Source organism: Paramormyrops kingsleyae, chromosome 15 (assembly GCF_048594095.1).
Source record: "Paramormyrops kingsleyae isolate MSU_618 chromosome 15, PKINGS_0.4, whole genome shotgun sequence".
In the NCBI taxonomy this organism is placed as follows: Eukaryota; Metazoa; Chordata; class Actinopteri; order Osteoglossiformes; family Mormyridae; genus Paramormyrops; species Paramormyrops kingsleyae.
The window spans coordinates 3,029,812-3,173,990 of NC_132811.1; the positions used below are offsets into that span (position 1 = coordinate 3,029,812).

At 42.8% G+C, this 144,179-nt stretch overlaps 5 protein-coding genes and 1 long non-coding RNA gene across 17 annotated transcripts in view; 4 read left to right on the forward strand and 2 right to left on the reverse strand.

Annotated features, from left to right (window-relative positions):
- Positions 1–15,442: 15,442 nt before the first annotated feature.
- Positions 15,443–84,009, forward strand: pex5la (peroxisomal biogenesis factor 5-like a). Of its 8 annotated transcripts, none has more exons than XM_023844090.2 (14): positions 15,443–15,950; positions 49,707–49,811; positions 56,863–56,974; positions 60,417–60,626; positions 61,882–62,005; positions 62,760–62,853; positions 63,859–63,954; positions 71,008–71,124; positions 72,226–72,369; positions 74,299–74,369; positions 76,633–76,842; positions 77,437–77,602; positions 78,143–78,300; positions 79,212–84,009. In XM_023844090.2, exons 1-14 carry the CDS (start codon positions 15,930–15,932, stop codon positions 79,411–79,413), a joined length of 1,830 nt encoding a protein of 609 aa, XP_023699858.1. In that variant the 5' UTR covers positions 15,443–15,929; the 3' UTR covers positions 79,414–84,009. The 8 variants fall into 8 exon arrangements, with proteins under 8 accessions (XP_023699858.1, XP_072555941.1, XP_023699859.1 ...); XM_072699840.1 differs by lacking the exon at positions 15,443–15,950 and adding an exon at positions 46,714–46,873; XM_023844091.2 differs by lacking the exon at positions 15,443–15,950 and adding an exon at positions 46,745–46,914.
- A 647-nt stretch (positions 84,010–84,656) lies between these two features.
- On the reverse strand, positions 84,657–114,333 carry usp13 (ubiquitin specific peptidase 13). Of its 3 annotated transcripts, XM_023843628.2 has the most exons (22): positions 113,955–114,330; positions 113,676–113,847; positions 111,540–111,665; positions 109,273–109,333; positions 107,808–107,929; positions 107,206–107,348; positions 106,505–106,689; positions 106,267–106,361; positions 105,874–106,061; positions 104,994–105,065; positions 104,520–104,625; positions 103,622–103,747; positions 101,703–101,856; positions 99,877–100,051; positions 97,598–97,686; positions 95,708–95,830; positions 94,027–94,044; positions 93,592–93,735; positions 91,723–91,883; positions 91,121–91,313; positions 89,593–89,677; positions 84,657–87,548 (listed from the first exon to the last, which is right to left on the reverse strand). In XM_023843628.2, exons 2-22 carry the CDS (start codon positions 113,784–113,786, stop codon positions 87,452–87,454), a joined length of 2,574 nt encoding a protein of 857 aa, XP_023699396.1. In that variant the 5' UTR covers positions 113,787–113,847; positions 113,955–114,330; the 3' UTR covers positions 84,657–87,451. The 3 variants fall into 3 exon arrangements, with proteins under 3 accessions (XP_023699396.1, XP_023699397.1, XP_072555940.1); XM_023843629.2 differs by having other exon boundaries at positions 104,553–104,625; positions 113,676–114,333; XM_072699839.1 differs by having other exon boundaries at positions 113,676–114,330.
- On the forward strand, positions 113,100–118,813 carry mrpl47 (mitochondrial ribosomal protein L47). The gene is made up of 8 exons (XM_023843631.2): positions 113,100–113,256; positions 116,180–116,341; positions 116,443–116,570; positions 116,716–116,776; positions 116,898–116,994; positions 117,190–117,320; positions 117,810–117,905; positions 118,527–118,813. The coding sequence occupies exons 2-8, from the start codon at positions 116,196–116,198 to the stop codon at positions 118,633–118,635; spliced, it is 768 nt and encodes a 255-aa protein (XP_023699399.2). The 5' UTR covers positions 113,100–113,256; positions 116,180–116,195; the 3' UTR covers positions 118,636–118,813.
- Positions 118,401–126,511, reverse strand: LOC111860188 (actin-like protein 6A). The gene is made up of 14 exons (XM_023843630.2): positions 126,371–126,511; positions 125,546–125,622; positions 125,243–125,417; positions 124,331–124,431; positions 123,888–123,985; positions 123,435–123,529; positions 122,448–122,554; positions 122,268–122,357; positions 122,073–122,134; positions 121,436–121,550; positions 121,258–121,338; positions 119,864–119,959; positions 119,531–119,617; positions 118,401–119,413 (listed from the first exon to the last, which is right to left on the reverse strand). Exons 1-14 carry the CDS (start codon positions 126,393–126,395, stop codon positions 119,333–119,335), a joined length of 1,290 nt encoding a protein of 429 aa, XP_023699398.1. The 5' UTR covers positions 126,396–126,511; the 3' UTR covers positions 118,401–119,332.
- A 46-nt stretch (positions 126,512–126,557) lies between these two features.
- Positions 126,558–132,585, forward strand: LOC111860190 (uncharacterized). 3 transcript variants are annotated; one of them, XR_002841981.2, is made up of 5 exons: positions 126,558–126,928; positions 127,017–127,168; positions 128,703–128,783; positions 128,892–128,976; positions 130,207–132,585. It is a non-coding gene; the product is annotated as an uncharacterized lncRNA (long non-coding RNA). The 3 variants fall into 3 exon arrangements; XR_002841982.2 differs by lacking the exon at positions 128,703–128,783 and having other exon boundaries at positions 130,207–130,283; positions 130,504–132,585; XR_002841980.2 differs by lacking the exon at positions 128,703–128,783.
- Positions 132,586–134,547: 1,962 nt separating this feature from the next.
- LOC111860399 (guanine nucleotide-binding protein subunit beta-4-like) overlaps positions 134,548–144,179 on the forward strand; it is an 11,520-nt gene continuing 1,888 nt past the window's right edge. Inside the window, exons 1-6 of the mRNA XM_072700085.1 lie at positions 134,548–134,975; positions 141,964–142,071; positions 142,196–142,234; positions 142,668–142,774; positions 143,533–143,596; positions 143,735–143,897. Coding sequence (XP_072556186.1) covers positions 142,015–142,071; positions 142,196–142,234; positions 142,668–142,774; positions 143,533–143,596; positions 143,735–143,897 — 430 coding nt within the window. The 5' untranslated portion in view covers positions 134,548–134,975; positions 141,964–142,014. The remainder of the gene's footprint in view (positions 134,976–141,963; positions 142,072–142,195; positions 142,235–142,667; positions 142,775–143,532; positions 143,597–143,734; positions 143,898–144,179) is intronic.

Sequence of the window (144,179 nt, forward strand, 5' to 3'; positions counted from 1 at the left end):
CCCAAAGTGGCCAGATTTTTCTTCATTGCATTCTCCATTCATCCCCAATATTATAGAGTAGATGGGACTTCCAAGACATATATAAGACTCAACCTGAGCATATATTGTTATGGCGGGGCATGCTGAATGATGACCCACGGTGTGGCTCACAAGAAGGTGCTTTATTACAACTTCACAACTAGAAACAAAAGGAAAACGAGGGATCAAAACAAAGCAGGAAGACAGCGCTGACTAAAGCGGGGAGCTACACAGGAACAGGCATACAGAATCAAGAAGTCAAGCACACCAACAAACCATACCCAGCTACTAACTACTAACTACTAACTAATTCACCACAAACACAACAAACTGGAGCAAACAACGACAAGGAAGTAAGTGAGGGCAGGAACTAATAATCACAGCTAACAAGGGTGTAATGAAGGACGGGTGTGGGTCATAACTAATTTTATGAATAATACACAAACATTAGAGACTAAGAGCAACAAGGAACAGGTGAGATTAATCAATAATCACTACATTTAAACAAATCTCACAGGGAGAGACTAGAACCAAGGGCACAAAACATTTCTACAAGACTAGACACAAGTGTAGATAAGTAAATCAAAGGTACAAATCAACCAATGAAGAAATAATGAACCAAATCAACACCAGGGGCAAACCCACACTCAGCCTATTCAGTCACTTAGTGGCCCTGGGAGCAGGGAAAAACATTAGGGTGCTAACTGAAGGGAAACTAGGAGAACACAGTCCAGGATGGCCTGCGGCACCAGCTGGCGAAACAGGAAATTGACAGGGACCAATCCTGACAGCATATAAGCTCTTCCACATTTAGGAAGGCGATGAATGGAAGACCAAATTCAACCCCAATATTAGTCACTATGAGCATTTCGTATGAGTATGACATTTAGTTTGGTGAACGCATTTATGAATGATGCCCTTTTATGATATGTTAACTGTCTTTGCCAGATGAGACCCAGCATCTAAAACACATGCAAGTGCTTGATTGGCTACTGCAGAACCATCTCTATGTGAAACTCAAAGTGTCAGAACTACATTAAGTTGATCTATTTTCTAAGGTAGGTGCTTCACTGTAAGAAGTGGAGAGACTCTCCTGGACAGGCTTAGCTCTACCATAGTAAGGGAGGTACAGAGTTTCTTCTGACTTTACAGTTTTTTCCAATCATTTTCACACTTGTCTCAATACCATGTCCACTTTTTCAAAACACTTAACACAGTGGGCTGTACCAATACACAACTGAGCACACCACTTAACATTTGGTGCAAAATGCCCTACAACCACCAAAACGTTTCACAATTCACCCAAAAGTGACTCATGCTGCCATAACCATGACAAATGCTGTCAGCCAACAACACTACTGGGGCACTCAATGTTCATTGGGCTAAAAAACACTAACAACTTTCAGCATTGCAAATTACATATATAAAGTGTGGCTGTATCCTCCAGTTTGGCACAAATTACTGTAATGTTGCATTGTAAAAATAAAATAAACAAGAACTACTTTTGCATGTGAAAATTGTAATACCAACCAATTCTGAAATGCTGCAATATATTTCATTAGAAATCATGTAAGTGTTGCTGTTTCTTTTTTGCAGTATGTAAATATTTCATTCCTAGCAGAAAATGCCAATCCAAAGATGGCCCCTTTTCCTTTTGTACATATGGCAAATTGGCACTAACCAAACAAATTCCTAGATAGGTTCTTAGCTGAAATTTCAGGCTGGTGTGTGTTTTCATTCAGCTTTACCATTGTAAAATGCTTGGGGTGATCTAGGGCAGGGGTCTCCAACTCCAGTCCTGGAGAGCTACTGTCCAGTAGGTTTTTCTATCCTACCTGGCTTCTGATGAGTCACACCTATACTCAAGTAAATACCAGGAACAGGTGTGGCTCATCAGAAGCCAGGTAGGATAGAAAACCTACTGGACAGTAGCTCTCCAGGACCGGACTTGGAGATCTCTGATCTAGGGGGATGGTGGTGGTCTAGTAGTTAGGGATCTGGCTGGGCTCCCATTAGGAACCCCAGAAGATTGTGAGTTCACTCCCAGGAGGTGCCATCATTGTGACCCCAACTTGCTCCAGGGGGACTGTCTCTGTAGATATAGTACTTCACTGTAAGTCGCTTTGGATAAAACTGCCTGCTAAATGAATACATGTAAATGTTGTACTGTAATAGATGTGTTGCCATACCCACTGTTTTTGCACAGATTACATTGTGTTGCCTTGCAAAAAGGAAAGGGACACTCCATGGCCTCATTTGTATAGATGGTGTAGATGGTAACGAAGCAGCAAACAAAAACAAAATTAGGAAATTTCTGCTAAAAGCACAATTATTTGTGTTAGTGCAAGTGCATAGTGTCCTTTGTCTGTCAAAATGCAGCATGTTTCAATTGACAGTGCTCTAAATTTCATTAGGTTTTGACCTGAAAGTTAACTGTTTTGAACAGATTATCTAAACGTCTGAAAAATCGGCTGTAGTTGTACAAAGTTTTGCTGGTGGCGAACACTGACTGAGAGAAGTATTCATGAAATTTGGGGGAAGTGGTGATTGAATGCATATTGTGTCAAAGCAATGCAAACGTATACATAGTTTAGCTCACATGGTCCAATGGTATGGTGCATGTGTTAAGTGTTTTGAAAAAGTGGACATGGTATTGAGACACGCGTTAAAATGATTGGAAAAAACTGTAAATTTTTTCGTTGTGCTATTTGCTGGTTTGTCTCCATTGTAGCACTTGTTTGCCAGTCTACTTGAGGAGGTGGTTTGAATGATAACCTGTTCTCCACAGGCTCAGAAGGTCTTTGTGGAGCTCATAAGCCAGTTCACCTCTGCTCCAATTCTCAAGCTGTTTATAGTGGATAACAATGTCTCTGAAATTGGTGTTGAGGCTGGTCGCCTAAGTTATGTTATGCCGCGCTGTCCGGCAGGCAGGCAGGATGCGGGTAATGACCAGGCTGGTAGCCGAAAATCCAAGAAAGGGGTTTATTAAGGGCGGACAGGACAACACGGAGACTAACGTTACACTACGACAATGACGGATCTGGGAAACAAAGGAAGACGTGGACTAATATACACAAGACAGGCTGAATTCAACAAGCAAGAGGTGAGTACAATCAGGAATTAACACGAGGTATCGAGGGGGGCGTGGCACACACGAGGATCGGACGAGCCGGGCGTGACAAGTTACACTTTGTGTGTTTATTTTATCTCACTGTCTTTTGGCAGCAGAGAAGAATTTTGATATTGGCAGCTGAGAACTTTTGGCTAACAATTTAACTTTGGAGAAATGGAGACATTTGCTGGACAGTGCAAACTACCATTTCCAGGTCCTTATCGACCACAAGAACTTGCAGTATCAGCAAACTGCCAAACACTTGGCACTTTGTAAGGCCTGCTGGGCCCAGTTCTCCTTAAGGTTTAATTTTTCAATTTCCTGTGGACTCAATCCCAAAAATACCAAGGCGGATGCCCCTCTCCCAGTGACAGGAGAACATCACAGTTTCCTCAGCTTCCCAAGAGGGAGACTCCATAGTCCTAAGTAATCATCTTGTTTCCTGAGTGTTGAGAATTTTGCCCAGACCCAGCTGCCAGCTAGAACCTTACCATAAGCACTTTTGCTTCTTATTTGCCTCTCTTTAAGCGTTTCACAGTCATGCTCACCATAGTGGATATTAAAAGCCTTTAGACTAATTTTCTTGTTCAAGATTTCCAAAGTTAATTATACTATAACACGTATGGTGTAATTCTTACTTTTTCTTTGCCTTAGAGACGTATCAACAACATAACAGATTTACAGACATTAGTAGTCAGTAGTATACACTAAGTACACTCCTACAATATGTGCAGTGTTACACCATAAGGGGAGATAGTAATGAGTAATTGCAGTACTCAGATTATCTAACAGTGGCTGTTGCATTATGTAGCCGTGTAGAGTGTAATGTAAATTAGTGGTTCTTGATGTTGACTTTTGGATAAAAACTGTCCCTGGATCGCAATGCCCAAGTGTTTCGGGTCTTACGCCACTTTCCAGAGGGGATGGGGGAGTGTCGATGTAGAGTGACAGGAGTGATTTTTCTGGCACAACATGGTAGAAATGTCCTGGACTTCTGAGAGCAGTGTGCCGATGACATTCTCTGCTGCCTTCAGGACCCTTTGAAGTGCCTTGCAGTCCTGTACTGAGCATTTTCTGTACCAGGATGTGATGCAGCTTTTAAGGATAGACTCAACAGTTCACCTGTACAAGTTTATGAGGATCGTAGGTAAGATCCAGGCCTTCCTCAGACCTCAGAGAAAGTAATATTGAGCCTACTTGACAGAAACTGTAGCGTATTATGATCATTTAAGGTCAACAGAGATGCTGCCGTGCCTTCTTGGCTAGGGTGGAGGCACGGATGGTCCTGGTGAGGTCTTCTGTGAGAAATCTGGTGCTCTTCACTCTCTCTATCACGGATCCCTCGATGTGCAGTGGGGAGTAGAAAACATTGGAGTTCCTGAAGTCAACAATCATCTCTTATGTTTTGTTCATGTTGAGAGAAAGATTGCTGAACTTGCACCAGTCCACTCCACCTTCAGTATGTACACTGAGTCATCACTGTTACTGATGAGATCCACCACTGTCATGTCATCAGCAAACCTGGCGATGCCATTTCTGCTGTACTTTGCAAAATAGTCATACGTCAGCAGAGTAAACAGTAGTGGGCAGTGGTTCTGCCAGAGATGCTGCTCATCCCGGCTCTTTGAGGTCTCTCAATCAGGAGGTGCAGGGTTCAGTTGCACAGGGACGTATTGAATCCCAGCAGCTTCAGCTTCCCTATCAGCTGCTGGGAGATGATGCTGTTGGATGCTGGATGTATTTTGATGAGCAGCATCTATCATCAAACTCTGTCCTGTCCAGGTGCTTGGGATATCGCATGCTTAGTGGACTGGTTGTGAAAATTGGGACTGCATTTTTTTTTGTGTCCTATGACTAGATTTATTTTATAGTGACAGATATGAGTGTGACAGAGCATTACAGAGGCAGGAGACCTTTGACCTTTGGCACAGGTATGATGGTGGTGGCCTTGAAGTGCTTGGGGATGCCCACCTGGCTCAGGGAGATGTTGAAGATGACTGAAGACATCAGTCAGTTGGTCTGCACATTCTCTGTGCATTCGGCCAGGTATGCTTTCTGGTCCTGCAGTTGAGTGGATATACTCTTCACAGAATTCTCACATTAGCTACGAATAAACACAGTACCTTTTTCTCATCAAAGTGGATAGTCTACTTTGCAGGCTTGTTGTTCAGTGCATCAAACTGTGTATAGAAGGCATTCAGTGCATCTGAGAGGGAGGTGTGGCTGTCACAGGCGTCTAGTATGGTCTTGTAATCTTTGATGGCCAGGCAACTCAGTCACATGCATAGTGAGTTTCTGTTTTGCTCATATGCGCGTTGTTACTCAGATGTTTGCTCATATGCGCATTGTTGCTCAGATGCTGCGAGACTGGTTTGCTGTTGCTTTCTGAAGGATTCCCTTGTCCCCCGATCTAAAAGCATCATGATGACATTTCAGCAGTGTACATACCTCTGCCAACATCCATGCCAACAGTTTTTGGTTGGCTCAGGTGGTGATGTTCCCGGAAGCAGATGTTGTAACAGATGCTGCATGCTGCTCCTGGTTAATATGGTGGCCATAGGTTTCAGCCCCCTGCCAAATGTTCCAGCCCATTCAATCAAAACCGTCCTGAAGGATTGAGACGTCTCCTTCTGGCCAAACTGCAATCTGTCGCTGGACTGCTTTGACCTGTTTGAGCAGCAGAATGTATGCGGGCATTAGCAACACAGGGATGCGGTCTGACAGGCCGAGGTAGGCATGGGATGTAGCTTTGTATGCGTTGCATGTGTTCAGTGTTGTTCTCTCTCCTAGTAGGAAAGTTTTTGTTGGTAGAACTTGGGGAGAACAGTCTTCAAGTTGGTTTGGTTGAAGTTTCCAACAGCTCTCTGATGGCTTCCCTAACATAACAGGAGCAGTGTAAGCAGCCATGATGATAATCACTGGACACCCCCCCTTTTCTCTACCACCCCCCCTTTTCTCTACCTTCGTCTCTTTAAAAACCCTTTGCCCAGTTCAGGTTTCCGTTCTTCCCTTCACATCTGGGTCCGTCCTGTATGCTTTGAGATGGGGACCCTCTGCCTATCAGCACCCCGAGACTCATCAACACTAAGTGGCTTCATCCTCCATCAACAAGAGGCTGCTGCTTTGGGCAAAAGGCCCGCTGTTCTCCTCAGGCAGCCATCTGCCCCAGAGTGCTTCTTTACTCTTGTCCATGCCATTAATTTTCCCCCGTATGTATTTTCTTTAGTTAATAAAGTATTTAAATTTTTCTGACCAGCCTACCTTTGACCAGTGCATCAGCTACATGCCGTGTTACATTTTACTTTACTAGACACTTTCCTTTTTTGATGTATTAGATCAAGACACCAAATCATATGCTAATGAATATGCAGCAGTTTTATGCAGCAGTATTTACATTCCAGTACCTTGCAGAAAGTCGTATATCTGTGTGACAGATAAGCATCCAGAGACCTCTTGCCTGAAGCTCAGACACCTGAAACAAGGGCACTGCACCTGGGAAGGGTAACAGGAGTGAGACCCTGCGGTGGTCCCTGTGAATCTTTTTCTTTTTTTATAGAACAGCAGCAGGCGAAGACAACTGGGGCTAACAGATCATTACATAGGTGGCTGAAGGGAGGGTTGACAAGTATTTTATGCACGTCCTGACTTTGCCAAGTTCAACATGTCGCTGGGTCAATAAGGGTTGGGCCTGCGTATCACTTACCAGTCACAGTCTTCATTGTGTGATATCAACACATTTGTGTGTTTTTTTTTTTTTTTTTTTTTTTACTCATTATCTAACTCAAGGCTTCTGGCCATCCAGCTGTCCGGCCTGGGGCAGTGTGTCTCAGCAGGCTACGTCACGACTCGGGAAGGAGGGAGGCGAAGCCAGGCATCAGGGAAAGCAGAAGGGACTTTATTCCAACAAAACACAACACAAAAGGGAAAAGGAAAGTAGGGGGTCAAAACCAGGCTGGGAGCGCAGGGGGGGGGGAACACAGGGTGCAGGGTAACTGGAGGGGCAGCACAGGCAGGCAGCAGGATCATACATGCAGCAATACAATGGCTGGACTGGGAAGCTCAGGACGAGGAGGCCCTATATACACCACAGATGAGGAGCAGACGAGAGGCACCTGGGATCATCCACACGAGGGCTGAAACGAGAGGCTCTTCTCGTACCAGGAACCCGGGTGATCCACGGTTGGGGCCAGAACCAGGGGCTCCCACGCAGAGCCCAGGGCTAAACCGGGAGGGTCCCACTCGAGGTTGACAGCAGCGTCTGGACATGGACCTGGGGCTGACGGAGGGTCGGGACAGAAGGTCACTGGAGGGTCAGGACTGGAGGCCACCGGTGGGTTGGACTGGAACTAGGTTGACGCAGAGACGGTCACAGGAGGGCCACAGGCTCCTGGGCCAGCAGGCTGGACACAGCAGGTATCTTGGTAGGCAGAAGGATCTCTAACATCTCGGGACACAGGCTGAGGTGGAGCACCTGGGGACACAGGCTGAGGTTGGGCACCTCAGGACATGGGGATCAATGGAGATCGCACTAGGAACAGGTGACCGATCAGGAACTACCCCAGGGCGTGGCGCGGCGGGGGCATCCCCAGGGCGGGGTGCGGCGGGGGCATCCCCAGGGCAGGGCGCGGCGGGGGCATCCCCAGGGCGTGGCGCAGCGGGGGCATCTCCAGGGCAGGGCGCGGCGGGGGCATCCTCAGGGCGTGGCGCGGCAGGGGCATCCCCAGGGCAGGGCGCGGCGGGGGCATCCCCAGGGCAGGGTGCGGCGGGGGCATCCCCAGGGCAGGGCGCGGCGGGGGCATCCCCATGGCAGGGTGTCGCCTCCCAGTCTTCGCTTCCTGCAGCGGGAACTGACAGAGGGCCATGGAGAACTAACGGGCAGAGCGGTGGTTGGTTTAGGCGACAGGCAGAGCTCGGCGGGTACCGCAGGGGGCTCGGTGCCAATTGGCGGAGCCAGGGATTGGGCAGCGGAGAGACCACTTCGATCACAAACAGCCGGGGCGACGTTAGGCTCCTTTACATTGCGACATACAGTCCTTGCAGGTAAGCATACTCCTGTGTTTTGTATCTATGAAAGGTTCTTTGACAAAAGGCATACACAATAAAACAGGTACTTTACAAATCTGTGCATCTTGCTGCTTAACACTGGTTTTAAATTATGTGGTGACGTCATACGATGATGACTGTGATTGGTCAAAAAAGTGAAACGCAAGTCCGTGTTGCATTGACCCAAGGACACATCAAACTTGGCAAAATCAGGATGTCCAGTGTTTTACCCAGAATGCACTGTTTTGGTTTGTCTTATTTGTTGGTGAACCACTGAAGGAGATCAAGTTTGCATATATAAGTATAAAAGTATATAAGTATAAAATAAATCACTGCTGGCAGAGGGTCCTCGGCCTGGCGGCTTTTTCTGACACCTTGAGCGTCACAGTTGGAAACTTCTGAAGGTTGCCTTTGAGGTTGCTTGAGAGGTAATTTGATGTCCACCAAAGAAAAGCTATTGCACATTCATTTTCTGAAACTGCTTCAGGGTTGTGGAGGGTGGGAACTGAAGCCTGACCCAGAAGCTATGGGCACAAGGCAGGGAACAACCCAGGATGGGGCACCAACCAATCACAGGGCACAAGGCAGGGAACAACCCTGGATGGGGCACCAACCAATCACAGGGCACAAGGCAGGGAACAGCCCAGGATAGGGCACCAACCAATCACAGGGCACAAGGCAGGGAACAACCCAGGACGGGGCACCAACCCATCACAGGGCACAAGGCAGGGAACAACCCAGGATAGGGCACCAACCAATCACAGGGCACAAGGCAGGGAACAACCCAGGACGGGGCACCAACCCATCACAGGGCACAAGGCAGGGAACAACCCAGGATAGGGCACCAACCAATCACAGGGCACAAGGCAGGGAACAACCCAGGACGGGGCACCAACCCATCACAGGGCACAAGGCAGGGAACAACCCAGGATAGGGCACCAACCAATCACAGGGCACAAGGCAGGGAACAACCCAGGATAGGGCACCAACCAATCACAGGGCACAAGGCAGGGAACAACCCAGGATGGGGCACCAACCAATCGCAGGGCACAAGGCAGGGAACAACCCAGGATAGGGCACCAACCAATCGCAGGGCACATGCACACCACTGGGCAGCTTAGTAAGTCCTGCACGTTTTTAGACTATGGGGGAGTCCCCAGAGGAAACCCCCTGATGACACAGGCAGAACATACAAACTCCACACACACAGAGCCAATGCAGAGACTCAAGCCCTGAGCCCAGAGGTGTGAGGCAGCAGTGCTAACCACTGCACCACCATTCCAAAAAAGAACTTCTCACTCCCCATTACCATAGTGGACAATGTGAAAAAGATGTTGGTAGCCAGCACTGGCACTCGCCTGTCTGTGGCTCTGTTGTTTTAATTGATGAACCTGAACACCGCCAGTCGCTTTGAAGCACATTTCTGCTGTTCCCTTCTCCGGTCCCTCTCATTACCCGCTTTTCTTACTACCTCATTTTTCTTACTCATTCCTGAGATTTATGAGCCAGTGGAAGCCCTAGATGTATCATTTCTGCTATCCTCGCTGCATAGGGAAAATGAGCCTGAAGCCCACATGCTTGCAGGCCCTGCCGCTGTGTTGATTCGTACAGGGACACGACGGGTTTCGCACGACTTTCAGGCAAACAAACCTGTGTGTGTAAGAAGACATCAGGTACCATGAGGGCAACAAGCAAAGATGTATTCAGGTGTAAAGAGCAGGATGTTTTGAGTAAAGTACCCGCTGTACTTACCTGGAATGTCAAATATGATTAAGTGACTCCCTTTTAGAATAGGCCTCATAACTTATACGCTCGCCTATGCATTAATCTTATATGAATCTTATGCATTAAACAAGGCGGCAGCTTATACAGTATTTATCAAATCCTTGAATCTCATGGTCTTACTGTTAAGGGCAAAATATCTGTCATCCCACAGTTAAGTCTAAGAAATAAATGACCACCTGTCCCTTTGTAAGCATCTGAGGAAATGGAACTTTACTGCAGATATGAGCACCTTTGATGATACAGAGAAACTGTTAACTTATTCTAAATGCGGGAAGCTAGTTTTGGTTCGCTTACTGGGTTTTTTCCGCCATGCATTCCTTTTCAGTGCTTTGCGGTCACATGGTGAACAAACTGTCTGTGAGTCGTGTTAACATTCAAACCAGACTTACTGGGGTAACTCTTTCCTTTTTCATTGAAGATGTTATGAGTAGTGACAAAAAACCTATTGTTCTACTTGTCAATCAAGATAATTTAGGGCATCAGTGGTGAATGAAATTAGTTGTCAGAGTTCAGTCAGCAAGGTAGACAGTATTCATTACAGTGATAGATAGTATGAGGTGCTCTCATCCTTACGCAGCTCACTTACATAAATTTACACCAAGGGCAGATGACGTTGACTTTGCACCTTCCAACTTGTGCAAGAATATATGTTTTATCACTATTTATCTGAAATATATGTGGCACTATTTTCATCTGTGTCATTTTGGTTAAAAAGATCAAAGCTGATACGATGTACATTTTTAAAGCAAGATCGTGAATGTAATTTTCTGTAGTTTATCTTAAATTTATTTGTCTATCCATCCATCCATCCATCCGGCTCTTTTGGCATCTTATAATTTCACAGACACCATGCCAGGTATCAGTTGTAACTTTTCTCTAATTCTGCTATAGCAGCCTTTTGTAGGGTTGCTGTGATTTGTATTTAGCAGAATTGTATATGCAGTATTTGATTGGAACAATAGCTTGGTGCTGTTAATGTCAGGATATTTTATATACAAATGCTCTATTACAAAGCTAGGAAGTGTTCATTTGTTTTTCATGCTATTTCATCTTGTTGTAACTTCGTGGAGAAGGTATAGGTGCTGATCACTGTGTTATAGAAGGACTGTGTCAGAACCGGACCTGTTTGAAACCCCCGTCGTGATGATATCACCTTCTGGAGTCTAAGAAAGCCTACATATTACTTTGCCTTGCTGGGGGGCAGGTTTTTCTCCCAGCAGGCCAGGCGGAGCTACAGAATGCGGCTACTTGTCATGTCTGATCTCTGCTCAGGTTGGAAGATTCCAGATAGATGAAGGAGAATGAAGAGCATTTGCTGCTATGTGTCAATGTGAGAGGTACAGTGTTAATCACTGGGAACCAAACAATGGATTAACCCTTTCAGTCTCAAATTGAGTTTTTGTTGCTAAAGGACAACCAAGACCTGCAGTGGTACTTTTGAGTAAAAAAAACCGCATAAAATATGTATCTGGGGTAATAAGGTAGTTAGTTTTTAACTGTTGCAAATCAGCAACGCCTGCCTTGAGAGGGTTAAAGGAAACTTTTTTGAACTCGGGGAAGGTACTGATTTGTTAATTAGTTTAAATACTAGAACTCGTGGCCATAGGTGGAAATTAGCGGGAAATTAACATTTTAAAATGAATTTGAGAAAACACATCTTTACACAATGTGTTGTTAGAGTATCAGATAGTCTTCCTGCTAGTGTAGCGTAAGCTAAAACCCTGGGTTCCTTTAAATCAGAGCTAGATGAGATTTTAACAACTCTGAGCTATTAGTTAAGTTCTCCCCAAACGAGCCTGATGGGCCGAATGGCCTCCTCCCGTTTGTAAATTTCTTATGTTCTTATGTTAATGACTACATACCATGACTATAACTATATACAGCTAAGTGGAGATATGACCATGTTGTGGGACATAAATAGCTGGTAAAGGACAAGATGAATACATAATCCAGGTAGCAGCAGTTTAGTTGAAAGCTGAACTGCAAACATGCTCGATCGCCACAATGATCCGATTGTGGAGCAAAGCATCTTTAATGGTACAACCCACAATCATAGTCCAGAATCTAGGACACAGAGGTCGGAAAGGGGAAGGCCAATAGAGTTTAACTCAAAATACAAAGGCAGAGTTGATAAAAGAAACTGTCGAGAAAACAGGTGGGCAAAACAGCGTTCGAAACAAAATTCAAAATTAGAATCCGTAAGCAGAAACAGGTCAGAGAACAGGCAGTCAGGCAAAACAGAAATGGCTCAGTAATGGATGAACACACAATATCACACCAAGGTTTTAAGGGGAAGAAGTGGGTCTCTATATGTGTTGATTAATTAAAAAGAGGTCATCTCGATAATCAGGTGAAGCAGAGCGTGGGAGCACTAAGCTGGGCGTGATGGAAGTTCCGGGCTCCATGTGAGATCTGGATTTCTGATATCTGTCTTTTCTCTGTTCACTTAGTGCCTAGGCTACAGTTATGTTTAATGTCAAACCCTCAATCTCCAAAAAGTCAATCAGATTTCACATCCTTTCTCTTTAAACTCTTTATACCCAACCACAAAACTACTTTGTACTCTGTCAGTTTATTGAGTGTTTATTGTTAATTTGCAGCTTTTGATGTTTTGAATTTATATCACATATCCTATATGAGTCTAACTTTCCTGAATAGGCTGTATGAGTATCATTTACCACAGTGTTTCCCAATCCGGTCTTCGGGGACCCACAGACAGTCCACGTTTTTGCTCCCTCTCAAGCAAAAATGTGGACTGTCTGGCAGGGAGCTCAGAGGGAGCAAAAATGTGGACTGTCTGGCAGGGAGCTCAGAGGGAGCAAAAATGTGGACTGTCTAGCAGGGAGCTCGGAGGGAGCAAAAATGTGGACTGTCTGGCAGGGAGCTCGGAGCAAAAATGTGGACTGTCTGGCAGGGAGCTCGGAGGGAGCAAAAATGTGGACTGTCTGTGGGTCCCCAGGTACCGGATTGGGAAACACTGATTTAGCGTGTCAGCTACTGTTCTCAGGATTATAAGTGTGAATACAGTTCTCAACAGAAGCAAACTATATATGTCTGGTCAGCACTACTAGTGTATGCAGTATATAAAGCTATGCTTAGACTGTCAGGAAATACATCAGGTTACAAATTTAGGTAGCATACATGTGGAATGTTGAATTTTGCTTTTTCAGTCAGGTAACTTTAATATAGTACCAGTGACATAAAAGTCATTTATGTTGCTGATGGATTTTCCTTAATCTGCAAAAATTTCTATTCTGGTTCACATTAATATTTGAACAAAGTAGTTACTTCCATTCTTTTTACAGATGGCAGTGAAATATGATTGTCAAGCATGTCTGAGATAATTGTGTCACACACATATACACAAAACCTTGATCAGTATGTCTCCACCTGTTGTTTTATTATCATTCCATTATTCTGTATTTTAAATCAATAAATCAATATTTCAAATCAAATTTGCTTTGTGGTCAGGGAAACACACCTAGATCTTCTTGTATCCATGTTTAAGGTCACTGAAAACATCCATACGTTTACTAATTATCCCGCAATTGTCAATTTTTCAATTGACCACTCTTTGTTAGAATCAGTGCACAAAGCAAAGTATACTGCCAATCTACTTTCAATTGCCCATTAATAATATTGCCCGTCAAAAAAATATATATATTAGAGAAAAACCCTTGCCCTCAGTGACACCTCAGCATGCATTCAGACAATGACATAACCAAGTTTCCACTGTACATGGATCCAAACGGTGTAAAATGCAAATAAAGACAGGAGGATATAATCAGAATGAAGGGAAGCAACATGGCTTGAGTGGGAACCTTCAGCTGGATGCTTGGAATTCTCTAAACATATGGTTCATTATCATTTGCCCCCAGAGGCAGTATCTGTTTTCAGAATAAATGCATGTCTGGAATTCCCCTTAAATATATTCTAACTGTCTACCATATAGGCTAGCAGTCAGTGTACAAGTGGTCACAATTCCACACCCTAATCCACAACACCACCTGGACAATATTGATGTTTTAGGTCCCTATCATCACTGTATCTCAGAGAGATGCCTTTAAAGCAGCCCTCTAAGAAAATTTACTGTTTTGGTGGGATGCAGTGGGTGATCATAATGGGTCGTGCAGCACCTACGGGTGTGAGATGGATGAAGTTCTCCAAAAAGCCGACCCATTTGGCATCAGCGGCGACCTTTCAGGTCTCCCTGCTGCTCTTTGTCATGTCTCCTGTAACCCCTGGCTAAACCCCCCCCCCCCCCATGCTAAGCTGATGACGAAATGGCAGCTGGTGTCCATAAGGCCTAAATGGGGGAGATCCATAGCAGCACAGCGCCATGGGTGTGTTTGATTAAACCAGAGCTCAAGTCAGGTAGCAGCAGAAGTCATACTGCTCATCTGCTCATGTAACCAGGGTGTCCAACCCCATGGGAAATAAAATGAATAAGTAATGGCTGCTTGGTTTATAGCTGTCCTCCATATTACTGTGAGGTGCCTCCTGCCATCTCGCGCAATCACCAGTTTTAATGAATCTGGATACCAGAAAAAGGCATGAAAACATTTAAGTGGCCATAGATATAACACAAAATGTCTGCAACATTTCTTCACCTCTTTATTCTATATGTGATGCCACATTATTTTATACATGCCATGTCTATTGAAAGAGTATAACACTGAGTACATAACACTGAGTACATAACACTGAGTACATAACACTGAGTACATAACACTGAGTACATACTGTAACACTGAGTACATACCACTGAGTACATAACACTGAGTACATAACACTGAGTACATAACACTGAGTACATACTGTAACACTGAGTACATACCACTGAGTACATAACACTGAGTACATAACACTGAGTACATAACACTGAGTACATACTGTAACACTGAGTACATACCACTGAGTACATAACACTGAGTACATAACACTGAGTACATAACACTGAGTACATAACACTGAGTACATACTGTAACGCTGAGTACATACCACTGAGTATAACACTGAGTATATAATGCTGAGTGTAACACTTTAACGGACAGACACTGTCCCAGCTATATTATCCTGAAGTTCCTTTAGCCAAATCATCGCTTCTGTACACCTGTTTATTAAAATCTTCTTGCATAAATCACTTTTATGACCACTGATGCAGCCATTTATATGTCTTTTCTATGAGGACAGCTAACGCATTCTATATCAAATAATTACACAAGGCAGGAAGACCATCTTAACTTTTCAACTAACGGAACCAAAGGGTTTGTTAAAATTATAAATAAATTCTTCTTCATCTTCTTCTTCTTCTTCTTCTTCTTATTATTATTATTATTATTATTATTATTAAGGTGGGTGGCAAACAGTACGATTTAAGCAATGATGTTTCATTGATACTTAAATAGTCAGACGTACAGTCGAGCACGGGAGTCGGGGGCGGCTCCGAGGCGCGCGAGCGGGAGGGCCGGTACGGTGGGACATGCAGGCAGGAGACGGAGTGCACAAAAAGGGGAGGAACCTGCAGGAGGCATAAACAATTACAAAACGAAATACCGCCTGGCCAAAGTGGCAATGAAACGTGAATCTCTGCATGCAGCGCAGGACTAAAGTTACTCTGTAGCGAAGGAGCCATCGATTGCAAGAGCGCCTGTATCTTGCAAGCGGCGCCACTTTACTTCTGAAGCTTCTGCTCGCTCCTGTCACCTTTAGTCAAAACACTGGGTTCAATAGACGGAAACTCTTGCTTTCAGCACCCGAAGTGGGGACAGCTCCATTCTCTCCCTTTTATGTACCATAGACGAGCTGCTTCTTTTTTTTTATTTTTAGGGCAGTCAGTTCTGACTCAGCGTTTCACTTCCAGTTCAGTAAGACTTTGCACATATGAACACCTTCAGTGAATTTATGTTGAAAACACTCAAATAAGGAACATTTCCGACTGGAGAAGAACCGATCTGACTTTACACTCAATATGTACCAGGGGCACTTGCAGGTAAGATGTTTGACGAGTCTGTTGTGTTTTTGCAGAAGATACGTGAATTGCGATTAAACTGGCGATGCCACGTAAATAAGTATAAATAATAAGCTTCAAGGTGCGTTTCAAGGCAAGGGCACCTTCGTAAACGGGATATAAGCGAAAACTGTGAACCCAGATTTCAGCAATTAACAGTGAATTCGGCGCAAGCCATCTTTAATGATACATTTATGTATTAACATGTGCATGCTTATTGTCGTTATTCTGCCCCGTTTTAGGAACCGACGAGCTTTCCTGTCATTTAACCATTCTAATATTTACAGTATTTACTATACCAAATTGTATGTATAGTTTCAAAGGCGCACGCCTGCTGTTTTAAGCAAACCTGAGAAGCTTGACGTATTTAATTTGAGAAAATGAGCTGACCGGCTTGTATTGGAATTGTTCACTGAAGAAGCGGGCTGAGACGGAGCGCCTTTAGCCGGCATTAGTTTGAGGGACGCGAAAAATCTCGGATACTTTAATCATCTACTCATTTCAATAGATCCTTAATAGATTTTCAATAAATTCACTCACATTTCTGAGTAATATCAGCATGGCATAAGTAGCCTAGCGATTACACATAGCATGCATGGACCTACAAACGGCTAAGAAAAACACAGGTTTAACTACAAAAACACATTTATGGACGATGGAAATATAGTTTACCCCCTTTAAAACTGAGTGTAAGCAGGAAAACCACGCAACAGGAGAGTTATATATCAATATACATGTCGTATTTTAGGACATAGCGCCGAATTTTGTTTTCTTTCTGAGTTACATGTTCAATAGGCTATGGATATGATTATATTTAATTCGTGGTTATTTACTGAATTACTTTATGTCCCATTCCGGTTTTAATTTTTATTAGTGATATTACATATAGACAGCTGATTCACACTATAATGCTTTTGAGCTTATTCTTTATGGCACTGCTGAAAACCTTCAGAACTAACATTACATTGTAGCGGTGTAAAGAAAACGTGCTAACATGCTAGATGGGAAAAAAAAGCGGATCGTCTGAAACTCCAGCCGTAATGCATACATGACTGATTTATTTAATCTTGAAAAATCAATGCCGGTGCTTTAAGAAATCAAATGCCTTCCACAAAATTGAACACCTACGCTGTCTTTAAACGACGTTATATATGGATCGAATACTTTGTACTTCGTTGATTTAAAGTGCATTAGGAACATTTTGCGCCCTATAGTGGCGGTGTGAAAATTCATTATTAATAGCTTAATTTTCTGTATATCTCTAAACACCTTCTCAGTTAGTATAGACCTATACAGTATTTGTTTTTGGAGTTTTATTGGGGTGCGGTTCCAATAATGAATTAATGGGCGGGGCAATGTGAAGTGTTTAAAGTGATAGGTAAATTAGTGTGTGTGTGAGAGGCTGTGTATACACACTTGTGTTTTTATCACCAGGATTTTAGTCCCCTTTACAGCTGTTTCATTTAAAATTTACTGCCTAAATTTGACAGCTAAGTCAAAGAGACCTGTACATGTCTGATTTACAGCCTACCATCTGTGATGGTTTTGGTAGCACTCCAGAACAAATTTGTACTCCTAAGAGTCATTGCTTCATAAAAGCTGGACGAGTGGACGAAAAGCTGGAGCCTCTCACATGACCTAATTAATAATTGGTTCAGTTTGACAGGAATTAGACACAGCAGCACTTACACTGGTAATTAGGCAGATCATATTGTGTGTGCATGTGTGTGTGTGTGTGGGGGGGGGGGGGGGGGGGAGTCATTTTAGGCAGTGTGTGTTTCCTCACACCTTCTGCCTCCGCAGTCTTTAGACAGAGGACCCACCTTGGGGATGGACATGATCTCATAAGGACTGTCCTTTCATGGTTACCTTTATTCCCATCCACTTATGATTATATATTATGGAGTCTAACTGAACATGAGTGAAATCTGTCACTGCGACACTCTATTGCAGCCCCGAAACACTTATCTGATGAGTTAGAAATGTGTGTTTCAGTAGTTATGTTACCGTATATCCAGAAAAGCTGGGCCGCTACTATCCCTGAAGAGTGACTTTACTTCTTATTCCGTTGTAATTCCATGTATCAACACAGACTCAGAAACTGGCATGTTTTTATAATGAAACTTAGCCACTAAATGTCGGCCTGTTTAAATACTTCCAGAAAAAACACTGATGTTTGTAAAGAGTGACCTTAGATCTGAGTTAGTGTAGACCCAGGATTTCAATCTCTCTCTCAGATTATACATCTTCAGGCACTGTGTGCTCTGCCCCCCCACCACATCCCAACAATCACACAGGAATGAAAATCCCCCAAGAAGCAGAATGATTGCACGTATGAATTTTTTTTATAAATATATCCCATTGCCTTGTGGCGCATCGGCAAATAATCGTCTCCTTGAACTTGGCGTATACATATTTCACAAATATGGAGGAACTGTTGCTGTCATCCATCCATCTTCCAAGTGCGTATCCATTACAGCTTCCTATAGGGGGCCTGGAGCCCATCCCAGACAACATAGGGCGCGAGGCAGGGAAACACCCTGGACGGAAGGCCAGTGCATTAGAACACAAACACTATGGGCATTTCAGAGACACCAGCTCACCTGTTTTTGGACTGCGGGAGGAAGCCAGTGCTACTTAGGGAGAACATGCACACACATGCAGAACGGCAGCGAGATTCAAACCCCCAGCCCTGGAGATACCAGTCCCAGACTCGGAGCTAATGAGTATTTTTTACATTGTATCTATTACGAGTTAGATGGCTACATAGAGATGTGCATAATCTCAGCATCTTACATGTGGAACAGTTGGCAGTGTAACAATCTTTGGCTAAAAGGTCTGTCTTCTCCTGTTCACCCTAATTATCCAGCTATTGGTGTCTATCTGCTGAGACGGAAAAATGACTTTCACGTTATGGGATCACGTTGACTGCTGGTCTGTGTTCTGACTCTTATCCTGCAAATACGTTTGATCCACATGGATTGGATGTTTTTTTTTTTCCTTTTTATTATCTTAAGGCCAAGTTTACCTCCACTAAAATGATTATTTTGTTATTGCAGTCAACAAACAGCCTTTATTTCTGTTAAACGAAAAAGCATTTCATAGAATTATCCATATCGTAATTTCAGAATTATCTCATAACGTTATAGATCAAAATAAAATGCAAAATTTGACTTCAGTTAGTAATTAAAAAATGTTGTCCTTTTAAAAGTTCCTAAAGTGGCTTTGACTTCACTGGTTAAGTGGCTTGAAAGCAGAAGCATACAATATACATCTTGTAGGGAGGGCAAGGTTCCCCAATTTCCTCTTTGCCAGCACTGCAAATACAAAAATGCAGTGTTCCGCGAGTGTGACACAGCTGACTCAGGTCTCCGTAACTGGAGCAACAGGAATAACACAGGCCCAGCTGCGACGCTCCTGGGAAGCAGGGCGGAGAGACAGTATGAATGTTCTGCGCGGTTTGGGTGGACTCTCACTTCTGTTTTATTATCTGTTACTCCTGTTTGCTGGAAAACTCTCCACCATGGCAAAGTATCCAAAAATGTTTTAAATGGTGACTAGGACCATAAACAGCTATGGTAAATAGTGTACAGTAGTAAATACCTTCATATTGTTTTTGAATGTTTTAACCCGAAGCAACACAAAGCATTAATTTGTCCTTTTTTTACTGCAACAAGTCCTGAAAAATGTTCTAATTTGGAAGATGCTCTAATTATCTCACAGGTTTTCGCTTCACTATTGGTTTCAGGAGATGAATATTAACTCTGCTATCAGTTGGCCCAAATGCATGCCATTGGTACACCATAAATGTCTCCAGACTTGTAATTGAATTACATCTACATTACATTCCATTAAAACAAGACCGGACTTGCAGTTGTATGCCAGACAATAATAGGCAATATGTACATTGAATGTGCATTACATTGTATTACACTGTAAGTAATGGGTTCACCAATTCTTTCAGCTTTGCCCATTCGAATACCTGATGTATGACTAGATAAGCAAATTAGATCACAATCAACTTAATGTAAAAACCTGAGCTGCAATGTTTATGGCCTTTGTAGAAAGCTTAGCCTTTATCCACGAAGAGGGCTTTTCTCTTTATGTATCCTTGAATAGATTCAGCAACTTAAAGAGATCGGCCTTGCGGAAAATGGGATGAATTATCAGTTAGGGAAAAGACTTTTATTATTAGACCCGCAGTGAAATAAAGAGGTTTGCTTTTCACAGAGGTAACTGGACCACAATTTTCTGGACTGTAAAATTAATTTGGACAAGAGTGAGTCTTGCTCAAAGACCCAGAAAGAGCACTTTGCAATCGCGGAGAACCTCAGCATTCCAGCCAGAGGTCTCGTTTCATCCAGCCAGAGTAATTTGATGGTATTCAGACCACCGCTGAAGTTCTCGTGTGGCTGCATATTGCCATTCATAGTTTTTTTTTTTGAAAGGTCCTGCTCTAACCAGGTAAAGGGAAATCCATCCAGTTTTGATAACAATTACTGGACTGGAGCTCACAGATGATGCCCTAGACGTGGGCAGGAAGCCAGCGAACCTGGGAGCACAGCGACCGGCCGATGGAGGCTCAGGGGCTCACGTTCTCCTGAGCCAGATGAATCTGGAAGCTGGAAGACTGAACCGAACGCTAACGCCGTGCCGGTACGTGCAGCTCGTACTTCCAGCTCATAAATACGTAGTAATACTCGAAATTATAGGTATGCTGGGGCAAACCGTGCCAGCAGAGATCTCATTTTTATAATAAGTATAAGAAGGGACAAAAACAGTTTGTAAGCATATTGATGTCTCCCGTTTTGGCGTGCTTTAAATATATATATAAATTACTTGTAAACTGTCAGGTACAGTCAGTCCTGCGCCAGAACACAATTAATGAGTTGCTGATAAACGTGCCGTACTGAAATACACATATCCAATGGGCAAAATGGGGTCAAGGGAATGCAGCTCCAAAACTAAGTAACTAAGGCAAAATAAAATGAATTAAATAATGCAAACAGTGATACCAGTGGCCAAAAATGTAATTATAAGAAATAAAAATAATTCATTAATGAGTTTCGGGTCTTATGAGTCTCACAAGACTTGCCTAGTAACCGTAGACCTTGCTAACTTGTCGATTGCTCAGAATCAGACGTAGTGAATCATAACAACCGGCAGTACAAATACAGCAGATTACGGTATGCGGAGTGGCACTGAAGGCAACATGGTTACAGACAGTTTACAAAAAGTAAATGTAAAATATTATTAGATTTTTAGAATTTAACACTTTGACCTACAGTATGCAATTCATGGATACACAAAAAGATAGATCTGAAAACCAGTTTGACTGATTCACTGAAAAGAATCGGTTCAAAAGAATGATTTGATTCCGAATTGGACATCACTGTCATATACTTGGATAGTTGTTTTTGCGTGCAAGTAGTATTTCTCATTCAGATCACATCAGTTAATACTGTAGTTCACATAGTGCTTTTCTTTCTTACTGAAAATGAAATGAAAAAGTGCAATGAATCTTGGGATATGTTTGGCTGCGAAGGATCCATGGGGTAGATTCTTCGTGATTTAGCATAAGGACGACGCAGTTCTAAACCACATTTTAAGGAGCCTTCAAAATGGGACAGCCTCGTCGTACCGTCGTGATGTATTCAGTCCTCAAATTAGCCCTTAGGATGTAGCCCCAGAATTCAGACACATCCATAATGTGGTTTATCAGCACCTACAGTAGTGAACCTGCCTGACAACCAAAGGAAAGATGTCTAAATTCCTTCCACTTACATCAGAACCACTTGATGAATATCATCGCCACAAAGCTGGAATGATCTCAGTTTAGAAACATATTGTTCTGTTACTTTTGTCAGAAATTGAATCATGAAACACCAAAGACGTAGTGAATTACTTTTAAAATGCTACATGCCCTTGTTTAAACCATGATTAGTATTTAGAGATACATTATTATTGCTTTGTATGTTATTAATGTTAAATAAGTAATGTGAAGCAGTTGCTCATTTGTGTTACGGCAAGTCACAGCTGGGAAAACTGTGACAGTCCACTGGCAGGCATTTAAACTTACAAAAGGTAGGTGTGAATCATCAAAAACAACCAGTCAACGAGATCACAGGGCAACAAGACACAGGTGGAGAGCTAACGCTAATGAAGCTTCGGAACTTACAAGACCTGAAACTAAACAAACACAGGGAAATACTACAGTATGAGAAAAATCAAGAAACAAGTAAAATAGAACATAAGCAAGGCAGGGAATGAGAAACATAAACAAGACAAATTAAACGGAGGAATAAACGGTCATACTAGGGATAAACCAAAACAGGGAAGCAAAGGACTAAAAACTTGGAAAATCAGAAAACCAATAAGCAAACAAAACAGAGGTTGATTTCAAACCTACAACTGGAGGATTAGGGCCTTTGTGCCATACAGTCAGCCCATTGAGCTATGTGGCAGTCCAAGGTGCAGAGGAAACACACAAGGGTCTAATACAAAGACAGGAGGGAACAGGATGGCCAGCACCACCTGCTGGCCAAGCAGGGAAGTGACATGAAGTCCAGGGATGGAAGGGCGCTGACCCTGACAATTTTCTACTTAAAAAAAACAGTCTAAAATGTCAGCCATCGTGATACACACACACACACAGACCTGTAATGACATCTTTGTGGGACCGCTCATTCATTTCTATCGGAAAAATGCTAATGCTAACTATGACAACCTTAACCCCTACCCAGCCCTAACCATAAACATAAGTAAACAAACAAAATACAAGAGTATACAAGGGAAGGTCAAAAAAGGGGTGTTCATCACAGGTATATTTGGACCATGCACACACACACAAATATTTTTGAGCAAAATCAGACAGCAAACTGGGAGCTAATCTGACTTTTCAACATTGCAGGTATTTCATGTTGTTTCTAAATGGCAGTGCTGTGTAATGAGGTAGTAACCCAAAGCATTGGCATTCTGCTAAGCACTTCCCATTTATTTCCACTTTCTGTTTTAATAACTGCCACTCAGCTCTCTGCCTCCATTCAGTTCTATACGAAGGAAGGCTTTTAATTGTGCTGGCTATGGTTTCCTTAGTAACTTTAGGCACATTCACACTTCGATGGGAAAACTGGGTAGGCTAGCAACAGTATAAAAAGCTGCATATTACATTTGTCTGATACTTTTATCCAATATAGCAGAAAGAAAGGGGGTTACAATTCATGAACACTGTCCTGGGATTCAAACCCCAAGCCTTTGCATTATGAGCAGAACTCAATATTTGCTGAGCTACACAAACAACAACAGAAAGACGGAATATGTGTCTGTTGTTGGTTGTGTAATAACTAGGGGTGCATCAGTAGTGATATAGTATCGGTATCAAGTCTGATAAAGTGCTCCTGTACTCGTGCTTATCCTCGTGACAATGTGCCGATGCATACACGAAAACAAGTTCATACGGCAACAAGTAATCGAATTAAACATCTAATAGCTCAGCCTAACAAAGAGTATAACCAGATTTCCACCAGTGGCACTCTGCAGCAACCCACCATTCAGCAAACACTAGAGGGAAAATGGTGAACGCTAACTGTCATGCAGTGAAAATAACACAAGCTTTTATCCAGTATATTGGATACAGTATACAGAGAGCGTAATATTTTCTGAGGTGGTACTTGGTGTAAAATGTTTGTAAACCATGGCTGTAGATGGTTTTAGATGATGTGCTGATGCATTGTTTTCCACAGCACCCCCCCTCCCCCAGGGACGGATTATGGGTTGTGTGGGCCCCTGGGCAAAACGTTCGCGAGGGCCCCCCCCCCCACCACCACCACCACCACCACCACCACAATTCAAGGGCCCTTGGCAGCCAAACGCCCTCCCTCCATGTTTCCATCAGAGGCCCTATAGGGTCAGGGGCCCTTGTAGGCAGAGGATCAAAGAATGTAGGCCCTCTAAAATAGACAAACGAAAATACATTGTTGATAAGTGTTGCAAATTGTTTTGGGCTAGGGGCCCCACGGGCCCCCTGCACCCCAAGGGCCCCTGGGCAGCGGCCCCGCTGGCCCGGTCCGTAGTCCGTCCCTGCTCTCCCCAACCCCCCAGTGGTCGGCACGTTTCAGAGTGGATTATGCTTTCTCGTTTTATTATTTCGCTAAAAAAATTGTGTCCCACATGGCTCCACATGCTTTTGTGTGTGTGTGTTTTATTGCTTATCCTAAGTGTTACCAGTGAGTACCAGCAAGCACGCATTAGTACTCATTCTGATGTAAAAAAAAAGGTATCGATGTATTCGTAGTACTAGCTAATGGGTGAACTTGGGTCCTTTAGCAAGTGCCCGTTTTTGAAAGCAAATTATTTTATTTTTGTAATGAATGCAGCACATGCTATAACTTGCTGTAAATGCAAATTTACTCTAATTTCTCGTTAACCGCAAACAGTAACTATGCAACTGTTCAGTGCTAAAATAACCACGAATATGCATCTTTCTGTGCCCAAACTTATCTCCTGTCAAATGAAAATACACAAGTATTTTCACAGAACTGCACAGCAGCTCCACCAGCAGCATTGCGCTCGCCCGGGGCTGCGGGTTCGAGTCTTGGCTCTTGGCCTGCTGATTTAGCATGTCCTCCCTGTGTTTGTCTGGGTTTTACTGAGGTGCTCTGGATTCTGGCCACCCGCCTCAGAGATATGCTTCAGGTGAACCGGTGACTCCAAAGGAAATTGTAGTGCGAGCAGTGTTGGGCGTGTTTGAATGCCCAGTAATGGACTGGCATCCGGTCGTGGCTGCAGCTCTGCCTTATCCCATACAATCTCTGGGATAGGCACTGCACCACAGTGGGATAGGCACTGCACCACAGCCTCTGCAATTAAAGAATATATATGCTGTATAAAGAAACACATCTATGGATTTTCACATCAGGGTTAGGAGAACACCCCTCCCCCATTGGTGAAGAGATAGTATTTTAGCAGATATCTTATTCAGGGCAGCAATTAATTAAGTAAATATTTTAGTCACACTATGCAGCCTTGCAGTCTCATCGTTGCACTTATTTCACTTGTAACTGGAAAGTTACCATGTTTGCTTGAGGTCCTTATCATATAACCGTTATCATTTGTTTTAAGAAACAAGCATGATATGACATGTTGGCATTTAATATCTGCATAATGCATCTTTTCCCTGTTTAAACACTCCCCTTTTTAGTCTGATTCATGCTAGGGAAGAGAAACAGGAGACCTGTGCATAATAGGTGGGCTTAATGTTTTGGTGGAGTTCAATCCTGTCAATGAACCATGTTTTTCTTAGAATAACCGACCTTTGACCTGTAGTCTCCATGAACACGGTACCCATAATCATAACATGAGGAGCTACATTCAGCTCTGACAGCCGAGTGTTTTTTTGTACACAATCAGACCTTAGCATGCTGCTTAATCATTCCCCGTGGCTTCATTCGCCTCATTGCCTTTTTACGTAATGGGACGAGCTTAGTAATCAGCGGGATCAAGTCGTACCTCAGAGATGACATGGTGGTGCTGCTTCGTGACTCTTTGAGATTGCGAGATTCCTTTCTCTTAAAAATTACATGCAAGTTAATAATATGGCCCCACTTTACTAATGAGTAAAGAAGATCGGCTTTCCCCTAAATTCCAGGTATTTAATTTGCAGAAGTTCCTGTCCAGACAAATACGTACAGGACCAACTCAAGATGGATACCACAAATATAACAATACAAATTGCAGCTTTATGAACTATGTATTTCAGTGCCGAATTGGTATCAAAGGTTTTACTGGTGTTAAAAAAAAACATTAGCATTACAACAGAGATCCATAGAAAAAAGGAATGTATGAAGAAAAGGAATGTATATATAAATGCATATGTTTAATAAAAGTATTACTGTAGTTAGGAAATGGGCAATTTTTTGTGCTTGGAAACATTCGCAAGGAATAAAATATAAAGAATCCAGTGGCAGAGGGCAAGCTAACAGTCTGAGGATCTATACCATCTACAGTATATAATAATAGAAGAGTAACAGTGGACAATATGTGGTCTCCACATTTATCATACCCCATCTGTGGTCCTGCCAGTCATTTATTTATTACCCAGTGCGCAGAATGAGACTGCTGGTTCAGTCATTGTTCTCCGTCCTCTGTTCCATGTCCAAGGCGCTGTGTCAGAACTTCCTGTCTATCTATCTATCACAGAATATCTTGCTCTGACAGTCTTGCAAAATGTATGGCCTCGATCAACCCCAGTCCAACGCATTTGCACTCACATGAAGCATGTTAATGAATGGACATGGCAATAAGTTCTGTCTCAATCTATCTGTTATTTTAGGTCATAAAAATAAATTGTTCACTTTTATTGAAACAAGTACAGCTTCTCAAGACATGTAGGCCACCCCCACACATCATCAAGCATGTCAGAACCTTATTTTTCCCAGGTTAACAGATGACTTTGGATTAAATTATTGAGTGCTGATGTGAGTGGTTCTGCGCACATCATAAACAGAGCAACGTGCACGTTAAACCATCCACAGTGTCATTGTCCCTGATGCCCTGAGTCACGCTGCTCCTCTAAACACGGGTCCCAAGGACAGGATCTTATGCAGCCCTAAAATCTTAAACGTCTCTTGCTGCCTTCTGGCTCGTAAGCAGGTATTAAATGGAGAAGAGAAGGGGCTGCAGTCAGCTGACAGTATGGTCTTTAATAATCGCATATATGTGGCTGGGCGTATCACTGCTAAAATATTATGGTGCATAGCTACACTTAAATTAACTACCATATTATAATGTAGTATAAATGAATATGCCGTTCCACCGATGCATTCTTTCTGGTAGGTCATTACTATCTTTTTCCCTTTCAGGTCATTACTATCTTTACTAGCCATTGTGTAATGTTAATGTTTTACTATAATTACACTGTGTTTTTTATTATTCTGGTTGCCAGTCCCACCTCTGGGACCTGGGTTTGAGTCTCCGCCTGGGTCACATGTGTGTGGAGTTTGCATGTTCTCCCCGTGTCGTCGTGGGGTTTCCTCCGGGTGCTCCGGTTTCCCCCCACAGTCCAAAGACATGCTGAGGCTAATTGGCGTTGCTAAATTGCCCTTAGGTGTGCGTGTGTGAGTGAATGGTGTGCGAGTGTGCCCTGTGATGGGCTGGCCCCCCGTCCAGGGTTGTTCCCTGTCTCATGCCCGTTGCTTCCGGGATAGGCTCTGGACCCCCCGCGACCCAGTAGGATAAGCGGGTTGGACAATGGATGGATGGATGGTTGTCAGTCCAGGGCGCCAATACTGTCTGCTGTGTATTTGCTTCTAGCCTGTGATGATGTCATACTTCATACAGTTTGAAGAAAGAGAAGGAGGTGATATCAGTTTTGCAGGTTGTCGAATTTAAAGTTAAGGAAATTGGCAATAACATCTAGGGCAAAAGGAGGAAAAGACTCAACACAATTCTCATTGTTCTCCTGTGTGCTTAATAGCTAATTTGTTTGATATTTCTCCTCGCTTGCTCCAATAGACTGATCCTGAGAACGGAAAATCATGTGGTTGTGACTCAGTGTATAAGGCATGCAGATACAGTCAGGATTTTTGGTGAATATTCAACAATGGATGGAATGGACAATCTAAGCAATTTCAAAGGTGTGGTGACTGCTGGTGGCAAGCATGACGGACCCAGCATCTCTGAAACAGCCGCCGTCCTGGGATCAGTGTCGAGTTTACAGAGGGACGGTGCGAAAGACAAAAACGTCCAGTCAGCCGCAGTCTAGCTGCCGAAAACAGCGGAGGAGAAAAGGGAGACTCGTTATGAGACTCGTTAAGGCCAACAGGAGGCTGCAGGCGCAACGAGGCCGTGGAGCAAACACCATCAGGATGTTGAATCCATACCTTGAAGAATTCAGGCTGTTCTATAGACACAAAGGTTCCTTCCTGATACTAGGCAGGTGTAGCTAATACATTTGCCCAGAGGATTATATAAAGCTTACCTTTAGAACACAGTGTACATTTATTCACTTCATTAAAACTTTATATATTTATATATTGTCTCACAACAAAATATGTGGAACTCGGGGTGAATGTCGTGCAACTGGTTTTAAGTTAGATCTTTACCCCCATTTTCAAATGCCAGGAGAAATGAATATAGCAGCTCCTAGATTTAATGTGACAGGAAGTCAATCGCTTTCACTTCTAGGGCTGGAGTATCCGCCGTATGTGCATTAGCTGCCGGAGAGACGGGAAGGGCGTCGTTTAAGGAGGAGCGAGACGAGACCTGGGAACGGGAGCGTGGAAGAGAAACTGGCGGACAGGGTGCCGGTTTCAGTCGCCATCCTTCCAGCGGGATGCCTTCAGGGAGAGAGAAAGCAATGAGTGGCGGCGTTTGTTTAAGGAGCTGCAAAGCTGAGCGAAACAGACCGACTGTTTGATAGGATATTTCATTTCCAATATAAGGAGAGAAATTTTAACAACGTTCTACAGGATGAACTACGGAACGCTGCTTATGGTATGACAAACATTTTATATGACTCTTTGATCACTTGTTGGTTTATTGCTGGCCTCTTATGTATACGTCTTGCTCTGAGCTGCAGTATAAATCTTGTTCAAAGTACTAGGTCAGATCTACTTATTTCTTTTGGGGGGACACAGATTCATTCATCTTCAACAGCCCCATTCTTGAAAGCGAGAGGTATTATCTGTACCCGAGCCAAGTCACCATTGGCATATGCAACCGATGCATAAATCCAGGTGAGATAAGAAGGGGATGGTGCACCTACCCATCAGGAAGCGTTTGGGGGCTGATGCACGGTGCAGACGGCGACATGGTGGTGGAGATGCGGGTCGGTGATGGCAAACTCATGTCTCCCAGAAAACATTTTGGTAGTAGCTTATAGATGCTGAAAGTAAGTACTAAACTGAGATAATGTTGCAGTTATTTATTGAATGCAATATTAGCAGCCTGTGCAAAAGAAAACAGGAAATTAGATACGCATATTTTATAATACCAACTAAGGTTTTCATTGAGGAGCTGAAGTCTTCAGTGGCACCACTGGTAGCAGGTACTGTACAGCATCTAAGGCACATGTGTCACGCAGGCTGAGCAAGCACTCAGCTCCATGTCTACAGATACGGTTTGTTAAAGGCTATGAACATGACATCTGATATGTCTTGGTAAAAGTATCCAACTGCATAAAAGGAGCTACTGTTAAAGTTTAAATGGCTTATTTAATGAACACAAATATGCAGATTCGGATAGACAAAAGTCAAGGAGACTGTTTGATATTAAGGATGCATTAGCACAAGATCTTCTGGGGAGTTAACAGCGGAATGCTTTGGAGGATCGGCTGTCCTCTTCGTGGGGGGGGGGGGGGGGGATATTAGGCCACGCCCCTGGAAAAGCAGGTCAGGATCGTCAGGGACCTTAAACCCCAGAAAGCACACCTGCTAGCATCTGCTGGAGATGGTTAAGGTCTAGGGGGGAGGGCTGTGCTGATTCTGTAAGGTCTGGGGGGGATCTGGACCCCTTGGGGGGTTGTCCCTTTTTCTCTGTGGTGAATGAAACCCCCCACCCAGACATTGTGCCACGGGGAGGCAGGTGTCTAAGGACATGACGCCACCAGCCAGCCCTGTGAAAGAGCCGGGGGCAGAGACCCCTGGGGGGCTCAGCGGGGTCAGGCTGCTCGTCTGGGCACTGATTACGCAAATGGGTGCTCCAGCAGTTACAGCATGTTCTTCTCTAGCCTCTTGACTTACACGCCAGGCCAGGCTGTCATGCCCTGCAGCATCCAGCAGAAAGCCTGAGCTCATCACACAGACGTGGCTGATGTTGAGGGCAGCAGAAACCCCTGATTGCAGCCACTCGCTTCCCCTTCTTTCCTTCCTCCTCCTGTGGTTTTCGTGACTATGCACAGTTTTCCATGTCTTCTATACATCCGTGGTGGTATTGAACGTGAAAGCCACTCCAGACTGAGTCGTCCTTATTGTTTTCAAAGGGATTATTAGGCGTCAGGTCGTGTTCGGAAACTTCGCGGCATACAGTGAACCCCGTCAGTTGCCTTGAGCAGTCGTGCGACAGCAAATGGTTTGTAAGCAGCTTTTAAATGCTTGTGGTGTGTTTTTTTTTTGGGGGGGGGGGCGTTTGCTGCCCTGTACTCTGTACACAAGGACAAATGGAATATTCTCTGACGTTACCCACAAGTCCTCAGGTCCCAGGAAGGCGGTTTGCTGTGGGCAGATCCATGGCCACCACAGACTTCGATACTCAGCTTGATCCTCCACACGGGAAAATGAGAAACACTGATAACCCTCAGATTACAGAACCCAGTTATATTATGGACGGGTACCTTTATCGATGAGGCAACACAGCCTAGTATTTAAGCTTTACCGACATATTTTTTAAAATGAATTTGCTTGTATTCCAGTCTGATAGCATATCAGAGACAACCTATTCTGTTCTGGCTGAAATGTTTTATTAAGACTTGTGCCACAGTGTGATTGAAGACCCCACATTAAAATAACAAAGAGGGCTATAAGAATCGATTTATTCTTTTCCCTGGCAAAAGTTCAGTCCGGCCGAAATGCGGCCTGCTTCTGTGGTCATTAGAGTTCTTCTGCTGGCTGGGGACAAGTACAAAAATAGCCATGACTGGGTAAGTGGAAAGCACTTGCTGACCAGACACAAAAGTTTGTTGTAAGCTGGATTTTTCTGTGCTTATTTAATCGCTGTGAGGTGTTGCACCCATAGCGTGATGCAACTGAATAAAATCAAATTCAGGTAAATTAAGTGAATGAGATTTAAGGTAGAAAAACATGTAAAACTATCTGTGGGGTGTCAACAGTTGGAAGTGAGAAGGAGGATTCTTGTTTGATTTGTGTTTTTTTTCCGTTGTATTTTTATTTCGATGTACTGTGCAGGAATGTAAATGTAACTTGGCACGAACCTACATTTCTGTATGCATCCGCACAGAAGGCTGTGTATTTGTGGGAGAGCGTGTTGCCAAATCAGAGAATTAAGCTTGGGGTAAGGTCATTGCATGATGGATGGGGCTAACATGGAGTAAAGGCTAACCGTCCATCCATTTCTGCTAAGCTTAATACTGAACAGTGGTGAGAGGAACGCAGCGAGCATCTGAGCTGGCCATCCTGCCATGAGTCTTTGGTACCTAAATTAGAGACAATCCCAGCCGGTCTCATGAAGCTTTGCAGCACAGTGGTTTACGGGGGAATTACAACAGCCTGTCTCCTCACTGAGACCATGCACCCTGCAAATAAACACGCCGACTATACAGCGGGGAATTAATCCCGTCTTCTGTGACCCTCTGCAAGATAAGTAGCCGGAAGATGGCTGGATGGATGATGGACGGATCGGTGCTTTTGCTGTTTGTTATGTATGAGTCATGCTTTTCCATGTTTACGAAAACTGGTAAACTGAGAAGCTGAAAGGCAGCATTCCTGGACTTCAGGTGAAGATTATATACCATTGTAAGACTGGTAAGGTCTAAAACATCAAAAGAATACAGTTTTTTTTTGTCAAATATCACCATGCCGTAGCCTTACATTGAACACCATTATAAATCTACTTCCAAAAATTATGTGACAGTTATAATAGTGCAGACAGTGCATTTTGAGAGAGCTGTATACAAACAGTGAAGTACACAGTCTACTGCGTCAATAAACCCTAAAGGTGATGGATACCTGTCAGGGATATAAATCTCGTTACTCCACTCCTGTCCCGAAACACTCTGTCCCTGCAACCTATCGTATCAATTAAGCATTCTCCTTACTAGTGATTATTTTTCTTGCCAGAGAAGCAAGCACAGAAAAGGTCAGTCCTGCTTGTAGCCTAGGAGAAGGATTCTCTTGTCAGAAGAGATAGAAATTATCTAGAGAAAAATGCAGACCCACTTTCTTACTTATTAAACTTTCCCAAATCCCTGAAGTGATATCATTTGGAATCGCTGTGATTGGAATTTCAGACTATCTGTATTCCCTTTAATTAGCAATTAAAGGCCAAAATGACAGGGTAATAAAAACTTTATCAGTTGAGCAGCTGCTCTGTTACAATACTACAATACCGCGTCTTAATTCACGTTCATCCTGTTTGGCTGCAGAATTTCTTGCTGTTGCTGTGGCAATTTCAATAATGTTGTCATGGTATCCTTTTAAAATTTGCTTTTGTTCAGAAGCCCATTACCTAACACTCTATTCAGTGTTACGTTGGTGTAAACAATAAAGCAAAAATCAAGACAGACAATTTGTGATGTTTTTAAATGTCTGGATTTTTTCTTTGCATCCAATGTCTCTTGGTGGTATCGACTTGAGCAGAAATGTGAGCCGTTTGAGAGCGATCAGGACCGTCAAAGTCCCATGACCCCTTATGCAATCGAGCTACAATTTAATCGGAAGTGAAGATGATCTTATTTATTTGGAATGAAAAATGAGAATGGATTTGTCAGTAGGGCGGTGCGCGTGCGGCGAGTTCCTCAGCAAAGCTCAAAGTGATTATCGGAGGATCTCATTTACACTCCACTTCTACTTTGTTAGGGCCGAATTGCTCTAGTTTTGCCTCTAACTCTGTTTATTGGTGCATAAGTCAAAATTGCTCTTTATTCACTGATTCAAAGTCACCCCATAAGGCCAGTTAAACACGGCCCAGTGTTAGTGCATCAAGGAAAATGAACCTGTGATACTTTCCGAGTCCTTCAGGCGGGGTCCCTGTGTACAGCAGAATAGGCGAAGAGACCCAACTTCATTATCGCATTTGAGAAGGTGGAAGCCATTTAGTACCTCGTATCCTGGGAGGTGGATGTTTGGGCCGAGTCCAAGTACCATACTGGGTCTACGGAAGCCGGTGAGGAGGGAATGCCGCACACTAAATCTCTGCTCTTTAAACAGATATGGTATCCAGTTACAGATACCCTTTAGCCGGAGGTTATTGGCAGGATATGTCAGTCAAAGTCATGGTGCACGGGTAGATGAGGGATGGGCGTCCCATAAACGCGGCAGTCAGTCTCCATTACGGGAGAAGTCCTGTATTACATTACTGGGCTATTTTCAGCTGTTTAGGAAGCCTGGGGGTATCGATCTGTTGTTAAATCCACTATAATGGGGGTGCGGCATCACTGGACGGCTTCATTCCCATCCCTGAGCATTCAAGAGTGAGAGGGAAGCGTATTACAAGGAATGATGGGAAACATTAGATGTATCTAGTAGGCGTGATTACAGGGAGAGCAAAAGATGGTGTAATCCAGATATTAAGCATAATTATGGCAGTTTTTGTAGCAGCATTATCTGTGTAGCTAGTATCAGCTTTTCTTTAAACTGGTAAACCATAAGCGCACTGTTTGCTTATGTGATTCTGGGAGGCCAGTCTCATGGTGACTGCTTATAAATGCAGGAAGTGCTGAGTCACTGCTTTGCAGGGAAAGTGTGACTGTGCGTCTCTCATATGGGAATAAATTATATGGCTATAAATAGCGTCTGCATGCTGCTTTCCCGGTTCGTTTTGCAATATCACGCATTGTTCTTTTTTTAGAAAAATCTATACATTGAATTTAGGGCTTTGATTTTCTGCTTGCTGACATCGTGTTTTGCTCCTGCTAAGGTTTCCCTAAGTCCCCGATAAGCTTTTAGGAGGCAGCTGTGTAAACATGAACCTGTGTAAACAGATTTCGCAACACAGTTGGATGAGAATTTAAGGGGATGTCGCTCTGTCCAAGGTGCCATCAACGCATGACACTGCACTGACATTCCTCCTGGTCTCTTAATCGTCTCACTGCAGATTCATAGATATCATTTCTTCTGCAGAAGAATATTTCATGCTTCTGGCTGAGCTGTTTCCAGGACTTGTTCTGTTGATCAGTGTAAGAAAAAAATATTCTACATGTAACACTGTATATTGTTTGTAACACATTTGGCCAGTTTCCCAGTCAAGGATTAAGCCTAAGCCTAGACTAGCTTTGAGTTACAATGGTGAATCTCCATTGAAATGGCAATTTAGTCCAAGACTAGTCTTAATCCTAGTTCGGGAAACCGGCCCATATTGTTTATCAGAGCAGCTATACCTCTACAACATGTATGTAAAGATATTTTGCTGAAGATTTATTAGCGACATTTGAAGTTTTTGTTTTATTATTGCATGTATATTTTAATTACAGTAGTTGTAACTGAAAGCACTGTATGGGAGCAGCTTCTGTAGAGCATCAGTATGTCTCTCTGCCTGAAAAGGAAACTCTTCCTGCTTTTTGCTTGCAGTGTCGTTGTTTTTCTTGTTTTATTTTGATGTACTAGAGAGGAATATAAAGAGGGGGTGGGGTACAGAATCAGCAAGCTCTGCTGCCTCCTGCTAATTCTGAACTTTTTCAGCACTTTGTGGTTTCACACCACACTACACGAATCTGTCTAACGATTCAAAGAAGCCAAGACGACCATTCATGAACCGCATTCTCCAGTTTTATGGAGAACATCACTGAGAATATCCATTTGCACCTTTTTTTACCATTATAGTGGCTTCTGTGAAATAGACAGGGGACTCGTTTTGACGGGGACTTCCAGAGCACTGGCTGAATCCTGACAAGAGCAGACGGTGACCTTTATCAGCTTCTGAAATTCCAAAAAGCTTCCCGAGTGGTGTACGAGATGCCTTCAGTGAAGGCACCTTGATGCTTCCCTGACCCACCTCTGATGGTAAAAGAACCCAGCAGTTCAAAGTGTGAGTCATGCTCCATATGAATAATAATAGATTACAAAAAAAAAACAAATAGGAAAAATTAGCCGCTATCAGGTGACAGTGCTCCCACAAATGCATTATTCGCAGTTTAAAAATAAAATCGGACTGTATGTGTTCTCTTTATACTGAGCCAAACTTGGCAAGGATGAGCATTTAGCAAAGAGCTATGACTGCGGACCATTAGCGCCTGGCATCCTGCTTCCGAGCTGATGGCTTTCAAAAGCGTTTGCTTAATCACTTGGATCTGGCTGCAGTGTCATAGTCCAAAGTCTATTTGGGCAGATTTTACATCTGCTGCTACAGACCGTTATTGCGTACGTCAGCAGGAGTTCATCTGCGATTACTGAGAGGGTGGTAATGGGACCTAAATGGACTGGGAGGGGAATGCATTTGGTTTGACAATTACAGGTAGGGCAATTTAATGTGTAAGTGTTTTAATTTTGAGGAAATGGAATGTTAACCTTTAAGCAGTGTTCAGTGTTTTAAAACAGGAGCGAGTCACAGAGTTTCATCTGCAAAGCAGAACTGTAATCCGTGGTAGCTGTCCCTTCTGTTTTGTATTACGGACACCTGGTCAACAACCCTAGCATTTAACAGAAGGGGCTGCAACCATTAGGTATTTGCAATGTGTGGAATTGCAGTTCAAAGTTTATTTATCTTATCATGTGTAGTTGACAGTATTTCATACGCTGTAGCAGATTACTCATCTGTGAAAGGCTGTGAATATTTTTGCTTTGCTAATACGGTATATTTACAGTACCAGTCAAACGTTCACACACTGACTGAAAATCACCAGCTGAAAATCATAACAATCCTAAGCTCACCTTGAGGTTGTGTAAGTAATGTATTATCTTATGAACAAGAAACGAGATGGAGTGCCGTGACAGATGACCTGGCCCCCACAACCCCCCCCCCCCCCAACCTAAACCCTATGGAACTGGTTTGGAATGAGTTGGATCAAAGAGTAAGAGCAAGGTAGCCAACGTGTGCTCAGAACTTGTGGAAATTCCTTCAGGACTGCTGGAGAACCATTCCAAATGGCTATATCTCGGAGCTGGTTGAAAGAATGCCAAGAGACTGCAATGCTGTCATCGAAGCAAAAGGAGGAGTCTGAAATTTGAGAAATTTTTGAGATGTTGAACTCTGCTCTTGGTCATTGCAATATTTCATATGTATTACTTCACTGCCTTGGGGCCTTTTACTATAAGGTGAATATCAGCTAAAATAGAGACAATTGTATTAAAAGCAGGTGTTTCCAGACTTTTGGCTGCGACTACATATGACAGAGGGTGTGATTTTGGACACACATCTAAAAAGCAGGCAGCGGGATTTATAATTATTCACTGGAGTTTTGTAAACAAAGCCAAGTATGCATATGGTTTCGACACTAATGGAGAAGAGACTCACATCATTGCGTCAGACAGGAGGAGATGAGAAGAGCCATGAATGTGAATAGATGGGCAGCCCAAGCACTGTCTGCTTCTGCAGGGCTGCTAACGGTGACGCTGGGGGCTGCTGGCTCTGCTCCACGGCCGGTTGCTGGGCTGCACACGGCTTAATTGCAATGTCAAGTCAGGTAAGCCAAGTCGGCCTTTAGCCCAGGCAGCGACAAGGCTCCCCCCCCCGGGGGCCACACGTAGGAGGGCCAAACTGCACAGGGTTTCCCATGTGAAATGCCACGGGCAGACTCTATGGCGACTCTGAATCCAAACACGAATGCTCAAGCCCCGCCAGAGACATTGTTCAGTCTAGCTAAATGTTCAATTTCATGAGATATTTTTTGCCATTAATCATTGAAAAAAAAAAAAACAATTTCCATTTCATTAATTAAAATGTGACATAGATAACTGCAAGTGACATCTAGATGGCTAGTTTTGAAAAAGGAAACATATTTAATAAAAATATGTTGTGGTGTAGTTGTTTCTTTGTGGGTTTAAAATGAATGTCTGTTTCATTTTTCTTGAATTTATGAGCTTATCAGTAAGTTTTGTCTTAGTTTAGTGTGACTAGAGTGCTTGTTTTTGTTCTGGTGTGACGTTGCATTATAGGTGATGGATAGGTTTTGTTCTCTTTTCTTTCTTTTCACCAGCGTACAGATGTTGTATTCGTACTTCTGACAATAGTCTTACCTATTTTTTACCAAGTCATTTTCATCGCACGCGGAGTCTTAATACACATCCGTTGGGTTGATTTCACTATCAAAGTGACCGGCATTGGAGGCTGGCATGGATACCGGCGGAAGGGAAGTGCCGGCGTCACGAGACACTGCGCGTTACGTTCACCGCTGGTGTGAGAGAGACGCGCAGCTAAGCTGCATGTGCATTTAGTGCGGAGCGTAAGTGAGCGACCCAATCACTGTGTGGAAGTAGGACAGCGAGCGTTAGGTCACTAATGAAAATGAATTGCCATTTGCGAGGGGAAGTAATCAGGTTACGCCCAGTGCTGGCGAGGATCCCTCCCCCTGGAGCAGTTTACGTGGCCCAGCTCTGCGTTAATATAAGAATCTGCAGCGTGAGCAGAAACAGGAGCTACTGGTAATGAGCCCCACTCCGAAGGAGCGGAAAGCACTGTCTTAGGGCGTGTGATCGGCGGGAAAAACGGCCTTGATGTGACGATTGGAAAAGGGGGGGGTGGGTGATCAAAGCTGGGAGACTCATGATGCAAGGGGAGAATCAGCATATGGAGGAAGGAAGCGTTACTCCATCCGTCCCCGTCCCCCCGGCTCTCGCCACCAAACTCCCATGTCCTTACTCTTGATCCCCTGTGGATGATAATCCTAGCAACCGTTTCCGAGCTAAAAAGGCACATAGGAGTGATGTACAGGGATGCGGGACCTACTCACAGGGATCCACAGATGCTGCAACAACAAAGGCACAGAGAAAGCAATTAAAAATCCAGCTCTTTTGGGCCGTAAAACAAGCCACAGAGTTTTAATTTTTTTATTAAGGTAGCTAAAGCCAAATGCAAAGATGAAATGTTTATTTACATCACAGTACAGTGTTTGTATGCATTTGTTAAATGAAATCTGTTAATCTACTTGGTGAATGTAATTTGCAAAGATGAGAGGATCTTTCAATCGACACAGAAGAAAGATTATCCATTAGACTTGGTCCACACAGAAAAGATTACGTTGTTTTAAAACTCTCGTGCTTAATCTTGGCTGAGCTCAGACATGATTGTGAGTTACAATGGGAATATAAACGGAATTAGATCCAAGTAAATCACTAAAATTACTTCATGTAAAGCCATTATTCCCTTGGTGGCGTTGAATCGGCGAAGGTTTGGTGTGATTTATGCCCCCCCCCGGTGGCAGGTCGTATAGCATCACAGCAAGGTCAGCCCTGTCCCTTCATTGTGTGTCAACAATTTCATGTGACGTACGGGGTCAGTTCATTGGTGGGCGTCGTGTCAATCACAAATCAACAGCCGTGATAGACTGAAACACAGTCGAGAAGCTACTTCCTGTCTATGGGCTCAAAGGCTAACAATCACTTACTGTATTATAAGCCCCTGGTTCCTGGAGGCTCCCAAACTGAGGAGAGATGGTGGGCAAACCATCAGAAAATTGCTCGCAGGATAATGGCATTGTGTGTGTTATAGACACCCCATGTTTACCTTCCGTAATAAGAAGAGCAAGCGAGCTTGCCTAAAATATTCCCTCCATTAGCCTATTTACTTTGTTTATATCTCACCTCCCGTCCTCCAAAGAGCAATGGCCTTCCTGAATAGCACTTCCTATTTAAAATCACAGACCTCTGCATTTTTCATTGTGTAAGCCTGGCTAATGGACTTTATGCTTCCTTGTGGTTAACAATTACCTTTGGAACCCTTCTTAAATTAGGTTCTCAACCATCCTGCTCCTCTTCAGAATTTGCTGTTCAGATACGGATATCGTAGTCAGTGTCGGTCAAGAGTAGACATTCATCTACTGATCCTGTGGTTAAGTAGCTAGATTCCAGAAGATTCTGGACAAAGGCTACTGCAAGATACTGGATGCAGGGAAAGTACGCTGCGTGGGAAAAGGCCATAAAAGGTTGATGTAGCTTAGATCACATTAGACACATTTGGGGGGGGGGGGGGGTGAGTCTATGTGCCCATGATCGGAAAATCACTGGTTCAAGTCCTAGCCTCAACAGAACAGTCACCCCAGGGGTGCTGCACATTGGATGACCCTGGGCTGCGACCCCCACACTATGGAGAGCGAGTACTTGTGCAAATGGCAGATAAAGCATTTTCAAGTAATTCAGCATTTGTGCAACTCACTAATATTACAACAACAAGTTTGGCCTGAAATTCCAGCACTTGACTCTTTGGAACACTTACTTACTTCATGTAAAGTTTGTATATTCATTAGTGCCGGTCATCACACCTCTTCTATAGGTGACACATTCTGCCGTTTGTCATTCATGGTAAAATGACTCGGCATTGTAGCTGCGTTTGTAATTCTGATTTAGTTACTTTAGTCCCTTTTCATGTGGTGTTTCCGTTATTTTGTCCAACTCCCATATTTAATGTCCTGCTATATAGCTAAATTGGTGGAAGTGTTAAATCTAAGCTATTTAATTTGCTTCCAATAAAAGCTCCTTCCAATGCAATAAAGGTATAGAGCATTGCCAGCATCCCCTGCTGTACAAATGCGACCATTTGCTGCGGGCGCCCGGCCGTAAAGTGCAGCACTGCACGGCAGGGGTGAGGCAGCTCCCATATTACCAGATTCTTCAGAAAAAAGCGTCACAGACAATTGTCATTTTCATTGCCACAAAGAACCTCATCGCACTCTTCCTTTGTCTCACAATCACCAATCAAAATGCCTTTTGCTAATCAGTCTGATGTTAGTCTTGATCTCCCTTTCTGGGAAGAGGTGGGGCAGACAAATTGAGGAAAGGCATTCTGTATTTTTTTAATTTAGATTTTTTTGACAGATCCCTGACAGCTTACATTTGGAATTTAGGATAATTAAGCGACTGTCCTCTGCTGCAGCTAGAGCCATGACTGTAGAGGGTGAGCTTTGTAATGGATGGAAGACCTTTGTTATTTGTCTTATGAGACACACATAACAAATAGCTGTTATAAGGTGTGTGGCAGGCAGGGGCCACGACGAGCGACGCTGGCCGTCTCATTAACAATGAGATCATGGAACGAAGATCTGCTGAGCAAGATGAAGTGCAATAATGATGTACTCCCACCACAGTAATATTAGGTCAGGATATGGGAGCATGTTCAACATGCATGGAGTCCAACTCTTCTTCCAGCAAGATACTTATAGGTTTTAACAGGGAGATTTCGTATTTAATATTTCCTTTTTATTTTTTTTGTGACATCTCTTCAAAGCGGAGAAGTGCATGATTTCAGTAACGAGAGGAACAGGGACCCTGGTGTCTGTGGCCACATCTCCAGAGCTGATGTCCAGGTTGAGCATTTCGATTGTGACGAGGCCAGAACGGCTGAACTGTCCTTTGTTAAGCTCACCTTAAACTCCCATTTCCAAAAAACCCCAGACCTGTTGCCCCAACCCTGTGTTACATGGAATACAGTACTGTATAAACTTCTATAACTGACTAAAAGCTGAGGAATTAAACTGTGAATGTTTTGCATATGATGCATTTTAAAAAATAATGTCATCTGTGCATCATGGCCGCATCAGAATGCGCTCAGGCCATGAAATCTTGTGCATATCACGTCTTGCTTGTTTAATAACATTGAATCTTGCCTTTTGTGTCATGGCAGTTTGTCAGCCATTCCTTTGATTACCAGCTACAATCAGCCTGATTAACAGCAGCATATTAAAGGCGGAGAACATGACATTGCATTGACTAAGGACAATAAAATCAAGCCTTACATGGTACTGTCAAAAGGCTATTAATGCTTTATATACTGCAGCTCAAATTCAGACACTACAAGCTGAAATACAAGAACCTTGTGCTTTGATTCAGGAGATTCTAGGTGTGGCTTGATGGGCTGAGTGGATGATCCACACACCCCCAAGTGTAAGGAATGACACTTACACTTTTCCTGGTGCCTTTGCTTTAAGTGCATCCAGCAGATCTTTACTCTGGTTCTAGGAGGGCTTGAAATGTCAATGTCAACTTTATGGCTGAGAGTTGAAGTAACTGGCAAAAAATAACTAAACTAAATAACTAGTATGTGTTACTATAAATAACTAGTGTTACTACTATAGTAGGATGAGCAATAATGCACTTTTGCTGGAGTTCAACAAACTCCACAAATAACATTGCGAGTGAACCTCATATGTGGTGCTGAAGGGGTTCTTATTAAACTGTTGTTGCCTGGGCTTGTTTGAGCTCAAAGATGGTCTGTACTGCCCATTTCCGGTTCCACAATATTTACTCCATCTTCTTAGAAGTCACTAAAACTTAGGTGCAGCTGATAACGAGGCTGATTACTGACCAGAGGCGTTATTTTCCGTGTCATGGCAGCATTTTTTCATTTTTTAATTTTGCAGACCATTCTTAAAAAGATCCGGTTATGAAAAGATCAGGAGCTCGGGATCTTAATGCATGATGTGATATTTCGTTGTGACGTGTAGTTAGCACCAGATGCCCGTGTAATTAACTTAAAATAAATGAGATTTATGGATTCCACAGAAGTGACAGGACGCGCTGCTCATATTCGTACTGAAAAATGTTGCCCGAAGCACATCGAATTGTGATGCGAAAGTTAAGAGAGCTGTTTAAGGGCATCAGTCCGTCAATGCAGCAGAGTTATCAAGATGAGTGCTGTTTTATTATGGCCCATTGTTATGCAGATTGAAAATTCCTCATGGGACTTCAAGGCAGTCTGTATGTCCTGACGATTCTAAAGCAATCGTCGCAGAATGGCTCAGCGACTCGAACCCTTTGTTTAGGGGGTGGGGGTGTCAGTTTAAATAGCAGCAGCAGTAGGAGAATGCCCCACTTTGAGATGTGAGACAGCCACGTTCTTTCTAGATCTTTCTCTGTCTTCCTGTTGTCTTTGCCTAGCAAAATATCACCAGCTATAATCCATCTTGCAATTTAGAAGTTGTATTAATTAAAGTCTCTTTTTTAAAATCTTTGCTCCATATGATTCGCTAATTTCGTTCCAGGGAATCTTTGTACTGAGCAGGGAAAATCAGTTACGTGCATCTCCAGAAGCGCCATTTATAAACCTCCAAGCCCAACCTTTGTCTGTTGACTTAGATAAATGGGCATGTGCAAAGTGTTACTGTAATTATTCTTTGGTTACATTTTGGACAATGCAGAGATCATGTGGGTAAGATTCATGTTGACGTAATATTTCCTTAGAGGTTTTATATACCTTTATTAATCTTCCCTCATGCTGCCCCCCCCCCCCCCCACTACTCACAGCACCATAGGACAAATGAACCAAGACAGTGCTAAAGAAAAACTTATTAAGATGTGCTTTTCTAACATCTATCTGTTCTTTATTTGATAACAATTGATTTAATCATTTGTTTAATTTCCCCCGATCAATACGAAGGGGAAGCCACTCAAAGGTATTGACTAGGCAGAGCACGAGATTACCGCACAATTGAGGTATTCTTTGATTTTGTGCCAATCTGTAAGATTAGGTGTCGGTGTACCTTTGATGCGAACTGGTACTTGTTTTGCTCAATTTTGAGTAGCAAGTGAACTAATATAATTTAATTCTTATAAAATAAAAACAAATGCTGTTCTGTGTTGTATATTTAATGAATCATATCAAACATTATACTTTTACCAAGCTAAAGTAGTGTTTTGTGAAACGCTTCAGTATAAATGTTTCTGAAGTGAGAACATGCAGTAAATTGCTGCCATGATCACAGGTGCCCAGGTGGTCCTCTGCGGAGTTCAGAGTACGCTGCTCTTTCTCCATTCCATAATATCATTCATATGCATTCATATACCGTATATAACCGATTTTACCAAATACTGTGCAGCATTATCAACTAAAAACTGCATTTTTGGCTCTGTCTCCAGCTACCACATAAATGAACAAATAAAAATAAAGACATCTGCAATTATCTCGCACATATTCCATCATCACCAGAACATTGAAAACTTACTAGTAAGGTGCTTCTCACCACCACTGTTTTAGATGTAATTAGTGTTCAGTGGTGCTTCCAGCTTCATCTCAGGGTTAAACTATCGCTGAAGGTCAGACCTGCCGGTGGTCGGCAGTAGTCAGGCTCATTGGCCTTTTAAGTTCAGGCCAGTGCCGTCATTGTCCTCTGTGTTCCAGAAACTCTTACAATTGTCCTTTATCCTTTCAATTTGACACAATTGTGGCACCTGCCTTTGTCAAAGGAATGAGTGTATGATATTCAAGACACACTGTCATATTTATGTTTTTATGTATATTTATATACACATCCGGTGGCTGGATAATGAAGCCAAATCACCTTGTTTTAGACGCCAATAATTTATTAGTATGGTGTCGGACTTCCTTTTGCGGCCAATCCAGCATCAGCTGGTCTTGGGAATGACAGACACAGGTCCTGCACGGTGCTCAGAGGGATTTTGAGCCATTCCTCTTGCAGATCAGTGGCCAGGTCACTACATGATGTTGGTGGAGGAAGACATTTCCTGATTTGCTCCTCCGAAACACCCCAAAGTGGCTCAGAAATATTCAGATCAGGTGACTGTACACGCCATGGGAGATGTTCAGCTTCACTTTCATGTTCATCAATCCACTCTGTGACCAATCTTGCTTTATGTATTTTTGCATTATTATCCGGATATATGGCACCACAGGGTACTACCTTTGAACCACTGGGTGAACATGGTCCTGCAGAATGGTTTGGTAGTCCTTGGCAGTGATGCCCTATCTAGAACAAGTAGTGGGCTTAGGGAATGCCATGACTTTGCAGCCCAAACTGTCACTGATCCACCCCCATGCTGCACTCTGGGTACGCAGCAGCCCAGGTGATAAGCCGCTTTGGGGCGTCTCCACACCGTAACTCAGACAGTGAAGGTGGACTCACCAGAGAACACAGGATTTGAACTCCTGGTTCCACTGACACCGACATTCGGCAGTGGCACCAGTGACCAAATATTTAGCTACTGCAGCCTGACCTTGAATATTGACCCTGTCTGGCTCCTGCCAAACAGTTTTGGTGGAAACAGGAGAGTTGAGGTGCAAATTTAATTCTGCAGTGAGATGGGCAGCTGTGGTTTGATGTTTTTTGGATACAATCCGGATGAGTAACTGGACATCCCTTCCTGACAGCTTGTTGGATGTGGTCTATCCTTTGTGGTTGTATGCAAATATTACCCCGGATACTGTAGCTCTTGATACACCAGAAAGAATTGCTGTCCTGGCCACAGATGCACCAGCGATATGCACACCTACAATTTGTCCTCTTTTGAACTCTGGTATTTCTCCCATTTTGTTGTGTGGATTTGCAATATTTTATGTACAGCTGTGCTGTTGCTCTGCTAATTCAACCTTCACACTCTGCTCTTACTGATTGAATGCGCAATCAGTGAAGATTGGCCACAAGGCCACACATATATAAGCGTGAAACCTCATACTATTTTGGCCAGTGTTTCAGTTTCATTGTGCAACCCCTGTACACACACACCCACACACACACACACACAGGTTTGTAATGTGGGGACCCTCCATACATTTCTGTGGGTTATACTCTAATCCCAAAATGACAACCTTAACCCCTACCCAGTCCTAACCTTAACCATGAGTAACCTAATTAAGTATGAGACTTTTTGCTTTTTTAGTTTTTTGATTGCATTCACAGATCTTTGTGGGGACCTGAAAAATGGTCCCCATGGTGTCAAAATAACAGGTTTTATCACATTGAAGGACATCTGGACAATGTAATATTAACCTAATCTGCACGCGCACACACCAAAGACAGACAGACAGACATAGATAGATAGATAGATAGATAGATAGATAGATAGATAGATAGATAGATAGATAGATTGATTGATTTGCTAGTGTGAGTATTGAGAGACACAGGATCCCCATCTGGATTCTGCTTTGAGTCCATTCTATAACATTCTTGTGGGGTCCTGATATTTCCCTAATACCCACGAGTACATATGACATACTCAGGTTTGAATCTGAATATGGCAGAAAGCCTTACATCGACCCTCCCTCATCCTCACTTTCTACTGATCTTCCATTCTGATTTTACCTAGAAAGTGCAGCACCTAACCAATATTACTTTATTAATGGCCAGTAAGGTGCAGCTACTTGCATTTACTTTCCCTTAAATCAGGTCTTGATCTGGATTTTGTGGGCCAGTGTGGAAACGCTAAGACCCGCAACTGCAATACAGATTAGGTGCCTCACATGACACCGGCCACATTTGATTCACGACCCCTCTATCCTTTGATCTACTGCCCGTCGAGTAAGAATCCTCAAATAACTGTCACCACAAATGATGGGTCCTTGACAACGTGCCACTGACCCGGAGCAGGATGGTGCTGACTTGAGTCGCTTTAATTCGAGTGCGAGCGGCGCCTCTGTGCCCAGAGAACCGAGACGTCCTTTGGGGCCGGCTGGCTTCCGAAACTCCTTGTTATTGCATTTTATCTCCACTGTGTCGAGCGGCTTGCTCAGCTGTCCTCAGAGGAACCAATTTCAGTCTTACTCCCTATTATGGAGCATTACTGTCTGCTCTGCTGTTAGTGTCAACAAGAAGAAGGAGAAGGAGAAAGAGAAAGAGAGCGTTTTCTGTTTGCAGCCTCAGAATACAGTTCAGATGTACAGTAGAGCAAATCCCCCAAAACAGCAGAAAACGCAGCCCTGATGAAAGGTCGGCACTGCATCTTACACGTCCCAAGCACATGATGGGATATGTTATGATACCTCCGGCAGTGCCCTAAGGAGCAGTGGCTCGCTGCGCTCCAGGGAATACAGTGGTATTAAACTGCACATTGCTTACTTGTTGTTTAGAGTTTGTATTTAACATTTTTTATATCTGTGTATTTTATGTGCCTTTTGAGTAAACTGGAGCCGTCTGGAGCCGGGTTCGTCTCACTGCATGTTAGATGACACTAAAATGGCACGACACACAGGTGCAACCACAGTGACTTACAGGGAATCCAGAAAGTCCAGTGTTCGTGCAGATTTTACCGTAAGAATGCACAGGTCTGCTCGCCCCATGGCTTTTTCCAGCTCACCAGCCTAACATTTGTAACACACTGGATCAGTATGCAGAAACACTTTATAATGGTTTTGTTTGCACTGTGCCTGCCACATCTCCTTCTGCAAATAGTTTCACATCAGCCTCTAGAGGCTTGAACCCTTTGGACACTGAGGACCATGGTTAGTTATCCCACAGTTGTATGAAATACATTTCTCAGCCTGCAAAAGTGCAAGCCGTTTAATGTGGGCACATCCCAGGACGCTTTTTGACAAATATCCCCCAAGCCTTTGTTGACAGAGGGATTTAAAACAGCCCCCAAGCTTATCGCCATAGCACTGCCTGTCCCAGAGGCCTGGAAAGCATTCCTGTCAGGCAAACAGCATTCTCTCCATTCCACATTAATCAGACCTCCAAATACTCACCCACTTTGGTAGCAAAAACTGGTGAGCTGGGTAGCAACATTTCTTCTGTCGGGTGTAAATCTCTGTTGACTTTCATATTAAGCTTGGAGGCAGTCTGAGGTGAAAAGCAGAAATCTTTTAAATCTGACTGCTGTGGAATTATACCGAACAGCAATACAGAGAGTCTGATAACCAGTCTAGTTGAATTTAACTGTACAGCATATGGCATGGACACTTAATAACTGGCAGTAAAATATCATTTATTATAGTTATTGAAGCAGGGTACCAGAAGTAATAATAACAGTTTATTTCCATACATAAATATTTTCATGATATTGCATGATTTCTTTACTTTAAATCGCTGGATTGTGGCTATTCCTGAACGCGGCTCTTGGGTGCTCATCAGTTCTTGCTTTAAACCAGGTCTTTTCTTTATTGGAAACTGAGGATGATAAAAATATTCACACTTCTCTGCTCTCTAAGTGGCTTCAGTGCCCCTCGTGGAAAGCCTGCTAAAAGAATGTGTGCCAGGAGACACTCTCGTGAGCCGTGCTGTGCGTCATAAACTCCCAGCCGTCTGTACGGGCGGTCCCGCTGCTGGCGGAGCGAGCCCAGCTGGTTCCGTTTCTCTGGGCTGCATCTGGATCGATCGGAGAGAGGCGTCGGACACCCGTTATGCTGCGACAGAGGCCCAGGTGTGGCGGGAGAAAGCTTGACAGATTCAGGAGCAGCTCAGGTGATGTTTCGACTCCCATTAGACAGCTGAGCTTCGTAGCTCGGCGGGGTCGCTCCCGGCGGCCGTCTCCGCAGGACTCATTAGCTCTGCCTCGCGTAAACTTAACAAAGGGGAGCAGCCTGCTTAGAGAATCTAAAGCTTTTCTCTAAAAGGCGGAGGGGACAGTAAGCAGAGGTGTGTCACACCGCAGGCTTAGCCTGTGTGGCTCAGTGTGCAAAGTCCTGAGTCAGACCGTGGGAAAAGAAAGTGCTATTAGTTTTAAGCGAAGTGCATGAGCCAGACAGCAGTGGAATAATAGAAACAAGTTTCAAGAGTGCCCAAGGCCAAACGGCTGGGAACATTTATGGGCCTCGCTCAAGAGCCCAATGGTGAAATTGCTCTGCCGACACCGGGATTTGAACCGACGACCTTCCAGTCATGGCACAGTCACATAACACCACAGACAATTAGCATCAGTTTCATTAATATAATAGAACAATCCTGTGGTATGTTCATCTGGTTTGTACTATACGTCCTTCTCAGGTGAATTTCTGACAGTAAACTACTGTTTATAGTACAGCTTGTGTCATCTGTTTGAATCCAGGGGGGTGTATCACGAAAGAGGATATCTCAGTCAGATGGGTTAACTTAAGCTAGAAGTCGTGATTGTCCAATAGGAGTTTAGGTAAGTAACATTCCTATTGGACAATCATGACTTTTATGTTAACCCAGCTAACTGTGAAATCCTGCTTTGTGGAACACCCTGCTGGTCTTGTTTCTTTGGTATGGAAAGTTGGAGATTATATATGTTTTTTTCTCAGTACTTCAGACTTTGGGTGAGAACATCTATGATGTTTCCTTTAAAATCTGTCTGAGGCTTTGGGGCAGTGGCACGCAGGCCTACAGTATTAGCTTGGGTGGTTCCATTCTGTTCTGTAATCAGCAATCAAAAGCAACAGCATTACATTGCTCTAGGCTGGAAACCCAGTTATTTCATTAAATTATTTTCATACCAGCTCAGTTACATTAAAATTTAATCACTAAATTATCAGCTAGTAAGCATTTTGTTCGTCACACGCATGGTTTGATTTTGTTATTAAATTGCCCATTATAAGTCAAGACATAAATTTGTATTGATGTTCTGAACGTTTAAACATGAATTATTGTGCAACAGTTTGGTGCAATTAAAGAAAGCAGTGAAAAATGCACCATATTTATTGGTGCATTAAGTTCCTGCACAATAATGAACTTTCAAATAACAGGAATTGAAATGAATGTGTACGGCGGTGGTGTAGTGATACAGTACGTGAGCATCTCCCCTCGCAGGACGGGGGCTTGGATCTCTGTCTATGAAGTACGCCTGTCTGCCTGGGTTATTATCTCACACTCCAGATTACTGGGTTAGGTAAAGTCTTTGACTTGGGATGGCGCCCCCTTCAGGGCATTCCCCGCCTGCGTGCTCTGGGGTCAGCCATGGCGCTGTGCTGGGTTAGGGATACGGAAGATGGATGGATGGCTTCCTATGCCAGACCCTGCAGTGGCATAGACTGTCTCCACCCTTTCAGCAAAGACGCTTCCTCCGCAAACTTTTACCCTGATCTGGAGCTGGAACCTTGAGCTGCTGCCGACTGTCAGCCCAGTATACTTACTTTAAATAAACTTGGCTGACTTTGTTTGAATGTGGACGCAGGTGGCTGTTTTGGTCTATTAGGTCCAATAACCTCAGCTGAGATCCTCCCCTGAGGCTCGTCTTAGACGTTTGCCACATGATCAGAGGAGACAGCTGAATGCAAACTAGGAAAAGAAATCTGTGTGTAAACATCCAAGATTAACTTGTTCAGAATGCTGGACTAATGTAACATGTTTGCTAGCTATATGTGCTGTGGGTGTCCTATCCCATATTATTCCGCCGTAGCATTACGTTTCGTAGCATTGCATTGTATAGATTGTGCTTACATTTACTTAAGGATTTTTCATAATATCATGCTCAAAATGTTCAATAAGAACAACTGATACCAGTGGTAGAACTTTATATATTAGATACTTAGAAATTAGATGATTCCTTAAAATTCCATTGGGGTAATTGAGTTAAATTAAGAGGCAATGAGCTTTTAATGTGAATCTGATTTTTTAAATAGCCCTGTAGAAGTCAATTACACTGGCCCCTTCTCATGAGGAGGTTTACATTGCGAAGTAAATCACTAAATCTCCTCCGGGGAACCTCCGCTGCAGTCACAGCAACAACTGAAATAAACAAGCAGAATTAACCTTTTGTGGTAGTCCTGCCATTACTGCCTGATCGTGGCCTGTATTGTAATGCATCCAAATCACTGAGCTGTGGCCTGTGTACTTTCACCCATCCATGATGTTTGTTGCCTCTTATGAATTTTTGAAATGGATATTGTTGTGTTTTAGCCTAGTGGGGGTTTTACTTGCACAAAATAGTTCTGAGGGCAGAACAAAAAATGATTGGTTCAGAGAGATAGCGAATCATATTGTAGAGAAGGTGGATCCAAGCAATTAGAGTAGGCCGGATCAAGACATCTGATTGGTTGGTCCCACCTCCTCTAGCTGCTTGGAGCCACCTCCTTAACAATCTGATTGGTTATCTCTCTGAACCAATCATTCTTCTTTCTGCCCTCAGAACATTTTTGTATAAGTAAAACTCTCGTGAGCGTTTTTTTGGATGGGAAAAAGTAGTAGCAATTATGAGATTCTGTTTTTAATTTTAAGTTTCCTTTCTTAGAGGGAAGACAACTGAACAAATGAACAAATTGTCCTGACACGAGTCATTGTTGATTTTACTGTTGTAGGGGAAAGACTCTAGAGCGACAGATAAGGGCGTTGCCATGGTGCTGAAGGAGATACCAAGTAAAGCATCTTCAGAAGGAAAACCCCTCCTCACAGTGACAACCAAGGTGGGCAGAACCATTGCAGAGACCCAGCAGAAAGTAATTCCATGTTTGATAGCTAAAAAAAACAATAACATGGTCAGTAAGATTTTCAAAAACCATTTTCAAAACTCTATTATAGCATATAAATGAATCACACATTCTAAAAGCTACTGTTTCAGTTTAATCAAAACACCTAAATGTGTTTTAAACTGTCTGATGTGGACATAAATTTTTGTCAGTAATATACAGAGGAAACGCCTCTCGGTGACTCCGGAACATTCCAGAGTTTGTTGCTGGAAGAGCTAAAGCAGGTTAAGTTAGGCACTGGGCGATATTTCATGGCATCTTCCCTCTCCTTTGAAATCATTGCACACATCAACATGCAGTTAATATCTCTTATTTGCCAAACACACTGTATCTTACAGCCATCTCTGATGATGCTTTGGCCTTTTCTTTATTCATTTTAATAAAAGCTCTCCTGGCGTGTTGATTTATGATGTAATTTCTTGTACTGTAGCATAATTATGCATTGGACAAACAGGTAAAATTGTTTGACACCTTTCTGTGCGAAAGCCTTAAATAAATCAATTACATCCATCCTCTTTATTGCAGTATCCTGTACTGTGCTGTTAAACTGCCTCATTTTCGAGGGTGATGTGTTTTTGATTAATTTCTGCACAGTTCTATACATTATGTAATGTAGTACAATTATACATTTTTTGAATGTTAAAAGCTGCTTTATTGTTATTCCCTGCCTGTGTTACCCACACCTTTTCTCCTCCACGTTGCGCCATGACTTGTGTGGCCCTCTCTGATTGAGCTGCTTCTGCCACTTCCGCCTCTGTTCCCTGGAAGCCATCAGTGAAGTGCGTTCCCTTCTTAGTTCAGCCAGCTTTCCCCCTATCCTGTGACTCTTTGCTCCTCATTTAGGTCTTTATTTTGCTTTCAGTGCCTGTTTTGTGTGCCCCCCCCCCCTTCCCCCCCTCTATCCATCATTAGGCATTCTGGATATCGACATGCGTGTAAAGGTGCTTGTCATGTGAACAAAGGTACGGACGGCCGCTCTGCCCAGTTCTTTGGCTTCTGATAAAGGACCCCAGAATGAATCTGGGCTGTTGTTTTGCCTTTTTGTTAGGTGACATTTACGACATTGTGTTATTCCCCGTCAGGGCTATGGAGTCAGCGATGGGCAAATTAGATCGGTGCCCTATGACGATTACGGAAGCCCATCATTTAGAGGATTGACTATAAAAGTGTAACACCCACGAGGGCCTAATTATAAATGCATTCCAGATGTCCCTCATTACATAGGGCTCTGCTTTTTACCCTCCACCGCTGAAAATTCGTGTGAATGTAACCAGTTCAGGGCTCCCTTGACAACAACATCTAAGACATGGCACTTGGAGTCATGCCCAGGCAGAACAATTATCCGAAGTTTTCCATTACATAATTCCAGGGTTATCCCTCAAGCCCTGGTGAGCCGAGTGCCACACGCAGGACTCGAGCATAAAGTACAATCAGCTAAAATAGTTTTTGCACCCAAAGGGGAAGCAGGGGCTGTAAACAAGCCCATTACATTATAGGCTGATGCGGGTCTGAGACTCGGGGATTTTTGGCTGCTTGGTAATGGTCCACGGGAAGCACAAAACACTTTCACTGAAGTATTTTCTTCCACGTTAACGAGACGGGCAACTGCTAACATGAGGAGGTCATGCATGCAAATGATGCAAATATGCGTAACGTGCCGGCAGTCTGCAATCCATCTGGTATTAGGACTGGTTAATGCAAAAAGTTACCAGTTACGATTGCTGCTTGTAATTGTTAATGAACTTCATTTTGTTTTGTTTTACTTACCTTAACTGGTCGTTGATTTAACAGCTGAAAACTACTAACACCTTTTCTTCATCATCTATGCGTGTTTAACAGTTTAGGGCAGTACAAAGGTGCTGAATTTCAGTGTTTTTCCCATGCTGTTGGGTTTCTGGTTTCCCCCTACAGTCCGAAAACGTACTAGTGAATTGCAGTTGGCAAATTGTGAATGGTGTGCGTACCCTGAAATGGGTAGGCACCCTGTCCTGGGTTACTTCCTGCTTTGTACCCATAGCTTCCAGCATAGGCTCTGGACCCCTGCATAGAGCAGGCGGGTACGGGGAATGGATGTTTAAGGACTTCTTACTTGTGCTTTGAAATAGTGTAAAATAACTTTTTAATTTAACCTTTAAACAGTTTATCTCAGAAAAGTTTTTTTCAAGAATTATTGTATTAGCGTATGTCTTGCTCACACATGCGGCAGGTAGATTAATGTACAGTACCACACACATGCAGAAAACTGAGAATGACGACTAGCATGGTTTTGTGAGAGAACCTCCAGAAAGCGTTTTTTTTTTTTTTTAAAGAAACTGTTTTCTGTCGGGTAGTAAACTTTCACCCTAATCAGCACCTTGAGAAGTCCATTTTTGTTGTTTTGATGTTGATTAGCTTCACAAATGTATGAAAAACAGGGATCCAAAGTTCATTTAAAAGCCATACTAATCATATGTAGTGTACACTGCAAAACATTACTGCATTTTATTTATTATTTTTTATGCACAATATTGCAAATACTACAAATGTTTCAGTCTATTGCAGTTTAATCTTTTATTCAATATAAATTTATTGGTGCATATATTCCAATTTGACATTCTGAACAATGTTGGACCTGCTAAAATGAAAGTGCTGTGTTAATTATTCAACTTTTAATTACAGTCTGAAATGTGATAGTTACATTATCCCTGATTTGCATTCTGCATGTGCTTTGCTATCATTTATTTATTCTCGCCTCTTATAATAATGTGTGTAATTCCAGAATGAATGAAGGTGTGCTGACATTATGAAGATACTCTTCCTTTTTCAGTTCATCTTCGCCATTTGCACTTGATTATCAAAAGATTGCCCATATGAACAGATGTGCAGTCAGCAGTCTAGGATAGAGTTTGATATTGGGGGTGACACTACTCAATAATTAATACAAATGTGTATTTATTGGGGGAATGAATTAACCTAATTAAGTATTGGGGGGCATGTCCCCCCTGTCCTCCCCATCCCACCCGGTCTGGGCCAACATAAAGGTAGGGGAGTAAGGATGATTTTAAGGCCCCCGGAGTGACAGGGGCCCTAAAAAATTGGGAGCATAATTGGAATGGTCTGGGGTGGGGGCCAATGTAATACGCATTCATGGTATCCAGTTCTGCACCACTGCGTGAAGTGATTTGAAATATGAAAGGTTATATATGGAAATGCCATAGTCATCGGTGGTTTCCAAATACGGGTTTCGGAATTGTGGAGGCACTGTGATGATGTCCATGGGTAACGGAATTACAGTAGCGTGACGTTACGATAATTCCTAAGTGAGTCATTTTGCTTCTCTGAGATACAGAAGTATCAGTGTCTTTGCACAAACGTGAGAGGTGACGAGAACGTAACAGTCTTGTTACATCAGCTGTCCAGCTGTTCGTTCTGCAGCTGTACAGTCATCTAGCTGTTTTACTTTTACGCTTATTTTCTGATTGACACAGTGGTTCTTTATTAATGCCAACAGTTCTCTTATATTTGTGGGGAAAGTGCTTAAATGCTGGGGGTCTAAAAAGACACTTGAATTTTTGTTCTCAGGAGCCTTATTTTGGCACCAATTACAAAGAAGCACCGTTTTTTTATATAAGGAAGGCTTAATAATAGCATATTATAAAGCCAAAATGGGAAACTTCGTGTGCTGTCTCTGCTGCTACAGTTCATTGCCATGATAGACATTTTAAATGCTCCTGTTACTAATACATAGTTATTGAGAAGTTGTTCAATAAAATCAGCAACACAGTGTTATTCTTGCATATTTAATTATTTATTAACATATCCAGACCTCACGTGGGCTTGCTATTAAACTACTGTAATACAGGTCATTGGTCTAGCATGGGCGTTTCAAAGTTAGTAATGAATATTTTTTTAAAGCCTAATAACTTTCATTCATCTACAGAGAGCAAGAAAATGCCATTTTTGGAAATATATATACTCTGTATATATATCACACAATAACTTTCATTCATCTACAGAGAGCAAGAAAATGCCATTTTTGGAAATATATATACTCTATATATATATATCACACAATAACTTTCATTCATCTACAGAGAGCAAGAAAATGCCACCTGTGATGGAAATATCCATCTGTCTCCATCTTTTTCCATAGCTGGGGCAGTAGCGGTGGAGGCAAGGGGGTGGGACCCTCACGGCAGGGGGCCTATGGCAGAGGTGCAGCAAAATATACCAAGGGGACCCCTCCACCCCCAGCACATTTTACACAAGTGCCCCTTTTGATACCTGAGAGTCACGCAAAATTTGAGTTTTTATTTGAGTGGAAACCACCCCCCTCCCTCATGAGACCCCCTCCCTGCAGCCTATCCCAGAAGCTATGGGTGCAAGACAGGAATAATAATAATGTATTTCATTTGTAGCATTTTTCAAGATCTCAAAGATGCTTACTAGAATAAAGGTGAAGTGGCACTGGATGGGGCACCTACCCATCACAGGGCACACTCCCGACTAATTCGTCATACCATGTTTTTGGATTGTGAAAATCTATTGACAATATGGGGAGAACGCCACATTCTCAACACTCTATGCCAACTGCACACACATAGAGTTAGGAAACCTGAACCCTGCCAGTGCTGACCACTGTACCAGCGTGCCACCCTGCTTATGGAAACCTGCCAGTGCTAACCACTGTACCAGCGTGCCACCCTGCTTATGGAAACCTGCCAGTGCTAACCACTGTACCAGCGTGCCACCTTGCTTATGGAAACCTGGTAGTGCTAACCACTGTACCAACATGCCATCCTGCCTATGGAAACCTGCCAGTGCTAACCACTGTATCAGCGTGCCACCCTGCTTATGGAAACCTGCCAGTGCTAACCACGGTACCAGCGTGCCACCCTGCTAATGGAAACCTGCCAGTGCTAACCACTGTACCAGCGTGCCACCCTGCTTATGGAAACCTGGTAGTGCTAACCACTGTACCAACATCCGGGTCCTGCTTCTGCAAACCTGGCAGTGCTAACCACTGTACCAGCGTGCCACCCTACTTATGGAAACCTGGCAGTGCTAACCACTGTACCAGCGTGTCACCCTGCTTATGGAAACCTGGCAGTGCTAACCACTGTACCAACATGCCATCCTGCTTCTGGAAACCTGGCAGTGCTAACCACTGTATCAGCGTGCCACCCTGCTTATGGAAACCTGCCAGTGCTAACCACTGTACCAGCGTGCCACCCTGCTTATGGAAACCTGCCAGTGCTAACCACTGTACCAGCGTGCCACCCTGCTAATGGAAACCTGCCAGTGCTAACCACTGTACCAGCATGCCATCCTGCTTATGGAAACCTGCCAGTGCTAACCACTGTACCAACATCCCGTCCTGCTTCTGCAAACCTGCCAGTGCTAACCACTGTACAAGGAGAAATAAATCAGCCGTAGGGCACCCTGTCAAAATAAAGTTCGAATACTACTGCCTTAGACCATAGTGGCTCTCCATTCTTTATTTTTTGAATTTATGATTCAAATTATCTTCCATAAGATCTTCTTTCAGCTGCACATTACTACTTCAGGCATTTTTGATGGGAAAAATACGTAAGACTTTCTTAAATCATGTGTTTCATTGTGTCTGAAGCAGTTGATGACAAAGGGAAGGAAGGTCAACAGTAATATTTGTGTCTGCAGAAGGTTCAGTATATAGAAAGTGCAGTAGACAGTGCAGTAGACAGTGCAGTAGTATGTATGAAGCACCATGTCTGCATTCCCCACTGATATTTTCATATTTGATGGTTGTCTTTCTAATCTGAGATATGCTTTGTAAAAAATGCTCGATGAATAAACACGTAGATGTTATTGTATAGGAAATTATGGGGTGCTTTTAGCTCAAAGGAACTAAAATAAAAAAACATGGGTTGGCTTGACCTGAATTATGTTGCATGAAGCAAATAAGCTAAATTTATCAATATACAGTACCAAGAACTGATATAGGCTTGACTGATAGCAGAGTATGATTTATTTTAAACTGTTATATTTTTCATTGTAGATGTACATATGTTTATGTGTATATTATTCATTTTGTAATATTTATGCTATTTGGAAATGCTGAATTAGACTGTCGTCCAGAACAGTAACCATATGCAGGAGAACTATTGATGCTCAGAACAATTTGCAGAAAAATGATGGAACAAAACTTCTGAAGGAATAATACTGGCGATGCCGCTCCCCGCAGGGGGAGAGATGCGTAGGGGAAACACGAAGAAATGTAAGGGCGCAAGTGCTCTTTTCAGACAACAGGTGGCATATAAAAAGACCGAATTTGGAGGCCTTCTGCATGGCTTACTGAGCACAAGAAGAGGTGGGTGGTGACTGATGGCTTTCTTGTGATTGTAGGCAGGGCCGCAGTTGCAGGGCATCTTCTCCAGCAGTTGCAGTGCCACCGTGAGCCCTTAAGAGTTGATAGACAGACGGTCTGCCAGGACTGCGCTCATATTTTGATTGTGTCTGCGAACTGGCTGGGTTAACAACTTTGGTCAGCTGACTGGCGTGAGATTTTCAGTTTGACACAAGTCTGCACGCATTTACGTATATGCATGAGTTTTACTACCTTGTAAATAGTATGTAGGGTTTGCAACCTACCCCAATGTTTTTGATGTAGCAAAGTTTAGGTTTATAATGGAATAACAGAGGTTTGCCATAAGATTTCTTGCGTGAACGTGAGAGTCTGGAAGCGTGTCACGGCAGATGCGTGTGAGTTAGTGAGGTGCATGTAAACATCACCGTAAGGAAAGACCCCCAAATCTTGCTGTTTTCACTGGGACTTGCTTTAAAATTGAGGGAAGAAGAGGCTACGTTGGTGGTTAATGGGCTGAGCGCTGGAAGCAGAGCAGTAGCTGCAATGGTGGGAAGTCACTCGAACCGCTGTGCAATCTGGTCATCTTTCTACTCATGCAGAGAGGAGGAATGGTGCCACGTGTGCTGATTTATGAGGAATACCCCTGTTCGGTTCCTGTTCCAGCTGGTGACTGAGCAGCAAGAGAGCCGGCCCCTATTGAGCCCCTCCATTGATGACTTCCTCTGTGAAACAAAGTGTGACGCGGCCACACGCCCTGTGACGTCCAACACGGCAGGTACCGTGCCTGCAGCTTCCCGTTTTTTAGAGATGCTTCTCTCCCCACAATTTTCCTGTTGTTTCAGTTACGGTCACGATTGCTCTTTTGCAAATAACATGTAGACCAGGGCTTCTCAGACTTTCTCAGATCTTTGTTCAAAATCGAAGATCCGGAACACTTTTCAATAACAAAACAGTATCTCACGAATTTTAATGAATTAACAATGACGTTTGATATAGACATCAATATATAACAGAAATGGGAAATTTTAACGCTCGTTTGGGAGGGGCGGGGGGCAGGGGGATCATGACTTTATGAGCTTTTTTACGTTACTCGCATTGATTCATAAGGTGCATTATTGCTTATGGAAGTTTTACGCAAAAAAAATATTCTGAGGGCAGAAAGAAAGATGATTGGTTCAGAGAGATAACCAGTCAGATTGTACAGGAAGTGGGTCCAAGAAGCTAGATGAGGAAGGACCAACCAATCAGATGTCTTGGTCCTGCCTCATGAAGTTGCGTGGACCCACCTCCTCTACAATCTGATTGGTTATCTCTCTGAAATAGTCACTTTTCATTCTGCCCTAAGAACATTTTTGCGCAAGTAGAACTCCTACGAGCTACATTATCGGCTGGGTCCAGATTAACTTGCGGTTTGCACCTCATCCGGACCGCATTCGGGATTATGAGAACCTGCGACGTAGAACATCCACAGTCTAAAAAGAAATGCAACAGCTGGAAAGAAAGAATTTTGGGACTGTTAGTGACCATCTGTTTTTAAGGCACCATGAAAAGCTCAGCTACTGATACATTGATTTCTGGCTGTTCCGCTTCAGGTATAAATACAACATATGTTCTTTGTAAAAAATAAATGCAGGTTTATAAAAAAAATGAAGCCTAACAACAGCCATTTTGGAATACTATTTTGTTTTTGCTGAGAAAGTATGCTGTATTTTTCAGTCAAAAGACCAGCTGTAGCACAGAGGAGTTCTGCAGTAATATAGACGGTATGAAGTGGAAGTGTCAGTGTTTTTTTCTCCGTCTCAGCTCTCAGCTTTCATGTTTGAAGCCCTGCTGTACTGGAATGATTTGATATGACAGATATTTAGATATTCAGTTACAGGCTTCGAAGGTCAGCTCTACTCTGGAAAAAAAAACCTCTGCTTCAGTAAACAATGGAAATAGACTGAATCAAAATAAAAAGCCATTCAAATACCCCGGGAATACATATTCACAAGTAATATATTAATATCAGAGTTGTTCCTAACTTTTGTGTTGTATTGTAGATAACTAAAAGCATAATTTTGGTATTGCTGTTATTGGCGGGTGACACTTGGTACAGGGTTTGAGTGTCTGCCATGGTCACGGGTGGAGTTTGCTTGTTGCATGTTGTTGTGGGGTTTCCTGAGGTTAATTGTTGCTAAATTGCCCATAGGTGTGCATGTATGAGTGAATGGTGTGTGAGTGTGTGTGCCCTGCAAGGGGTTGGTGCCCCATCCTCCATTGTTCCCTGCCTTGCACCCATGGGCTCCAGACCCCCCCATGACCCTGAATAGAACAAGCATTTTCAGGAATTGGATGTCATCTGCAGGAAGATATGTCACACAAAATACCTATACATAAGGCAGCTGCAGATTTTAAATGTGTTCTAAATTTTGGTGTGTCGCAAATTTTATATTCTGGCATTAGGAAAAAAAGTGCAGTTTCTTCAAAAAATGCTGTTTCTGATTTTGACATAAATTTCCAGAGCAAAGAATTATTACGAAATCTGCAAATCATTCATTATATCTCAGACTATATTTGCCAATAGTATGTCACATGCTTGTTTGTTCATGCCTGGGTTATGATTTAGGTTTTAAAAAGAATTTTTTTTTGCAGTAATCTGGCAGGTTATATGTACAACCAAATAATCTGAACTAGATTAGCTTGAACAGATAATAAGATGCTATGAATGCTGAAACTGCCATAGCAAATTTTGAATATTATAGACCTCAGATTTACTCTTTACTTTAGCATGTGGGCGAATGTGTCTGTTTTGGCCCATGAGTCGACTTATGCTACCCAAACATTACACATTTATATGTAATTGCACACATCTGTGGTCAGATTTTGGCAGGGTGATCTTATCTGCAGAAGCATTTTAATTGTAAGATCAACTCAGGAACAAGAACAAAGGTTCTGAAAAATGCACCAAGTAGATATTATCTATCCGATTTCTCTTTGTTAATCAGGGTTGCCAACTCTCACACATCTGGCGTGACGCTCACACTTTCAGATTCTGACGCTCACGCAAGAAATCTTACGGCAAATCTATATTATTCCATTATAAACCTATCATTACTTACATCTTAGGCACTGGGGCAATTTTCAAACCCCACAGACTATTTACAAGGTAATGAACATACGTGAAAATGCGTGTGCATGTGTGTGCGGACTGGTCTCCAATCACAAATCTCACTCCAGCTAGCTGACTAAAGTTGGCAGCCCTGTAATCATAACCACACAAACCATCGCAGTGCTAAGCTTTGAAAAGCAGAATTTCATTTTGTTGTAGTCAAATTCAGTTTTCATTTATTTTATTTTATTTTATTTATTGACTTGTAGTAGAGTGAAAAATTAAGGGAAAATATCCCTTACAATATATATCACTTACAATGCAGCTATCAAGGAGGACATCAGTTAGGGATTAGCTGTTACAAACCTCGGCCACCTGACCGGCACCTATTTTAAATAATAGAGAAAAAAGCGTACACGGCATTTTCAAAGCAGCGATTTTAATGCCGTACACCTCTATGATTTATTTGGCTTTTGTTGATTCTGTCTCCCCTATTCAAAGAGAAATATGAAACATGCTAATTTGCAGCGCGTGATCTGGAAAGTACAGCCATATTTCCAAAGCATACAGTCCTGCAGTTTAAATTACATCAATTAGCTCTAAGGAAATATAATATTGCCACAAGTGCCGAGCCTCTGGAATTTATTTGCTAATTTGGACGTAATGCGTTAATGCAGAGGCTTATGATGATGCAACTTGTCTAAAACTAATGTTTGCTTGCAGAGCAGTAAGGGATAATATTTTGCTAAAAATCAATTAGAACATGATAGAAATGTAATAAAAAAGAATAGATGATGGTTAAACAGACACTATCCTAGCCAGTTTGGGGGATAAATTCCCCTTTTAAGATTAAATCCCTAATGTCTGTGTTTATGTGCCCATTTAAAGGGGTGGCACCGCTGACCTTCAGTACAGGTCATGTGGTCAGTTATCACATGGTTACACTGATGATGTTTAAATATGGTTGTTCAAACAGTTATGCATCCACATGGTTGTGGTTCACTTCAGAATGCAAGGCCAAATTTGGCAGCATTTGGAAAAATTGAAGTGTATTTCCTTGTAATACTAAAAGGCTTTACTCAAAATCTGCGAATATTCCTACAGTCGTTTGATTTTTTGTGTCTAGTCCTGTCCTCAACCTTGGACTTGCTGGACCTCAGTGATCCCAACGAGAGGAAAAATTGCAACGAGAGGAAGAATCTAATGGCTATGAGCGGAGACGGCCCCAAGAGCGCCCCCCACAGGAAGAGACCCGATGAGACGGAGCTGATCCAGGTGGACGTAGAACAAAGTGCCACTTGCTGCCAGACACCTGAGAGGATGGCGCTGGACTCAGGTGCTCAGTCGCAAATAGTGCAATCAAAAATCACTCAGTCTTAATAAGTAACAAAGGAATAACTCAGTGACAGTTACAGTCCACAGAAGTTTTGGATTTACTTTCTATGGACTTTTGATTAGGAAAAATGGTTATGCTATGGGCATAGCATACCCCTATGCTGTGGGTTGGATCTTTGAATCCTTCCCGTGTGTGTCTCTGTGTGTGCATTTTTTTTTTTTAAATGATTACATTGTGGGGACCAAATTTCTCCGCAACGTTATAAAAACCTGTAACTTTTAACCCTGTGAGGAAATTTTTCGGTTCCCGCAAGGATAACAAAAATTTTATAAAAATCTGTGACTGCGATCAAAAAACTAAAAAGTTTTGTATTATGTAAGTATGGGCTAGTCCACATTTTGTTCAGTTGGGATCCGATTCCGATACTGCCGATGCCCTATACAGATTACGGTACAAGAGCTCTACTTTAATATTTTAATTATATAGTTTAAATATTATTGTTTTGTAACTAGTACATATGAATAAAAAAAAATGTTTAATTAGAAAAATACATAACGTACTGTTTCATTGTTAGCATTCAGCTTGAATCAATGAATGTCGCAAAAATACATCTAGAGCTGTGAAAGAGCTGTCGTGCTATTGGTTGTACAAATAAATTTAATACGAAATAGGAGCTGTCTTTCTGGAGACTGCCAAAAACTAAATAAGTAAGTATCGGAGTTACTATTGGCAAGTAATACCCGATCCGTGAAATAGATCTGGATCAGTTCCGATCGCGCACGTGCGCTTTTTGTAATCATTACATTGTGGGAACCAGATTTTCCTACAATGCGATAAAAATCTGTAACTTTTTATCCTGTGGAGACATTTTTTTCAATCCCCACAAGGATAACCTTTTTTTTTTCTTTTAATTGTATGCGTGTTTGCCTGCATATGTGCCTGCATGCTTGTCTGTGTGTTTTAGGGACTGACAGATCTGAACTTCAAATAGCAGGTAATATGGGTTCATTTAAAACAGTCTATGCCAGACAAAATGGGTTGTAAAAAGGAAAAAATGTAATAAGACATTATATCTCTTACAGGATACTGATACAGCAACTCTATACTGAGGTTGTGGGTCTTATAACTTGAATGATTGTCCTTTTTCAAGGTTTTTGCAGAAGTTAATGTCCTATCATGAATCTTGCATGATGCCACTTGGACTTGAAGTTTCAGCAATAAACTAGCAACTTGATTTCCTCATGGTATGTTTCAGTCAATAATTCCTGTCCCTTGGAGAAATGGGAGGAGCTGAACCTCTACCCTGAGAGAAACAGCAGCAGGAAATGGAAACTGGAAAAAAGGCATTCATCAAAAAATTCCTCAAACGAATTCCTTTGGTAAGCAGTGCTCTCCCGCACGGAATTTCACCCGCTAGGTCCTTCATTTAGTGTCTTGTGTTCCTTTGTGATTGCAAACTCATACTGCCTTCAAGTAAAATGGCACAGGTTTGTATGTATGTAAAAGCTCAAAAACAATGAACTGCATAAATAATGATCTGTACTACAGAGTATGTGTAATTTGTCAAAAGTAACACATTGCAGTCAGAAAATGTTCACGTATGGCTATGGCATACAACGTTCATTGTTCTTCATAACTACTCATGATGACTCGGATGATTGTATATATTTGTTAAGCATTCACACAATACTCATTCCCGTAAACTGTGTACTGTATATGCAGATCAAATTTGGATTTACAGTCCTCTTCGTTCGTATGTCTGAAAGTTCGTAAGTTGAAAGTTCGTAAGTAGAGGAGCGTCTGTATATAATAATCTCTTGAAATTTTGAGCAACCTAAACGATTTAATAAAACTATAAAGCAGAAGCGTGAACAATCTCTAAAAATTCCCAGGTTGAATGTACCCAGACGTAAGCGAGAATTCGATTAAAATCTAATACCCCTGAAATCGAACATTTCTTCCTGTTCTGAAAACTCTAATTTCACGAGGGATTTTACAATTATAAAGGTGCATTTGCAACTCTGAAAATGCATGGTGTACCCTAAAGTGTAGTTACAGAAATATGGCAGGTCGTCGCTGAAAGCAATTCCACACAGAAAGAGGAGATTCATGATTTTCATTATCTATGTGCAGGTCCTCAGAGTACAAGACTGCATCAGAGTCAGCCACAAGAAACACATTTGAAATTAACGCCAATGCTGAAGCGGAGCCTTTTCATTTTTCTCAGGTAAACACTTTTCTGTCATGATCTGCATGGCCATTATTTATGATAAATAATGAAACACCCGCACTGAAAAGTGTCACCTCATTATTTTAAAATGCATTGAAAATCTCCTCCAGCTTAGAAAGAGGTTTAGGTCAGTGTTTCTCAATCCGGTCCTTAGGAACCCCCAGACGGTCCATGTTTTTGCTCCCTCCCAGCTCCTTGCCAGACAGTCTTACCAGAAGCTGGGAGGGAGCAAAAACATGAACTGTCTGTGCATCCCTGAGGACTGGATTGAGAAACACTCGTTTAGGTAAATCTAGGCCTTGTGTTCTGTACCCCATGTACAATTGTCTTCATTTGGAGCCTGTAAGTCATGTATTGAGAACCTTGAACAGAGTAAGCAGCTTTATCAGAAAACCTAATTAACTGCAGTTTCCCACTTTGGGTGGGCTGCACTTGCATCGCCATGTCAATACAGGGTTCTCAATCAAAATACCTTGAAAGGGAAGGAGTGGACTTTATTCCTTTCAAGTAGACTTTCTTTGAAGCTTGGAGAGCTTATTGTAAGGCTTCTGGCAGACTTGACCAAGTCCATGCAACCCTCAGTGAGGCAGAGGCCAGCAATGCTGCGTGATGTCGCTCCTATTTTGCTGCGTAGCACATGTTTTTCACAAAGTAGTATTCAGAGCTTAAAATTTCCATCGAAGCTCCTCGACCTTGTAACCTTTAACCATCTGGTCAAAAGGTTTATTTTGCACTTTGCACGACTGGCTCACCCCTGTAAAGTTCACAGTATTACGAGAAGACAGCCTTCACACTGTGGTGCAGCCCGGCTGACTGGTACTCATGACTTTCAAATTAAGAGGGAGGGTGAGAGAGCGGCCGAACTGAGATCAGTCTCCGGTTTGATGTGGGCCGCGGTTCTGCGGCCTCCTTGGTAAGTCATAGCGCAGTGAAGGCAGTTGTGCCCCACTGCGCGTAAAGGGGGAAACGGCTGACCGGGCACATCTGTCTGACACCACCCAGGGCCGCTTGAGCAAGGAGCAAAGGTGGGGCAGCACCCTACTGTCCCGAAACCAGTCCTTGGAGGAGGAGTTTGAGCGAGCCAAAGCAGCAGTGGAGGTAAGCGTCCCCTTGGTCGTTAAACCGGTATTTAATGACATTAATCCACTCTGATATTCATCAAACATTTAGACAGTCTGTAAATACAGATGGCCGTTTTAAAAAATAAGGGTTATTACCATGCTTGAGGGTATTAATGGGTACAGTGTTTCTTTCTAAGGAAATTTACTGATCGTACAATTAAAACCATAAAGAGCTTTTTACCAAACTGGTCAGAGTATGTGCCATGGCCCAGTGCATAATAGTGTTTCCCTCCCCAGGATATGCACCTCCCATATTTCCTGCTATACTTGTGATGCCCTTTTTTTTTTACATTTTTTTTGCCTTTAATGCTGCCTGGATCTTTCAAGGGATGAATTACTCCTTTTGGCTGAATTTCAGGCACTGAATGTAAATATAAATAGCACATACCTTGAATGATCTCACATGATATCTTAAACGAACGGGACGCCTTTCCGTCATACAGCAATGGGAGGGTTAATTAGGTCAAATATATCTGTACCGAACATATCAGTTTCAGGCCCAGTTCCAGTTGCAGTAATCGGACACCACATACTGGATTATTGCAAGGCTCTGGCCCACAAATTACAGCTCTAGGTTCTAGAACTTACAGTATATTTACTATGGAGCAGAGTAGCAGTATATAAAAATCTGATGTGAAATACATTTGGATACAAACTCCTTTAAAGTGTTTTTCACTGCATTTTTCTTTTCTTTCCTGCACTCATCGTAGCGCTTGGTATTTGGTCACATGTTTACTGGGTTCCTGCCCAAGGGACGCAGGGCCCTGCTTGTGATGTGCATAAAGTGCTGTTGCCTGAAATTTTGTCACGTCATGACAGCACCAGCGAGCTTGCACCAATGCTTTATAACTTTCTCCACAAATCTTCGCAAGACTTTTCCATCCGTTGCTTCTTTCTTGTGACCAAAACTGGAAATAGCTGAAGTTCCTTCTGTCTTCGCCGTAGAGGAAGCAGGTTGCGCAGTGTTCCAAGCTTCTTGCTGTAGCTATGATAAATCACCTTATGCTGAGCTCCACTGTGCACGGAAGGTACAGGCACCAGGGTCCTGGAACCATGCTAGAGCAACATTTGAAGCTACCTGTTCAGGTCCAGGTTTGTACAAAGCCTAGATGATGGCCTGTCTCCTTAATCGTCACAGACTTCTCAAAATAACCTGCTCTGTACAGTACCTTCGTCCATCTGTTTACTCCATATAGAGTTATCATAAGCCTGGAGCCCCTCCCAGGAAGTACGTTGGTAGGGGGGTTTCTGAGCGGGAGGCCAGTTCATTACAAGGTTCAGAGACATCGATTCACCTAAAGTTTTTGAACAGGGGAGATGATCTCCTTGGAGTACTGGTCCTTTCACCTACCTTTTCTCCATGAGACACACTTACAGGTGAGAGCTAGTTTTAGGGAGGGGGGGTTATAGCTCAGGGTCAGCCAGTATACAGCATCCCAGGAGCTGGGGGGGGGGGGGGGGCTAATGGCAGCATCAGTCTGCCAGCCCCAGGATTCAAACCAGCAACCTTCCAGTCACGGGTACAGAACCCAAAGCCACTGAGCCATACACTGTAGCCGAAATTCCAAGGTGGCAGCATGACCTTTACAAAGGTGGTGCATCTGCCAAATGGCCTTTAAAGTGAACATGTGAGCTCAGAACTGGGAATCAAACACAACCTCGAGATGCAAGGCTACAGCTCTACCCACAGAACCAGCGTGTCACCCCTGCCAGCTCACTAAGCATGTTTAATGTGTATTTTACAATAGTGCAACTGGTAAATCTGTCAAAAACCTGCCTTTTCTCTTGGAGACTGAATATAGAGGCATTATGTAGATATCCATCCATTGATTTATTCATTCATTCATTCTAATTAACTTATGAATGGAGTTTATAATATTTGAGTAGCAAGTTTAAAATCCCAAAATGTCCATCATGGGAGAATAGTTACAGTTGCTATCCATTTAACATAGAAATATTAACAGAGGAAGATAACATAGAAATTACGTCTGAGAAAAGACGATCATAGCATTTAATTTACAGTGAAACTGAGGGCAGGGGGACGGCAGGGATCTCACTGGTTAAACTATTTGGGATTATGGAAATTATTATAAAGAAGGAAGTCATTCTATTTAAAAAGGACACGAGGGGTTATTATAAAATCCACAAGCTTACCGCAGCGGATGGGTGTTTTCTGGCACGTAGAGATAGCACAGAAGCGTTTCCAGGAAAGGCAGGACGATCTTAAGGCTGTGCCTCACATTCGATTAAAATAGTAGGAAAAGGCTCACCTTTTGATGCCTGAATGATCCTTACTGAGTGCTGAAAGGGGGCCACCACTCTGTCAGCACGACTCACCACAGCAGCTGATTATTGACGTATATTAGGAAGGTGGGAGGACAATGGAAGAATTATTCATTTTTTCTAGGAAAAAAGCTAGATTAAGGAAACCGAGAGTAATTGAGCGTAAGTGGATATTTAGCCTAGAACCAAAAATTCCAAACTTGTTATTTTTTATATCTGAGCACTACTCAGATGCACAACACAGATGCACAACACAGATGCACAACACAGATGCACTACACAGATGCACAACACAGATGCACAACACAGATGCACAACACAGATGCACTACACAGATGCACAACACAGATGCACAACACAGATGCACTCTATTAGTTATGTACTAATAGATTTATCAGGGACTGGAAAAAAGGCAAAAACAAGACTCTAAAAGTTATTTTGTCCGTCTTCAGCTTTTCTGTTGAACATCCAAATACATTTGATACACACAAAAGATATGTTGAATGAATGATTGATAGCGCCCCCTGCAGGACAGACCTCTCATTTCATGAGAGCTTGCCACCAAAAAGCAGGTACAGGAAACCCTGAATTGGGGTGGTCGGGTGTATCCATGTATATATGTCGTTTTTAAAAAATATTATTGAGCGAACATGTGGAGACATTTTTATTTAAATACAGTGATTTAGGGGTTTACCTTTTTTTTTTTTTTTACCACGATTCAGAATATATTGAGATATAGAAATATTAGTGCTAATTTCCAAAATAATTATAGTATATCAATGTTACTATTAAAATGACTTGTTGTATTTTAATGAGATTTTTTAGAATTCAATGTACTTTTGAATGCTTTGCACCTAGATGGTGTTAAATTAGTTTAGAAATGATAGCTGAATCTGTTTCATTATGTAACCGCCTCTTTCATTTAATTAAATCAGAACTGCATGTGTTCCAATCTGTTATGCTGCTGTTAATATGCAAGAATCTACTTATAAAAACACACAGACATGGGCTGTGGTTTGACAGTGACACCAGGGAACATCTGTGAACATGCAGGTTCCCAAGAACACTGATCATTATTTGTGTGTGTGTCTGTGTGTGTCTGTGCGTATGTTTGTGAGGAAATATCCAAGTCCCATGTTATGTTTCTGTTCGGGCTTGATTGTCACTTGCTCCTTGTAAATTACTGCTTTTCACGGCCAGACATGATCATTTGGGCAAATGACATGTGCTACTAAACATTTATGGTGTACATTTCTGCCCATTTTGCCAAATTTCTGATTGCTGAGGTTCGCTTCTGCTGAATACACCAGCCGCAGAGTTTAGAGAAAATGTAATTAGGGCTTCAAATCAGTAGCACTTCAGTTATTTTTGTGAACAGGCATTTTTCCCTCAACTTTAGCTTATATGGTGAAAGACTGGCAGGAACAGCATCGATAGACTTTTTTGTCTTTATTAAGGAATTGCCTGTAGAATCTTGATTGATAATGTACTTATTTCCTTCTGTTATGGCTGCTGAGTAAAGCACATTGAAAATGCTATCAGTGAGGTTTGTGTGAACGAGGCATGGGCACATACTGACAGTACGTGATACACGTCACATCTCACGTTTACACGTCAGCAGAGACTTAATGCTACAAAGGTGTGATGGAGGCCAACCAGTGGATGAGTGATGGGAGGCTTTGGCTAGAATAGGGCACCTTGAATATGACACTGTGAATATGACACTGTAAATATGACACTGTAAATATGACAGTGTGATTATGACACTGTGAATATGACACTATGAATATGACACTGTGAATATGACACTGTGATTATGACACTGTGAATATGACACTATGAATATGACACTGTGAGTAAACAGTCTTTTGTTGGAAGAAGTATGGTTAATTTCAAATGTATTTGTTTGTTTTTATTGAGCAGAGAATTTTTAAGATGCAAGTTCTTGATTAGGGGGAGGGTAAAAAAAATATTTTGACCAAGTTGCAGTTTGTTAACTTTGGTGATCGTCTGTGATAAAATGGTGGACTCAAGAACAACTAAAAGGAGGCACTGTCAGTCGTCCAGGGCAACCTGAGGGTGTCTCAGGAACGCACAGCAATCCCGCTTGCAATCCCCTGTGTGTCGCTACAACATAAACACTTGTTCTAGTACACAAATTGGGATATCTTTGGGAATTTCCCTGTTGTAAGTTTCTTCATGTTTATTGTATCAAGTACTCTGGGACTCCCAGAGTCAAAATACTGGCATCTCATACAGGGTGTCCCAAGCCTCGTCCCAGGCGAAAAAGATGAGTGTATGAAATGCTTGTCATGCTTAATTTTTTTTGACGTAGCAACTTAAGCTACAGTGTCGGGTTTTAGTCCCAGTTGCCGTTGACCTATAGGCTTCGTCCTCCATGTGGAGCTGCGGGCCAGGGATCGCTGCGGTCTGGCCCCAGAAGTCCTCATCTTGCCATCACACTGGGGAATGCTAACGCACCTCATGAAAAAGCCGGGAATTTGTTCCACCTTGCAGCTGCCAATTAAGGGGCAACTTTGACCCCCAATGTGAGAGAGCTGCTGGGCTGTAAGTCACAGGACCCCGAGTGCAAGGCAGCGGCAGTGACCCTCGGGGCACCACTGGCTAAGCAGCACGTTATATCCAGGCAACGGCTCCGCATCTCTGACTTTCTCAGTGTGGCGTTCCTCTAATCACACACGGGAAGCCCTGGCTGATTATAAAGGAAGGGAAACAGGGACTGTGTCTGTAGGAATTGAACACAGGACATTAGTGTGGTAGCTTTCTTGTCCAGTATCAGCTCTAAATCGACATGATGGGAAATGGCAGGACACTCAGCTGGAAGACTGGAGATTTGGGCCTCTACCTCAGTCGCAGTTTATCTTTCTCCACCGGCGATATGTTTAGCGAAGATTCCAGTGAGAAATGACACGTTACTTACAGTCCACCATATTGTCCTGACTGACACTGCTATGGCATTTTAATACGCAGAGCCTCCCGATCCAGGCCTGTGCTGGGGGCATCCTGAACTTCTATTTAAAATGAAACCCAGCAAAATAATTGTTCCCTAAAGGGGAGCAAGACATTAGATGCCTGGCAGTATAAAATGGAAGAATTTACACTGTGTGCTTCCTGAAAATGTTCTTCAAAGGGGAATAATTCTGGGATGAGCCACTAATCTGTGCATGAATGCATCTCTTTAAGAAAAGACAAATTGAAACTTTAATAGCTAATGGAAATAAAAGTGGATACATTGTTCTCTCCCTTAAACAGCCGTCACTGGGGAGTACCCACTGAAGCCCTGCTATATGTTACAGAAGCTAATTAAAGAACGTGCCAAAGCTCACAATGCTGCTTTCCAATGATAACATTCTAAACTCCAATATCTCCCTCCTCAGTTTTCACCACTAATGCAAAATTTACGTCATGTTACTCTGCAGTTCATTAATCTAATGGTTTTTAGCACTGAGGTTAGCGCATTGCCTGCGATCAAACACTTACTAATTATTTTCTTCACTCAGAGCTGTAGTGAAGAAATTATGCCCTGGACCACAGGCAAACCTGAAGAGAGTCACACTAAATGATTTTCATGTGACAAGAGTGTCGCCTGCTCTTTTTCTGATCACTGATAGAGGACTTCAGTCTATGTATACAGGCTTTGATCTCTGTGTGTCTTTCATTATGGTGCAATTTAATTGTTTCGCAATAACAAATCAATGGTCTTTTGCACATCTACAAGCCTAACACTGCCACTCTATACACATGTAGAGCTTAGCATCTTAAAAGCACAAGAATTATTGTACTCTATGTGTTGTAAGGTAGCTGGTGGTACACCAGAGGTATAGGACTGGATGTTCTGTCATTTAAACACCTGACTGCTGTCTGCCTGCCCATTCATCGGCCATTTTATCTAAATTAATCTCAGCTGACTTTTGCTGGATTATATTATCTGGTGACTATATGTACCAGCTAGGAGGCATGGAAGGTCACTCCCCTGAGCAAAGAAGGTGGCTGATTGGCCTTCTACCTGCCGTTTGGGTGCTACTGGTTTGTTACTCATTGTCCATTTCTTCATTTGACATAAGCGGTGCTTGTTATTCACGATTTGTCTCATGCATAGCAATCAAAGCTTCTATGCTTCTATGCATTTTAACAATAACAGCTTTGCTGTGTGTTAATACGTATGACCCTCCCATCACGACTTACGAACTTTCAACTTACGAACTTTCAGACATACGAACTAAGAGGAGCGTAACTCCAAATTGTGTTCCTTGGGCTCCCATTTCCTGTCCACAACATCATTTTTTTTCTGCCGCCAATTCCGCCTAGTATGACTTCTGGCTGATACTCCCGCCCCGCAGCAGCGTAGCCTGCGTACTCCCAGCATCCTAGTTCTTTGTACTTGTATATACCCTTAAAATGATGTTGAATAACGACTTACGAGCATCTCAAGTTACGAATGGCCGTTCGGAACGTAACTCATTCATAAGTAGGGGAGCGTCTGTATTGTACTTTTTTTCATTCAAAATGAAAGACAATGGAACAGAGCTTAGCCGGATGAAAATAAGGGCTTTGCTCATTGTAAAGTTGCATGTGTAAAATATCTGTCGGTACACTGATAGCTCCATGAAGTGAGTATAGTTGCAGAGGGTTGGTTTTTAGAGGTTTGGGAACGTGTATTGGATGCTCACCATTCCAGGGAGTTGCATTCCTGCCTTTTCCTCCACCCCCCCATACCACTGTACAGTCAGACACGGAGTTCTGGGACAAGATGCAGGCCGAGTGGGAGGAGCTGGCTCGCAGAAACTGGCTGACGGAGAATGACCAGGCCCAGATCCCTTCCAGTGTCTCGCCGCACGAGAAGGTGCCTCTCAGCTTACTGTCACGCTCTATGTTCTTATGTTCTTATGTTCTAAACCAGGGGTTCTCAAACTTTTTGATCAAAGATCCGCATCATTTTTTCAGGGTTCCAGAACACCTTTCAGTAACAAAACAGACCTTTAATCAATTAACAATAACATAACTTTTGATATAGACATCAACATATTTTAATAAAGGGAACTTAAATATTGATTTAATGTTCACTGATCGTTTTGACTGTCATGGGGGTGGGGGGGGGATGCTGTTATGACGAGTTATGTGTAAGTTTGATAGTTCTACATTGTATTTTTGTTATTCAAGCCACATTAAGCCTTTTTACGTTAATCGCATTGATTAATAAGGTGCATCACAAGGTCGCCGGTTCAAACCCACCCTCAGCATGTCTGCGGCTCCTTGAGCAAGGCTCTTAACCCCCAGCTCCCTGGGTGCCCCAACAGGTGGCTGTCCTTCACAGACAGCTTGTTCTACAAAGAGCAAGTTGATGGAGGCGTAAAAAGAATTTCCCCATGAGGGACAATAAAGGTTAAATTATTATTATTAATTATTATTATTATTATTACCAGCCGGATCCAACTTGTTGTTTGGTGTGAATCCAGACTGCGGTCCGGACATTGCGAACCCCTGGTCTACACAATGCATAGTGTGTGACAATACAACATCACATCTCCCATTCACGCATACATCACCAAGCTTATCGGTGTACAGTCATTGCAGTATGTAAACCACATCTGCTGAGCTGTTACATTAAGCTGGGTTAAAGATGCTCTAAATCACAAGTTGAGTTGGGAATATATCACAAGCAATGAGTATCTCATATATTACTTATATTTATGTTTAACAGTGGAATTAATACTGGTTAACTGTAATAGCGTTTCATGTCGGCCAATCTGAGATGTAATTGGGTGGAAAACACTGCTGAACTAATCATGACTGGGGTATTTGGGTAGAAAAGTTAAATATTTTAAAATAATCCTGGCAACTCTTAGGGTTTGACCCAAGGTTGCAGACTTCCGGCATGTTTAATTATACGCTACTGTTCCTGTTTACCAGGATTGTTTTGTACCAATTCCCTGTGGGTTACTAGGGCTACTATTTCCACACGGATAACCCGTACAAAGACTGGCCCAACGCGTTTGAGGATGGGGTGAAGAAGGCTCGCGAGGGGGACCTGCCCAACGCAGTGCTGCTCCTGGAGGCCGCCGTCCTGCAGGACCCACAGGACTCTGAGGTGAGTGGGGGATCCGTGCCCTGCTGAGGACACGCCCCCCGCTGAGGACACGCCCCCACCTGTCAGGCCTTCCTCGGCATGCCTCTGGGCACAGAGATTTTCACCCTAGCACAGTGTTTCTCCACCCGGTCCTCGGGGACCCACAGACAGTCCATGTTTTTGCTCCCTCCCAGCTCCCTCCCTGACTAAAATGTGGACTGTCTGGGGGTTCCTGAGCACCAAGCTGAGTCAAACACAGCCCTAGCAAAGACCGATCTGGATTTATTTATCAATGATCTCTTTAGAATGATAAAACTAGCACTTTCTATATTATACTCTACAAAGATGGTTTTTCTACATTAAAGTTTACATGCATATTACAGTGACAGGGTGGCTCAGTCTGTAGCTCTTTTGCCTCACACCTCCAGTATGGGGGGGGGGGGGGGTTGAACCCCAGCTGATGGCCAAATGAAGCTTCATGAACCATTTGCTGTATTTATAGACCCCACTAGATGGTGCTCTTGGCTTGCTTTGGGGCATGATTTGAGCCTTTTTTTGAACAGAGAGCACCATCTAGTGGGGGCAGAAAATACAGCAAATGGTTCGTGAAGCTTCATTTGGCCCGTGTGACCCAGGTTTCCTGCTGCAGTTCTGAGACTCCTCCTGGCATTTATTATAGCATTTCCTATACTCTGTGTCTGGGTTTGGACCCCATGATGCTCTGTCATTCAGGTGACCCCCAGCCTTGTTCATTGGGCTACCAGGGATGGGCTCCATGTCCATCTGTTTCCTATCCAGGATAAATGAATGGATGGAGGTACCTTACAGTTTACACCTTCCAGAGTGTTTAGTTGAATATGCCCTTTTTCTAGTAAAGATGATACATTTCCCAAGGTGAATAATTTGATTTGAATCATTCTCCTGACATGATTAGGCAGCAGTCTATGCTCTGTTAGAGACCTTGGGGAGGTTTTGTAAGCCTCTCATCTATGCTCATCTCAGGAATGTTTCATTAATAGCATTTTAATGTATCACTAATTGAATCTGAGAGTCGCAACATGGAATCATGTGCCGTCCTGATTAGCTCATGGTGCGTAGCTGCGGCATAGAGATGGCTCAGAACTCCCCGTGATTCTCCATCAGAGCTTTTAGGGTTCGTTCCAGACCCAGACAGAGCTGCTAGCTGGATGGTCCTGTCTTGCGAATATTGTGCAATAATGAAATCAAGAAAGAGTTTGGCTCAGCTTTTATTCAGATTCAGATTCAGAACACTTTATTGATCCCTGAGGAGATTATTGGTTACAGTTGTTCCCGGACAGTAAGAGAATAATTAAGAAGTTAAATACCAATAACAAATAATACAAATATTATAATACCAAAATTACAAATGGCTCTACATAGTCAATATACAAACAATATATATTATATAAATATGTTATATAAATATTATACATATTATATATATATATTATACAGCCATCAAGTCCTGCTTAGCGAAACATTGTCACTCGTTCCTGCACCAGGACCCATCAGCCAGAGATGCAGAATCATTACGTTTCGCTGGCAGATTTTTATGCGCCTGGCTGTTCTAAAACAATCAGGCTAATTATAACTTACAATAGCAGACCTGCAGACACAGGAAATTAAGCTTATTATTTCTCTTCCAGTTTGTGCATTGTTTTCTGAAATATTGCTCTATGCTTTTGGAACGGTTTATTCAATATTATGTTTTGTTTAGGTTGTATTTTTATGTTGTTGCATAGTTCTGTCTGAAGGACCAACATACACAAAATCAGAATTTATTCATATCAATTTTGGGTCCATGTAGAGTCTCAGTGAGTCATGTTGTATAAATTATGCTGTGGCTTGACTTCAGACATGCCACCAATCTTATGGTCACACCCGGGTGATGACCTTATCTTTCAGAGCTAAGTCCTACTTTCTCCCCAGGCTTGGCAGGTTCTGGGAACCACGCAGGCAGAGAATGAGAACGAGCAAGCAGCCATTGTCTCCCTCCAGAGGTGAGAAGGTGTTAGTGCATAACATTCTCAGCACCTTGAGATGAAGATCAGTCCCCATCAATGTGTCGTTTTGCTTAAGTTTAACGCCGACACCATAACCAAAATGGGAACAGAGTGTAATTGAATATGCTTTTTTCAACAGAAAGATTTGATTTGCCTTATTAGACAAACAGAATGCAGAATATACTCTTGTTCAAACATCCATCCATCCATTATGTGCCGCTTATCCAGCATCGGGTCACAGGGGCAGCAGCCTAAGCAGGGATGCCCAGACCTTCCTCTCACCAGCCACCTCCTCCAGCTCAATACCAAGGTGTTCCCAGGCCAGCTGAGACACGCATCTCTCCGACGTGTCCTGGGTCTGCCCTGGGGTCTCCTCCCCGAAACACCTCCCCAGGAGGCATCCTAGATAGATGCCCGAACCACCTCGACTGGCTCCATCTTATGCGGAGGAGCAGCGGCTCTCCTTTGAGCCCATCTCGAAAGTCCGAGCTCCTCACCCTGTCTCTAAGGCTGAGCCCAGCCACCCTGCGGAGGAAGCTCATTCCAGCCGCTTGTATCTGAGGTCTTATTCTTTCGGTCACTATCCAGACCTCATGACCATAGGTGAGGGCAAGAGGGTGTTCACTTGCTGCTGTTCAAAAATTCTACCTGTAATTGAGGTGAATTCACGTCAGTAGATAGATTCTGATATAATAAAAATAGATTATTAGTGCAGTATCAATAGTTTTTGATTCCAGTAGTTACACCTGCAGCTGTACTCTGCCACAGCTCATTACTGTGGTCACCACATGGTCCTATTCCACGCTTGAGTGAAAATAGTATGTAATGTAACTTTGGTGCTTGACGGCTGTCTTTTTGAGGAAAGACTTGCTGATAACGTAAGTGATTAGGCTCAGCATGAGTCAGTTCCCTGTAACACTGCCCAGCAGGTTAGCACTGAGTAATGGTGACAGTCACGCATCATGCCAGAGAAGGTGAAACCTTTGGGTGTTAACATCAGAATGGAGCTGGAGGGAATAGTGGTGATATTCAAGATTCACAAAATAGATCTGTGGTTTAGTAGCAAAATGGACCACTCTTTAAGATGTTTTTATGATCTCTGAAGCTTGCTGTCTAGTCAAATATTCTTCCTTAGGTATAGAATCAAAAGAATAAACAAAAGATCACATTAAATTGAATTTTTAGGATCATGCATGATGGGCCAATGGATGGATGCTCGTACTCATTACAAATAAATTGAACAAATTGATCTGAACCAAAGTTCTAAGCATCTGCAGGTGGGACCATCAATGCAGTGAATTACAGAGAGTTACATTCATTGCCCCTCCATCCCTGAAGCGTTAAACTACCTCCTCAGAGATTTTTTATCTGACTTCTAAAAAAAAATAGTACTGTCACACTGGGCTGGTCTTAAAATACTGGTGTATGGATTACCAATCCGATGTATTTTTCCTTTTAAAAGATATATATGTTTTCCTTATAATGACATAACCTTAGCAGGGTTACAAGCTTTCAAGAAAGTCTGGATGTTTAATAAATCTGAGGCACATCATTTATACATGGCAAAAGGCTGGCTTGAATTCAGGTGCTTTCCTTTGCAATCCATCGCTGGGCACGACCTACAAATTGCTCAGTATCCAATATCCAGTAACAGCTCTGAGTTCAAGTGCATAGAACTTGCTGTAAAACACAATTGTTGTTGATTATCATCCTGGTGGGGACACCGTATACTGGAAATGTTATGGTAGAGGAAAGAGAGGAAGGCAAAGGTGAAAAGCATGAAGCAGACTAAATGTCTCCGCTTTTCACTTAATTGGATGTTGGAATTATCACTGAGGTCTGCAATATAGCTGTGTGCTGTCAGATCCTCCACCGTGTTTACATTATTGGTTTTAATCTAGCACATAAATCACAGAGATCATGGCGACGGATCCTTCTCTCAGGGTCCCTAGGGGAAGTGGCCGCCGTGGCATTATTTAAATGCTAATGAAAGCTCTTACACAGCACCTACAAACAAAGGAACGAATATCAGCGGCAATATAAGAAGCCTAAGGAAATCATTTGTGTGAAAGCCTCATCATGCCAGCTGATGTATTCTGTTGCAGTGGCTGTGTTCAAAGATAAGAAGGGAGGGGTCTCCCTGGCCTTGCTCTCGAATAATGAGGGGCAACGTGGCAGTAATTCAGGGGGGGCGTGGATAATTAGTGTTTGTCGGCCTGGCAGTCTTATAGAAGTGTCCTTCACCTGGTTCTGCTTGCAGGTGTCTGGAGCTGCACCCCAACAACCTGCAGGCGCTGATGGCAGTGGCCGTGAGCCTGACCAATACGGGAATGCAGCAGGAGGCGTGTGAGGCCCTCCTCAGCTGGCTGCGGCACCACCCCAAGTACAAGTATCTGCTGAAGGGGAGGAGCCATGTTGGGGGCTCACCAGGGTCCCAGCGCAAAATGCTCTCCGCCTCCAGCACGAGCAGGTACAGGGTCAGCGGGCATTTCACTGCGTGGTCCCCGAAGCCTGCCAGTGGCCGGGGCATCCCCGGATTTATGGCAGCTGTCTTTTAATAATATTTCGTTTGGCTGTACTGCAAATTTGTGATGGCCAAATGAAGCTTTATGAACCACTTGCTGTATTTTTTAACGCCACTAGATGGTGCTCTTGCCTTGCTTTGGGGCATGCTTTGTGCCCTTTTTTGATCAGAGAGCACTATCCAGTGGGGTCAGAAAATACAGCAAGTGGTTCATGAAGCTTTACTTGGCCATTACTATTGCAAATGTCATATAGGTGTATAGACTATTAGATGCCAGAAAGAAATGCTTTGTCTGTGTTTTAAAGTGTTACAGGTACCTTTGTGTAAATAAAACATTTACTGTGTTGTGTTGCTTCTTGCACAACAAAAGGTCAGCATAATTAAAAATGTTTTATTGTTTACAGAATACTGTAAATATAAATATTCTAAGCAAGCGTTTGTAAGTAATTAAATTATTGGTAGCAGTATGATAGTACAGCTAGCGTTTTGCTAATCTGCCTGCCATTTTGCTAATCTGCCCGTCTCTGCTCTCTTCCCCAGTGCCCTGCTGGTAGATGTGAAGGAGCTCTTTTTGGAGGCTGCCCAGAAGAATGCAGATGTGATCGACCCAGACCTGCAGACCGGCCTGGGTGTGCTCTTCAATCTCAGCTGCGAGTTTAACAGAGCCGTGGAGGCCTTCAACAAAGCTCTGTCTGTCCGACCACAAGTAAGAAGTGGCCCTCGAGCTGAACGGGCGCTGCCAGTCAGACCCAATGTACCTCACTCAGAACAAATGTGGTTTAATTCATTCACCTTTATAGTCATAGTTGACTTAACTGCAGACCATTACTGAACTGTATATTGAGACGCTGCACATATATAAGTAATAAATGCAATTTGTGTCTGGCCCATAACACAAGTAACATAACCCAACTGTTACTGACGTTGCATGTTGCATTTGCATAATACAATCTTGTGTTGATCAAGGCAGTAAAACACGCGGGTGTTTCTGTAGGCAGTAAAACACGCGGGTGTTTCTGTAGGCAGTAAACCACGCGGGTGTTTCTGTAGGCAGTAAATCACACGGGTGTTTCTGTAGGCAGTAAACCACGCGGGTGTTTCTGTAGGCAGTAAACCACGCGGGTGTTTCTGTAGGCAGTAAACCACGCGGGTGTTTCTGTAGGCAGTAAACCACGCGGGTGTTTCTGTAGGCAGCAAATCACGCGGGTGTTTCTGTAGGCAGTAAACCACGCGGGTGTTTCTGTAGGACTACCTGCTGTGGAACCGCCTGGGTGCCACGCTGGCGAACGGGGACCGCAGCGAGGAGGCCGTGGACGCCTACACCAAGGCCCTGGAGCTGCAGCCAGGCTTCATTAGGTCGCGCTACAACCTGGGCATCAGCTGCATCAATCTGGGGGCCCACAGGTCAGTGTGGCCAGGGCCGCAGGGAGGAATGGGAATGCACAGTGGCACATCACTGGGGATAACGCACAGCTCAAGGCTGCGGCAATGCATGTCCTGATTCTGCAGAGTTCGATGTGTCCCTGGTCAACAAGGGAGGGGCTTGCGTTTCATTTCCTTAACCAATCACAGTCCTCATCAGATGACATCATCACATGAATTAAAACCAGTGTTTCCTGTTAAGTGGCAAGGTGCACAGATTTGTAAAGTACCTGTTTTATTTTGTCTGCCTTTTTTTAAGGGACATAAACATAGACAAAACATAGGAGTGTGCTTACCTGCAAAGGCTGTATGGGGTAATGTCAGGGTCTGTTTCGTAATGGTAACAGTAGTACTGATGGCCAAATGAAGCTTCATGAACCATTTGCTGAATTTTTTGACCCCACTAGATGGTGCTCCAGGCTTGCTTTGGGACATGCCTTGAGCCCTTTTTTGGAATATGAATGATCTAGTGGGATCAGAAAATACAGCAAGTGGTTCATGAAGCTTCATTTGGTCATCACTAAATAGTAGTAATAAAAATAACAGGACTTGAGCTAACATCCTTTTGATTGTAAGCACAGAGGGTTATAGCCTACTGAGCCACACAGTACCCCTGGCTTGATGGTCGCAAGCGATGAGTTTGAAAATGAGAAAAAGTGGACCAGTATGGAGATGTCATACAACGACGACTGTGATCGGTTAAAGAATTTCACAAAGAAGTGAAATACAAGCCACTCTCTTGTTGACTCAGGGATGCATCAAACTCAGTGAAATCAAGATGTCCCTGCGGCAATATACAACAAAGGATAGTGGGGAGTGAATTATAAGTCTGACATAATACATTTTACTGCTGTGTCGAGGAGGGTAATGGATCTTTTATTTATCTTTGACAGGGAGGCAGCCAGTAACTTCCTCACAGCCCTTAACTTACAGAGGAAGAGCAAGAGTCGGCAGCTCTCTCACCAGGTCATGTCTGGCAACATCTGGGCTGCCCTTAGAATAGCTCTCTCCATGATGGACCGGCCTGAGCTCTTCCAAGCCGCCAGTATAGGGGACCTGGACCTTCTAATGAAGGCCTTTAACCTGGACATGTGAGCATGGACTCACTGACTGCTACAGAAGCCAAGCATCCAAAGCTGGATATATATTTAAAGGAGACATATCGAACAAAAATTTCATATTAAACCCAACAGTTTTGCTGAGCACTTTTTCAGTCCTAGATACGTGCTTCAAGAGAATAATTAGTGATGGATTTACACTGTTTTCTTGAAGATCACAAAGACAGGTGGGAATACATTATGCCTTAGATAATAGACTAATAAAGTACAAAAAAAGAAGCTCTTACAAAAAACTGGGCATTTTGCAATTCTGACATTTTATGACCTGACATCCAGTTACTTCCAGTGTGCTTTGGTAATACAGTAAATGAGTGCAATTACATTCTGCCTATTTAAATTCCAATTATTCTCACTTGGACCGGCAACTTCTTGTGTACACAAGGTGGTCAACATTTTTACTTCTGTGACCTGTTGAGTGACAGATTTTTTTTTTACATCAGAAAGTTAACTCCATCTCTCTGGGGACAGCAAGCTCCTTCCTCTCCATCTCTGTACTTCGCATCTCCGCCAAGAGCCAAATGAACCATCTACAGGCCATTTCCCCAGCCCCCCCCCCATCTTTGTTTGGATCAAGTGGGCACCTTAAGCACCTCTGCAACATCAGGCCAGTTCTTGGCTAATTTGTTACATTAATTACAGTCCAGGCGTTAAGTGGCTCGTTTTTTTCATATACTCTTTCCAAAGGAGAGTCTATCCTATCAATCTCACCCTCAGGAGCTCGTGTCTTAGGCCACAGGTTTGGTTGTTTTGTCAGGCATACAGCTAACGAGATGGATGGTGAGCTTGATGGATTACAGAGTCACAAGCCGCCGCGCCACAAGGGATCGCAACCAACCTCTTACTTTCAACAAACTCTTATCAAGTGTTGAGTAACGGAACTATAAATCAGTTTGAAATGATCATAGGTCATCTCATGGAACTAACGGTCAAAGGTATTCTGTACCAAAACAAAATCGGTTAATTAAACAAGGACAGAAATCGTGTTTAGGTTTGTTCACAATATAGTAAAACAGTTCAACTTCCAAAACAAATGAGACACGTGTTGCAATATGACTAGAATGCAAAGTTACTCTACCATGTTAGATATTCTCTGAAAAGGAAAAAAGAACACAGAGCCTAATTTGTCTGACAGTCACTCACTGGAATTGGCTAGATGTAGAAATGGCTGAAATAGCATTTATTTGTCAGCTTCTAGGTGTTGAAAATGCATATTAGCAATAGCGTTCCACTTGTATTTTAAACTGCATGCCCAGATGGAGAAGGTAATATGTTTGATTTTAAGAACCTATGCAAAAGATCGCATCATGGTGGAGTCTTTCAGCTTGATTCCACTCACCAAAAAGATTTGATTTTTTTTCTAATAAGCTATCCTAGCAAATCCTAAAATGCTTTGCTTTATTTTTATAGTTTGTACATGAATGTTGAGCAGTCCAGAAGGAGAAGGAATGGTTTTGTCAGTGTTGCTGGAATGTAAGTGCTTACTGATTACTCATTATTTATTGCTCTCTTCCCTGTGTCCCACAAGGTATGCTGGGTTTGATTCTGTATCAACCTTTTTGCTTTAATTGAGTTGGATGACTATCATTTGAAGTAGTATTAAATTGAATTTGTGCATTTTCTGAAAACTGTTACATGTACAGTTTTCTTAATCAAATGAACTCCGTGGAATAAAAATATGTATTATACTTGATTTTGTGGAATCAAGTATTTACATAGTTATTAAATGATTGACAAGTCAATATTTTTGAAACATCTTTCAAGTTGTATTATTTTAGGTTTAATTTTTGCATGAACACTGTACAAACAGTATAGCAAGTTTGAAAACACATTTAGTTTAACATGATTTACTCTGGGCAATTTGTTCAGGAGCTCAATCAAAGCAAAAAGATGAATTAAGAGTTTTGCTGGTTCTCATTCCAGCACAACCTTTCGTCCAGGAGAACCGGAGTCTGTCAGCCTGATGCATTACATTAATTCTCTGTTAATGATGGTCACTGATGCGATGTGACAGCAAACGACTTAGCAATATGATTAAAGCAATTTCTGAGCACTAAAATATGGAGGCAGATTTTAAAGTTGTGCAAACTTTTTTAAATAAGTGGAGCCTCTATATTTTGTAAACTTTTGGTTTGACACAAAATCTATGGATGCAATTTGAATGGATTGGGGTGAGACTAAGATTTATGTGGTCTCTCTGAACACCAGTGCTGTTTAACGTCAGCATGTTGAATTTAATAAATTCAACCTACTTTACAATGGCCATTAACAAGTCACTGAAATGGAAGTCAGCTTGGTGTGAAGGTTTTGGGATGAAGACCTGAAACAGCCTTGTATGACAGATAACCACTGTGGTCATGTTTAGAAATCAGAATGGCAAAGGTGTGTCTTGATCATAGAAGATATGAGGACCCCCCCCTCCCCCCCAATCCGCATCCTTTCCAACTGCAATATAATGTAACTGTAAATTAAGAACATTAACTGCAGGACAAAAGCTATTAATCAGTATGTAAGCGATATGTGACCATGTCACAGAAATGTGAGTATTGCATGCCCCTTAGAGTAGATCAAGCCCCATCCAGCCCTTCTCTTGCCAGAAGTTTCCGCACCAATCCGGCATGTTGCTCTCACTGTGCATTAAAGAGAAAGGCGTTCCTGCCGACTCGGCCCGTGGACCCTCCGTAAGGCGAAGCGGCCCAGAGACCCACCGTAAGCCGACGCGGTCCGTGGACCCTCCGTAAGGCGAAGCGGCCCAGAGACCCACCGTAAGCCGACGCGGCCCGTGGACCCACCGTAAGCCGACGCGGCCCGTGGACCCTCCGTAAGCCGACCCGGCCCATGGACCCTCCGTAAGCCGACGCGGCCCAGAGACCCTCCGTAAGCCAACCCGGCCCGTGGACCCTCCGTAAGCCGACGCGGCCCGTGGACCCTCCGTAACACAACGAGGCCCGTGGACCCTCCGTAAGCCGACGCGGCCCAGAGACCCTCCGTAAGCCGACCGGGCCCGTGGACCCTCCGTAAGGCGACGCAGCCTGTGGACCCTCCGTAAGCCGACCCGGCCCAGAGACCCTCCGTAAGCCGACCCGGCCCGCGGACCCTCCGTAAGCCAACCCGGCCCAGAGACCCTCCGTAAGCCGACCCGGCCCGCGGACCCTCCGTAACACAACGAGGCCCGTGGACCCTCCGTAAGCCGACGCGGCCCGTGGACCCTCCGTAAGCCGACGCAGCCCGTGGACCCTCCGTAACACAATGAGGCCCGTGGACCCTCCGTAAGCTGACGCGGCCCAGAGACCCTCCGTAAGCCGACCGGGCCCGTGGACCCTCCGTAAGGCGACGCAGCCCGTGGACCCTCCGTAAGCCGACCCGGCCCGCGGACCCTCCGTAAGCCGACCCGGCCCGCGGACCCCTCCGTAAGCCGACCCGGCCCGCGGACCCTCCGTAAGCCGACGCGGCCCGCGGACCCTCCGTAAGCCGACGCGGCCCATGGACCCTCCGTAAGCCGACGCGGCCCCTGGACCCTCCGTAAGGCGACGCAGCCCGTGGACCCTCCGTAAGGCGACCCGGCCCAGAGACCCTCCGTAAGCCGACGCGGCCCGTGGACCCTCCGTAAGCCGACGCGGCCCGTGGACCCTCCGTAACACAACGAGGCCCGTGGACCCTCCGTAAGGCGACCCGGCCCAGAGACCCTCCGTAAGCCGACGCGGCCCAGAGACCCTCCGTAAGCCGACCGGGCCCGTGGACCCTCCGTAAGGCGACGCGGCCCAGAGACCCTCCGTAAGCTGATGCGGCCCAGAGACCCTCCGTAAGCCGACCCGGCCATGGACCCTACATAAGTCACTCTCAGATCTCCCATGGGCACATTTATGAATAGTTCCTAGATTTTAATTTCTAATAATAACACAGCAACTGAAAAGAAAGTTATTTTTTAAATATAGAATTTTAGGCTTAGTTTTGAATTCTGCTATAGAATAGTGATGTCGATTTAGAAACCGAAACACCTTTTTTCGTAGAACTTCCCTTATACTGTCTCAGGTGTGGTAACTTACTTGTAAGCATGCTCCAAAAAATTGGGTACCATGAAGGCCGCATGCCAGATGTATATTTATTTTTAAAATCCAGTTCATTTATAAGCATGGAGTTTCTTTTTTTCTCTTTGTATACATAATATTTATCTATATCAAATTATAATATTTCTCATAATGCACTTTTGTTCTTTCAGTATCTGTATTGAATTTATCTAGAATTAAAACTGCTTTGATGAACAAAGTACCTAGATATAGAAAACTGTAAAAACTTTATAATCTGCATATAATGGATGCTGTTTATTCTCCCAAGATACATCAAAGTTATAGGTTTCAGGTATATTGTATGGATAAGATTTTAAAATAAAATGTTGCAATACAGACAGATTTTACATGTATGTCTTTAGTTGTTTTGAGCTGTTTGTGCCTTTCTTATTGCATTTGGCTGTACTTATGGAAAATGATATGCGTAACTGACTTATTTGTATAATCTAATGCGGTCTATTTTCCTGGCCCATTCACAGGACAGGGCCATAAATACCACTGGACTGATACCCCAACCAGAGTTTTCTTTTTCTCCAGTTACTCAGGATTCATTTTAGCATGTCTTCATTCCACTGAAATTGTTATATTTAAACTTTCTTGAACTGTTTTAATCAAAAGTGTTGAAGGCCACCCTGAATCCATCCATCCATGTTCTGTACCCACTTATCCTATTCAGGGTCATCGGGGGTCTGGAGCCTATGGGCACAAGGCAGGGAACAAACCAGGACACACACCATTCACTCACACGGGCACACCTATGGGCAATGTGGTAACTCCAATTAGCCTCAGCATGTTTTTAGACTGTGGGGGGGGGGGGGGCAACTGGAGTACCTGAAGGAAACCCCATGACAACAGGGGGAGAACATGCAAACTCCACACACGAGCAGAGATGCGAACGCAGGTCCCAGGGGTGTGAGGTAACAGCACTACCAGGCCCCCTGGAATATTTCTTAGAAAATATTTTTTTCTTAAATTATTTTTACTTGACACATATTATAAAGTAATACAAAATGAATCCAGTTCTTAAAGTTAGTAAATGTATTCTGAATATTTTTGGTACATCCCACCAAATTTATTCACTTCCTCCGATGCTTTCTTTAACACATGTCCTCCTCACCTTAATGGCAGGTTTCATTTCAAAGAATGACTGATAATGTCAACAGTTTGCAGTTTATTGAACCATCCTGATATCGCAAGTAAGCAGCACCAATGGTCTGATTTTCTTTCAACATACACACTCTCAATTAATACGCCTAACTTTTCAACACTGAAACAAACTAATTTCCATCAGCTTGTCACAAGCAGACTGTTGACAATGGTTAAAAAAAATATTTGGCATAGTCACGTTTGGAAAAAAATACGTTGAAATGAAATGAAATAGGCAGCAAGTGGCACATTACACCAAGCTTCAGTTAAATAACCAAATCGGCAGAAACACGTCAAGATCGCTGCAGATAAAAACATTACAGTAGAGAACACAAACAGAAAAGATCATTCTGTAAAACAGAAAAGGGGTGTGTTTGTGCACGTGGGCCAAAATAAACATGAAGGCAGCCGTTGTCAAAAGGGGCACCTATATGAATCTGCCATAAAAACCAATGTCATGAATTAAAGGTAGAATATATTGCTCATACGTGAATTACGCTTTAGCCTAAGATTGCTGTTCACATATGACATTCAAAATTCGAGAGGCCAGAATAATGACATCACAGAAGTTCCTAACCCCATCAGATTTCCAGGACCTTATTTACTTTGTCCCTCTGGGGGAAAAAAGAAGGAAAAAAAACAGTGCAAATTTCCACATCTAATTTGGTAAGAACTAGGGACAGTGCTTATGCACAATTATATAAAATAAACATGGCCACAAAATCCATTTGCTTTAACAAAGTCAGTCGTGCCAAATATATTGTGCAAAATGAAATATATACATGTATGAGATGAATTAGGTAAACTTAACATGGTAAGCACAATAAATAGCTTCAGGATTTCCTTTGAGAGTAAACTGTCCAGAAATGTCTTATAACAATGAGCACCAAAAGCATTACATTCAGTGGATATGTCTCTTACAGATTGAATCTGTACATAGATAAAGCCTCAGTTTGAGTAATGAACTGCATATTTGTGAGAAGAACAAAAGTCCTCCTCTTGTCGTGGCATATATTGCTATAGTAATTAACAACACACTGCTCATTTTTGTATGGTAACGGTTTCATTTTAAAGGCTTTTGGAGAATATGCATCAATGTAGTATTAAACTCTGAAAAGATGTGCAGTTACTTCAAATATTAGTCTATCAATTACAGGTTATGTATTCAGAGAACTGTGACCAGCAAAATAACTTGTATAGCGAACAAGTGGGATTGCACTTATAGCACTGCATTCCACTGCATTCCACTGTACGGCCATCATAATGACAGATAGGCATGTGGCTGCCTCATTCAAAGGGAAGCCATCTATCCTCTGCAAAAATGAGCTTTTTAAAAAAAAAAAAAAACTGGTAAATGTTGGCGTAATTCACCCTTTGAAAATGATACTGCTTGCTATCTCTTTGTTATTAACTGATTTATTGGTGGATAAAGTTTGAGAACGGAACAAAACGCAAGAATCATTTTGTTTAGGTGTTTAAGATAATACTGCGGTTATTAATATTTAGGACTTCATCCACAGAAAATAGTGTGTGTGTGTGTGTTTTAAGTTTATATTTTTGTATAACATGCACTTAGGTAAAATAATTTTGCCAATTGTCCTTAATGATAAATTAATGATAATGTAATTTTTTATAATTTTTTTAATAGAATTTCAAAAATGAGATGAATCTATTATCAAAATGTTGGTTTTAAAGCATCCATTTTTCATTACAAATAACCGAGCAGCTGTGTGCAACAATACTGCAAACAAAACTGAATGTTTTGGTTTGAACAAAACTGCTTAGATGTAAAACAAACATACCTTTGAAACCAGTTCAAGAAATGCATCCGAATGAATGATGCAGATAATCTGAATGAAAGCCAAACAGCAGACACGGGGACGTGGGAAAGTGAAAGACCAGCACACGGAATTGTTATGCCCAGTTGATGTGATACACCCCCAGCAGAGGTGGGGGTTTCAGGTCCAGAGAGTACAAATCCAGACCAGGATTTTGTTTCAACCAACCAGTTAAGTACTCTGACTGTGACTCTTTATACACAACTGGTTGGTTGAAGCAAAATCTTGGTCTGGACTTGTACTCTCTGGACCTGAAACCTCCACCTCTGACCCACAGTAAAATTTATTGAAAATTGAAAAATTCAATTTTTTTGAATTTGTCTGTTTTTTCATGTCTTTCTAGCAGCCTGAAGACCCCCCCTGGCCAGCTTGCTAAATATACATGGTTCCCACTAGCGAAGGTGCAGGAAGATGTTTTGAGCTAAGGGTGTTGAAAGAACAGTGGTTTTGTATCGACAGCTAACAGTAGCAGTCGTTTCAGAGGAATACGAGCAACTGTGAGATTAATATAAACCTTTTTTTACTCCATTGATGAATCCGACTTTCAGCATCCCTACTTCCAGCTCTACTGCCCACTAGTGTTCAAAAAGAATAACTTATTCTGGCAAGTACAGAGAATGCACTTCCTCAAGAGCTGGATCGTTAAACTGCTGCACTCAAAATTAGTCATATCTTCAAGCATGAAAATATCTGTCCTATAGATTTGAAGGTATACAAGATATGTAATGCTGTATAATTTGGGTTACCATTTCAGTAACTGTCACTATTAGCAAAAAAAAAAGAAACCAATGAACAAAAGGATGGGCACCATACTTTCTCCTTTCACCATGTATGTTCGGCAGCGTTTGACATCAGCCCCTCGTGTCCACAAGTCCTTCTCCTTGCTGGTTTGGTTTTGACATTTTCATTGCTCTTTTGGAGTAGAAGTCGGTAGCACTTTTTTGAGGTTACTGCGTGCAAATTTGATCTAGCTTCTAGACAGCCGATGGTAGAAGTACATATAGGCCATGTCCTTTGGAGGTCTTTCTGACAGACAGACTTTGTGGTCGTTGTATATCACCCACCTACAGGGGAATAAGGTCATTATTTACCCATCAATTTAGTTAGAAAATGAAAGTAAATTAAAATAGCTTACTTGATTCATGTATCATATAGAGCAGTGTTTCCCAATCCGGTCCTTAGGGGCCCACATTTTTGCTCCCTCCCAGCTCCCAGCCAGACAATCCATATTTTTGCTCCCTCCTAGCTCCCAGGAGCAAAAACATATACTGTCTGTGGTTCCCTGAGAACTAAATTGAGAAACACTGATATAGAGTGCAACAGTTTTACAAATTTGGATCGCTGGAGATTAGGGCTGCAACAACTAATCGATTTAATCGATTATTAAAATAGTTGGCAACTAATTTAATAATCGATTAGTTGGGTCTACGTTATTATACACATAAGTACAGTGGCTACCTCCTAATTTGGGAGCAGTAAGCTAACCAAAGCCGCGGTGGCAATAAAGCACCATTAAGCTGGATGCCGACCGCCAAGAAAAGAAAAAGGTGACGAGAACCAATGGCATGCCTTGAGTACCTTACGTGATGAATTCTGGGAGAATTGGAAAAAAAAACGTTTAAAAAAATGGCTGAGGCGGACACAGCAGTCTTGTTTTAAGTCTACCAGAATTTGACGATAATTAGCTGAAATTAGGTCGGAGAGACACTGATGTATTATGTGACGTCGTGGAGTTTTTGGATTATTTTATGCAATTATTCAGATTACTAAACACAAATCCTTCATTCAGTGGTGTAGTGGAGGGTAAATGCACATAAACGCCATTTACGCACCTTTTAAATTTACAAAACAGCGTTTACTCACCTTTTTTGAGATCACTAATGTTAAGGATATAAATAGTTACCCACCGTTTTTACTGCTGTGCATATAATTTACCCACCTTAAATTTCTTGTTACCACTACACCACTGCTTCATTTCTTCATGATAGAAATTTATAGTAATATCAAATGTTGTAGTAAGACCAGTTTTTGAAGGTCTCGATCTTGTGCTTGAATCAGCCGTATTTGTACTCGTTCTTGTCATGGACTCGGGATTTTATTTCGAGACCACAACTATTGAATATTCTTATTAATGAGCCGTTTACTGTCGGACTGGATAACTAATAACTTCAAGTGCAACCAATGGCGTTACTGCCGGCCGCGTTACCCGCCCCGTCCCTTCACACACACACGTGTTTAAATGAAGGCAGGGGAAGTCGTGGTTGTCAACACAATCAGCTATTATGTGGCTACATATACCACAACGTGTCTACCCTACCATTCTATTAGGGGGGCGCCCCAAGTTAATTTTATTTTCTATATAGCGCCAGATTACAACAGAAGTCATTTAAGGCTACCTTTCCTATAGAACAGGTTTATATCTTGTCCTTTTATTAAACAAACTAAATAGCCTTATGTTATTTATCTTATTTACAGTTCATCACTGTAGTATGCAAGCCGGCGCATTTTTAGCGTAAAATGTGGAAAAGGCTTTTTCTCCGCAATAAATGTTTACTTTGCCCGTAATAAATGCAGACACACTCGCTTGCGTGCTCTCTCCCCCTGTCATGCACAAATGTGTATCAACATTAAATAACATTAGACAATTATTTAATAATATTCTTAGCAGCAGCAGCGGTAGTCTCTGCTTTTACATTAAAAAACTGGAGTACTGAATACATTATCTAAAGCACCATGCTGGTTGCACTTCATAAAACAAGATTTTGTGTATTTCATTACATTGATTCAGCTGCTACATTATACTCTTAATGTAGCATACATTTGTTTTTTATGTGAGTTTCTGGAAACAACCTTTGTACAAAGACAGACTGGGTTATTAAAAGATGCTGGAAATCGAATTGGTTTCGATTAATCGAAAAAGTAATCGACAGATTAATCGATTATCAAAATAATCATTAGTTGCAGCCCTACTGGAGATTAATAACTTAATCTTTGCAGTTCTACATATGTAAGACCTGTCTGCTTAAAAATGCTCACCTACATTATCACAACTTTATTCTAATAGGTTGGATTCTATCCCAGACGGCCGGAGCTCTGCTGCCTGCTTACCTTCCCTCCTTCTTAATGTGACATACGTAATGCCCAGACATTGTAGAGGTTCCCATGTGACTTATAAAAGCGAAAAGTTCATATCCTGTAAAAGAGAAAAAAAAATAAAAAAATTAAAAATTTAGAATATGAAGCACCATCTGGTTCCAAAAATAACTGTCCATAAAAACGTATGGAGATATTTATGGTTGCCATTTCATAAGCAGTTCCACATGCAGATCCTGGTAAGGGCAAGATGGGCAATCGCCCAGGACAGCGAACTTCACCGCTGGCTACTACCATCTAAGAGTGGATTTGGGCAATGGGGGGGGGGGGGGGGTAATCACACCAGCAAATCTTAACCCCTTCAAGGAGACATTTAAAGTCAAGCTCATTCAGGAAAATAGCCAAGTATACACGTTCACTTATAACAGTCCTAGTTCATCTAGTAAACACTATCCAGCGATATATGCTTTAAGGCCAGTTGTGTGTTCAGGGTCGATAAATTAAGGTGGTAAAAATCAGTATTGTGCGTGTTAGTGGATATCCTACTTTACTTTTTACTGTTTGATGCGGTTTTGAATAACACCAGTTGTGTTTAGCCTAAGAAGAGAACAGCTTCCTCTCAACAATTATTCCATCTTTACAGAACCTGAAAAGCCATCAGTTTTACCTCCAATGGCCTATCAGCAGGCTGAATGCTAGTTAACAGAAGCCACCTTGAAAAACACAGCCTAACAAGCTAGCATTAGCATTAGCTAGCACAGTCTGAACTCCCTCTGCATTTCTGAAAATCGGCAAGTAGGTTCTGTGATGTTAGACACTGCTGCGACTTAAGTGACAGCTGAAGTCGAGTGGATCATGTGTGAGGAGACCAAGAGACACAGCATGATGGAAACATCTAGCACAACGTGAACACCAAGTCAATACCAGTGAACAGTGCGTACTGCTAAAGAGGAGTAGCCCGTTATGGACACTGTCAATTTGGGCTTCTAACAAATTATGCACAACAAATGTTTCAACTGTAGCTATGTCCTTTTTGGAGGAAAAAATCTGGAAATGGAAAATTAGCGACAGGTTTGTCATTTTGATACATTTAGCTATTAGAGGTTACAAATAAATGGGATAAAACAGCAAACATGTTAAGCAAGACAATTAAACCATGGAAGACCATTTTTTGATTTGGACAAATATTTTCACTCATCACTGACCTAAAAGGGCAAATGACTACTGGAATATTCTTAATGAATACCAATGATAAATGACTGCACTGTACCAGTCAATAATCAGGCTATGTTAGGACTTCTGCATAGATGGTCATTATAACAGACTGGATCCTGCAAAGTGCATTAAGATGTTTTTAAGCACCTTGCTATTGGACTGAAGCCTCACTTAGGTGATATGATGACCAAATCCGCAGCCATTAGGCATTGATTCTCCGAGAACTTTTAAGTCATTATGGTCTTGATTTCTATCTTAATAGCAGCAGTTTTTTCAGCCATCTGCAGTACATCTCCAGTTCCAAGAAAGTTCCTGGCAGGACACTCACGGCCCGGTCCGTCTTTGATCCTGGGCCCAGCCGGATCCTGATCAGGGGACAGCGTGGAGTCGCTGTGTGCGTTGGCGCTGGAGAAGGCGTTGTCGTTCGGTTCTGTCTCGGCCATGTCAGACGCAGACCCGCTGTCCTCCTCGTTGTCAGGGTGCGTGAAGATCCAGTCCAGAGCTCGCTCTAGATTGTTGTTCTGAAAAACATCCAGTCAAACTGCTGTCAATGAAAGCTTCTGAAGTCCATCTGAAGTCAAATGGTGGCCAATCTTTCTGAATAATTTGCTAAACAATCTCCTAATTCTTGTAAAGGTACAGTAACATACACCTCTTGGACCAGGGTTCAGTCTTTGGACTGAAGGAGGAAACTCATGCAAACTCAGGCCCAAAGAGCCAGGGACTGGAATCAAACCTCCAACCCTGAAGCTCTTAGCCTCAGTTTTTCTCGTGATGCGTTACATTCACATCAGCCGTCCTTTGACATGGAATGTAAACAGGTTTTTAACCGATAGTGGACAAAAATTGCACCAATGTAGTATAATAAGGCAGAAATGCAATACAAAAAGCTCAAAAATCTCTCAGCGGTCTAATTTTGAGAAAACTCACGGTGGCTTTGAGGGCTTGGACAGCCTGGCTTCTGGGAAAGCCCATGGAGGTCAGGATGGCCACACTCTCCTCGGGGGGCTGGCTGTCCGTGGAGGGAGCCTGACTTGCACTGGAAGGGCCCGAATCCGAGAGGGAGGGCGCTACTAACGGCTCTGCAAAGTCTGCAGGGGAGACGTGGAAATTCCCCATCAGCACGAGACCTTCGAGAGACCAGCAAGAAGCAATGGAGAGTGGTGCTCCCGCACACGAGCGACACCATCAGAAAGACAAACGCAAGGAACAAACATCCAGCAACAGGTCTTTATTAATGAGAATGACACCGGTACAGTTGACTGAGAGTATATACTGTATACCGCATAAATCCTGAAACTATGAAGTTAACTGGAAATTAATACATGGGGTTCTTACACTCTTCTCTACCCTCATTACCGAACGTTTACACCCAGCTGTAACTGCTCACACTGTAAATGACATGAGAAAAGGTCACTGTCGTTTGACCCTAACTCCGTAATTTCAGAACACTGTCAAATTAAGGATCAAAGCTTTCCTGAAAAAAACTGCGAGTGGAAATGGTGTCATCTGGATATCCCACGCTCATTTCCTGATCCAGTTTGACTTCGGCTCTTGTTTGATGGGAAGCGGTAAGACGTAAGGTTTTCGAACAGCTGGAACAGCAGGCTAAAGTCGCATGTTTCATGGCGTTTCTTCTTCTAGGTGCAGCATTAAGACTGAAGGCCTGGTGTCACATTTCCCTGCTAACACAATTCGAGGTGCTGAGATGTACCAACAAGTCTAAGCTGTTACATGCTTATACTACATATTGCTATCAATCCCCTCTGGAGTTAGGACTCCTTATGTGGCTAAAGGCACAAGATACCGATATAATCTCAAAGTACAGATTTGTTCAAGTAGGATGAATGTCAGCCAAGGCTGTGCAATTGGAGAGCGAGTTTCATGCGATCAGTTGCGGACTTCAGTATTTCCTCAAAGCATCCCAGCACCATTCCAGCAAAGCTGAACTGGCCACCTGGCTTAAGGGCATTTTCCCAGTGGAAATGCATGTGTGGTAACCTTTAATGGGCAACAGTCCTGGGCTGATCTTTAATTCCAGCCTGCATTCTAATGAGAAACAGTAAACAGTGTCACCCACTGCTGTCGGCTGTAAGCGATGTGCTGGACCTCTGTCACCAGATAGAGTAAGATGTGAATCATGGCAGAAGACAAGAACCGGAGCAATTTCGTCTCTTGTCGACAGAATTACTGCAGTAACTAAGTAGGCAAAAGGTTAAATGGTGTTTAAATCAGGTTTAAAATATACTCATGAGAGTTTTACTTACAAAAACATGTTCTGAGGCCAGAAGGAAAAATGTCTTAGTCCCGCCTCTTTTAGTTGCTTGGACCCGCCTCCTCTACATTCTGATTGGTTATCTCATTTTTATTGGCAAGCCGTAATGTTCTGCGGATTCTATCCAACATTTTGATCAAAAAAAATTTTACCATCTGACACGATGCTTCAAAACATGACCTTCACAGTGTTCTCTCCCCATCAAAGCAGGGCCGCGATCCAGGTGCGGACAGGCTGATGGCCCCTGGTGATGCTGCTAACCAACATGGAGGTGACTGCACTCCAAAACCAGCCCATGCTGTTACAGGAAAACAAACTCTGCACCCCAGTGGTATTTATCAGAGCCGCTTCTGAGGGAGGAAGATGAGCAGAGGCTCGGCTCCTAGGTGGCCTGGCTAACAAGGCAGTCCACCCTAACATTCTCAATGACAAACGGCCGAGGCTCTATCACACAGGCCTCGTTAGCATGACGCATGGCGTCCGCAGGCTCCCTCGCAGGCCGGGCGCGTTTTGGGAGGTCTTACCGGGCTCCTCCATGTGGGCGATAATCCAGTTGAAGGCCATCTCTGCTCCCATATTTCCTGTGTAATACACGGCTTTCCGACAGGCCTCCTGTGGGAAGCCCATCTCCGCCAGCTGCATCACGGCAGACTCATCTATTTCTGGAGCTAAAACAGACACAACACACACATGGGTACACACACACACACACACACACACACACATATGCACGCACATGGGCACACACACAATGTACTACTGTCAGACGCTGTACTATTAACATGAGAATGTTTACTTTCTAATTCTGGATATTTGTCAATGTGACTGAAATAGGCCTGACGCTGAATTATTATGATTGATAAAAAGGAAAGAAAACATTTAAACGTGAAGGCATGCTTAAAATGTAATGATTCACAGGACTAAAATAATAAATGATATAACAATATATTAATACTTACAATCTGTCATTGAACTATCTGGGAATAAAAAGAGAAAGTAGATGTGATTAAAACAACTTTTAAAAAGCATTTGTAAGGCAACCATTTTCTTTTACTCAGGTCAACATGAGGTAACCCTAAACCTAAATAATGGTGAGGAATGCAAAGTGGAAACATACTGATTTCAGAGAGAAAAGCTTGAATGCTAAGAAAGTTTATTACTTTTCATAACTTTATTCCCTGTTCACTGCAAGAACAACAACGAATTTCAGCACTGGCAAAAGCGAGCTCATATCTCAGTACTGCAGCAACAGAACGATAGAAGAAGGACAACACACAGAGTGCAAATTCACACTCTTCCTGACATCTGCTGCCACAATTTTAAGGCATCCAATCTGTATTGGAGAATTACAGATCTCCTTAAATCCACAAACGCACCCGTATTCCTATCCGGCCCTGCAGTACCTGGCCGCCATCCCAGTGCAAAGCGGGAGCGCATCATGGACGGGATCCCCAGTGCATCATAGAGCTCAAACGGTCACTGTTACCAACTCACTTAGCAGTGCTCTTTTGGTCTGTGGAGAAGCTAAACTACGTGTAGGAAACCCGGACAGCGACAGGGAGAATATGCAGACCCCACAGATACAGGGCTGGGGTGAGATACGAAAGCCAGCGCTGGGGGTCTCAGGCTACGGGGTGACATACTGAGCCACAATAATGATATGGACAAAATAGGCCCATTCAGAATAAAACAGGAAGTAATCGCAGTATTTCCTGATATCAAAGCAGAACAGGACTGACAAGAAATTGCATATATTTAGCAATGCATGACTGCAGCTGAGTGCATGCAACATTCAAAAGAACATCTTGAGAGTGGTTTAGAAAAGGTTCCTGGAACATAATCAATATTATACCATTATAAACACTAACTGTGCAGTATCCCCACTGAAATACAAAATCCTCAGGAACACACAGTCATACCTTACATATGAAACTTGTTTATATATAAATAATCCTGGAAAAAACAAGTTTCAAATGCTTCTCATTCAAGTCCAACTTTCTATAGTGTATATAAAATGTCATCTCAGTACTTTTCATAACTTTTGATCTCTCTACTTGAATGCGACAATGAGTTTACTGTGCTCAAATGGCCTCCATAGTCTCCATATCTCAGTCCACTCACACTTATGGGATGCGGTGGAACGGGAGATCATGATGGTGCAGCGTGATGCTATCATGCCAACATGGACCAAAGTCTCTGAGGAATGTTTCAAGCACCTTGTTGCATCTGTGCCATGAAGAATTAAGGGAGTTTTGAAGGTAAAAAGGGGTCCGACCTGGTACCAGTCAGGTGTACCTAATAAAGTGTCCAGTGAGTATATGTTCTGGCAAATATCACCAGTATGACTAATCTCTATATGTACAGTTCACTATATCCAAGCTAAAATATTGGGAAATAAAATGCAAATGATTAAATGAATTAAAAATGTATAATTCTAATATCTGTAATGCTCTGTTCAAATCGCCTGTTCAGGATGCAACCATTTTTCTTGTTTAGTTCTTAAGTGGTTAATTTATGAAATGCATGGCATTCAATTGCACTTCTGGCTTTGAGATGTTAGATAATAAGCTTGCAGTTCCGCTGTCTGACAGCTGGGTCAGGCTGGGGTGCTGACTGACCAGGGGGGCGACAGGCCCCTACCTCGAGTGTCTTCAGGAAGGACGATGGGCGGCATGAGATCAGGAAGCTCCTCTTCTCCTGCTTGCAGTCCTGTGGCACGAAGGCGAGTCAGATCTAGGAAGTCTGGCATGTCTATGGAGAGATCTGTAAGGCAGGTAACAACACACACACACACACACACACACACACACACACATTCATTACGGTCAGCAGGACGGCCTGCACAATGAATTATGAACATTGTCACCTTCACATTCAATTGCATTTAGGATAAAAAATGTAAGGCAGGGCTGGTTTATCCGTTTAACAGTCTTTGTGGGGTAGTGTGTGTCTTTGGTAGGTCATGAGTCTGTCCCCATGAACGGAACATTGCTGGTTTGAATCCCACGGTTGTCAGAATGATGCAAATGACCCCTACCCCAAAGGCTCCAAAGTCACAGGCTGACCCCTCACTGCGACCCTCAAACTTTCTCCATATAGATGCAAGAATCGCTATTCTAATTTTACACAAAGTTTTCTGGGAGGAAAAAAATCAGAACAGCCCTATTTTTTTGTAATTAGATGAAAGATGCACAACCAGGAAATATTATTTTTAAAACTGACAAATGAGAAATCACAGAGTACATACTTGGTACTTTTGCCATGAGAATATGTTGCATAATTCATTTCACTTGGATACTTTAAGGCACAGTTAGTCAACTATCTTTTCATTTTTCAATGTTGATAGCTCAACAGTCTATGGCAGGGGTGTCAAACTGCAGTCCTGGGGGGCCGGAGCCCTGTGTAGCTTAGTTCTTTCCCTGTTCCACCACAAATGATTCAGCTCAACAGCTGTGTGGTAATTAGCACAATGAGGTGAATCAGGTGTGTTAAATGAGGGGAAACCCAAAAATGTGCAGGGTTCCGGCCCCCCAGGACTGGAGTTCGACACCTGTGGTCTACGGGAATTCTGTTCTGGCAGAGCTATACAGGAGTTGGTAGGAACATGAATGCGATGATATGGGTTTATTTTGGAGCAAAAACTAAAAAGCATCTCAATCTCCCTTGATCCACCATTTTGTTTTAGAAAGATTTTTATAAAGAACTTTCCTCGGCACGTTTTGCTAAATTCCCTTGTCTAGTACATTTCAGGACGCGGAGACTATGAACGGTTATGTCCTGTGTGTCGCATTAGCCCCCTCTGCTGGACATCAGAGTAACTGGCGCTGCCTAAATCGTGGGCTTTGACTCTTTTTAGCCTGTTTTAAAAATTACTACGAGTACAAACCGTGCAGTTACAGTTCGTTGAAAAAAAACACCATGACATCACCATGGCTAAGTGACCAGATATGCAACCTGGCCGTCAGCAGAACCTCAGGACAAGCAGACCCAGGAAAAGTCCTGAAAATAAATGAGATCCCACTGGATCTCACAATGAAGAACGTTTTAATATTAACATTTTATTTACTGAGCAGGGGCTTGGGTGTTGTGAGGCTCAGCGGGTAAGGGAGCCGTGCCTGGGATCGGAAGGTCACAGGTTCAAATCCCAGGGCTGGAGAACGGAGTTCACTGTTGGCCCTTTGAGCGAGACCCTTAACTCTGTGCTACAGGAACTGGCCATAGATTCCTCAAAACGTACATCACACTGGGGAAAAAGCATCCACTGAGTAACTGCTATGTGACAAACTGACATCCCATCCAGTGTGCACCGCTGTACCCCAGCCTTGTGTCCTGTACTGCTGAGGAAAGCCCCCCACCCCCCCAGCTTCCCAAAAAAGCCCTACGGTTATTTTAGTAAGTGCAGTATGCTTTAAAAATGCTGACTTGCAATAAATCTATACATTAATTACGATGCGCCCCACAACATTAGGTTTACATCGGTTTCCCGTTATGTAACCCAGACGAAGCCGTGGCACCTTGCCACATACTCACCAATTTTCTTGGGCACCCAGTCAAGCCCAAATGTGAACTTCTTGATCTGCAGAACCAGATACTCAGGGAATGACACGAAACGGGACGTCCTGCACAGAAACAGCGTTTGTAGAAGCTGAGCAAAGTGTTCAGAGAAACGCTGCTCACACTAACACTGCTCTGTTTGGCACTATAGGCGTGTCTGTCTTGTTCTTGCTGCTGTTTGCACCAGAATTTCCCCCTGAGATCAGTTAAGTTAATCTTAATTTTAATCTAAATGTCATGTAAGGAAATTTGATAGAGGGGGGAAAGCCGGACAGAGCAAAGGAAACTTAAAGGCAATTAACACGACCTTCAGATCCTCCCCCTGCATTCCTACATTGTGCCCCCCCCCCCCCCCCTCGCATAAGGGGGCCCTTACCAGACAGACGCCTTGCACACCATCCCACCATCAGACTGCAAGCAGACTGGGCCTCTGTTTGCCCATAAACCTTCCGATGCCGATTACCTAACACCACGGGGATGGACCGCATTTGGTCCCCACAATGAAATTTACACATGACCCACAGACAGCCATCAGGATCATAGGATGTAACTTCCTACTCACCAACTGTAAAAAAGGACGTATTCAGGAATCGCAGTAATAAATGTAGGGCAAATAGGAAACAAAGATCTTACTTTATAACCATGATGGTATTATCCCAATGTATATGTTCAATATGCCTAATTAGTTATGAATGAATGAATGAATTAATTAATTAATTAATTAATTCGCTAAGCTAACCTCTGGCTCAGTAACCATTACTGTTATACCCATTAAACTTGGCAGAGCCCTCCTAGCAACGCAATGGTATGCACAAAATTTGTCAGAATGTGAGTTTGACGAGCTTTATATGCTCAACACCCAGTGACCACAGGCTGGCGGCCTTTGGGACCTCCTGGGTAATACCTGCTAAAAGGGAATACCTGCCAAAGGTGAATACCTGCTAAAAGGGAATACCTGCCAAAAGGGAATACCTGCCAAAAGGGAATACCTGCCAAAAGGGAATACCTGCCAAAAGGGAATACCTGCCAAAAGGGAATACCTGCTAAAAGGGAATACCTGCCAAAAGGGAATACCTGCCAAAAGGGAATACCTGCTAAAAGGGAATACCTGCCAAAAGGGAATACCTGCTAAAAGGGAATACCTGCCAAAAGGGAATACCTGCTAAAAGGGAATACCTGCTAAAAGGGAATACCTGCCAAAAGGCCGCTGTCTGGGGAGTATGTAACTCCAGCTCTCCCTCTCTCCCCCTCTCCTTACCTTCACTTCACGCTCTTCCCTGAAGCTCAGAATTTTGGACAATGCCCTCTACAGACCAAAAGCTGCACAAACAGCATGTGGAATCTTTAATGTAATTCATTTGGTGCTTTTAATATTATATTTCAAGCTGGTAGAAACTAATTCATTCACACTAAACGCAAATCGGTCATAGCAATTTTATTCCCTGCTGTTTCACAGACAGCAGCCGTACTCTTCCCGATAATCGTGTTTAAGCGATAACCCTTCCAGATCCATCCCGTTTTCACTTTTGCTTGTGCCTCATATGTGTCTTACCCTGCTGTTTGCTGTGACTGGTTTATTAGTTAGGCTTGTGAGCTTAGTTGTAATTGTTTTTAAAATGTTTTTTAATTTTGTTGTGCCTAACTTTGTATGCATTGTTGGAATCTGCACTAACTCCTTGCCTGCACAGTAACCACTTTGCCCCAGTTGGCCACCTGGGTCAAACTGGGCAATTTGTAAGTAGACGTAACTCACTAGATGGGTAAGTAACCAAAATATGTAAAATAATAATCATACTTTCCTCTTTTATTAGTTATTTCTAAACTAAAGTTCATGCAAAAATAATTGGCAGTTTTATATAAATAATTAATTAGTTTAATTTCCCACACTACTGGTGTAGGTGTTAACGATGTAAACATGTAACCAACAATAAACTGGTAATTCAATCAAATTCACCTCAATCTGAAGCATATAAGGTCCAGAGCATAAACAACAATAATAAATTATAGTAATAACAATGACAGCCAGAGTTGAGTAGTTCAGGTCCAGAGAGTAAATGTTCAGGCCAAGATTTTATTCCAACCAACCAATTGAATGCTCTGTGAATGTGACTTTATACTCAAGTGGTTGGTTGGAACAAAATCTTGGTTTGGACTTTTACTCTCTGGGCCTGAATTAGCCACCTCTGACAAACGCATATTTGAAAGCAGTTGCCGACCATTTCGAGAGACTCTTCAGAGCAGAAGCCCTTGCTTACTTCACTCCGGCCGACTTGGCTTGCAGGGCGGAGCTCCAGAAGTCCAGCACGTTCTCAGGCTCGGAGAACGCCTGCAGGCACGCTGTGAAGGGGACTCTGGCCCTCACCGGCTCCGGAGAAGCTGTCATCTTCTCCTGCGCTTCCTGCCGCTTGGCTTCGTACGCAATCAGCTCCTCTGAGGTAAAATAATAAGCGGCAGGCCTTAAGTTTGCTCCAAAACCTTACCTGCCGACCTCTATTTAGGGGCTATTCTGGGGGATATTTAGAGGAGGGGGGGTGGGGGGGGGGGGCAGGTGATGCCAATGAGAAGCGCTTACATCTGCTTCTCTTCAGGTCAGCAGGTTGTCATTCTGTCTAACTTGGTTTTCTGAGCGACAAAACTTCACAACTCATAAACAATGAGAGTTATGTATTGAAAAAGGCAAGTACCAAAACTTACATTGTTTAATGTAAGTTTTGGTACTTACTTTAAAGCAGTGTTTTCGGTATTTTATAAATATCTTATGGCTAGTTTACCGGAAGCCTTTCATGCATCTGATTTGCACTATTAAAAATCACATAAAACAGCAGGATACAATACCATCACTCCAAATTACGTTAAACAGAACTTTTTGCTTAAGTTCTACCAGTTGCAAAAGTTATACTCTGGCATGTTTGTAGTTCTCCGATTACGTGATTTTCGTTTCAAAGGTCACGTTTGTGTGGTCTCCCTCATCTTAAATGACCTGATCATTTAATATAATTAACAAATAACAATCACTGATTACAGACCCAGCACATGACTGGATTCCATTCCAACAGATGGGTCTCATGTTGAAATAGACGTATATGGGTATAGCATGATCGCACTGCCTTTTATGTGTGAGAATGAGATGGGAATAGGCAGGAAAGGCTGGGATTGTCTTACGGTACAAACAAACAAATATGCTTTATTTGCACAAGTACTGCTTCTTTTTGCCAGAGTTATCCTGCTCTCTGTAGCCTGGGGGGTCACAGCGCAGGATATAAGCAGGGTATATTAGCCTGCTCTCTGTAGCCTGGGGGGTCACAGCGCCGGGTATAAGCAGGGTATATTAGCCTGCTCTCTGTAGCCTGGGGGGTCACAGCGCAGGGTATAAGCAGGGTATATTAGCCTGCTCTCTGTAGCATGGGGGTTCACAGCGCAGGGTATAAGCAGGGTATATTAGCCTGCTCTCTGTAGCCTGGGGGGTCACAGCACAGGGTATAAGCAGGGTATATTAGCCTGCTCTCCGTAGCCTGGGGGGTCACAGCGCAGGGTATAAGCAGGGTATATTAGCCTGCTCTCCGTAGCCTGGGGGGTCACAGCGCAGGGTATAAGCAGGGTATATTAGCCTGCTCTCTGTAGCCTGGGGGGTCACAGTGCAGGGTATAAGCAGGGTATATTAGCCTGCTCTCCGTAGCCTGGGGGGGTTCACAGCGCAGGGTATAAGCAGGGTATATTAGCCTGCTCTCCGTAGCCTGGGGGGTCACAGCGCAGGGTATAAGCAGGGTATATTAGCCTGCTCTCTGATCCTCACTTGTGCAACACTTTGAATAAGTAAACGTTTAAGCATATGACTGGCATCACTGAAGTGCCCCCCAGGGCCGCTCTGTCTGTGAGTACTTTAATGGACAGGGACCCATACAAGGTGCCCCCGCTGCCCTGTGTCCCCTGCATGCCAGGACAGGTTCCGGCTCACTGTAAACCTCCACAAATAAACCTCTGGGTGAAAGTGCCAGTTCAGTAGATACGGAGGAACTAAATACTGTCGATGACCTAGACCTCAGACTCATCCACCCGCAAAGCCATGGCACGTCGGCCGCACCTCTATTAGTGGCGGCCTCCACAGGGGCCGGCAGCTGCATGACGTAGTCTACCCTCTGGGTGTAGCGCACCTTCCGGGACTGGCAGCACTGGGTCCTCTCCTCCACCAGGAAGCGGAACACGTCGCTGGGGTTCTCTGAGCCAGCGCTGTTCCTCTACAGAAACACAGCCCCCCTCCATGTCAAAGCCAGGTCACAGTCACACCCCACCTGCCCCATTTCACGGACGGGCATGAAGGACCCTCGTTATGGCTCACAAAACAGGACTGTATTACACCTCAAACAGAACACAAGAAACAAACGGACCACCAGGGGTCAAATGCAAAAAGGTAAATGACAAAATTAAGGCAAGGAGCAACACAGGAACAAGCATAAGAACAGCAGCAAACACAAATCAACAACAGCCACAGACACACAATGACCAACTAAGGAACAGAATGAGAACTGGCACTTAAACAGATAACAAGGACTACATAAGGGGCAGGTGCAGACCATAAAACTTAACCATTATCCTGATCTCTGTACCCTTAGACATAGAGGGCATTGCACCAACTGTCAAGAGTGCAGCTGAAGTGCAGTATAGCAGAGTATAAAATTAAGGTCATAAAATTATTGAATTTAAGACCTCTGACAGAAAGGACGTCAGAATTATGAGGAAGCGCAAGGCTTGTTGTTCCAGAAACAAATATGAATTACTTAAAAGTTAGAAAACGGACAAAGAATAAATTGAGGAGTGACTAAACAAATCAAAGTAGCAACAGAACCAATCAGATGAAAACTCTCCTGCCTATGCAGTTACACACAATCAATCATCATGCAATAAGAAATGAATCTATGTAGAGATGGGAATATGGATTTATTCAGACACCGAATGCGAGGACCACACAGGGGAATAGCTGCGGACAGCTGGGATTATAAGTAGCCAGTGCAAATGTTCAAGTGCTTATTTCAGGAGTCTGTTGGCCGCGGTCGGCTAGGAAGCTCTCCTCTATTCTCAGAGGCTCCAGAAACATTCCTCTCTGTCGTCAGTCATTCATTCGCTGCAAAAACGCAGACGTTTCACTAAGCAAATTTGGTAATGGATTCAAATCTCTGGCACTTTCCAATTCATCAGGCCCTCTACAGCTAAACCAGAACTTAGTAATCCTGAAAAGAGAGGAGCACAAAAAGTAGTATGTTCGTGTGATAAACTTAAAGATGCAAATCCTTCCTGCTACATAGATCTTGAAGGCAGGGGTCGACACTGTGGCTAATTCTGATGAACATTTTTACAAAATGCAATTTATACCACAGTCATCTCTTAAAAGAATAGTCTGAATAGTATTATTTTCGTATTTAAAACATTTTGCCACAAACACAGACAAGTTTTGCCGCAAACACATTTTTGCTCCCTGCCAGCTCCCTAGCAAAAATGTGGACTGTCTGGCAGGAAGTTGGGAGGGAGCAAAAACATGGACTGTCTGGCAGGAAGTTGGGAGGGAGCAAAACCATGGACTGTGGGTCCCCGAAGTTGGAATTTAGGAAATTCAAAGCAGCAGCAGGTTTATGTCTCAGCATAAAATAGAAAGTGCTATCTGCTGTGTGCAAGGGATAGATAGCGAGATCTTTTTTTAGGCTGGTGAGAAAGTCACTTCAGAGCATGAGCGCATGTGTGCCAGAGGCAGGATCTCTGACCCGAGGTTCACAGACGCCGAAATGACAGGGCTGCAGACACGTCACCAAAAACTGACACAGCAAGATCAAGCACCCCAAAGCCAGTTTAACTCCATAAACCCCAATGCCGCTGAAGATCACACCTTCTTACCTTCTGCTGCAACGTGTTATGAAGTACACTCAAGAACTATTAACCAGCCTACTGCCGATTCAGCTTGTTAGTCATTAAAGAAACACTCATACAGTCTAAGGACGAGGGGACACACACCTCTACTAGGTTGATTATGTGGAGCAGGAACTCATGGGCATCTTGCTGTCTGTTGGAGGAGAATTCGGGGTGGCCTTTACTGACTAAAGCCTTGAACATGCGTGGACAGATTCCTTTCTGTTGGTGCTGGAATGAGATGGCAACATAAAATGAGGGAGTAGAGGTTTCATGTATTACACGTAAATGTTCTGCATCATATGACAGAGCAAACCACAAAAACAATTCAGTATATATTAATTATGACAGACCAGCTCAATACACCAATAAGGGCTCATTATTTCTGAATAGTACTTGATGAAAATCGGTGCGACTGTTTAGAGAATGACCTTGTATTTATGGCAGTAAATGAATTATTAATTTATACCTATATTATAATTTATTAAAGCTACCAATATTTTGGTGACTGATTTCCCAGGTGTCAGGACTTCGTAATCGGTGCTGAGCAAGTGCCGCTATATCGATGCATAACGAACAGACCCAAAAGGGCGATTTCGAAAGCTTTACGATCTGCTGTATGCTTCTTCATGCTTGTAGGTAACTTTCAAAATTACAGTCTCAGCAAGGCCGAGGGGGCTGTTATCAGACAAGGCCTTTGCAGTGCTGGGTGCATAAATCACCCTGACCATCGACAAAGAAAAAAAAAGCTGAACAAATACTTAAGCACATGCACACCCTACGTGGGATCAGAGTCAAAGTAAAAAAAAAGGTAAAAGCCATTCTTGTATTTCTTGATTTTCATTCATGTACATTTCTCAAAGAAATACAGACGATGCAACCTAGTGGCTCAACAAGAGAAGAAACAATCCTTTTAATGCTCTGAATCGATCTCCCTTAAAAGAGACGGCAGCACTGAGCCCTCTGTCACGATGGCTTTTACACAGACACTGCGTCCACATACCCAGGCTACCAGCTTGTGCTCTTCATTCATCACCTGTTCAATGAGTTCGGATTTCACTGGAGGCTTCGAGTATTGGCCTGAAAGCAAACCGTGTCCCAACTTTGCCCTGGAAAGGAGGCAAAATCTAAGTCACCTCCATCATCAATTTCACTCCCTAGAGAAAGAACAATGTTTGGAAAATTCATGCAAGCATTATTGAACTGGAAAGTAAAAAAAAAAAAATTTTTGCACATTGAGGATATTTATCTATCATGAGTCTTTATATATTGTGTATGTTTCACATTTGATGAGCTGGAAGAGAAGCATTCCAATGTACCTGTTGTATTTGTGCAAATGGCAAATAAATTATTTAATCATGGTCAATGAAACGCTACCTGTCACAATAGCCAACATCCAGTTCCTGCTGACTACGTTTCATGCATGCAGGCTTTTCAAAACGTTTTCAGTCACACAGAGGTTAAAGAAAATACTCACATCTGTGTGCTGAAGTCCTGCGTGGGATCAAGCGGTGAGTAATCATATATCCTCTGAAGGTTTCCCACGTACCTGGAGCGGCGCCACAGACGCGGAGCAGACAGAGTAACGTGAAAACCGAGCAAAAATGGAGCCACATCAGGAACTAAACACATCCAGAACAAGTGCGGACCGTGTTCATGCATGGAGATTCTCATTAGGGTTTTTGTTTTGATTTTTTTTTTAAATAGCATATAGCTTTATTTAGCAATTATAAATAAATACTATAAGTCAAATCACATTGCTTCAATTGTTTTATATAAGACTAAAATATCTTACAAACAAATATGAACTAATGTCAGACAGACAGAGGTTCTGTATAGGGTTAGGTTTCCCAATTCAGCCAGTCTGCGACACAGCTTGCACATTTCCCTGCCCAGACACGCCTACTAAACTTGGCAATTAGCTGGAGAGCTGAATAAGGTGTGCTGCAAACTGGCCATCCAGAACTGAAATTGTGGAAGGGGTACAGAGGTATATACCCCCAGTGCCCCAAAGGTGCTAGAGGTACTGAGGTATATACCCCCAGTGCCCCAAAGGTGCTAGAGGTACTGAGGTATATACCCCCAGTGCCCCAAAGGTGCTAGGGGTACAGAGGTATATACCCCCAGTGCCCCAAAGGTGCTAGAGGTACAGAGGTATATACCCCCAGTGCCCCAAAGGTGCTAGAGGTACAGAGGTATATACCCCCAGTGCCCCAAAGGTGCTAGGGGTACAGAGGTATATACCCCCAGTGCCCCAAAGGTGCTAGGGGTACTGAGGTATATACCTCCAGTGCCCCAAAGGTGCTAGGGGTACTGAGGTATATACCCCCAGTGCCCCAAAGGTGCTGGGTACTCACGCTCTCTGGAATTCTGGGATGCTGAAGAGGACTTGCATAGTGGTTCCTAGATAGCAGCTGTTGCCCAAGTTTCTGACCCCAGTGTAACCAGGGCCGTAGACGGCTTTGAGCTTAGAGCCCGACTCCTGGATCACCTCCCACTCAGTCACGCGTGGTCTCACCTGGTTGTCCACGTGACCGTTCTCCGTCTGTGTGAAAGAGGGAGGCCCGGAAGGAAGGAGGCCCGGATCCTCATGAAACTTAGCGCCAAACACACTGGTGTAAAGCACATAGCTGCTGACTGTTTTCCAAATCACAGAAACAATTTTAAAAACTGCATTGCAAGAGAAATGTAGAGCAGAGGATCAAATGCAGCTTTAACGGTTCCAGATAAGAACATTTAAAAACACAAACCTTTTGCATTTGTAACATATCAATTCCAAAATGTGCTAAATGGTCGGAGATGTGTGGATCTAAGACAGCCTCTTCTTCATCAAAAGAATAAATATCTGGAAAAAGATACGTCATATTATTCTGATTCTTTTAACAGAGACGTTAAATGGATAAGAAACGCATCGTAACTGTCTTTATGACATCACTGCAAATGTCATCTGGATATATGGTCCTGCCCTGCTGAGTCAGCACCACTGACCTGCTCCATCTGGAGTTATTGTGCCCAGTTTGACTGCCAAGGGGAAGCTGGTTTCTCTGTAGTGTTCCAGGGCGTGTCCATTACCACCATTACCATCAAAGAACCACTTCCCACAAAGCACTGACCCATCTGTAAGGTTCAGCCACAGGTTCTCCCTCATCTCGCATTTGGTACACTTCCAGCCACTGAGGAGAGAGAGTGTTATGACATCAGATTTCACCGTGTCATGTAGTGAGCGCCTTAGGGCTTTAGGTCAGGGACTGTTATGTTACTATGTATTGTATACATTGTGTATGTGGCTCTAGTTTCACACGCAGCTGTTTGTGTGTCTGCTTAAATATCAATAGCTATTAACTCTGGTTAGTCTTCGGTTTTTATATATATATATATATATATATATATATAATCTTTAAAAATAAAGTTTGCTTTAATGGACTCCTTTTCAAGATAATGTTCAGTCACACAAAGACAGAAAATGTCTTCACGATCCATTTAGTGCGTTTCTGTCACCCTAACTTTGACAAACAACGGAGAATATTAGGGGGCGAGTAGCTGATCCCAGCTGAATGTGCAGTTGCCTCATCAATGCATACTACCATAGTAACCCTATAACTTTGTGCAGTATTATACGTAGTTTTTACACCCACTACACATGAGACGTGGAGACTGAACCTAATAGGGTCTGGATGGAGACAGGGTACCTTGGTGGGATTCGAACCCCGTTGTCCAGCTGGCGGAGGCTCCTAGCGTGCTTCGACACCTGGACCTCCTCCTCCCAGGAGTCTTGTTCCTGTTTTCGGAATCCGCAGGGAGCGTTGAGCACAGCATCGCAGGCTATTGTCACCTTAGAGCGAAGGAAGGAGCACAGCAGGTTCACAAGGACTCGATACATTAAAGCATATCGTCATGCATCACATAAAAAAAATGTATATGCAACTGAACCCTCACATCATATCAGTGTGGAAATTACAAATGGAATGGCAGACATGCAAGGAAACGTGAGGCAGAATTGTTGTGATTATGGTATTGCAGAATAATATAGAAATAAAGTAGGAAACAATTGCATAGCAAATGCATTATAGCCCGAACAATTACATATACAAGTGCTATAGTACATATAAAGCCTTATCAGAGACATGATGGTTTAAGTGGAACAGAGGGAAGAGAACACTTATTACAATGCTAATGACTGAGCAAACTGAACTGACGGGGACATTTTCCACAGTACAAATCAGAAGAAGTCTAACCTTAAACCCCCCTTCTGCATGCAGGGCAAAAAGAGATCTGGGACACACTCACTGACCAGTGCAGGCAACTCCTCAATATTCGGTAAGGGGATCTCGAAGTGGTCTGGGAATATTACAAGCTGTGCTTCGTCTTCGTATTCATAATCATCGGCGTTATAATTCTGGTGAAGTTCTAGATCTTAAAGAAGGGGGCACAAGCTTCAGTTATAAGGACAACATCCCTGTGCATCAGATTTAGAAGGGTAAATGACTGGCAGGTGGGGGTCAGCACTCACGACCCCCGTCTGCACCAAAGGTCACAGCTGCTGGGTGTGTGGGTGGGATGCAGTGTCAGCACTGCCATAGCAAGCATCCAGTTATGCTGATAAGGCCTAAACACTGTACAGTTCCTACTTATTTAAAAAAACAGTGCAATTTATAGTGAAGTAAAACCACAGCAAGAAGCAAGGACATTTAATACTAATTTTCATGTAAGAAAACCATAGGTATAGTAACACAACAAAACAAAAGACGCTGATCTTTAAAAAATTTCACTGGGAAATAAGGAACTGACAGAGTCCTCTGTAAATGTCTGCAATGCTTAAGACATTATTCGTGAAGACATTTTACAGGTAAGTGCCGACGTGTGTTTGATCATCTCATAAAGGCAGGGTCTGCAATACAAGCACAACATCTAATGTCTCTTCTGCGGATTCGCTTAGAAAATAAATTGATCCATATCTCGTTTTTTTATTATTTCGATGTGGGGTGGCAACACGGGTGACCACGCATTCACGAGCGGTTGCCATGGCCACCCCTGACCACCCCGTAGAGCCACCTCTGCCCCAAGATCAGGTTAATCCGGATGCCCACCACCGGTCTCGCCAATGGTGTGCACGACGAGGCAGAGGGCATGAGGCAGGATGGGCACCACGCCACCGAGCAGCCAGCCAGTGCGCCAGAGAAACGGCCCGGATCATTTAAGCTGCCGTCAGCAGCCGTGACTTCTGCTTGTGGCTCGGCCTGTCTGCAGTGAGATACCGGTGGCAGTGCACTGGAGCTCCGCGGGGCTTGACAGAGCGAAGCAGCTGATGGAGGGTAAATGACAGGCGGAGGAGCCCACTGCAAGCCAGATCCCGCAGCCTAGGAGCGCAGTGCGCCCGGCCAGGCAAAGCGGCTCCCAAGATTTTGAACATCTACTAGCTGAGCAGTAAAGCCCTAAATTTAGCAGACACAGAACAGACATTAAACAAAGCCACGTGTCACTTTCCAGATAGAGTGGCAGGGGACATGACACCCTTGGTCAAGCTACGGCCCACCCATACCCATTCCTGCAAATGGTAGCTCTGCGTCCAGTGGGGGCGTCGGAAGGGTGTGGACACCCAGGCAGACTCAGAGGGCCCAACGCTTGAAGACTATACGTTTCTAGGTATGGCCCTAGATCCACATGAGAGCTTCCGGAGAAGATCAGCCCTGCAAAACACTCTGGAGATCACAGGATTCTCCTGGCAGAATGAGTTGGTGACGCTTTAACTGTCTTACCAAGGAATGTCTTCCCATTTCTCCTCCTCGGCACAGCACCTCCAGCAGCACCTGTGGCTTTCTGTGATGAAAATGGATCCATATCATTCGTCATGGACCAAGAGCAGATACCATTATGGTTACATTGATGTTATGCCGATTATGTTCTACAATACAGAAACATAATACGTAATATTACATGTATTATTCAAAATGATCATCATTATTAATAATTAATTACCATTAAAACCATACCTCTGTATGCCATTTGTAAACTGGATTTTTATTCAGCATTTAAATATATCACTCTTTGTGCTATAAAGTGACAGCTAACAAAACTAAAAACCAAAATGAGAGGATTTCAAAAATTGCCTAATATATTATGATATGCAACATTTCGTAATAGCCTCTCATTGACTTCAAAGAGAAACATATTACTATGATAATAATGACACAATTCTCGTTGTAACGAGATAATTTTCACGTTGAAATGAGACACGTCTCATTATAACAAGAAACTGGGCAAATCTCCATATTCTCAGGAGCTTAATTGGGCAAGTAAGAAGGGATGCCAACTACCTAACTGAGATGAGTGACTTAAAATAAAAAGGTGACTGTTAAACATGTAGTTTCAAATACAGGGTCAAACCGGTAATGCAGGACTGAAGAGCCCAGAAGCCAGAACAGACAGTGAAACAGTGCATTCATTCAGAGACGCGAAAACTGCTGCAGGTCAGACTCCTGACAATATTTAATCCAATCAGATCTCGTTTTCCCCCCCAATTTTGGATGTTAAGGTTTCTACTGAGCGGGCATGCTGTCATATTAACAGCTTTCAGAGAAGACGGGAACCAGGAGATGCATGAATTTTCCCAGCTGTCAGTGGAGAATTCAGACATAGCAACACTTACTGAGGCTAATCTATGGCTTATCTGGAGTTGGTTAGGATAAACAGTATTATAAGGAACACTTATAGGCAAATGTTTATTCTGCGTGTTAACTATTCAGAAAACTGGAGCACATAAATCAGCAGCTGAAAGAAAGCCTAAGCCAGCTGTCCAAAACACACAGGACAATAAGCTTTCAGTTTAGCGGGGAATGTCCTAACATGAAGCAGGTACTGAGTATTGTGGTTAGTGTAAAAAGGCTGAACACACTGATGGGATAATTACATATAAGACACGGGTAAATATGACCATGGTGAGTAGTGATGCAGCCCTCAGGGCCTTTAAATCCCTCCGGCACTGATTGGCGGGGGCTCTGCATGTCCTCTCTGTCTTTCAGCTGGTCTCCTACTGCGGTTGTGCCATTAAGGTGAGCTGGTTCCTTTAAATTTCCCATAGTGTGAGTGTGTACTATGCACTGGACTGTTATCACGCCTGCCTTGTGCTCTAAGTCAACAGCAGGATTCTGTGTTGAATAAAGAGGTTGTGGAAAAAAAAGATAAAGATCAGCTATGGTCTGGTCCTAAAACCTTATGGTTTGGTCTGGTTCTAAAACCTTAAATGTTATGCCTCTTAATTTCAGTGGGAAAAAAACATTCTCACTACTTTTAGTACTACTGATTGATTCACTGAATTCCTGCTGTTTTCCTACCCTCATACCTTTTAAATATTAAAGTAAAATAAAGCATCCAACGTGAACAATTATATTCAATTATTTGTTAAATCATTTACTGACAGTCTTCCTTCCTGTAAGGTTGATGGTTTTTTACACCGGTGAAAATCAGATGTTATTTAAATGCATATATGAAAAGACAAGATGCTCTTTGTACAGAACACCTATTGTGTAATTGAGGGTGAGTAATTTAATGTGCGGAGGTGTGCATGTTTCTGATGTAATACTCATTATTTCACTTCAGAATTCTGTGCGCTGATTTAGTATTGCATTAAGGGAATTAATCCAAGAATGGCCTGGTAAGATGGTGTCAGAGTACAAATATAAAACATAATTCTGAGGCAAACGACTATACATGAGTGACAGCGGGTGGCTTAGTGGTTAAGTACATATAACACGGGGTTCTTAGCACCTCTGAAAATATTTTTTCAAAAAATGTATTTTAAAAGTTGATTTAAACAAAATTCTTTATTAATTAAACAATGTTCTTTAGATATTTAACTTGAAATTATAAAGTGAAAATTGCAGCCAGGTAAGAATGACTGGGCTGAGGAGCTTTTGGAAAAGAAAACAGCTAAGTGGGATGTAAGAGACTGGAACGCCTGTGGAAGACAGAGAAAGCATGGCGCATGCCGCATGGTGCATGCTGCATGGCGAGCCGCTGCACCTACCTTCTTAACGGTCCGTTTCAGATGCATGTAAACACTCTGCCCAGTTTTGCGGTAGTGCCTCTCCACATGCTCTCTGCCAAAACCCAAGAATGTGTTCATGCACACGTAGAGGCCCCCATCAGACTCCTGGACACATACGGAAAAAGAGATGATTGCAGTGGTCGACATCATGACCACATCAGCAGACAAGCGTAAGAGCACGAGTTGCCGATAGCTTTATGTTATTCTATAACGCATCGCTTCAGGTCTGTGTCTAAACTGAAAGGGGTGAGGAGCAGAAGACCGGGACGTGAAGCGAGGCGATGGTGTTCGTCTGGGGATCCAGGTCAGAGATACCACATTCGGGGGGGCAGCTCTACCAGCCTGTACCAGTATGCAGCGAGCCCAGGACAAAATGAGAGGGAAGGTGTCCAAAGCAGCCTATGCACAAATGATACACTGCATTTGCCAATAAGCTACAAAACCTCAGAGTATTACTACCAGAGATGGGGTTCAGGTAACTGTCTGCCGGCCCACAAACACGCTGAAAACATTGAAGAATAGAAGATGTGGAAATTTTAATGAGTGCAAGGCCACTGCTGTAAAATTAACAAGCACGTATTTTCAAAATACTACAAAAAAGGCATGCGGGCCAGAGCCCAGGCTGATGCTGGCGGCCTTTGGTTCAGCGTACCAATCTTCTCATTTGTGGCCCTCAAGGAAATGTGACACGTATCCCCACATCCCCACACCTATGAAGCTTATGTCACGTTAAACCAATTCAACTAAGCGCATGCAAATTAAATCTTTTGCAGACTGGAACACACCAGTTTCCAGTAAACGATGCTTAAAAGTGTTTTTTCTTTTTACTTTTTAAGGGAAAGCATTGCATTAATTACATTCAAATGATAGGTAAATACTTCATAGAAAATGTTTTATGAAGGGCTTTAATAGTGGAAATAGCAATAATTCCAGAACCAAAACACCAGAACCATGTGACTGAAATTTTTCACGTTAAACAGCTGATTCTTTGAAAACATGTGAAATGTTACAAGAATTTAACCACACAAATTTATCTGTTAAATAAATTACTGGTAATATGGGCTGAGGGCCATTCTGTCCCCCCAAGGTAAGACCTTAAGCGTGCGTGATTCTCGATTGCACACTATTATTTACCATAGCGTACCAGTATACCTTCCCAAGGCTGATCCAACTCGACATTAAAGTAACAAAAGCATTTACTGTTAAACTGTACCGTTCACAGTATTTTATACTTAGACCAGGAGACCCTAAAGGAGTTCAGTGTGATACACGAGCTCCCAGCACCGGAGTAAAAATAACCCATCTTCAGTTAGATATGATGAACTCCAGACAGCTGAGTCACCGTTAAAATTACTACAACAGATAAAACATCACGTGTGGATTTCTAGTAGTTAACGTATTCCAACAACACCCAAGATATCTCAATATCAGGATTACAACCATGCACAACAGCCATGAATTGCTTTTTATTTAGCCTACAAATCTACAATAACTATTTGCAGCTTGGAAACCTCGATGTGTTGAGTATAATAATTACTTGCAGGAGGAAAACGTAAATTAAGGCGCTAAGGAGTAAATGTGAACTTTTTAAATGGTGACCGTGTCATATTGTATTTTTTGTGGGGGGGGGGGGTTAGATAATTCGTACTGGCCAACATTTTCCAAAGAAGACCGACGCCGGAGACACGGCATTCAGGTAGAGCAACACTAAGGTGACTGTCAATGGAAAAGCTGAGCTATCGGTTTGCCGTATAATTAGCTGCTGAATAGTAGTCTACTGAGGCTGTATTCTATATATGTCACAGTGAGTGAGTAACTAATGTTTCAATAAAAACATTTCAGTGACAAGCATGGATTCGCAATAATCGTGGGTAGCATTGGTCGATTACAAATGCCAGTGTATGGTTTGAAAGAGATTAAATGCTTGACAAAATGAAATCTGATTTTGGGGTTAACACGGCAGTGTAAACATTACATATGGCATACTCTCCGTAAAAGTACAAAGAGATCGCGGGGTGTACCCCCGGCTGCCCCGCGGAACTGCGCAGCTATTCACGTGTACTAAAGCAGGCAGGATCGCCCCGTACATGCGTTACTTAAATCGGAGGCACTTACAGGGGAATCGTAGGAAAAGGCACATTCACTCTTGAAAACCCGATCTCCAGTCCTGGGGACCCTGATGGTGGGCATGTAGGGAACCAGTAGCTCTCCTAGATCTGCAGCCATCTTCGCATTCCTGCTTCTGTCCCCGCAGCGCTGCTGTTTGCGAAAGAGTTACTGGAGCAGGCTGTCAGGAAAGAAGATGATGCTATTTTTAAATCGCACAGTCCCGACATTCCTGCTGGATTCGGGGATGTGTCGCTTCAAAATGTTACGCACAATAAAAATACTGACATCTGTTTATGGATTATTATTTGTAAGCCATTCCGACCGCGTTTTAATTGGGGGCGATAAGCAAATATAGGAATAAACGCTGGTGTTGCGGTCGTAGGAGTTATTGACGATTTGCAGTTTTCCGGAACTGGAAGAATTTTCTTCACATGGATTTTGTTTTTTGTTTTTTTTTTTAAAGGCCTACGTTGACTGCTTTTTGTAATGTCTGCTCTGCTACATCTGCGCGCCTAGCTACTGTATTACCCAGTATTAGCACGACCACGCCTATTGTGGAGGTAACCCGCTTTGAAGGCGATGATAACACAGCAGAGCAACTGCGTGCAACATCTGGAATCGATATCTGAATATTATTTACATTACATTTGGAGGACAATTCCGTGAAACTAGACTAATAGCTCATAAAGGAATTGTTTTTTACAGAGGGGAAGAAATCTTCAGTCACCAGTAGTAGAAGAGCTGTTTCAGTAGATATTAAGACATCCAGCATTGTTGCTTTATGCAAAATTAGATAACTTTTGAAAACTGTTTCCAAAATTTTTTTTTAATTTTTTTGTTATTTGATTATACGTAATACAAGATTATAGAATTATTGTAATGTGGAAACACCGCAGTTTTTGCCAACTAAAAGCAATTATCACGTGTGATGCATCAGATATGATATCAGTATATTTACTTGCTCCTTTGTCATCTTGAATGTTTAAAGATAACCCAGTACATTCATCTAACTCTGTACCAGATCATGCTTTATATGCAATATCCAAATGAGAACATGTACATTAATTTGGGAATTTTGTTTTCCAAAGAATCCCTGATATTAGGGTGCTTTTCATTTCCAGATTGTATTGCCGTCTTATGGGGAGGAAAATACCTGTACCTGTATGTACCTGTACAATCAGTAATTCCCTCATCTAAATGTTTAACACTTGCTAGAGCTATTCATGTCTTTGCACAATGAGTCGTGAATATTATATTTTACTATATATAGAAAATAACTGGGTGCCCTAGTCCTTGGTGAAGTAAAATATGATGGTTAGTCTAACTCATGGAAAATTATTCACTGGAAATTTGTAATTGTATATATTTAGCAGATAAATTACAGATTTCCCATTTATACAGGGCCATGAAACAAGAGGAGAAAGCCATAATCCAAAGCCCTTCATTTAGTTAATGGAGAGAACGAGAGAAACTCTACCAGATTTTTTTTAAAAAAAGACACATACATATCTCATCTATCCTTCTCAAATATGCTCCATATCAATTTCAGCTATCAGGAAGGTGGTCTGAAAGTGTATATGCTGTTAACAATCTACCTGTCTTCTAACCACTTATTCTGAAGAGGGTTGGGGGGGGAGGATGGAGCCCACCCCAGGCAGTATGGGGTACAACATCCGAAGGCTGGGGTACATCAGTGATGCAGGTCCATCACATTTCACTCAGTCACACACGCTGTGGGGAACGTAGAGGCTTTGAGTCACCACCCTGGCCAAATGTGTGGTTTCTCTGGTATTTCCTGCAGTCCAAACACTTGGTCTGGTGAGCTGGAGTTGCCAAATTGTCGGTAGGTTTGAGAGTGAGAGTGAGCACTCTGTGATGGGCTGGTGTCCTCCCCAGGGTTACTCCCCGACCCCCACAACCCCGCACAGGACAAGCGCGTCTGCAAAATGAATGAATACACATTGGCCATTAATAAATCTGTATTCATCATTTATTATAGCAAAATATCAATCATTTCAAAATGAAATGTTAATGTTGGCTGTAAAACAATTCCTGCACCTGAATCTAACAGACACTGGAGTGGCAAAGTCATCGACGGTTTACTGTACAATTCCCGAGCGCATGCCATAAAGGTCACTTATGTCAGTAACCTGTACAACATGAAATACAGAAATGAATTTTCCATTAATCAGATAGGTTTACAGTAATTGTGAAGGGACATATCATTTTAAGGAGGTCATAACTGCCATTAATATACCGTCGATTGCGTCTTAATTATTTTATTCCGTTGGAAACAGTTCAGATTCAGTTATGTTGCAAGAACATTAAATGCAGGAAAGGTTATACGACGTCCGCTTGATAAGATCTGGGGAATTGTGATTGGACCAAAAGAACGAATTATAAATGTATAAACCTGTGTATGTGCGTGTGTGTATATAATATAATATGTGTGTGTATCTATATCTTTTAACGAATCATCTATGCGAAATACGATTCTTTTCTGATGACAGTGAAACGCCGTGATGCATGTTGGGTAAACGTCACAGATCCAAGATGGCTGCGATCAGTGGAGGACGTGTTTTGTCACTTTGCCGTCAATTTCAGTCAGGATTTAGGATATCAACTTTACCTCTCCAGCGTCCGCATGTTTTTACCAAACTCGGTCCACTGAGGTAAAATAACAATAAAATATGTACATATTAATTAACACGTGGCATAACCTAATAGCCTATTTCCCTGCTGCTGTCTTTGACTTTTTCCTTCCCAAACGCAGTCCCTGTCCTCAGACTCATGTGAGGCTGGTTGCACAGTGCCGGTCATTGTACACGTCCAGCTGCAGAAAAGGACTGGAGGAGTTCTTTGACATCCCCGAAAACTGGGGGGAGTCGACCGTCAAGTCAGGTAAAAATTCAGTGCTTCCATGTCGTATCTTACGCTAAAATTGCATGACGTCTTGTGTATGTTATATTTGTTAAACCTTAAATTCTGCTAATTGTTTCGTTTATCTCGCTGGTTGTTCGCCTAACGGTCGATGTATTTTTCATAGGGGCGCCTTGGACTGCAAAACAACTAAGGACTAAAAGTAATGAAGATTTACACAAGCTATGGTACGCTGCATACTTAATGTCAATAATGTGCCATGTGTTTGGCGAAATTGTATATGGATTCAGAAATCAGTGCATTTCGGGGTAAATGGGCTGCGAGTATAACCGCAGAATTTCTCTGCAGGTACGTACTGCTCAAAGAGAAGAACATGTTGCTGTCTATTGAACAAGAGGCGAAGAGACAAAGGGTCCCGATGCCGAGCCCGGAGCGCCTGAGGAAGGTAAAAACGGAGCGTCCGGGTTGCGTGCCCGGCTGACGCCATTCCTGACAGTGTTCAGGAGGCCACTTTAGAGAGCATAATGTTTAATACTGTGATTCTGTGACTTTTGTCTCTGAGGAATGGAAATGCTGTCCTGTGTGATATAGTCTTTAAAGTATTTTAAAAATATTAAATGACCAGGTCACTTTATTTCAGGTGGACAGGTCTATGATAAGGCTTGAGACTGTAGTCAGGGAGAGAGAGGATGCCATCCGGTTGCTGCAGACTGGCCAGGAGAGATCTCGCCCAGGTGCTTGGAGAAAAAACCTCTTTGGAAGAACTTACTGGTATGGATGGAAAATGCAGTTTCAGTTGTCTAACAAAATAGCAGTTTGCCTTTATATGGAAGAAAATGCCACTTAGAAATGTACATATTTTTAGAATTGGATTTTGTACAGCTTTAAATGTTCATGTCTCATTTTCTGGTAAACTAAATTTCTGGCTAAGGGCTATTGCTATGCCCTTGGGTACAAAGCATGAAAATATACCGGTTCCAAAAATATGCATCCTGTGTTGTCATTGTCAAATATTTCATTGCTCGCAGTGGATAACTGCTGTCATTTTATTTTTCTCATAACTGTAAAATAACTCCCTCACAGAAGTTCTGAAAAGACCCGTGTTTGCATTGGCTGGGAAGTGCTACAGAGTTGGTCATTTTGCAAATAATGTTCAGCTGTTGTGTGCCAGCATGTGCAGAAGCTGACGGTGCCTTGACCACCTTCTCAGACCTGATTATTACCCGATACATTAATTAAGTGTTTCTGTGGACTTGGCAGGTATAAATTTAAGGAGTACCCCATTCCATGGTACCTGAACACAAGATACAAGAGAAAGCGATTCTTCTCGGCACCATTTGTTAATGACTTCATAAGGTGAGTGAGCATCTTGGTAATAAGGACCACACCTGATTGACGTCATTAATTTGAATTATTTCATTGATCCAAAGACTTTCCGGTATCATTTCTTTGGGAACTCTAGGGGAAAAAACTATGAATTTTATTTTACTTATTATGCATATGCAAAAGCTATTTTTATAACATGCATAATAGTAATTTCTGTACTGTTATTTTAAACGAGTCAGCCATGCCACTTTTAAATCTACCAGCATCTTTTTTTTTTCTTCTTCATTCCACCAGTATTACATGTAAGTTGCTCTTTAAATTATTCAGGTCATTGATCCGCTCATTGAGGGGTGTCTCGGGTGGAATAGAACACTTATCACTTGATTCTGAGACACACTAGATGGTGCTCTCTAATCATAAAAGGGCTCAAGGCATGCCTCATAGCAAACCAAGAGCAGAAAATACAGCAAATGGTTCATGAGACTTCATTTACTCATCACTAGCAACTAGCAGTTGTGATTTACACAATTTCAATGAAATTTCTTTATTAGATAAAAGATAAAAAAAACAATTAGCAAAAATGTAGCTTGGGATAAGTATTCTTTGGTTGCTGATCTTTGTAATCAGTACATTTTTGTATTTATGACTCAGGCTTCGCATAGAACAACACATGCGAAGAAGACGAAGGAAGCGATTGGCCGAAGCCAAAAGGCACAGCAAACTGATGGAGAAATTCCCGAACATGGTCTCCAAGGCATGAGGCGCTAAGAACATGCTTGGAACATCATGAACATGTGACTGATGTATGCCTTTATATAACAATGAAGCTTTTTTTTTTTCTTTTTCTTTAATAGCCAAAACACACACGTGAGATTAACTCTGCAATTCATGCAGTCTCGCAGCTCTTAAATCTCAAATAAAATTTTACCTCAAATGCAGTTCATTGTTTTCAGCTAGTTCTATGTCTTACAATAAAAGAAGCACTGAATATCATACATAAAAGAACATCCTCTGTGAATATTCTTACTTTCACAGTCCACTAGAAGGCAGGTCATTCAACATATAATGCAGCTGTATTTCAAATTTAGACAGTGAGGTGAGAATGAAATTCCTGTTAAAAGACGATGCTCTTTGATCGCATGTAATGCAATGTGACACACAGGTATGTACAAAGCATTTTTGTCGATCGCTGCTGTTTAAAATGAACATGGCATAATTAAAGACTGATTGTATAAAATGATTAATCAGTGCCTTATCAAAATATAATTATAAAAGGCTTACAACTCTTGAACTCTAACAGCAATTTGCCTGAGTGGGGATCTCAAAACTAACACCACATAAAATAACCCGATAAAAGGAAAACAATTTTAAATGCCATAGGAGGAGGAAAAAATGCCATTATAGGATGTTCCTGAGTCCAGAGGAAAGACCAGCCTTTTCTGTAGAGTTACAGCCAATCACGGACACTTTCTGTCCACACACTGCTTGCCCCCTTCCTCATACTCCTGCTTTGAGATCCACATTTGCTGGAAGGTTCCCTGCAGAACAGCATTTAGGAATACAAACATTAGCTGTCCGAATTACTCCATAAAAAGTGCGAGATGCAGGTATATGAAGTAAAACTCAAACTGCAGTAAATATAACAAAAATCGTACCAGAGAGGCGAGGATGGAGCCGCCTATCCAGGCGCTGAACCTGCGCTCCACGGTGGTGTTGTTGGCTATCAGCTTGAGGCGCATGCTCTAAACACAGAGAGGACATTTAAAAAGGAGGCAGTAATGTCCTTGTCAGTAGTTACAGGTACGCTCCACACACAACGTGATGATATTTCTACTCAGAAGATGGACACATGAATCACAAAACAATACACTCATTTTAGATGGTTTAAAAGCACAGGTGCCGGGACTCTTTTGCAAAGTGGTATTTGATGGACTATTTCTGGCTTTAGTGTACAGAAATGCATCCCGAGGTTGGGGCGGCCCCCTCACCGGGGGTGTCTTCTGGGACAGCTCCCTGTTGAGCCGGTCAGTGAAGCCTTGGATCAGCGTGTTTCCCCCCGTGACGACGACACTGCCGTACAGGCCCTGGGAAGATGGGCAGGATCACTCAGTCTGTGTCCTTCTCCAATGGTGGTTTTCCACTTCCACCGAGACCCGAGCCGCACCACAAACTAACGGTTTTCCATTGTAAATTATCGGAGCTGGACCCAGCGTGGCCCTGTTTACTAGCAGTGCCAAAAGCGTGACCAAACAAAGCTGGCTACGTCACCACCACCGGACCGGTCAAAATAGATATACCGGTGTTCTGTGCATGGATTATCTGAAGGAAAAAAGGCATATGATATATATTATTCATTATTAGTAGTATCGCATGTGGCGATGTATTGATGCATTTCCAATAACTCGGAACTTGAGTACTATAGAGCAGCTAAAAGGAATGGATTCCTAATCCCAATTACGTTAGCATTTGATGCTAACATATCACAGGGATTCTCACTGATGTGCTAGCGGAAATTAGCACATAGTAAATCGTGTTGTACACTATGTGAACAGTAAATAAGCGTCTCTTTAGGTTCATGTTTCTGTCGCTCTCCAAACCCAGCGACCCCTTTAACGAGTCGACCCTTCTGCAGTGGAAAGCCAAAGTGAGTACGGGTACGGCTCGGATCCTGTGTACTAGTGGAAAAGCAACTCAAGACAATAGGTAAGTAAGGACATCTCACATAAATAAAACAATAATGGATCACTGCAATTTCACAGAAATCACTATTCATTGTGCACTGACTGGCATTCGCATTTGGGAACAGGAACAGCTGTTCAATTTAGGCATCGCAATATTGTAGCTGTTCATCATGTATACATTACTCTATGCATACATTACTACAAGTTAGATACAGACAGCGGGTCATCATATGGCTGCCAGTGCTGCCCATTCTCCTGCACTGGTTACACTAATCCATACACCCGCTAACGGCCTACTGCGTCCTACGTCTGCTTTCAGGCGTCTCTCGGTCACTGTTTTATTACTATTTACTATGGACCTCAGACACAAATGCGATCAGGTGTAACTTGATCAAGTCTAACTCGACGCAAGGCCGTACAAGTATGTGCAATTCCTGCGCTTTATGTCATGTTATTGTTCCATGGTCGTTTTCTTTATAATTTCTCTCTGTTATAGTTTGAATACCTCCATCTAGGCCTACAACAGTTTAAGTTCACTTTCACATTCACTTTTTTAGATTGTTTATGTATCATTTACTTCTAATTTGTACAGCATCGGTGCTGGAAGTCTCTGATGTAATCTCGTCTGTAACACAATGAAGATAAAACTTTTGGATCGTGAATAAGGTGGTCATAACACGTCGCCTCACATGTGAACCTACCGGTCGGATGTCGATGTCGCACATCCCTACGCTCGTCGTCACCACGTGACCCACACCCAGCATGGTATTCCCCGACAGACCCTGCAGAGAGACACGTGGGATCAGACTAAGCGGAGGAGTTCCCCTCAGGGAGATCAGCTTTCTTCAACACCTTCTGAGATGAACTTGGGTGTCAAACCTTGGCGTTGGAGGGATCAAACAAGCCCTCGGGGATCCTCAGCCTCTCTGCTCCAAAGTCACAGTTGTAGCCGTTGGGTAACTCATAGTGCACCGTGGGCATCTGGGCAGCCACCCTGCAGGGGCACAGGTCCACCATCATGCAGCACCAATACTGAAGTGCAGGGACGTTTTATTCTATTATCGTTCCGAATCTCCTGCAAAACCACAATGAAGTCCATCCATCCATTTTCTGAAACCGTCCTATTGTCCTATTCATGGTTGCGGGGGGTCCGGAGCCTATGCTGGAGGCTACGGGTGCAGGGCAGAGAAGAACCCAGGATGGGGCGCCAGGGCGCCACGGGGCACACTCACACCGTTCAGTCACACATATGCACCCAAGGACAATTTGGCAACTCCAGCTAACCTCCGCATGTTTCTGGACTGTGGGGGGGACACTGGAGTACCCAGAGGAAACCCCACGACGACACGGGGAGAACATGCAAGCTCCACACACACAGAGCCACGGTGGAGACTCTCACGCTGGTCCTGGAGGTGTGAGGTGACAGTGATAACCACTGCACCACTGCACCACTGCACCATCCTCACAATGACGTCATTCTGGGCAATAACAATACTGATCAATCGATTAGACTTACTGCTCATCATATGGTGAATCAGAAACCTGCAGTACAGACGCTTGGAAGTCCTGGATCACAGTCTGGGAAAATAGAAAATAAAAAATTAATACATGACATCACCATCAGATGAGGTATGTGCATGATAAGCAATCCATGTGTAAAATAAATCCCCAGTAGAAAAGCTGGTGAGCATACAGCTGGTCAGCCGCTTACATTACACATGTAGTTGTGCCAGGAACGCCTCACTTGCGGTAGTTTCTCCCTCTTCCTCCAGCTGGCGGACGCACCTTCACGGACCTCATCCTAAGAATGTCACGGGGAAACGTCAGACGGGATCGTGCAGTGGGACGTACAAGCGCAGCTCAGACACCGAGGGGGGACTGTGGGCCACACCTTCGCCGCAATCATGTACGGAGGGATTATTTCCACGCCCAGCTCCTGGAAAAGCTCCCTGCACTGCATGCTCATGAAGTCGCCAGCGAGGGGTGATTTCACGATACCTGAAGGACGAAGAGATGCTTAGCACATACAGCAACTAGATGTGGGTGATTCCAGATCAAGATTTTGTTTCAACCAACCAGCTGAGTACTCTGTGACCAGTGTTTCTCCTACCATTATATTATTTAATTTTATTCTCTAGACTATATAGTGCCAGACCAAAACAGAACTCATTTAAAGTTACCTTTCCTATAGAACAGGTCTATACATTGTCCTTTTATTAAACAATCTAAATAGCCTTACGTTATTTATCTTATTTACACAACAGCTTGTCATTTTTGTCTCTACACGGTCACGCGTTTACAATTCATCTCTGTTCTCTGTATCTCGCATGGCGGAGTTCCGCCCCGATGCGCGCACACAGAAGACGTGCACGCACACACAGGTGAGTATACTTCCACCACCGGACAGAGAGCGTGCATCAGAAAATACGTCGCGTCAAACCACCTGAAAAGCAGACATAAATATCTGCGTTTTTTTAACACTCCCAGAGTGGTGACGATGACAACACTCACTCTCCTGCGAGCAGCAGAAATGTTCTGATGTTTAGTTCAGTTGTTATATTGACTGCTGTCATTAAAAGAAACACATGAACCCCATGAATCCTGTCGGTGTCCGTCTGCCCCCCCCCCCCCCAAGCTGTAAACCTGGGGGAAACACTGGTGACTGTGACACTCTTTATGCTCAACTGGTTCGTTGAAACACGATCTTGGTCTGGACTTTTGCTCTCTGGACCTGAACTTTCCACCTCTGACAATAACTAAGCAGAGCAGGGGAAAAAAAACCCAATTAAATCAGAGATAAGAGAACTAGCAGAGTTCTAGAAAATGAATTCAAAGGAAGGAGCTGAGAGGTCGCTGACTCGGGTTGTTGGATCCATACCTTGCTGCAGGACATATCCATCGTGGACTGGGATGGCGGTTGTGTGTGTGGCGCCGCTGTCTAGCACCAGACCTGTGGATCGGCCGTTGGCAAATCTGTGAAACTAGTAAAGGTAATAAGGTAATAAGGGTAACGAAGCTCAGAGGATTAAACAGCAGGACATCAACGGAAGAGTTTTATTTTCTCCCTAGTTCTGTTAGTCAAGATTTCTAAAATGACCTAAACAGTAATTCAGCACCCTTTCCACTAAAAAACGCCTCACTGGTACGACAATCAGAGGACAAACGCTAATCACACTCAGAACTACATTAGAAATGACAGCTACCATCAAACACTTTTACAGTTTGCTTGTCAGGTGAAAACTACTCTGTCTCCACTGTGTGACACTAATGCTTCCATGTCAATCAAACCACCCATGGAGAAACGCTGCCCTGTGACTCCAGGAAAGGATACGCCGACAGCACAGCGGTTTTGCACAGAAAGAAGGCAGGGATGTTGTAGTGTTCAAACATCAACTCAGTCAGCTTCTCTCTCTTCACCCGTGTGTTCCACTGCACACGAACAACAAAAAAACGACAGATTAGACAGTGACGACCAGACAAAGGGCTACGCTGTTAATCTAGAAACGGGGAAAAAAAAAAACATCTGCAGAAAGCGAGACACATTTGTACTCAATTATTTGCATATATCTATGACTGAGGTGTGGCCGTCATTTTTGGCAAATCAGTCAACTTCACTGTAAAATCTGAAAAGGCGAAGAACACTGGAAAGTAGTTCCAGTGAACCTTAGGGGTGATGGTTAACTGCTAGCACTGCCATTCTCTTTTTCTTATCGTATAACTGCACTGGAGGAAAAAAACAAACAAACATAATTGTCATGGCGACCAGAGACTCACCGAGGCCTCGGACATAAGCACGGGGTGCAGGCTTGGCTCTGACTTGAAGTGCATCTTGTAGGTGTGATCCAAAACAGCTTGAAAGCTGTCCCAGTTGTCAACTTCAGCCAGTCAAGGAAGCAAAGGCAATTATTGGTAATTTTAGAAACACAACTCTAAAACTCACTGCCACACTCAATCATTTCCCTGTCCAACTCAAGTGCTTCAAATGCCCCTAAGACACATTATACCTTTTTACTGCAATAAAAGACAACTGTGTTACACATAAACTTGTGTGTCAGTTTCAGTTTCCTAGGTACCACCCTATGACCACCCTAGTTTTAATCCTATTAAAACATGCAAATGATTATTAATATCCATATATGACCTGTGACATCTTTTAATATATGAAGTCTATTCAATAATTCAAAACTATCATTAGCTGAGAATATTTGTTGTTTAACTCATGTCACGACCCAAAAGAGTGTCGCAGGACCATTGTCACTGCATTGTGAAGTGTGCAGTTTAAAACAAAAAGTATTTTGAATTTTTCCCACCCCAATGTCTTACTATTTTTGACAAAGCAAGAAGGCATTGTGCAGCTGTCACTGCACTATGCTCTGTTTACTATCCCTGCACTATTTCTGTAAAATAAATTTGGTTCAAATATTTTTAAATTTGGGTTGTGACTTAACCAAGGAACAATGTGAGTCCTGAGACAAAGCCAGCTGAGAACCACTACATCTAAATTCTACTGACCATCGGGTCAACTGGATCCCATCGCATACATACACACATGTACACTCATACATGTTTGGGTAAGACACCATAACTTCATGTTCTGATTACTGTACTGAAGCATAAGACCAAACTATCTGTGACCCAATCAGCCCAGAGCTGGTCAGGTAAACTCACACGCATACAAGAACTTACTCATGCCGTTTTTGAGAGGGGACATAACTTCCATGTTCTCACGTGGAACCCTGAGCTGGTTCGTGTCTATATAGTATGTGTGGCCACTCTGCTTGCCCTTGTCCATGTCGGTTTCCATGGGCGTGCTCCCATCCTCCCTGTCCAAAGTTACGCCGATCACAGTAGGGAAGTCAGCCTGCAGACCAACAAAGCATTGCACACCAGCTTCTCGCTTTCAATCCACCTACAGTCGGTACAGTCAAGGTCTTTTAAGGGGGAAATGACGGGCGGGGAAAGTAAAGATTTTATATTCCCGGAGCTCACCTTGGGACAGTCCTCCCCAGCATATCCTGCCCGTACACTGTAAGATCCTATATCGAAGACCAAAGCTCCAACCTCATCTATAGAAAAAAAAAAAAAGAAAAATTGCATGTCTTGTAAAAAAAACATTGCAATCAGAGGTGGGATTCCAAATTCCAGTCAATGCTAAAATACTCCTTGCAAACACCATCCAATTAAAATAAAACCTACGTCCGTTTTACGAATCTTAAAACTATCGCAAATGATGCCTGAGGTACAATGTAAATATACACATAAGTGTTCATAGTCATCTAGCTCTACACAATTCACAGATATGTGTTTAATCCAAAGCCTGCACACTTCTTCGATGTATATTTGGTTAAGATGTAATGATTTAAAAGGTTTAAACGTTAAAGGGATGCCGATATCTGGGTCCTGCCAATACATCATATTAATGAGGGGGAAGCAAATGTGCGGACTGGCGTCCCGTCAAGTCGCTGCATAGATGCCGGATCTCAGCGAGTAGGTTGTTAAAAGTGGGCGGGTGAATGGATGGATGTGAACTTGCGACGGGTCACGGTAACATAATATCACCGTTCTTGGGCTAAACGGGGACCAGACGAACTGCGCAGCCATCCAAAGACACGGACTTTGCGTTGCAAAACGTGGGATCGGCGTTCATGAATATGGATTTAGACAACTAGCGGAACACATAAAAAGACGAGACTGCTTCCGATTACGGACATAAACGCCAAGTACTGAACAACATCTTTCCGGAGCAAAGATAGCAAAATAAAAAGAACAACGTGGCAAGTTCGTTGATTCATCGCATCTCAAAACTAAACTTACCTCCTCCATACACCCCGCCGCTCATTCTTGGTTTTGGTTATAATGATGGAAGAGAAAAAAGTAATGTTTTATCTTAATATATATATATTTAAAACCACGACGCTTAACAATAGAAACTAGAGCGTACTCATCACATTGATGGAGCGACACCGTACGTAAGGCGCCATTGCCACACGTAGCCAATCAGAGAATAGAACCTTTTGGCCACACCTTCTCGGCGTAATTCTATTGGTGGATGCCAGAAACGTCACTAAGACAAAAAAAAGTTGTAGTTCGGCCGGTGTTTGGGGGAAATGATGGAGATGTCAACATATATGAAAACGTCTGACAAGTTTGTTCATTGTCATTTATTCATATTTTTAATCCTTTCGTTTAATTACCTATCCGCTGTGACTGGCTTTCGGCTGCAATGGGTCACGATAATGCAAGACTGTCCACGGAGGTCCCTTGTTTCTATCATTTCTTAGTCAACACGTTAGTTGCACGTTTCGTTTTTTCACCCAGACAAAGCGTCAGTAGACGTAACAGAGAAAACTAACATTCTGCATTCGTACATAGGTATGTATTTTGGGACACATGTTGTACTACAAGTACAAAATAGGAAAATCCCACGCTTTTAAGAAACATTTTAATTTTTCCTTTCTAGCTCTGCTCTGCCCCAGTGCCTTGCCGAGTATCTGCTCTTCATTTTGCTGCATCTCCACCCGCGCTAAGCATAGAGAGGGAACTGAAAGCATGCCTTTACAAAAAGGCTAATGGGCATTCATTTGTTTTGGAAAAATCATCTCTGGATAAAAGGTTAGTGTTTATCTGTTCAAATTCTTGGGTTGGGTTAATGTGTGTTAATCAACCCAGAAATGAAAAGGGTTTGAAGAATTGCACTAGTACGTATCTGAGGTGAGTACAGACCAGCACCATTGCGACAACTACAACAAATTATAACATATATTTTAGGAATAGGAGGAAGAAAAGGAAAACGCCCAGTTTTTTTTAAAAAAAGGACTACAGGTGAAGTTCATAAGAATTTGTTTAGTTTGAGAAACAAAGAAGAAAGTGGTATATTTTCTACCTATGCAAACTTCTGTGTTACACAAACATGTTCGGTGTGTTATGTATGTTTATTAAACAATAATAAGGAAAAGGGTTATATACAGCACTGACAGAATGTCTTGGGACACTTTCCTAATTCTATAAAAAATAATTTTCATTGGTTTCATAACAAAAGTCCTTTGACAAGCAATGTGAAACATATCTGCAAAAATTCTCCCTCCAGACAATTTCTTAAGTGTTGTAATTTTTTTTTGACTGACTCAGTTGTGTTCTTGCCATTTTACTATGAATTGCAATTATATTCTTTGGCTCCCAAAGGGAAACTGAACACTGATGTTTGGTGTTCGTTGTTGCAAAATGTCACTTATTTAAAAGCCCCCAATGAGAAAGCTTGTCAAAGGACTTTTTATCTCACAACAGCTTTTTCAGAACTATAATTTGGGTTTCAATTCATTACTACTTAAAATAAATGTTTTACTTCAAACTACTAGCTGATTCAAATGTGATATATATTTTTGTAAACAAATTAATAAAGTAATGATTTTTATTATAAAACCAATAAATCTGATTTTTTTTGTTTTGTTGAAATAAGCAAGTATCCCAATTATTACAAATTTCCATGCCATTTAATATTTATTTTTTTCCTGCACGATCATCTTTGAGAGTGTGATGTACGTGTACTCACTGTACTCACTGGTTAATGTGCATTAAGTCACACCTACAGTTTGTGGAGATCGGCGGGATTCCCCTGGATTTCTGAATTGTGCCAGACTCTCACTTCTGTTTAAAGTTGGTCACCCATTAACAAATAAGTTCAAGCTTTCATTTACAAAAGCCCGCTGCATCAAATTTAGTGATTCTGTGATTTGTAAAAGACAGCCTTTTAGAATATTAATATTAATCAAGGTTGGAATAAATCTGATCCTAGCCATGTGTGTATTTTGTCAGCACATGTACAACTGCCATTACTGCCAAGGCGTAAACAAATTACACATGTGTCTTTCACATATTCTGGTTTATTCTTCTCAAATGCTTCAGATATCTAGCCAGTTTTAAACGGTTAAAGGAATTGTTCTCTGATCAGTTTATGCAAGATTCTTAGAAATTTGTTGAAGAAAGCACTGACAATGTAACAAATAAAAGATATTTGTAATGTGTAGTAAATAGGTAAATAGGGAACAGACTGTAATGGAATAATGTGTACGTGGACTGGCGGCATTCATTGATTTTACAGAAACACATGGTATCCTGGAAATGATCAGATTTTGTTGACTTTGTTTAGGCAAACATCGTCTGTGAATCGATTTGTATAGCTTCTGTGTCATGGAGAGTCCGTAAATGCCGGGGAGAGAGACATGAAGAGGTGAAGCATGACTGGCAGGAGGGTTGTAAAATAAACAGTTATGTATTTACAGTAAATTTAAAGAAACAATTTGCTAATGAAAAAAATGCTTTATGTTTTGTGGCACAGGTGCAGCACTGGTGTCACCCTGCCAGTTTTGGGACTCGGCTGTATGTGTGAGGAGTTTGCAGTTTGCATCTTCACCCGTTGCCATGTGAGTTTCCTCCAGGCCCCCCCCCAGTCCAAAGATATGCAGTTAGTTGAACCAGCCACTGTAAACTGCTTGCAGTGTGTGAATCTACGTATGGTGTGTATGTGTGATATGTGCTGTGCCATGGACCGGAATTCCATCCAGTGTGTATCCAGTGTGTATCCAGTATGTGCCCCATGAAGCTTGGGACAGGTTCTCTGACCCCCATCCTGTAACCCAGTCCAGAATAAGCAACTGGTTGGTTAATGGGCAGGCGGGTGGGCAGACGGTTGGTTGGATGGTTTTATGATGACTTCTGCCATCAAAACTAGTAATGTTGTATTTTTAACAGCATCAACACAGACATTTTACCCGTGACGTAATGAATGGCGTGATTGACCATCACTTTTTTTTTATTTGGAAGATCATCTGCATGCAATTTGCATTTGAAATGCATAGCTTGATTTCGGTGTTTACATGTGCTTGTATTTCTGTTATTCCATTAGTAAACATCTTGATGTGAATTGTCATTGACTTTGGATATTAATTAGAAAAAGTTTTGTGGGTGAACCTTTTATAGAATAAATGTCATATACTGTTATACGGGATACCTTAACATGAATGTGTATGTAGGTGCAGGCAGGATATGTATACCTCATAATCTATTGATGAATGTTACCTTGTGTGTGACTTTGGTATATTTTAAATATTAGTGTCCCTCAAGTAAGTCTGTTTTGAATGATCCATTATGCATAGTAGGTCCTGATCTCTGTGATATTTCTACCTTTTTGACGTCAGTTGCCATTTGTAATTGTTGCCCAGGCAACGGCCAGCCTCCCCTAGAGATAAGTCGAGGGGATAAGGCCACTCTGATTTTTTTTCCTTTTTAGGTTTAAATCAATTTCCATGTATCGGTAATTCCATTTCATTTGACTTCTGTATTACATCTTCAATCTGATATCTACTCATTTTGTTCAAATCAGTTTCTTACTAGTTCCTCATTTCAAGATGTTGCATCCAACACACAGTATAGCATCTATAATATTTCTTTTTGTTCTGCAGGAATATCGTAACGACATATCAATTTACGGACAATTGTTACCTTTATGGTTGGCCTCTTACTTGCCCCCATTCCTCATGTATGCAAGCGGTGCTTCAGTAATGTCAGAGCTTTTATCAGAAAACGGTAGGACCAGCGAGACCAAACAGCAGATATGACTTTTCACGTCTTTTTTTTTTTTTTTTTTAATCCAGATGTTCTCCTGGTTGCACAAGCTTATGTGTGTAGCCAAAGAGCCAAAGGACCTTCACCTATACTGTATGCTTAAGAGGTGAGTCAACGTGGATGTACACAACACCAGGCTTCAGGGCTATTTACAGCCCGTGCTCCAAGCTTTTTTTAGCAACCAAGCTATTGATGTGCTCCCCCCTTACAAATGTCTTTCTTTTTTTTTTGCTTGACAAGAATTGATCTAAGATTAGATTACTATGAGTTGCTGAATGCGCCTAACCAAAATAAAGGCTGTCTGATTCAATTCACTTTTTTTAAAGATTGTAGAAGAAATAGAAGATTATAGAAGAAATTATACAGCCTCTCCCCATGTTACAATGGGGTTACGTTCCAATAAACCTATCATAAGTCAAAATTAATACAGTTCACCTAACCTGACAACATCATAGTCTAGCCCACCTTAAACACGCTCAGAACACTTACATTAGTCTACAGTTGGGCAAAATCATTAACACAAAGCCTTTTTTATGATAAATTGTTGAATATCTCATGTAATTTATTGAATAATGTACTGAAAGTGAAAAACATTTACCCATCGTAAAGTCGAAATACACAGATCATCATAACCCGGGGAGCGTCTGTGCTCTATAATTGCTTCATACCAAAATGCTTCAAGGATCTGCAGTAACTCAGATAGCAGCAAACCACCGTAAGGAAGTAGGGAAGTGGGATATCCTTCAATATAGTCAGAGAACAAGCATTCAAATCACTTAGCATTAGGGGCATCGGAGGGGTATGGGTACCCTGGCAGATTCAGGGGGGGCAACATCTGATGGGGCCCCTTTTATTCATAAAGGTACACGCAGAATTGGGAGGGGGCCCTGCTTAGCATATATATATTTACCTCTAATACAGATGTATAAAGGGGTAATACATTTCTATTTTGGACGTTATGAATATATCATAAATGTTGCAAGTGAAAGATTGCATACTTTGTATTGTATCACATGGGATTTAACCTAAAACTAAAACATAAATATGCAGTAAAGTTATAACACCAACTTTACTGTTTATTACAGTGTTTCCAGTATAAATTCTCTTCATTATTATAACTATTAGAATGATTAATCACCAGCACTGGATACATTTAAATATTTTGCAAGATGTTTCAGTTTAATTGAATTTAAATGTACGTGCTAATATGGTGACTACATGAAAAAGAAATCCTTCTTCCTAAACCTGGAGGGGAGTTTTTCATAGCTAAACTTATGACCATCGCATTTTCACTATTTTGCCGTTTCAACAAGCAAATCGATTTGTTGTTTCCACGATAACATTTTCCAGTGAGTTTGCATTTCAGTCCCTTTTAGGGGGAGTTGGACATTCAAACACATGGTTGTCAGGTATTTAATCATTTATATTTGACAGACAGTGATTAGTTTCCACACATTTAATTTTAGTTCATTCAGAAGAATTATTCTGTTAAAATAATTAAATCCATCCATTCATCAATCCATCCGTCCATCCATCTTCTAACTGCTTTTCCAGGTCACGGGGGTCATGGGTAAGTTCTGGAGCCTATCCCAAACAGCACAAGACTGAGTCACACTCCAGATGTGAGGCCAGTCCACTGCAGACCACATACATGCACAAACTATGTGTAACTCAGAGACACCAGTTAGCCTACCCGCATGTTTTTGGATGGGGGGGGGGAACATGTGAACTCCACACATACAGGTAGGATTCATAGTCTCATCTCAAGCAGCATGAAGTAACAGCACCACCCACAGAGGACACAGAAGCAGAAGAATGGGCCAAAATCTCACCTGGACACTCTGAGGCTGGCTACTGTGTACAGAAAGCATCTTGAAGCTGTCATTGTAAACAGCAAAGGCTTCTCCACTACTTATTATATACATTTTACTAAGGGTGTTCAGTACCTTTTCCATGAGTCAATCCACTTAGTTGCACATAACTTTTGTATGGATTGGAATGTTACGATTTCATAATGTCTGGTGAGCTAATGTCTGGTCTAAATCTCATGTATCACGTGCTGAATAATTATTTCCGCCAATGTATGAACCAGAGTGATTGTGAGGTGATTATTCTATTTAATGTTTTTAAATATTTGCAATATTTACAAGTGTAGCGTTACTGCTATTAATTTTCCATGTGGTGCATTTTTTTTCATATGCCTGAAGCATATTCAGTTATATAATTTAAGAGGGTCATGTTATAAATTGTATTCATGCATTGTATTGTCAAACAATGTTTTTACCTCTACATTAATAACATATTTAAATTCAAGTACTTCTTATGTAGTTCATTAATTAAACTGGATTATGTTGGGGAAACTGTTCAGGTTGTTCTTATAATAATAAAAAATGAGGCCAGGAATTTTATTCATTATTTGATGTACAATGGCTTATTCTGCACAGTAGTGACATTATTACCCTTTTTAGTGTTAAAATTTGTTGTATCCCTGAATCCTTACAGGTTTCTGATAATGTCTTCATATTCACCTTGGCTTCCAAATCTTAGCCTTGTCTACCATTATCATCAATATAAGCCGATGCTCCTTTCCAGTATTTTACAATGACTTTGGCATTATGTGTCACATGCAATAAAGCAGCTTATGCAGGAAATACAATTCTAGAACTGAATATTTTGTGACATCACTTCAGTTAACAAGTAGGAACTTACTTCTCATGTTTGGCATGTTCTGATGAACAATATTACTGGGAAGCAGCTTGCCATTTTCAGTATTACGATGGTCAATCTGTTGCCACCTCCGTTAAGCCCCCCCCCCCCCCCCCATGCCAATTCAAAAGGGACCAACAAGAGCTGGGCTCTCTTTCATCTCTTCATCATTGATTATAAGTCTCACAGAGATGAGGGAAAGACTCTCCCACTGAGCACTTTTATTGGCTGCATTAACAATTCAGGAGTTCCTAATGGGGGAAAAAGGAATAAATAAATACAAATATTATCACGTCCAGGTTTAAACTGTTTGATGTGGTGCTCTAATGTAAATACGTCTTTAAAATATTACTGTTTGTAACTTTGAAAGGCTCCATGTTTCGAACAGGGTTAGATTCAGATTTATTTCACAGATAGCAGTTTTTCATTGATGATAAATTGAGTCTTTCCTGATTTCTGTGTGTTCATCCTCAGATTCTCTACCTGACAAGATCTGGAAAAACTTAATGTGTTCGGGGAGTGTAACTCCATGTTTTTATTAGGCTTTTCCATTTTTACTGCTCTAAGTATGAAAACAAATGGGTAATACTTTACTTGAGGGGGCACAAATTATGTAGTAGTAAGTTTATACTTAATGTATAATTAACCAGAAACTAACTGATCTCATCTTCATTCATTATTAATCAATCATTTTGGTTCATGTATTTCATGCAGTTATTTTTCATCATTTGCACTTGAGTAGTAACTGAGTTAATAAGTTACTTGTGCCCCCTCAAGTAATCAAGTTAAGTGTTACCAAGAAATGTATTGTATATTTAAGAGAGCTGTTTCTATATACCATAGACTGAGGTCTTTTAGGGCCACCATAATGTCGTACCTTTTGGCTTAATTATACTTCACATATAAATAGCCAATATATAGAAAAAAAAACTTTTGAATTAACATTTTCTTGTCCCTTAATTTTCACACACAGTTTTTTAAGTTGTCACTTCTGTTTCTCTGGAGAGTAAAATTCTGTATAATGAACCACAAACTATTATTTTCAGCAGCAGAAGGGGGTCATGACTTGTGATATCAGAGGACACTGCTTTTACGTAAAATTGCATAATAAATATGTCAACTTGTTCATCACTAAAGGCATTCAGCTCAGCAAAACAACCGAATATTAAACAATAATTAGAAAGTAATTTTCTATGGCAATAGTTAAATGTATGTTTACTGTTTAGTGAAACTAAAGGCAGCTCTCCATCTTCATTGTGCAAAAAATGTTTTTACAGTTAAATACAAAAAAAAAAATCAGAATGACATTAAATGTGACCTTCGAGAATATTAGTTTCCATCAAACCATTTCCAATGACCAGTGCAGAATAGCGGACATGAATTACTCTCCACTTTCACTGGCGTGCGCTACACTGCACGTTGCTCAGCCTAAGTGCAATAAGGGGGATGTTCCGATACAACCAAGGGATGACAGTGACACACAACTGAAGTACTAACACTGCCTGCGAGCCTGACCACACTTCACAGTCCCGGAATGAATATACACACAGAAGCAAAACGTCTACACTTTTACAAAAACAGATCTTTCTAAATTACCCCGGTCTTAGTCGTTTCCTGTTTCCCGTCCTCCCTTCTTTCTCTAAAAGCAGCTGATAGACAATACCATTAACTTTCGGGGTGGCACCAACTATTTCGGCACAGCGACTTGTTTTGCTCCGCTATAAACAAAGGGGAAACGGGAAACACCGAGAAAAGAAGTACAAATACGTCTTAGGGGACCATTTAAGGTTAAGTGGTGTATAGCGAAAGGAGATTTGTTTTTTAAAATAATGGCACTGTTTGTCAGGCTCCCCTCCGCGTAGGCTGTTGCCATGTTCCCAGTTTCTATATGGGTGTGGTGATTAGATAGCAGGGCGAAGATTGACTCAAATCCTGCCTGAGTCAATGTTGACTGGCCCTTTAAATCTACAAAGATTTCTTTAATTGAAATATTTTACGTTCTGACTTATTATAGGGGCCATGTGTGCAGTCTGACAGGGGACACTTACGGGTAGGCTGGAAGACTGCGGACCGCCCAGAAACTCTACTTCAGGTAATAAAGTACAATCTAATGTCTGTTTGCATTTTCTTGGCGCATTTGTTTCCTGCTTCGCTGCACAAAATACACTCAACAACAAAAACGTATTGTGCTTCACGGTATGATGAGAAAAGTGTGTGTTTTTTTTGTCTTTTGGCAAACCTTTACCCACTTATGTGCTTCACATCATTAGTCCTGAAAATGAGCTGTTGATATTGTTTTAAAGATTTTTTTTTCAGCTTTTCTTTGTCGTTGTCTTTTAATGGTCGGATTTCTCGGTTATTATAACGCAGCCTTGTGATAATGACCGATATCGCCTTCGGAGGCAACAAGTACGTTGTGAGAGTAAGTTGGAGAACAAGCTGCCATTTCGTGCGGTGTGTGTGTGTATATATTTATAATATATATATTTGTGTGTGTGTCTCCATTTGAGAAAAGTTGCTGCTGTAAATAGGTGTGTGTGGCGGCGTATGTGGATCGCAGCCCTCGGACCCGCCAGCTCCGGAGCCCGGCGGCTCTCGGCTCTCTCCGCACACGGTGCCGCTTGTCGGGCGGCAGCTCCGCGGCGCCGCCTCTCCCAGGGCCGCCGCCTTTCTGCTGTTACTAACGCCGCTTTACCGACATCCATCTAAAGTACTGCTTGTTTTGTTTGTCCGCGATATCATTCATTCACTTTGTGCCCCTCTGGAATGAGAGCCGCATGCACACCGGGTTACTTCGGATTCTTCTTAATTGGGGACTGGAAAATAAGGATTTATTTTTGCATATGGCCTTTTCCTTTAAGCAGCATTCTTATATAGGTGATATTCGTTTCAGCTTTATTTGGGATTTCCACTTCAGCACCTTCAATATTGAAAGTGGAGGTTAAAATATAAGTAATTGCAAATAACCACAATCAGTGTTCGATGTCGGGGGCACGACTTCATTTAAATACAAAGGTCTGTTCATTGGGGGGTGAATGGAGCCAAATTAAATATTTGGGGGTGCACACCCCCCTCCCACCCCTCGGGTCCTATGCCCGTGATCACAATAACAGATCTGTAGCTGTTAATAATATTTTCAAGTTGAAATCCTCTATACAAACTGTGTCGTGCATGGGTCTGGGTTTAAAACACTGCGGCGCGAGTTTAACTGGCAGCCGTGTTTGATGGGTCGTGTTGAGCAGGTGTGTACAGCACCTTCGTCTTCTGCTGCAATGCAACGTTTTAAATTCGGTTTGTAGACTTATTTGTCTTTTTGCACTTCATGCAGGCTTCCAGTGTACGGGAAATGTCACGATGTTCCTGCCTACAGAAGTTCAGGTCTCTCAAATTTGAACCTATCCCCCTTTGCGCTGTTTTTCCCAGTTATTGGAGCTCCGGCTTTTTGCAGCTTTATGAACTATTGTACATACGAATATTTTGGCGTGTTCTCTTTTGTCCTTCGGGAGAGTATTACTCACGTACTAGTCTTAATGCGACTTGGCAGTTTCATTGGAAACTAGTTTTTCTGGTATATATTTTGATAAAACTTGAATTACGGTTTCACCTTCTTGTACAAAAAGTACATGTACTTATTACTTTATGACTTAAAAGAAACCTTTCAAAAGTGTTTTAATTAAAATAAGGCCATGCCAAGAGCCTCACTAGCGTTCAAACTAATGAACTATTGTACATACGAATACGTACATACGAACCTTTGTTTTTATGATTACAGAAGATTCAAATGTGTGCATATCTTCGTTTATGATGTATTTTATATAGGCCTAGTGATTCTTAATCCATCCGGTTTACACTTGGCAAGACAAGAGCTTTCTGTAATACGCTGCTCTTTTCATGTAAGCATTTTTCTTAATATTGTGCAATCCGATATTCCACATGCTGTAGAACAGAGGTAAAATGGTGCCATTCCTTGTATTTTTTTCTAACCCTTTCAGTCTTGTGTTTCTAGATGGCTGTGCTGAGTGTAGATGTCAGATTTTAATTTAGCTGAAATATTTTTCATAGAAATTGCCAGTTAATGCATCTGTTTAAAATGCACTGGCACTCTGTTAAATTCTTTTAGACATCTACTAAAATACTTGATATTTAAAAGCATAAGAACAATCAGTTCTTGTCAAGTTGGTATTGGTTATGTTTTTTTTTTTTTTTTATGGGGGTGGGTTCTCCACTTTAAATATTCGCAGGTTGCTCTCCTTCTAGTCCCTCATTATGTTCAGGATACACTTCTCTTCTGAAGGAACAGTATTCTGAAAAACAGATGCCTGCATCCTAAAATTACTCTGCTTATTTGGTGATGCTCCAAATACTGAATCTGGAGTTGTATGCACTGTAATATAATAATCACTGTAAATGTCTAGGTTGTGTGTCATAGTTTGGAGGTTTGGCATGGTCCAGTCAGCTTGTTTTTAAATGGAGAAAAGTCACTAACCTCATGCACACATTTCCTAGCAACAACATGCTCATATATACTGTATGAATTAAGACGTTTACACTTAATGGCGACACGCATTCGGTTTTGTAAAACAAAACATTGTGTCCTGAAATGGTCAAATCTTATATTTACGCCCCCCCCACCCCCCACCCCAGCAGGGAGCCAATGAATAGCTCGCATAACACTTATTATGAATCCGATCTTTCAGTTTATTACTTTGTGTATAAATGTGAACTCGAGTTCATCTCGGATGATAAGCACTGTTCTGTCACAGCAGGTTGTTGAGTGGATGTGAAAGGAGAATAAATGTTAACCCCCCCCCCACCGATTTGATATAAACTCATGTCAAACACGTAGATCCCCAGATTATTTTCCTTCTAAATTGAGGATGGAGACCCCTCCCTTAGACGGCCGCCAACAAACAATGGCACCCATTTGAATACTAAAAATTCACCAAGCAAACTTCAATAGTAACATAGAACAGTTGGCAATCAACAAAAGGTTTGATAAGCCTCCAGCAGGACATCAAGAGCAACACCAAGTACTTCCCAACTAGAAGTAGATTCTAGATTTTCTAGAACCTTCCTCGGTAAAATGTTAGAGACCACCCATTTTTACTGAATGGAGGTGGCTAGCGTTTAATACGACTACAGCATGATGTAAATTTAGTTCTCTGGGAGGGAGAAGAGACCTTTCGATGGACAATCGACAGTCATAGCATTTCGGTTTGTGGCGCTGAACAGCTTCGACTAAGCGTTCCCTTATTGTGGTTTATACAGCATAGGCCTTTTTTTTTAGGTTTAATTTTCGTCATGCTGGTCATTCGCTGGTAGCACATGTATCCAGCAGTCAGCCCTGACTGATTCAACAGCTGGTTTATTGGGCACATCAAGGACTCAGACTGCAGGGGGACCACGGTGTTCACCAGTGTGTAGTTAATACTCGACTTTCAGTCTGTACCTTGTCTAACACTCCTGTTTGAGAGTGACACAGCTGGCGTCACTGCACAGACGACGGGAATAAAGCGATGCTCTCCTCTTCTCCTCAGTGTCTGACCCCTCTAGCCAGGCTACTGAGTAGCTGAAAAAGGCTTTGCAGCACTTTGAGCGTCTTATCCCTGTGAGAGATGAAATTGTGGTTAAGAGTCACAGTGAGCCAGGCATGTGTGTATCCTGCCAGAAGGGAAACTACATTGTAAAGCACAATGTATCTTGGTGGGGAATTCCCTGCTGGTGAATGCAGATTCTGCTAGGCTTGAGCATTCCGGAAGAGTCTTTATGGCCATTGTTCCGAATGGCTCCACCTCCCAGGGAATCCATAAGTTTACTGTGACCATTGACCATTGGAATGGTTTTCAACAAATGACTCATTGTTCGTCGGCCATGTCTTCAGCCGGTATCTAGATTAACTTGAGAACTGGCCCAGGGAGCTGCATACCTGTGAGAAAAGAACTGAGAGTGAGGTAGAAGGAAGTGAATGTGTCTCGTATCCAGTGAAGCTGCGCTGAGATCACATTAGGCTTGTTTTCAACGCACGCTCACTCTGTGTTTATGTTGAAATGTGGAGGTGTTTACGGTTCGATGTGTGAATGATGGTGAAGCTTTGCTTTTGGTATCTGTTCCACTGAGACCACTCTTTCACTTGCTTACATCTTTAACTTGTGTCTGTTGGTGGATTTTAAAGGCATAGGCTGTGAAATGTGTTTTTTTTTTTTTTTGTTTGTTTTTTAGGAGCTGATCAGGTTTTTTGTTCGGAGATCATGTGACCAATTCTGGCCACTGAAAGTATAGGATGTGCCCTTCAGTCTAGCACTGTGAAATATCAGGATGAATCAGACTGAAGGCATTGCTCACCCCCCCCCCCCCCAAGTTAAATGCATATTAAACCTTCAATTTTTCATTAATTGACCCAAAAAGACCATTCAGTGAGGAGGTACTACATTAATCTCTCTCTCTCCTTTTTTGTTTCCTGTTTTTATGCGCCATATGGGCCTTGAACCCGGCACTCGTAGCGGAAGCCCGAGGCCCCAAGCCGATGCCGCTGCTGGAGGAAGGCTTCCTCCTTTTCTCTTTCTCAGCCAGGGCAGCGCAGATTTAAAAACGTTCATCCCCCTAGTTACGCGCGGTACTCTTGCCGCTCCTCCTTTTCTCCTCCTCTTGCTCCCTCGCTGCACACGCATTCACAGTATCGTGTCTGTCTCGACGCGGGGCATCCGCTAAAGGAGGCTTGAATGCTTACGCTATGGGGTATTGCCCCGAAGGGTTTCAGAAACAATGGGCGTCCCCGTAGGTCAGAGAAACCTGGTAATCTTTGGCTTTCTTGTCTGAATGCCAGCTTCCCGGGAACAATCTGCCTGACGTGCTTGTGGCTGTGCCTGGTTCTGTATTCAGCAGGTCGCCAAACACATTTTACACTACTATGCAATTTTTACGACAGTGGTTTTGAGCCGTTTAATGAAATCACTGTAGTTTACATGGAATAATGCAGGCAGAAGTGCCCTTTTTTTCCATTTTAGCAGCTGATTGTACAATCCCAGTATGAATTTCCTGAGGCTAGTTTGTCCTCCATGCATCCCAGCGGGAACGGTCAGAATATGGGGTGAAGCAAATGCCCACTGTCGTCACCGGCAAGCGGACGTGGTGACGCTTAGCTGTGCGAGGCCGTGCCAAGCGGGGCTGTCACACGCCATACAGACCCCCCCTTTGTGTGCTGTCCTGCAACAATGCGCTGGGCCAATTACCTCGCTCTCCCGGCAGGCTGGCGTCCCAGTCTTCATCCAAGACCCTGAAGAATTCCTCAGCCAGCTCTGTGTCGGGAGAAATTTTGTTGGTAGATTCTTTGTTTATACTGGCTGTGAGAGCGGCAGGGTGCACTGTTGAGGAATTTTGGCCTTAACAGCATTTTTCTTCTGCATGAAACACCAGTATATTTCCTGCTTCCAGAAATAAAACCTGAAAGCTTTTATTTTCAGAGCTTGATCTTTTGGATGCGCGTAGAAGGATTACAGGGTCGTCTTTGGCTTAAATAGCCATTTCCTCATTCCATTCTGGTTCTGCATAGATTTCCCAATGTGTGGGTTAAGGGCTTTGAAAGGAGGAAGAAGGCATTTCTTAACATGCCAGCAAAGGGCTTTTGTCAATTGCTGATCAGTAATAATGATAAATAATTCATTCATTCCCTGATTGGAGCCATCGCATCGCACAGAGCTGAGTACAGGTGAATGACGAGTAAACACTACTACACCTTTCTGTTACTGAGCGTTTTTCGTAGAATAGCCCTAGTGAAGAACAAATCAATTTTTACTCCAGTTTACTTCATCTCTGAGACATCCTGGCCCCAGGAATTATGAGCTCACACCTGCCACACCTTTTAGCCAGTAATGAAGGCCTCTCAATCTGCGATTGTCTGAAAACCTAATCCTTTGTTTTTGGTAGAACAGCTTGCTTTTGTCAGTTCCTTTTTAAGATGTTGTGTGGATTTACCAATGAGTCATTTTTTGGTTAATAAGCAAAGCAGTAATGAAATTTGTCAGTAGAAGTACGGTCTTGATATGGAGCTGCATTTGTTTCGACCTTGTATGCCGACCATAAATCTGACATTATCGGGTGACTCTTCCACTGAAGATACAGTTACAGTAGCAAAGTGAATGAACAAACTTACTACACTTCATCTTTAAGTTGTGGGAGGTAAATTGATCCTTGTCAGATTAATCAATACCTTTATAATGCATTGTCTCATCTTAATGTCAGAGGCTTTGAGGCAAAATCATTATGCAAACCGCGTTGAAAGATCCAGTGGCTGTATGATGGGCAACCCCCCTAAAAGCCAGGCACATGATCTCAGGTCATGTGGCTCTTTGGTGTTGCCTCCTTGCTATAAGGGGCCTCGGTGTTGACCATGCAGGATTGCCGTGTTGCCAGATGTTCCGTCTTGGGGTCCCCTGTGTCCTGGTCTCCACGCAGCCTCCGGGTCAGACAGAAACGCTGAAATGTTTTTCCTTAATGTGGTTCTGTTCTGTACATTTAAAATTATTGTTCATGACTCTAGCTGCTGTGTGTGTGTGTGTGTGTGTGTAAGTAATGATGGAAAATGTTCTTCATGGCACACATACAATTTTAGTCAAAGTTCATCTCACTGACTGCTGTCCGTGTTTTCAGCCAAAATCTTCCTACAGTTACTGCAAAAAAATTTTTATTATCCCTTTGATTTTTATGAGCTGAAGCATCTGTTGCAAGTGCCTATTTTTGGAATAACTTGAGGGTTTTTGGCCTGTTTGGTCAAATAAATGTAAGCAGTAAGCAGTGCTCTTCATGAAAATAGGCATGAAATGACCCAAGCAGACTCTGTACAGTTTGTACGGTTTGTTCCCGTTCACGTTTGTTGGTGGAGCTGCTAATTTTATTTGGCAGTGATTTTTCTGCACGTTTTTTTTAATTTTGCAGGTTTAAAATGTTATTGCAACCACTTGGTCCAACCTGTGATGTGAGATTTGGGCCGTTTGCAGACTTGGTTTCATATGCATTGGGCTGCCTTTTGACATACTAAACGTTGACTTGCCAACAGGAATCTTCACTGGCTTTCGTTTTGAAAGGTGCCTGTCAACCTTGCATGAGTCAGTCGGTTTTGCTGGCCGGACTGAACCATGAGTGAACTGGAGCAGCTGCGACAAGAGGCAGAGCAGCTGAGGAATCAGATCAAGGTAAGAGGACTGACTGCAGATGCAGACCTACAATTACCTAAAATGATCATTTAAAATTATTATTTTTTTTTTGATCCATTGAGATCCATTTTATGCAACCGGCCTGCTTCTCTGTTGCTTTCAGCATGCCAGGAAAGCGTGTAGCGATTCCACTCTTGCACAGGTAAGGACTTGAGGGTGGGATGTGGGTTATTTTTGAGCGATTCCTTGGAACAGTGTTTCCTGATCCGGCCCTTGAGGACCCGCATACAGTCCACGTTTTGATTATTGATAGCTGGGAGGGAGCAAAAATGTGGATAGTCTGTGGGTCCCCAAGGACCTGGTTAGGAAACACTGCTATAGAAGAAGCAGCCATGGTGCAACTGACTTGCAGTTTTACGCTTCCTCGAACCAAAAGAACATCGTGTACTCAAGGGAAACATCATGACACTTTCCCTACTGGCCTAATGTTGCCTTTCTGTAAATGAAATGTATTCCACTTAGTGTTCTAGTTTATAAACTGCTGACATGTTCTGCACCGAAATCCGAGAAGAGCTGTGAATTTAGCGGCTTTGCAGCATCTGGATTGACTTGTAATGTCCTGCTCTGCACGGTAGATCACGGCTGGTCTGGATTCAGTGGGTAGAATACAGATGAGGACAAGACGTACACTGAGAGGACACCTAGCAAAAATCTACGCCATGCACTGGGGAGCTGACTCCAGGTCAGTATGGCGTTCCGGCTCGATTCGACTGGCCCTCTCTGTCTCTGTAGGCCAATCGTATGCAGACCTCAGTCTCATTTCATAATTTGACAAAGAGTAAAATATTAAGTAGCACATATCTGTGAATCAGCCACACTTGAGCTGGGATTAAAATCGTTAATTATTGATAACTCTGTCTGTTAAAGTACAGCTCTGCTGGTGATATTCTTTTTTTAATTATATCTCCCCGAGTGTGAAAACGGCTCGTTTTAAGTTGCCTTGCCCCAAGGGGAAGGAGATATGAGTTTTTAGACGCCCCCTGGATGACCTACAGTGGGAGAAGCGCCCTGTGTTTGTCTCATATGCCTTGGCTGACATTTGGGGCCCCCCATTGCACGCTGCCTCACCCCGCGGACGGGGCTCGCCGCACTTCCTCCTGCTCGCTGCAGGGGTGGGCGGGGAGAGGCGCCCCTCCCTCCTGACTGCACAGGCCCTGACAGATCGCGCTCGTGAATATTGCATGACATGGCACAGTTGGTGTGGGTAGTATCTGCAGGTGCGCCGACTGCGAGGATGGCATGGGGGAGGGGGCACTGGGGGGGAGGGGGCACTGGGGGGGGCAGATGAGGCTCTTGGCTGCTGCTGAGCCTTCATTAAAAACCCAGGTGTGGTCTTTCCTGAAGTCTGCGCGGCTCTAGAGCACGGCGCAGTTTCTCTTGGTGCTTGATTTACATTTCTAATAAACCAGTAGCCTGATAAGATGTCGTCTAATCCTATAGGTTACTGGTCAGTGCTTCCCAAGATGGAAAACTGATCATATGGGACAGCTACACAACAAACAAGGTGAGTGTTGGGTCAGTGTATTCTGTGACGTGTGTCAGATACCTGTGCAAGTTCCTGAGACTCCTGTCTTTGGGGTCCTCTCGCCCCCCTCGTGTCGGAGGGCTCTGATGGCTGTTCTCCGCCCCCCCCCCCCCCCAGACACACGCCATCCCCCTGAGGTCGTCCTGGGTGATGACCTGCGCCTACGCCCCTTCTGGCAGCTACGTGGCGTGTGGCGGATTAGACAACATCTGCTCCATTTACAGCCTGAAGACGCGGGAGGGCAACGTGCGGGTGACCCGAGAGCTGCCCGGGCACACGGGTGAGGGGCCGGATCTGGGGGGGGGGGTGACCCGAGAGCTGCCCGGGCACACGGGTGAGGGGCCGGATCTGGGGGGGGGGGTGACCCGAGAGCTGCCCGGGCACACGGGTGAGGGGCCGGATCTGGGGGGGGGGGTGACCCGAGAGCTGCCCGGGCACACGGGTGAGGGGCCGGATCTGGGGGGGGGGTGACCCGAGAGCTGCCCGGGCACACGGGTGAGGGGCCGGATCTGGGGGGGGGGGGGACCCTCTGACAGGGATGCACGGATGGGAGCTGAGGGGG

Excerpts from the sequence above, each read along its gene's own strand:
- usp13 (XM_023843628.2), bottom strand. The coding sequence starts at position 113,786 with ATGGCTGCAGATCTAGGAGAGCTACTGGTTCCCTACATGCCCACCATC. Across the intron at positions 107,349-107,807 it reads TTGAGGAGTTGCCTGCACTG|GTGACAATAGCCTGCGATGC; the intron begins GTCAGTGAGTGT and ends CTTCGCTCTAAG. Across the intron at positions 101,857-103,621 it reads ACATAATCAACCTAGTAGAG|AGGAACAGCGCTGGCTCAGA; the intron begins GTGTGTGTCCCC and ends GTGTTTCTGTAG.
- LOC111860188 (XM_023843630.2), bottom strand. The coding sequence starts at position 126,395 with ATGAGCGGCGGGGTGTATGGAGGAG. Across the intron at positions 124,432-125,242 it reads CCCTCTCAAAAACGGCATGA|TTGACAACTGGGACAGCTTT; the intron begins GTAAGTTCTTGT and ends GACTGGCTGAAG. Across the intron at positions 121,339-121,435 it reads TTGATCCCTCCAACGCCAAG|GGTCTGTCGGGGAATACCAT; the intron begins GTTTGACACCCA and ends GTCTCTCTGCAG.
- mrpl47 (XM_023843631.2), top strand. The coding sequence starts at position 116,196 with ATGTTGGGTAAACGTCACAGATCCAAGATGGCTGCGATCAGTGGAGGA. Across the intron at positions 116,571-116,715 it reads GGAGTCGACCGTCAAGTCAG|GGGCGCCTTGGACTGCAAAA; the intron begins GTAAAAATTCAG and ends TATTTTTCATAG. Across the intron at positions 117,906-118,526 it reads TTTGTTAATGACTTCATAAG|GCTTCGCATAGAACAACACA; the intron begins GTGAGTGAGCAT and ends TTTATGACTCAG.
- pex5la (XM_023844090.2), top strand. The coding sequence starts at position 15,930 with ATGTACCAGGGGCACTTGCAG. Across the intron at positions 15,951-49,706 it reads TGTACCAGGGGCACTTGCAG|GGGAAAGACTCTAGAGCGAC; the intron begins GTAAGATGTTTG and ends TTACTGTTGTAG. Across the intron at positions 63,955-71,007 it reads GAGCCAAAGCAGCAGTGGAG|TCAGACACGGAGTTCTGGGA; the intron begins GTAAGCGTCCCC and ends ACCACTGTACAG.